The 119070-nt window shown below is 33.6% G+C and overlaps 10 protein-coding genes across 10 annotated transcripts; 4 read left to right on the top strand and 6 right to left on the bottom strand.

The window, feature by feature from the left end:
* Positions 1-14105: 14105 nt before the first annotated feature.
* LOC125053203 (indian hedgehog B protein) lies at positions 14106-47333 on the bottom strand. Its single transcript, XM_047654450.1, has 4 exons — positions 46987-47333; positions 23786-24047; positions 17222-17364; positions 14106-16402 (listed from the first exon to the last, which is right to left on the bottom strand). Exons 1-4 carry the CDS (start codon positions 47260-47262, stop codon positions 15935-15937), a joined length of 1149 nt encoding a protein of 382 aa, XP_047510406.1. The 5' UTR covers positions 47263-47333; the 3' UTR covers positions 14106-15934.
* A 7184-nt stretch (positions 47334-54517) lies between these two features.
* On the bottom strand, positions 54518-55517 carry LOC125053150. Its single transcript, XM_047654380.1, has one exon. The coding sequence runs from the start codon at positions 55396-55398 to the stop codon at positions 54559-54561; it is 840 nt and encodes a 279-aa protein (XP_047510336.1). The 5' UTR covers positions 55399-55517; the 3' UTR covers positions 54518-54558.
* A 65-nt stretch (positions 55518-55582) lies between these two features.
* LOC125053149 (26S proteasome non-ATPase regulatory subunit 5) lies at positions 55583-60552 on the bottom strand. Its single transcript, XM_047654379.1, has 7 exons — positions 60208-60552; positions 59959-60103; positions 59312-59533; positions 58744-58996; positions 58189-58377; positions 57053-57370; positions 55583-55957 (listed from the first exon to the last, which is right to left on the bottom strand). The coding sequence occupies exons 1-7, from the start codon at positions 60384-60386 to the stop codon at positions 55761-55763; spliced, it is 1503 nt and encodes a 500-aa protein (XP_047510335.1). The 5' UTR covers positions 60387-60552; the 3' UTR covers positions 55583-55760.
* Positions 60553-67769: 7217 nt separating this feature from the next.
* LOC125053060 (dnaJ homolog subfamily C member 9) lies at positions 67770-69281 on the top strand. The gene is made up of 5 exons (XM_047654253.1): positions 67770-67943; positions 68084-68356; positions 68450-68577; positions 68662-68803; positions 68909-69281. Exons 1-5 carry the CDS (start codon positions 67853-67855, stop codon positions 69073-69075), a joined length of 801 nt encoding a protein of 266 aa, XP_047510209.1. The 5' UTR covers positions 67770-67852; the 3' UTR covers positions 69076-69281.
* LOC125053059 (zinc finger protein 830) lies at positions 69277-72499 on the bottom strand. Its single transcript, XM_047654252.1, has 4 exons — positions 71763-72499; positions 71447-71547; positions 69552-69721; positions 69277-69461 (listed from the first exon to the last, which is right to left on the bottom strand). Exons 1-4 carry the CDS (start codon positions 72223-72225, stop codon positions 69314-69316), a joined length of 882 nt encoding a protein of 293 aa, XP_047510208.1. The 5' UTR covers positions 72226-72499; the 3' UTR covers positions 69277-69313.
* LOC125053058 (ATP-dependent (S)-NAD(P)H-hydrate dehydratase) lies at positions 69921-71157 on the top strand. Its single transcript, XM_047654251.1, has 2 exons — positions 69921-70242; positions 70345-71157. The coding sequence occupies exons 1-2, from the start codon at positions 70012-70014 to the stop codon at positions 71089-71091; spliced, it is 978 nt and encodes a 325-aa protein (XP_047510207.1). The 5' UTR covers positions 69921-70011; the 3' UTR covers positions 71092-71157.
* A 4549-nt stretch (positions 72500-77048) lies between the features above and the next one.
* LOC125053400 (mitotic checkpoint serine/threonine-protein kinase BUB1 beta) lies at positions 77049-94892 on the top strand. The gene is made up of 15 exons (XM_047654748.1): positions 77049-77200; positions 77322-77454; positions 77790-77994; positions 78074-78270; positions 78574-78823; positions 81112-81283; positions 81796-81935; positions 83017-83518; positions 83734-83924; positions 85345-85619; positions 86790-88635; positions 93362-93609; positions 93937-94033; positions 94171-94340; positions 94505-94892. Exons 2-15 carry the CDS (start codon positions 77327-77329, stop codon positions 94668-94670), a joined length of 4587 nt encoding a protein of 1528 aa, XP_047510704.1. The 5' UTR covers positions 77049-77200; positions 77322-77326; the 3' UTR covers positions 94671-94892.
* A 117-nt stretch (positions 94893-95009) lies between these two features.
* LOC125053402 (tRNA (guanine-N(7)-)-methyltransferase non-catalytic subunit wuho) lies at positions 95010-96485 on the bottom strand. The gene has a single exon (XM_047654751.1). It carries the CDS (start codon positions 96251-96253, stop codon positions 95138-95140), a length of 1116 nt encoding a protein of 371 aa, XP_047510707.1. The 5' UTR covers positions 96254-96485; the 3' UTR covers positions 95010-95137.
* An 85-nt stretch (positions 96486-96570) lies between these two features.
* LOC125053403 (signal recognition particle 19 kDa protein) lies at positions 96571-98214 on the top strand. The gene is made up of 4 exons (XM_047654752.1): positions 96571-96748; positions 96836-97013; positions 97293-97432; positions 98095-98214. The coding sequence occupies exons 1-4, from the start codon at positions 96693-96695 to the stop codon at positions 98165-98167; spliced, it is 447 nt and encodes a 148-aa protein (XP_047510708.1). The 5' UTR covers positions 96571-96692; the 3' UTR covers positions 98168-98214.
* A 25-nt stretch (positions 98215-98239) lies between these two features.
* On the bottom strand, positions 98240-101152 carry LOC125053401. The gene is made up of 4 exons (XM_047654750.1): positions 101040-101152; positions 100335-100418; positions 99517-99576; positions 98240-99444 (listed from the first exon to the last, which is right to left on the bottom strand). The coding sequence occupies exons 1-4, from the start codon at positions 101089-101091 to the stop codon at positions 98240-98242; spliced, it is 1401 nt and encodes a 466-aa protein (XP_047510706.1). The 5' UTR covers positions 101092-101152.
* Positions 101153-119070: the final 17918 nt, after the last annotated feature.

Here is a 119070-nt window from a genome sequence, read left to right as displayed (position 1 = left end):
CCACGCCACTGCTACTTCACGACAACGCTAGACCACACACTGCACAACAGACGGCTACTAAATTAGAAGAGCTTCAATTGGAATTTCTAAGAAATCCTCCGTACTCCCCGGACCTTGCTCCAACAGATTACCATTTTTTTCGAAATTTGGACAACTCCTTGCAAGGGAAAAAAATTAACTCTGATGGGGCAGTTCAAATCGCCTTCACAGATTTTATGGATTCCCTTCCGATTGGTTTTTTTAGTAAAGGGATGAATGAACTACCTTTGAGATGGCAAAAGTGCATAGAAAACAATGGTTCATACTTTGATTAATTAAATATATTATATTTAAAAATATTCGACTTTTTGTTCCTCCCATACAAAACGCCAATTTCATATGTAAGGACCTAATATATATTAGTACATTTGTTCATCATTTGATGTGCTAGGATCGTTTCTGTTGTTTGTAGGTGGTCCTCCTAATTTGGGATTGTTGTGTTACCTTTTGTACTGCACGCTTATTTTGACCTATTTATACAAAAGGAAAAACTTTATATTAGAATATAAATATCTAGGATATTTATGTGAAGCGAACTTGTCCATTTCTAGGAAACATTTTTTAGTTCATTATAAATCTTCTTCTTTTAGTGCCTCTCCATTACTGGAGGTTGGCCGTCAGTATCTTGAAGCGTGTCTTGTCCTGTGCCAGATGCAGCAACTCTTCTGCAGTTGCAATACCTGTCCATTCTCTAACGTTGCGGAGCCATGATTTCTTCCTTCTACCAACACGCCGTTTACCCTGGATTTTACCCATTATAATTAATTGAAGGAGGTGGTAGCGGTCATGGCGCAACACGTGGCCCAGGTACGCAACTTTCCGTTGTTTAATGTTCTGCAAAAGTTTTTTCGACATTCCAACTCGTTTCAGAACCTTCTCGTTAGAGACCTTCTGGATCCAGCTTATTCGAAGCATGCGACGATAGCACCACATCTCAAATGCTTCTAAGCGCCGGCGGGTATCTTCTTTAATTGTCCAAGCTTCACAGCCGTACAGAACAATTGGCCATATGTAACAAAGGAGAAGTCGGACTCGGAGTTTAATGGTCATGTGACGGCAGCACAAAACTTTCTTCATTTTGTTGAAAGATCCTCGGGCAATTTCGATTCGAGACCTAATTTCCTGATCAGGATTCCACTCGTTTGTAACCCAAGTTCCCAAATACTTGTATTGCCGCACCCGTTCCAACGTTCTACCAGCTACGGATAAATTAGGAACTAAAGTATCGTTTCGGGAAATGACCATCACCTTCGTCTTTACTGCATTAATAGTCAGACCGTCTCTTTCGCTAGTTTCATGAACTTTATTAACAAGCATTTGTAAATCATCCATTGACGAGGCTATTAAAACAGTGTCGTCTGCATAGCGAATGTTGTTGATTATCTTTCCGTTAACTTTCACACCAACCTCTAACCCCTCAATGGCCTCTGATATAGTTGCTTCGGAATATACATTGAATAGCAACGGAGATAATATACAACCTTGACGAACACCACGGTAAATACCAATCTCATCCGTTTCCTCGTGATGCACTTTCACGGTTGCTTTTTGGTCTTTGTACAGGTTTCTGATTACTCTTAGATCCTTTTCATCGAGACCGGTGTCAATTAAACGATTTATGAGAACGTCATGCTTTACCTTGTCAAAAGCTTTTTCATAGTCTATAAAGCATAGGAAGACGTCATTCTGCATATCTTGACACTTCTGTACAAGGACATTCAGAGCAAAAAGAGCCTCGCGTGTGCCTACACCAGAGCGAAAGCCAAACTGGTTATCTCCCAATTGTTCGTCACACTTACTTATTATCCTGTTATGTATGACGGTCAAAAATAACTTTAGCACGTGGCTCATAAGACTAATTGTACGATATTCCTCGCATTTTCTAGCGTTTTTCTTTTTCGGGAGGGTAATAAACGTAGATCTTAGCCACTCGGTTGGGAGGTCACCTGTGTCATAAATGTGATTGAATAATCGTTTGAGCAAGTTTATGTTCTCCCCTTCCAAGAGTTTAACGACCTCTACTGGGATGCCATCTGGACCTGGGGTTCTGCCCAATTTAGCCAATTTTAACGCATATAAAATTTCTGCTTTTATTATGGGTGGGCCAGTATCATTACCAGTTAAGGACATTGCGAGGTGTCTTGTTGGGTCTTCAAACATTTTTGATATGTATTCCAACCATCTATCCTTCTTGGCCTCAATACTAAAAAGTAGCTGCCCGTTTGTATCGGCTAAGCTAGTTAAATTGCTGCACTTAAGTCCTAACATTTCTTTAATATTTTTGTGCAAATTGAAGCTATCGTGTTTGTTGTGCAGGTCTTCCATGATTTCACACTTATTTTTGAAATGCGTCTCACGAGCCTTCTTAATTTCTTTTCTGATAATATTATCGAGCTCCTTATAGCGCAGAGGATCAATATTCTTGCACAATCTCCGATCTTCCATTAGCTGTATAATGAAATCACTCATCCATTCCTGCTTCTTCGTTGTTGTCGATGGTCGAAGGAACTTAGTACAGGTATTATGTATAGCTTGCTTGAGGCAGGTCCATATTTCAGGACTTGTTATTGAAGGAGATAATTTACTCAATTGATCATTCAGATCGTTCGAGACTTCGAGTTTGGTGTTCGGATCCGTAAGCTTTTTTAGATTTAATTTCACTTGCTGGCTCTTTGATTTAACTTTTTTGGGTTTACAATAGATGCGAATAACCACTGGATTGTGGTCAGACCCAATATCTGCCCCCGGATAGGTTTTCGCGCTCTTGACACAATTTCTAAACCTTTTGTTTACCAATACATAATCAATTTGATTTCGCACAATATGTTGAGATGTATGCATTGGAGAAGTCCAAGTATACAGACGGCGTGGTGGCAACTGAAAAAATGTATTGGCAATTATCATGTCTTTTTCTTGACAGAATTGTATCAAGGTGTCGCCCCTACCATTTCGGTTCCCTAAGCCATAGGCACCAGTTACCTCAGGAACTAACTTTGAGCCAACTTTGGCATTCATATCTCCCATAACGATGTTTATATCATGTTTATTTGTGTGGTTAATAAGCGTTTCTATGTCTGCATATAGATCTTCTATCTCGCTCTCTGGTTTTTGCTCGGTTGGTGCATAAATTTGAATAACATTAATGTTGAAAGGCCAGGCGCTCATCTTTATCATCATAGCTCGATTAGATAATGGTATAAAATCTGTCACCGTCCTCGAAACTTCCTTTGTTACAAGAATTCCAACGCCATATGGTTCCGTAAGTTCTTCGTTTCCTGAATAATAAAGAACCATGTCGTCAGAAGTTGTATATTTGTTCTTACCAGGCCATTTTGTGTCACTGATTCCCATCAGGTCGATTCGTAATCGGTTTACTTCTTTTATTAAATTTGTTAGTTTACCGTCTTGTTTCAGACTTCTTACATTCCATGTTCCTATGCTTAGAGTTTTTCTATTACACCTGGAGATTCTTCGCACCCCTGTCCCATCAAAGGGACGCCAGGAACTCGGGGCCGTGGTTTTATTAGACTTTTTCATGATTACTGACTACTAGGGAAAAATATTGAGCAGTGGTTTCCCGTTGCCTTCTGCCCCAGACTTTTAAGGGATTATTTCCTCCCAAGGTCGCTGTAGCCTCTACTAATCCGTTGTCGGATCAGGTGTGTGGTTATACCGCCACTGTTCGGTCGCCAGAGCCTCGTCCGTTATCTAGCAGGGAGCACCACGATACAAGGTATCGCCGCAGTGTCGCGCGTGCAGGTGAGGTTGACAATTGGGCCGGGCAAGATGTTAGTTCCGTTCTCCCCTTACTCCCCTTACTCATTATAAATAACTATCTACTATTATAAAAAATAGGAGTTGATTGTAGAGGGGCGAAAATAAAGGGTTGTATGTACTTTTGCAAGCTGTATCATAAAAAAAAATTGTCTAAGAAATAAAAAAAATAATTAGGGGGTTGAAAAATTTATGTTGTCCGATTCGCAGACCTAACCGATATGCACACAAAAATTCACGAAAATCGATGGAGCCATTTCGGAGGAGTTTAATTACAAGCACTGTGACACGAGAATTTTATATATTAGATAAAAATACTAATTCTACATATACATATATATAATAAAGAGAGAGTAAACAAGACGGAGAAATGTGAAATATATTTCATAACATAGACATCATGTGTCATCTAAGCTTAATTTGCTTTAGGGATTATCCTCTTTATCCAAGTAGATACAAAATATCTATTTTTTTACAATTCAGTCTGAAATATTTTTGCGGCATTTTCTATTTTTTTATAACAAGTCTATATACATTTTATAAAGCTTTTAGTTTTTAGTTTAAGGTGGTGTCATAGGATTAGGAAAAGTATTTCTTGTGGTAGTCGGATTTACAAGTCTAGGAGTTTTAAGTCAGAGAAAGAAGTGTCGAACGAAAACGGCTCTTACTAACGCTGCTTCTTCGATTAGAGTTGTAGAGCTTCATAATGTCTACAAAAATTCTAACACTAAAAAAAAGGGTGCGTGTACTTATGTAAGCGCGTAAGAAGTTATACTTCTTTGGCTTTCTTTATTTTTTTAAAATATTAAATAATTAATAATAAATATTTAACGTTCATAATTTAATAATATTTAATATTTAGTATATTATTCAATTAGTAATTAATATTAATAATAATAATTATAATTTTATTATATTATTCGATAAATTTAATAACTAGGTATGTTTCATAACCTTTTAACTAAGTAACAATAGGTCTTTGTGAAAAAGCATTGCTAAATTTCTTTGAAAAAATAATTAAAACTCCTTTATTTGTTTAAAAGGTACTACAAAGGTCATTCAAAATTCTTGGCATAGCTGCTAACTTCACGCATATTCTATTTCTTTTTACTTGTAGATTGTCTTATTCCCATCTCGCTCGCGCACGCTCGGCGCCCGGCTGGTTTAAAAACTTCATACATGCTTCATTACTGACAATTTTGTGTCACGGTGCGCGCGCATCGTAAAATTTCACTCTCATCAATTTTTCATAACGCGCCTAAAGAAGTATAACTTCAATAAGTCCTCCGCCGCGGACTATATTTCTGTCTGTTCGCGATATACTCAAAATTACGACTGCACGTATTTATTTGCAATTTTCAACAATATTTAGAATGATTCATTGTATATTGGTATTTGGTTTTTGAAAGTTTACGAGTCAGAGATGCCCGTGCGAAGCGGGGGCGAGTCGCTAGTATGTAATATCTTGTAGATATATCGTGTAGGTTACTTAGTAACTTACAGATGTCTTGTGTAGTTGTATGATAATAAATGTACCAGAGATTATAGCGGAACGTATTACTATTATATTGCGCCGAATGTTTATAACTTTATTGTGTCTGTGTTTATAAATAATTATGAAAGCGAACCCAGGAACACGAATGCTTGAATTGGCCAGGCCTGTAAGTGTTTAAGGTGTGAGTTAAAAATAGAAATCTCACATCTACTTACTTAAAATGTCAAAATCACTTGAAGATTTGTGAAGCGTAACAAACGTCAAGTTGACATTTGCCATTACATTTTAAAATTTTACTCACACCTGCTTTTAATATTAGGTTTACTGTGATGCGTTTATTTTAACGTTATTTTCCATTCAAAGGTTTGCCAGCCGACAAAATTGCGTCCAATGTTTGCTCACTCGACCGACCTGGGGCTGGAGTCAAAATCACTTTGCGATAAGCGTGACCCACTAACACTAAACGAATTCGTATGGTCACGTGACGAACCGTGAGCTAATATCCTCCATTCTCATAAAAAATCCTATGGCGGTAGTGGACCACGCCTGTCGTAAAGTGATTTTGTATGTGACAATACAGCTCCACTGATGCTTTAGAGTATTTCTTATTATATAAAATATTGTCTTATTTTATTATTATAGTTGAGTATAAAATTCATATTCTGTCGTTAATGTTGTATATTTATTTATTAATAGATAAAACATTATAATATTTGCGCTTAGTCTGTACCTACCCTGAATCTTACACTTAGAGAAAGATCCGAACTTGTTAAGTATTAATTCGATATCTAAATGCTATACTTATGTTATAGCAACTTTTAGAATAATTATTTATCCTATAAAATATTTCTTGGATAATTGTGTATATGTGTATTTTGTTCGCACAGCTTTGTTTAAATAAAATTTTATTACTAATTTACCGCTACACATTTCATATCACCATTCTTCTTCTGTAGGGCAATCAACAAAAAGTTGGTTGTCATGTAGCCGAACGAAGACCGCGCCTATAAGGCAAATTTACAAAAGCATAAACTCTTTATGTACCTAAAATGATTGATCGTATTTCTACTAATATTGTTTATGGCTAAACATACCCAATAAGACCCTATTTTATGTGTTTTTGTAAGTCTATTGAATACACTTCAAGCTCAAACGCGATATCACTTATTATAACTTTGAATACAATATTAAATACTAATGGTAACTCTTACAGACGTGTTGCCAGTTCAGTTTCTTTTTATGGTACAGGAGGTAAATGGGCAGGAGGCTCGCTTGATGTTAAGTCATACCACCGCACATGGACACACATTGCGAGAAGGCTTGTTTTCGCGCTACCGGCCTTTTATACGTACGCTCTTTTAGCTTGAAGGATCATACATCAGGATTTCAGTATATGTATTGTAATAATGTGCAGTATTATTTCATATTTATTTATTTATAGCTACGCCAAAAAGGCCACACATAACAAAAAAGAATAATGGAAAAGGTATAACCAATGTGTGGCCTCGGTAATAGGTGCGGACGGCGTGCACAATCATAATCCTTATATAAATGTAATAATGCTTACAATTAATAAGTTAACAAAGATAAATATTACTAAACGAAGGGCAAAACAAATGATCTTAAATTATATAAAAAATTAAATAAATCATTGGCGCTACAACCTTTTGAGGTCCGCGCCTCACATTTCTGTATCTGTTTCATGATCATTTGTTAATCTAATATACAAGTAGGTGATCAGCCTCCTGTGCCTGACGCACGCCGTCGACTTTTAGAAAGACAAGCCGGTTTCCTCACGATGTTTTCCTTCACCGTTCGAGCGAATGTTAAATGCGCACATAGATAGAAAGTCACTTGGTGCACAGCCGGTGATAGAACCTATGACCTCAGGGATGAGAGTCGCACGCTGAAGCCACTAGGCCAACATTGCTCATCTTAAATTATATAGAATAGCGAAAAACCTAAGAACCACGGATAGGTTTAGGATTAGGCATGATAACATAATGCCCTTCCTGTAATCGGATGGGCGATTATAAAAATAACAAATGTATGCAAATTAGAATATGACCAACTTTAGATTGCCTTTGTCGGTCGGCCGCAAGAATGAGGTCTAGCGTCAGCCTACGTAATAACGTAATTACATATTTAGTATATCTTAGTAGGTACTAACATTTTTATCATTATTCAGTAATAGTCATCACGTTAGGTTTTAAAATCTTTAAATCATTCAAAGTTCCTAAAAAAATTTAACAACTCAATATTTCTCGTTCAATCACGTTTTGCGTCATTGATCGGTTTGAGAGAGTTTTCTGACCGTTTAATAGCTTTACCTGACTCTAATTTAGTACGAGTTTACAAACATTTCTAGCAAAAATTCCAAATATTTTCTTTGAATAGTAGAGAATATAGATCTTTCTGTTTGATAATTCAGATGCTATCCGATTGGATTTTTGTGTAATGAAATCTACATATAAACGTTAAAACAAATATTTAGATATACTTCGAATCAATTTAAAAAAAAATGGATACAATGGTCTAGGGTGGATCTAAAATTCGTGTCGTTGGCACAATCATATTTTAAGTGGAAGCTTTAGTATAAGTCATCCTTTTAAAAGATCCTAACGTAACCTTATGATAATTAGTTAAATATTGAAGTTTAGTCAAAAAAAAGTCAAAATAATTTATTCATATATGTAACACAATGTACACTTATGAACGTCAAAAAATATATATATATATTTGAAATGCTTCCAATATTACATTTACTGCCAGCTCTCAAATGAAGGGCGTAGAACGGAAGAGAAGAACTGACAATTAACTCTCCGTCACTATTTTTAATCGCCAAGTTTTTTGTTTTACACGTTTGTTAGGAGCTGCAACCATTACAGTTACAAGTCATGTTCCACGTGACATCTTAAGTAATAAATAATAATAAAATAAATTAAAAACAAAGATTTTTCCTCTATCAGCAGGAGGCATGGTGAAATAGAAGCCCGTATTCTCGGAACAACACGCAAATATATAGTCGAAATAACTAACATTACCGCACACACGAATTCAAATACGACCAGTCACCACGAGTATGAAGCATGGCCAGCCATCGGCCCCCTCGCCATATTTTAGGGAGAGACAACCCGACGCATGGACGCCTTAGCTTGGCCATTATTTACTCTTGGCTTCATTGGGACCTAGTCCCCCTATGAAATCTAAGTTGAATTCATTATTCAGTTAGATTTTCTTTAAGATGATTGTTTTAAATACGTAATGTTTTGACTTTATCCTTATAGAGTAAGTAGCGATATGTAGCGAGGTAATATATAGCGATATCCTTATTTTTAATACAACATGGAGGGTGTGAGTGGGAGTATTACGGAAGAATTTATCAAGATATTACGATGAAAAGATTTTATTTATACTAGATATATAACTTCCTTTTTAAGCTTCGAAAACCTAAGGTTTCCAATTCGATTGTTACAGTCTAAAATTTCAAATAAGAAAAATTCGATTTCTTTTTCATGGCTATATTTTTTAAGAAATTTTCGTTCCACGCTAATGTATTCATAGCTGATTCGTATTATAGTTTTTTTTAGTTTTTTTAAAGGAAAAGCGATATTTCATTCAATGAAAAATTAAGTAATTCGTATTCAAAGCTCAACTAATCGAATTATTATTCTATAGCTCTTCACAACTTCCGGCCAAATTTGCATGACTTAATTGACGTCGTAATCTACCTTTAACGAGGTTTATAAAATAGATTTCATAGATAATTATTAAGAATGGGTAAACAAAGGAAAAGCTGTATACATGTTTTACACGATTTTCAACTATACATTGACGCTGTCGATCGAATATTTTCGGTTGAATAAGGTTAATTGACTCAGTGATGCCAATTGCCAACTCTTACAGAATGTTCCCCTTATAACCAACTTCAAATACCTACCCCTTAATATCGATTAATAACCCCAAAAGCTTTTGTGGTACACAGGTCATCAGTTTGAAAGGTAATGTAAGATATGCATCAAAAATACATTAAAAGAATAAAATAGTATTAAATTTCAATCTGGGAGTATTTTAGCTTTTTGGTTTTTCAGTTATTGGTTTGGTTTTATATAAATTGTAAAACAGAATCAACGTTTTTTAAGAAAAACATTTCTTGTATAAAGTACCCCCTAAATAAATGAACCTCCTAAAAGCCCCCCAGTACATCTTGATTCCCCCTATATTTCGGTAAAAACCCCGAAGTGGGCATCACTAAATTGATTCCTTTACATGAAGAAACATTTAAAGAGTTTCTTAAGATTTCCAATACCAAACTTAATGTGTCCAGCCGATGCCTCACGAATCATCACGGATTTTTTTGCATTTAATTTTTATAATATTCTCCTCCTTTTCCAATGGTTTTCATCGTACTATCATTTTTTTTGGTTTCAAAAATTATCGACCCTGGTCTACTTATCAAATTGTTCATCCTAAATAGCCTTGGATAGTCGCACTAATTAGTGGCTAATAGACTTACACAATTATATCTAGTCCTTTCCGTTATACGGATTGCATATTCATCTAAGATTGCATTTCCTCACTATAAAAATATAGTGAAATACCATAAGAAAAAGAAAAAACCTAAAAACATAAAGAACCTAGTAGGTAAACGTCTCTTTAAATTGAAATCATTCTCACTAATTTAAAAATATATAAGCTGTGAAATGTAAATTTTATTGTGAATTCATGCGATAGATTGAAATGTTCGTTCAATTGTTGATCGCACTGAAATTGGATTCTGCTAAGTGCCTTTGTTTTATGATATATAAGATAGGACTAACTTAAAGTGAAATTATGCTAAATAACTATTAATGTATATCTAATACATATACTCATACTATAGCGATAAGTATATAAATAGTAATCTTTGCACAAAGTATTATGCACATTCAACCGAAAATATTTTTTGAAATAAATTAGAATTATTCAAGCTCAATGAAACTACGCACAACACGAGGCAATTGTCACCAATATTTGTGTATTTGATGTAATATGTACCAAAGCTCGCTGAGAAATTGAATCTAGTCCTTTGATCGTCCTATCCTATTCCAATAGTTACTTTAATTTATGTGAAGATAAACTTCGAAGTACAGCGGGGAAAACCTAATTTAATATGAATAGAAATTCAATATTTGATCTGTAAAAAGGAGCTCTAACTGAAATATCTTTGAAAAACAAGATGACAGCGATAGCGGGAAGATCTGCCCTTACCTACATAGGTCATTGCAATGGATTTCATGTGTTCGTTTTGCTGTGGTTAAAATATTTGAATTATAAACTTTAATTTAAACTAACCTTACTAACATAATGCCAGAATTGGCCCAGTGGTTTGCGTGCGACTGTCATCCTTGAGGTCGCAGGTTCGAACACCAGCTGTAAACCAATGGACATTCTATGTGCGCATTTAACACACGCTCGTCGGTGAGAGGTTTTTAAGGTTTTTTATTTAACCTTTCATACATTTCTTATTCAAATAAACTAACAAGCATTTCATTTTAAACAAAATTTCCCTTGACAACAACTATTTAAAATAAATATCTTCAGAGATAATATCATAGTATTAAAATGTCTTTCCAACATCGTAGCGGTCAAATACTACTTGCGGTTATATGGTGTACACGGACCACGCTGCAGCTCAAATTGAACAAATCAGTTCATTTAAAACTAGGATTTGGCCTAAGATTTCTGCTTTTGTTAGATTATTTTGTTTTAAATTTTAGGTAACTGGTGAGCAGCTGTCTGTGCCTGATGATGTCAATGTTTGACTCAAAGTAATGCCCAAGAAGGTATGCCAGTTTCTTCACGATGTTTTCCTTCACTTACAAGCGAGTTAAATGCGCATATAGACAGAAAGTCCATTGGTGCCATCTTTAACCAGATCAGAATAAAATTAATACAATTTAGTAATATCATTTTTATCAGATTATATATGAAGCTATTTATAATTTTTATTCATGTTATTATCAAAACATATCTTATGAGATATATAAAGCTAAATACGTAGCTTTAATAAGAATAAATTTTCTGCTCCATAAGGAATTGTTGGATATTTTTTTGTTATTCTAATAAGTATGACACAACACTTTTTATTTCTTATAAATTTTATCTTGATTTCTGATAAGTAAAACTATATTTTAATTATTATATCCTGGTTTTTATAATGCCGATCTATAACTAACTAGACAAACGGACAGTGAGGATAATGGTTATCTGCTAGAAGATTCAGGATAAAAAAAATGTACGAGCAGACAACAAGTATTATAAAAACCCATATATGAGTAAAAGGTAAAATTTTAAAAACATTTATACTTTTACCGACCATTACCAAGGTTAAGTACCTAACTGAATTGTTGTTGTGTGTAGTTAACTTAATTGTATTGTTTTTAAACCACAATTATTTATTAAGGTTGTTTAATTTTCCTACACAACGTTTAAAATATGTAATATAAATTACGTACCTTTTCACGTACTGAACTGCCAAAAACTTCTTAATTAGGTTTCAATAACTAAACAAATTAAACTTTCTCAAACTTTTTCGAAGTGTGGACAATTTATTTAATATCTCATAATAGTGATAAACAAGTGGCGGCGACAAAGCTTAATAATTATTCGTAATATTGTTAAGAATAATCTGTGATTATGATTTTATAAAAGCATTATTTTTTTAAAAATTCCAAGAGAAAATATCAATACAGAGAGACGTACATGCCGTCTCACTTCAGAAATAGCACTGAAAACTGATCCAACCACGCGGCAATATTCAGACAGAAACAGGACATTCTGTTGCTGCCCTCGCACAATCTATTGGCGGATTTAGCAAACTACAACATTTCCATTGAATCTCTAAAACGCATTCTAATAATCGCTAATTTAAAACCAGCAATGAAATACAAACAGTAAATTTTAATCACAAATAAAGAATTACATATAAAGGAAAGAATAACTATAAACCATAAAGGAACATAAATCAGATAAGATCGTCCATCTCACAAAGGCTAGTATTTAACTTTTTCTGCAACTTTTCAAAAGCTCTTTTTGCTTACATATAAAGATTATATCTTATATATCAAGGTTCTAGTCTTCTTATTTTAAATCTTCTTTCTACGTCGCAGTAGAAAAAGGCGATACGTGAATATTGTTTAATGGATCTTGTGACGTATTTCTTCATTCAACTACTGTATGTTTATGTGATATGAAGCATGGTTTTAAATATAATTAACACAACTGTATGAAGCCTATAACGATATTGCCTGGTCCTGTCCACATTATAAAAGATCCCGTGGCTAAGTTTTCGTAAAAAGACATGACCTTGCCTTGATTATCCCACTTAATTTATAATTGATTCATCCCTATAGTGGCTTGTAATAGTTTTAAAACTTCAATGGTGTTGGAGAAACACCAGAAAACCTGTATACAGCCCTGCGATTCTGTAACTCACTTCACGAACTCACACAGCGGTTTTCGCATCGGCGGTCTCTCTCAAATCAGTCGTGAAGCAGTCATTTTATGATTTGGTATTCTGATAAACAATAAAGTACAAGCTCCCACCTTTTCAGAATGCCAAATCATAAAATGACTGCTTCACGACTGATTTGAGAGCGACCGCCGACGCGAAAACCGCTGTGTGAGTTCGTGAAGTGAGTTACAGAATCGCAGGGCTGTACTGTGTAGTGTACTGTGTAATATATTTATTTAGGTCAAATTAATAAAAAAATATTTGTTCAAACATCAAATCATAATGTTTTACCATAATTTAACTACGATACATTATAATTTTAAAAAAATTCATTCATTCATTTGCAACATCAAATTGCTAAATAAATACTTTCTTACACTTAATTATGAAAAATAATCCGTCTATCCTGACTAAAGACTCATCTGTCTCTTTTCATCACATAGTAAACACAATTTGAAAGAAGGAGACGAAAAGTATCCGAGAATTTGCGCTTGTGATGTACTTCATAAAATTGTTACATGGCAAGGACAGTAATTTGGCAGTACTTCAGTACCTTAGCTTTAATGTACCTGATGGGTACGTCAGAAAGCGACATCGTTCGCCGTTACCTCATGTGCCCACAGCTAGGACTAACCTTCTGAAAAGGGCACATATGATTTGGTGTATTAATTTAGTTAACGAATTGCATAGGTTAACGGACCTTTTTCATTGTCCGTTGAGGGAACTGGCAGAAGTTTTATTATTTGTTAGTAGTTAGTTAGTTTCTTGTATTTTTTATTATGTAATTTTATTTTTTCTAATTAATTTTGAATGTTTGCTTTCTTAGAGTCGTCTGTAAATTTTATTTACTTATTGTTCACTCTTGTTGCAATTTAGGGTCGCCTGTTAGGGGTGTTTTTATAAATAAAAATGTTTTCGATACGTTTGATGTGCGCCATCTTTTGACAAATACTGAAATTATTTAGTACTTAGAAGGTTCACTATGAATGGATTTTCGGGTGAACTTAATATCAAATAGTTTCCATCAAGAGTAAGCTGTAAAGCTTAAAAACCTTTTATTATTATTTCCCATGTGAAAAATGGTTTCCGTAAAACATCATACATTGCCACTTATTTTATTTGGCCCGTAAGAGCGTTTTAGTTGGATTTTTATTTGATGTTGGTAGTTAATAAAATTATTTATTACACACACCAAAATGGCGACGGTAGTACCAATTTCAGCCGCCGGCCAAGAAAAATATGTTGCACTGTACTATAGCCCACGTTTTAAGAAGATTGAAGGTGTTTAATTAAACAAATACATAGAAAGCCAACATTTTATTTCATCAGTTCCACCGTACACAAGTACACAATGAACAATAACTAGACGTTTTGTAAATACACCATAAGTGTATTACATAATAATGTCAATAAATAAGCTATTACTTAGTAATATAGGAGTAATGTTAAATATACAAAGGTACATTTTAAATGGGACACGGGACAATTTTTATACTATTGTTTTGTCGTAATATATTTAAACCCATATTTATAAATATAAATATCGGTTTCATAACTTAGTCAATAATTTTTTATAGGAATAAACGGTAAACAGTGTAAATGCCCCGTTGTAACTGGAGCACTTATAGTCTCTTTTCATCACATCGAAAATACATTTTGACAGAAAGAGACAAAAATGTTTCCAACTAGACCGATTTAGTTTTTATGAATAACAGGGTTAATAGAAAATAAAGTGACATATCGGTTTTATAATTTCTATATAGATATTACAGTTTGTTACATTATGTATTAAATTCATAGAGTATAAATTAGTGATATATACAAATTTAGATATCATTAGTTTAATGTTAAAAATTTGCTATATGTTCAACATAGTACATTACGTTCTTATATGGCAAATTATGGCATACTTATTGTCACTTATGCGTTAGTTGGTTTATCTAAGGTTTCTGTATGGGACAACAGATGGCGCTTAATCAGTTTTAAAACCCTTTTATATAACAATTAACACGCCTTAAATCATTGAGTGTAACCCTTAAAGCTTTAATTTATATCGCCCTTTAAGTTTAAATCTACTTATACGAATTGTTTATAACAGCAATAAATATTGTAGGATGTAGTTGCAAGTCATATAATTATAGTTTTCACGTTTTATTGTTAATACCTAAACACGGCTAGGAACAAACATCAGTCCTTTAAAAAGGTTAATAGAAAAAGGTTTTAATGTCATATTGTGAAGAAATGTGCAACTAAAGAAGAAGTTTAATTTTAAATTCAAGTTTCGTGCAAATTGTCAATTATTAAAAATATAGTTACGTCACAGACAACATAAAAACGCACTTAAACTACATAATACTTAAAATACATTCGTATATATTTGCCCCGTTTAACTAATGCATCTAATTACATTACTATACATATAATTGTAGTCTGGATAGGAACACCTAATATCAAAGCATGATTTCTATGACTACTAAATCATACAAAAATAAATGGACATATTTCCCACCTTTTACACACTATCTAGTAGATTACATAGAAATCTTGCCAAACACAAATAAATAAAGCTTACGTAGAGAGAAGAATAAATAAAGCTAATAGAAGGCACGAAACATAAGCAAAACAATAAATTAGTAAGGATCCGATTACGTCAAATTTAAATAGATCTAGCTTATATTAAATAAATAAAATCTTAAGGCACTGCATAAGGTACCAAAACGAATTACGTACGTATAAGTACGTCAGATTAGAGCCATGGAATGTCTAGTTACATACGAAAATGAATACTGTTTTGCGTCAAGAAAGACCTATTATACATTGAAGATAAATAATCTAACTGCTATCTACAAGAACTAACATAAGCGCATACATACTTCTGCATTATGCAGAATAACAATACGGACACAATTTACAAATACTTAAACTAAATCCACGTTTTAATGAAATACAGTCGTTACAAATGCGTTCGTCAGAGCGATACGTTATGGTAAATGTATTTCACTATGCGTGATATAAACGTCAAAGATAAAAATCTTTTAGGAAACTGTCTAATAAATATTCTGATAGTTAATACAATCCAGATATTTACAGCAGTATATACAGTTATATACAGCGCGTCCTGCGCGCATTCGCTAGCGATATTTGTATGATGATGGTAGAACAAAATCGCCAATATTGTATAAAGCATTTGCATACCAGTGTACGCCTTTCGATAATTCATTGGACTTACTCCAACTCGACATCCATCGAAGAGGAGCCATGGCAGCATGAGCTAACGAGTGACTATTGACTATCGCATAACATGACGCTAAAGCATCATCAACTATAATCGTCCCAGCCTTCGTGAGTGGCGCATAAACACCTCTTCTAGTGACAATTCTCGTTTTAATAACTCTAGAAGGTCGCATAACAGGTCCTTGCCCTCTTGTTAATAGGACGTCGCCTATTTCAACATCAGCTGCGAAGACTTCTCTCCATCCGTCAGCTGAGGCTAATAGGAGTAAATGTGACCGGGTTGTGGTGATGGTGACACCATTTTCCGCGGTGACTTCGATAAAGCTTTTAGTCGCATTTGGATCTCGGTCGATGAAGGTAATAACCTGGAAAGATGTATTGTACCATTAGATACAAGTTTACGCTCTAATTATCTACTATTTAATTTGCACCAATTCTAGTAGAAAATTACCAGAGAATTTGTGTTTAAAAGTACTAGTTTTGTCAACAAAATCTAAAGAGCAATAAAACTATGAATGACACTTCTTTGAACGGGTATTAAAAACAGACATATTACTTTTTAATTCACATTGTTTGAGACTTAAGGCTGAATTAAATACATCCATTGTTAAAAATCATAATTTTTTAAAACATAACAGTAAAGATGTGTCAGCCGGTAAGCCTAATCTCTTAATCACTTTAGCTACAAGTTTTACAGGTACAGGTATTTCAGTAGTGTGATTATTAAACACTTGACTAAAATTTGATGAGAGTTACTCCTAGTTACTAGTTAGAAGTTTTTATGATAACCTACCATTATTAACTTTGTAAATTAATATAAATAATATTTTTTTTATAGAACAGAAGGCAAAGGGACTCTCATCTTATGTTAAGTCGCCGCCCATGGACAGTCTCAATGCCAAAAGGCTCGCGAGTTTACGGCTTTTATTATAATTTCTTTGGAACAATTAGGATCTAATTCTTAACTCAAAGTTACAGATACTAACTTCTATGGTCAAGAAAATGTATTGCGGTTTAATAGTAAAACTTGCAGCGGTGGATGAACCTACCTACCTTTATTTTGAAAATAGAATGCGTGTTAGCCATTGATAATTTTTACATATAGAGACTGTATAAAGAGCGTAACATAATTATAATCTATATTTGTATTATCTGTGGTATCATAATATTTAAATGTTCATTACCTCTGAATAAATCGCTTTGCCGCTATCATCAGCAGCCAATATTCGCTCTCCTAGTTGCAACGTGCTTATGTCTCTTGGACCAGCTTCCGTGTGGACCATTGCCCCAGATGGGAAGCACCCAGCGCCCGTTCCAACTGAAGATTCTGAAATAGGAAAAGAGTAATTTAATTTCTAATTATAAAAAAAAAATTCAACTTTGAATATGATTGAAATAAAAACTAGACATGTGTACGGTTTAAGTTACGCTTATTTCTTAAAAAAATGTTTTTATATGCTGAGAATTCATTTCTGAAATATATTTAAATTACTGTCTCACTCTCTTAATAAGTAACCTCTACAAATGTACAAAAAATAAAATTCAAGGGATGTTTATGCTGAATAGAGAGTTGAGTTTCATATAGACATATATTATTAGTATATTAATCTATGTACACCTGAGGTCGTAGGTTCAATACCCGATTGTGCACCAATATACTTTCTTTCTATGTGCGCATTTAACTCACTTGTATGGTGAAGGATAAAGTCGTGAGGAAATCAACACGCCGTAGACCCAAAAAAGTCGACGGCGTGTGTCATAGTCAGAACACATACTTGAATATTCGAAAAAAATAAACGATCACGAACAGTAGAGTAATCTGAGGCCCAGACCTTAAAAGGTTGTAGCGCCACTGGTTTGTTATTAAACCAAATAAATTTATAATTGAATTGATTGAATATGGCAACATTATTACTTTAGAAAAAATCTGTTCTCACGCAAGTAGAATTGAACGCAATAAAATCAAGACAAAGCATAAAATCGTGCAAACGTATATTGCGATTTAACTGTGTACATATTATCCCTTTAAGGATAACGAGATTTCTATACGCTCGTAATTAAAATCCGATAAGATGCAAAACAAAAGGGCCTTTTATTCACAGGCCGAGGGTTACATTCGTGGCTAAACTATTTGTATCTCATACAGGTAAGGCTTTTGTATAGTTACCAACGAACGGATAAACCTGTGATTCTCTGCCTCACGTGAAAGGTATTTCAAGGAAATATTATCCTAAGCAAATTTAAGAAAGATAAAAAATTACAATTCATTTGTTCTGTAAAAAACTAAAGTCATATTTAATTTTGTTTGTTATTCGGTAATGTATTTAAAATCCTCAGCCAGCTTAAACTGTACCTTCCTAATCCAGGTACAAAAAAGTGTAACGTGCAAATAAATGGCATCAGGAGATAAGTGAAATTGGATAGATTTAACGGAAGAAATACAAAATTTTTACTACGAGTATAGATACTTTCTATAGCAATTACACGGTATAGCGCACAGTGGCGGTGGATTATCGCAAAGGTAATAGCATCTTTGCGCGGGCTCGTTAAAATTTGATTTGTTGTGTAACCGAGCGATAAATTCGAGCGATCCTTGTCCACAAACGGACCCCACCATATCACATTACACAATAACCGCACAAATTAGATTTCGTTTAAAGTCAAACTTTCATTGTCAAATGCTGTTTGTTGTTCGGTGAACATATTGGGCGCGTGAATAAAAGGTGTCGGCGGCTTTGCCTTTTTTGCACATCCGTGCATCTTTTGTTAGAGATATATAAATCATTATGTATATAAAGCGAGCAGTGTATATCTAAAACTTCTTACAGTAAAATTGTAATTCATGAATCGTATACAACATTCATAACGACTTGATAGAAAACTCAAGAGAAGTTAGATCTACCTAAGAACCGTAGCTCAAATGTTCTAGGTCCAAGGGTGTCTCGACCCTTAACAAACATTCTTTATTTCAGTAGGTACCTACTTTGATTTATTCCCGACTTAATTCACTTTAATTCGAATATTACAGTGGCGTGACACAAGTTAGGTTGATGGTGCGATAAGCGAGGTTCACGGGGTGCGGGGCCGGCGGGGCGAGCGCTCCGAGTGGCCGCGGCGACCCCGCCCCCCGCAGACCACCGGGAGAGCTAGGCGGCGCCCGCGCACCGGCCGTGCCACACGTGACCACTCCTCGACATCTCAACATTTTCCACGCGCATACTATTAATCGTCGTGACCAGGAATCATTTTAATTAAACCCTACCTAAACCTAGTTTCTTTAATGCCATTTCAGAACTTGTAAATAAAATAGTACTATCGTAATATGAAGGGTAAGTTCTGGCAAAGGAGTTCATTATAAAACGTAAAATAGTATTTAAATACAGTAAAGTACATAGAGCAGTACTATTTTTAAACAAAACCACACCTCTAGAGGCACCGGGACTAATTATATACCTATTTCATAAAAATACCAACATGTAGCCTATTATGAATGCTATTTATTATACTTTCATATATTACAACAATGTGCGTTTGCCCCAAGCGATGCTGTCGGATCGAAGAAGCTGATTTATATCGTAATACCCAGCAATTAGTTGACTTAAACCCATGCAAATGTGTGAGTCATACAATGCATGCATTCCTTTAAATTATACGAAAGTATCTCAACTTCAATTTATAAATTAAACATAACATAATCTCCCGCAGCGAAACATCTAGTTAATAGAAACGCAATAGCAACTGGCAAGTCATGTTCGAGTGAAGAATTTTCAATGTATTTTCCTTTATCTCTTGGAACGAATTATTGTAGACGTTTAATATTTAATGTTACTCTGATATATATATATCACAGATTAGAGGGTAGTTATATTTTTGATGTCTCTACTGTGTTTGAGGGTGGCGTGAATTTTAAAGTAGCAAGTTCTAGGCATAAGAAATATGTACTGAAAATTGAAAACACCAGACTAAGAACGCTCTAACACTCAATATCTTTAATTCTAGTATAGTCCAGCATCAACAACTACCATTCCCCGCTTGATCTCGCAGCTTAATAGTTTTCTCGACTCTTCGCAGGAGAACGACCTATTATTGAAGCGTATGGGATAATATACTGTGACTTAAAACGACCTTAGAGAAGATCAATGCAAAAGGTTTTCTGGTCTGGTCTGAAAAATACTTTTTATATAATGTATGATAGTTAAAATGTGGCCTATATAAGCTGTATATAAATACAATTTTTATATACAGTAAAAATGTAAAAGTGAGTATTACATTCCACCGGACGAAATTATTTTATAACAGATATGGCTTGTTACGACAAAGGTAAGTGAAAATTACCGTTCTAATATGAGCTGTATTATATGACCGATTATCATAACTTACTGAGATATTGCTGGCAACGTTATGACATTGAATAATATAGTAAGCGATTCATTAAACGCCGATAGTGGTAAATTGAGTGAAGATTTTATATGAATTTAATGGAAATTGGTGTTCAGCGCACATTTATTGCCATAATCAGAATCATCTCGGTCAGTTTATAGGGCATTGAACTCACTTGTTATGGCTTCCTTGAGGTTCTAAGGGAATTTCAACATTGGCTTTATCGGTTACATGTATGAGTTTTTACTAAACCTAAATATCTCGGCTATAGAATGAAGCTACGTAGATCTACCGCAAGAATTGTTCAGTGAATTAAAATGTGAAAAATTGTTGGGTATTAATACTTTTTTATAGTCGATATTTTTTAATTCAAAATACTTGTCATCGAGATTTGGCAATATTAGCCATAGATGTGCTTTAATCTTTCTTAAGTGTTTAGTCATTGATAAAAATACAAAACGTATTTAAGAAAGCATTTTAACAGATAATCCTGATCCGTCAAAACGGTAATTGCTGTGTTTAATTTTTTATATCTAACCGCAATCAATTACTTCTATTTCTACGATTTTTAGATGCAAATTTAAAAATGTCCAAACTATTTAAATAATTTAAAGAACTAATGAGAAAATTATGAATCCCGATTACGTGCATGTTAAATACTCTATGACACGCTATATTCAGTGACCTACGGAGGTGGAAATTGAAGTCAAGTTCGTGCGTTGAGTTACTCGTAAGGAAAATATGAATGGAACGAAAAAAGTGAATGAAATATGAAGTGATAGTGTGGGAACAGGCGGCCACAGCCTTCCGGGATGTGGTGTCAAGTGTCGCGTGCACGGTCGGCCGAACATCGTGCAGTCGCAACAAACTTAGCTAAATTAATTAAAGCCTTTATGTTTTGTACGTATTTCTTACTCATTTTCATTTAATCAAAAACTACTTTTAAAGCCATTTTGTTTCCTTGTGTTTCCATTCGATTTTAGCTGTGTCCATAAACCACATAAAATAATTAAATTTTCAATATATCTGTACGAGCCAAGGCACACTCAGGCATTCTTAGTTTTATAAGCGGTTGCTTAAATCGTGGAGTTACGCCCTGAAAGTATAGCCAGACGTAGGCACTCTCTTCGACGGTTACATTGCATTCATTCGTTACATAGCAATTAACATTTCATTATTTCGCTTATTGTTGTACGCGAGTGGTTAATATAGGGTAAAACTAAAATTTTCTATTATTTAAAGCACCCCGATGACCCAGTAACCGTATATTACAAATCTCCACCCTGACCTACGTATGAATAGATAGTCGGTATATAGGCTTTTAATTATGCTGTTTAATTTACGAAACTTCCATTATATCGTGGCAAGATAATTCGTTGGGTATCTATGGTATTCATTCAATTCCTATTTTGGAAAATGATTAATGATCCGTTTATTTATTTCATTTTATTCCAAGAAAATAAACACAAAATTAAGCTACTCGTTACATTACGAGATATTTCACGATCAAATGTGAATTTATTGGACTTTTACCCATGAAACCACTTTATTTCTAACACAAAACTCAGATAAAGTAGAACGGATTTTATCTAAATTTATATGAAATACACTTTGAAATCAAAAACAATTAAAATTCTCGAAACTTGATTCATGATGCCGACAAGTCCCAAAAATGTTCGCCCATTAGTCAGACGTTACAGTGTTTTCGCATTAATTGATTCCCCTGCGATTAGTCTAGATCACTCGTCCTTCACGCCAGTCTGCCTCGTGACCTGCCTTAGTCACGCCCCATTTGCACCTCCTTTATAACCATAGTCATCAAATTGTATTCTTAGAACCCCATTTTTGTATTGTATTAAATGTTTCCATGCTTATTATAAAAATGCAGAGAAGCTTAAAAAGTTTTATTCAACTTAATCACGACATTTAACGGAACTTATATAGGTTTACGACTGTAGTCGTATAAGTTTTATTTGCTAATTTAAATCTAAAGAAATAGTTAAACTATAAAATAGACCTTCCGTTTCACAATATTCTATGGATTTATTCGATCAAAATACAGAGTACCACTGAACTTGGGGTAAGAGCTTGTAAGCGCGTTGATATCTTTTATACGACATGTGCAGCGTGCTCACACAAAATATTGACCGCGTCCTGTCACTAAATATACAACGTATTTAATAACAGAAAAAATATGCAACCAATGAAAATCAATTAATTGAACATGGAATAAAAACGGTGTATATTTTATTGGCGGTCGAATGATGGAGTGCTGTGCTCCACGATATCGCGTCACGCGGCCAAGACTGGTTCAGTGATCATGGACATTACACGCCTCCAGACGCATCATGACGCCTTTTTATTTTCGATTACTTTGTAAATACTCATAATGCCAGTTATAAATAATTCATTGGCTTTGATTTTTTATTCTTAAATAAACAGTTACAAACTTCCGCATATTTAAAATATATTAGTATGAATTAAACACTTGTTTAAAAAATGTTTTTACACAAGTGAGGTGAGTGAGTGAGTGAGTGAACCTAATGATAGACAAAAATGGTTATTGAACCTTGGCCTCGGCTATAAGCTAGAACGTACATCATATGTTCTTGTATTATAAATGTTACAAAAGTCTACAACCTGTCTTAGTAAAAATGAAACCATATCCATTAAAACTCACTCACGTGTATTTAAGAAAGTGAGTCTATTTTACGCACTATAAATCATACGGATATTTTAATAAACATTGCGTATTATAGCAATACCAGGAAACCATTTCTCTCACCGACTTAACACAAACAAAACATGCTTTACACATTGATCACAAAGCAATTGGTTTATTTTAATCCATATTTGCCTAAACCAAGTGTTAGAAAGTGGACAGGATGAAACGCACATTGCTTTTATCTAAAACACATACACATAAATTGTTGTTTCTCTCATCGTTATGTTTCACATACTTATAACTATAGTAGCCATTGAATCACCGGCATAATTATAGAAGTGGGGGATTGGCTGCGATGCGGCTGAGTGTGAGGAGGATGTAAATATGATTTTTTTAATGTGCGACAAGGAGGGTGCGTTAACAAGAGGCTTGTTCGTCCGTTTGATCGACACCGCCTGAGAGCGGGCGCGGGAAGCTTTCCGAGATGCATTCTTCTTGTGATGCTCAACTATATATTTGGCCCTTGAGACCCGACCATTATTGCCATATTTATGTACCGACATTTCAATAAATGATTGGCTAATTAAAGTATGTATATGATGATAGCAACAATGATTATACAACATATTGAAATACAATCTTAATTAGAGATTATCTCTAAACCTAGGTATTGGTTATTTAAAGGTAAATTTAATAAACCTACCTGTTTTAACAGAGCAGTGTATATAGGAGCGGCTCTCATAAAACACCCAGTCGAAGCCAGCTTCAACCGCCAGTCGGGCAAGCATGCCGTACTTGCTTCTGTCTCTATCGCTGGTGGTGAGGTCCACAGCTCGCCCTTCGTAGTGCAGCGAGTTGTCAACATGAGAGTTTTCTTCATCCCATCCCTCAATCACCCGCAACCGGACCCCAGGCCATTGGTTCATCACGCTGATGGCTAAAGTATTCAACTTCTCTTTGCAGCGCTGTAAATTATAAACACTGTATATTACTTATTGGTTTATTTCTATAGATAAGTGATATAAAAAGTGTTGAGATTTTTTTAATTTATATGTTTTAATACTCTTATATAAAGAACAGAATAATTTATTTTTGAATTCTTAGTAAAAATAAAAGGCGTCAGATCTTTTATACGTAGAATACCAATTTAAAATATTTTGGAATGTCCAAGAAATTTACAGTCGAACAGCGTCCTAAGCTGTTGGGAAATATTTACACAGTAATTCGTAATAAAAGCTTTCAAGTATGTTTTAACCTCAATGGAAGAAAAACAATTTGAAGCTATAAAGACACGCGAAGCCTTTTGTTTGCACTAAAGAAAATACCAATAGACGTGCTAACAAATTGAGAAACGTAACCGCCCGAGACGGAACGCGCAGGATGTCAAGCATTTTGTCGTGAAGAAATAAATCAAATTAAAACACGCCGCACAAAGGGATCGACACGATTTTGTTTGTGAAATATCTCAGGGAGACAAATAAAGGAAATGTCAAAATATTTGTAAAGAAACGCAGACAATACGCATGCACCGCACGCTAGCTTTGTACCGCGACATCAACTCACTCTATGCAGATTTCATAGTGAAAAAATTGTGAGATTGACGTAACGAATCGAAGCCATGGGTGCCTTGGCATCGGCTGCATTCAATATAACAGATATTTTCAAGCACCGTATATAATTACTTCTACGAACGCTCCAAACATTCACTTACTAAAGAGTTGTGAGGAATTTAAAAAGATTTCGAGTCTGAATGTTTGAGACACAAATCACTAATTTTATACGGATTTCGTAAGACACTTTGAGTGTCATCTACTCTGCATCGAATACCGACTCGTTATAATACAACTAGTTTATAGATACCCACCAATTAATGCTATAACTTGAGATATCCTCTTATTACATATGGTTCTAGAAAAACCGGTCTAGTGACATTAGAGTTTGGGTAAGGTCCTAAAGTCATTTCTAAAACCTGCAACCGCTGCTGACGATTTAAATTTTACATAAGGAAAAGTTATTGATACGTAAACCGGATGAATTCAGTACGGTTTTCAGTAATACAGTCATTATGATATGAATAAACGCGGCATCTACGAATCCCGGTGGGATGTTCAATGTTTACCGTGCAGACGTCTCGAGCAACCACACTAAAACAATCGAATGCTAAATGTATACTCAAACATTGCGTGCATTTTAACGTGGGAACATCACAGTGGCGCAATTAGCCTCTCACACTCAGCTTTTCAACAGCTTTTAAACTGATTAAGCCGTAAGGAATGTCCGTCACAACTTTCTTTGGTTTGAGTATATATATATACATACATATATGTATATTTAAAAAAAAATCTGTGGCGCTACAACAACAAATCTAATAGACAAGTAGGTGATCAGCCTCCAGTGCCTTACACACGCCGTCGACTTTTTGGATCTAAGACATGTCGGTTTCCTCACGATATTTTCGAGCAAATGTTAAATGCGCACATAAAAAGAAAGTCCATTGGTGCACGGGGATCGAACCTACGACCTCAGGTATGAGAGTCGCACGCTGAAGCCACTAGGCCAACTCTGCACTGAGTATATGTACGTTATTAAATTCAATGAGAAGTCGACGTGACATGCCGGGCGGGCTATTATAAATTCATTATGCATATTTTTAGTAAACAAGCTGTCGATCACAATGCTTGCTCCCAGCGGGATGTCTGCCTCCGACACCTCACCCTCCTCTGTGCCCTGGTATCGGTAACGTTAAAACCAGTTCGTACAAAAGTCGATTTGCGAATTAAGAACATATCAAAGCATCATAAAGGATTAATTTAATTAAAAATAACAGGCGTATCGAATACCTAGTAACACTAAGGCCACGTTTGGAGCGCAGGCTACCTGAACCGGTGGCGAAACACTCACGAACGCATAATGAAGGCCGCCCGATGGAATTGAGGCAAAAATCGAGCAAAAAGATAACAGATCATCATACTGAAATAGGTGCAGTAGCTTACAGATTACTTATATACCTGTTGTATATGCAGAAATTGGAAGGAAATCTCTGTTCACAATGAAAGCCATTAAATGGCCGCTTCTATCATGGCCATAACAATATATTAAGATAATTAAACGGCTCTTTACATTCCTTAACACGTCGTTTTTTGTACAAGGGTAGCAGTCGAAAAGAACCGACCAATAGTGACTGGTTTATTTTTTTTTTCGATTTGGAAACCACAACAAATAGTTCAGGGTTAGTTTTATAGCAACCGTTAATTTGTTTCGAATGCATTTTATCTTGCCTCACCTTTTTAAGATGAATTTCTATGAACAGCCGAGGCAGTACGTTAAACCTATTAACGGAATGTTAATAACTTCTAATGAAAATTCTAGTAATCTTTTCAGTTATTCAAAATCAGTTTCGATGCAATAGGTATCCATTAAAAAAAATATTTCATAATATCGCAGAAATCTCCTTATTTTTTATTTTATCTCCTTAAATATCCTTATTTTATATTTTAAGTAATGTTATTATTATTAATTACTTAAGATGTCACGTGGAACATGGTGTAATGGTTGCAGCCCCTTACAAACGTTGTGTAAAAAAACGTGGCGATTAAAAAGAGTGGCGGAGAGTTTATTGCCAGTTCTTCTCTACCGTTCTACGCCCTTGATTTGAGAACTGGCACTAAAAGTAAAGTTACAAGCATTTCATATTTCATATACATTTCTTTTTTTTTGACGATCATAAATGTACATTGTTAGTTACCTTTAGTTTAATTACCTACCTATATGATTAAATGATTTTTTATTTTGATTTATTCTATGAGATATCAAAATCGACAACAAATCAACTCGTTTCATAAATACAGTCCATTACTGATTCTCTATACATACTGAACAAATGTTTGTCAGTAAATACGTCCTAGTGTGACACTGGTTGTCGAACACGTCATAAATATGCAGTGAGGATCAGCTGTGTTATGTTTAATACCTTCGATGTTTGTCCTCGAAAAACATCGCCCTGTTTCAAAACGGTTGTCAGTACCCGGCATTAGATGCGTTACTAATTAATCGTAACCACCTTCCTAACTATTCTCCTTAGTTAGGGTTTGTAATGTAAAAATATGTTTATTATGGAACATAAAATACATGTATCACTTATTCCACGTCATTAAATTTGAATTTGTAGGCATCCCTACTCATCGGCAAAGAAGACAGAGGGTGTAGGCTGTAGAGGGTGTAGGCAAGGGTTGCTCATCATCACTAATCATCACAGATACAGCCTGCCTTTGGGCGAACGTATTATTTATGGCATGTCAAGTCCTATGTCTGTTTTTTTTAATATACTGGAAATAAATTTCCAATCTTACTCTGGAATAATTGAGCATTAGATCCGTTATAGAATTTTTAAAAACGGACTAATTTTTATTTTATTACAAACATGCAAAAATATAAATGTTTCCTTTTAATAATATTAGTACTTTACGTGCATTTACACATTCAATTAAGTTTTATGAAACCAAACGTTTGGTAAAATGTATTGCCAAGAGATCGCTTTGTAAACCTTTTTTGAAACACGACACTTCTATGTTTTTTTGATGTAATGATACAGTTTCATTCAATCCAAGCATCCATCTCTAATTGGGTTTGTTCAGCTTTGGTAAGCAAGGAATTTTATGCACATATTTTGTTGTAAAGTTTCAGCTGAACAAACTTAAAAGCTCTCTTTGAATATTAAGATACCTCGGGACTTTTTACGTCTTTATTGTACGCCGATACTGAAAATTACTTCATGCGTCAATCAGTAGGTTGACATATGTATATAAATTAGTTAATAATAAATTGTAACATTATTAACCTATTTTTTGGAATCCGTATTTTGTACAGCAACTTACGTGATTAATATTGTTAGGGTTCGATATAATAAAAACTTCACATTTCCAGAAATAAAAAACGATTCTTAACATACTTGCTCATTGTGAGTTATTGTAGAGATTTGAAATATCAATGGTGATGCGAAATAGCGTATTGTTCCCGTACTCGTCTTATTTGTCAAATACACTCGGATCCCCGGAGGCCGATCAGTTAAGTCCGCTTTTATCACAATCATGTACCTACTTCCATCATTTATACCCGCGGGAACCTGGCTATTATTTATACTATCATGATCATGCGGTAAGGGTCACTGACGGAGTCAATGAGAGTATGCCCACTGCTTGCAATCTGCAAGTCATCCAATGTATCTATGCTTCCGACATTCATTTATTATCTTTTTTCCTATAATACTTTCATACCCAATCGCATTTTAAACTAGTTATTAGAACATTTTGCAACAGCCTTTCACGCATTTTCACACCTGTGCATTAACTTTTTCCGTAATTATCCTCTCCGCTTAATCACACACGGAAGCCTACATTAACCAGCGTGTCGTGCTAATTTACTGCGTCAACCATCGAGTCGATAACTGCTGATCGATTTGCATCCGTAATTACGTCACTTTTAGCTGAGCAGGTGATGAAAACGACAAGTACCCGATTGCAGAATGCAAAGAACACTCTTTGCCGACCGGTCCGTAGCTGTTACTTTATGCCCCGCGTTAAATAGCTGCCGTGGTAATCAGGCTCTGTAAATATGTATGTAAAGAAATGAAACAGGTTAACTATCACGTCTTGTTTTTCAAAGAGCCAGTGACGTTATCGGCCCACTGATGATTCTCATTAAATCAAATAAAGAGAGAAATCATGACGCGCCCGTGCTATCGTAATAAAATGAATTATTGATTTATCAGTGTATCTGAACTTCATAATTCCACCCGTCGAATCGCGTTTCACACGGGCCGATGCACAGCTCGCACACTAATCTTTTTCTTCGGTACGGTCCGCCAGTGCCTTGACTCAATCAAATCCCTCTCGATGCTTAGAAAAATAAAGTGTATTTGTTACGATATTGATTCGTAATCGCCGCTTTTATTGTTTATCCCCGACCTAAAGAGAAGTGATCACATCGTGGGCGCAAAGTCAACAGTCGCACACGGATCACAATATGAGTCCTATTTTGCTGACGGTCCCGAAGTGCCACTCGATAATATTTTATAAGACAAATAACGCGATAAAGATGTTTTGACGTGAACCCGTGTTCATCGCTCACACTAAAATGCGTTCAGTGAACGCGTATAATAAAATGTGTTTTAACAATACCCTGTGTTGTGATTTTGTGAATAAAATAAAATAAGTCTAGTGTCAACTTAAGGGTAAACGAAGCGTTAAGATGACCGGGAGGTGGTTATAATATGATGACAGGCGGTGACTTCAACGTAAATCCATTAGCATTGTTTTAAAGGATTAGAGGGTTTACCAGACGCATTACGGAGGGACTTGACACGCATATTTTTATGACGTGCCCGTTTTTTTTTTATATAATCAGTGTGAAATGACTACTGGCTTGAGTGTTCGATAAGATTCCATTTTAAGGTGTTTAAGTTTATCGGTTATTTATACATCTGTCACAACCTTTGGCGTTGCTATAAATAACACGGACCCAAAGGAATTCACTTATTTCAGACCATAATAATAATAATTGATTTTCAAGAATATGGTACAAAAATATTATAGTGGTACAATCTAAAGTTCGCATATTCTGCCACATATAATGGCGTGCAAATTTTCCTTTGAAGGTTGAATTTTTTTATCACTATACCCTCACTATATTAATATCCATTACAATGTTTAAACAACAACAAAAGTAGTATATTAAGTAGATTTTTAAAAACTCTAGAAAGAAGATATTTGATTGTTGTAGTAAATTATTATAAACCTTGATTGCCATACAAAGTGTTTTTCCTATATAATTCCTGATAAATTTTTAGCATAACCAATTTCTCTCATGTACTTCGGTACATAATGTACAACTATAATATTGACAAGTAACATAGGTTATTGATATTGTATTCCTAATTTCGTCATTTAAACCGCAGTATCACAGTTTGTCAGCGGCCAGAATCTATCGAGTTACACAAAAAGTCTTGCACCGTTTTTGTCTCGAAATAAATACGATATTTGTCGATAAAGGTGATATTCACATAATGCAATTTATCCACAATCAATGAGTGAAACTTATCTTAAATTAAGGCTGCAGGTAACTTTTGGGATTGCAAATGCATTGGAATCAGGATATTGACTTACATTGATTCCGGTCGATTGATGCTTACGTCATCTGCTATTAGCCAACGAGTTGTCATTGGATATTTAAGTTTCATTTTCACTATGTGTACAGTGTTGGCCTAGTGGCTTCAGCGTGTGACTCTCATACCTGAAGTCGTAGGTTCGATTCCCAGCTGTGCACCAATGGACTTTCTTTCTATGTGCATTTAACATTTGGTCGAACGGTAAAGGAAAACATCGTGAGGAAACCGACATGTCTTTGATCCAAAAAGTCGACGGCGTGTGTCAGGTACTGGAGGCTGATCACCTACTTGCCTATTAGATTTAAAAATGATCATGAAACAGATTCAGAAATGTGAGGCCAACACCTAAAGAGGCAGCGCCACTGATTTTTTTTTCACAATGTGCAGAAAAATTATGAACAATTTAAAACAGCTGCTTGATTGAATTAAAATAGTCCATTACATTAACCTTTAACAGGAACGAACTGATTGACAGAATTGATGAAAATCGTGCCGATCAAAACTTGAGTAACCTAAAATATTGATTTTAAATAGCTGTAGTTAGCGCTGATCAGTTTTCGCAAACTCGGTGTGATCAAAAGCATTTTCGAAAATTAATTATCAATTTGTCGTGGGTGCCAGGCGACATAAATCGATCGGGTATATCAGCCTGAAGCACATTAGCCACGCTCAAACACGAGATAAGGATAACAAATGCTCAGTTTAAGGTTATCTTAACATCGCGGACATGAGACCGCTTTTTGCCACCGAACCCTCGGCCTCACCTTGTTTTGGGTAGGAGACGTCACTTCTCTAATAGCTTGATTTATGGAGACATTTAATTCATATTTTAAATACTAGTTCATATTGTAAGTACAAAAGCCGTTCGAGTATTACGTAAGCAGATTTACTGCAATTTATCCCCCCCCCCCCTCATCTTGTTAGCAAAAGTAAGTAAAGCTCTCAAAAATAAATAGTACATAAACGAATTATTTTTTTATAGCAATCCTCTAAAATGCATTTCGTTTTTAAACATAGACAATGTGTGTAAAAAAGTAAATAATTACTGTTGACGTAAAGGAGAGTGACCAAATATGGAATACCATTTTGATTTTTAGGTATAATTTCCCCAAGTGTTATAAATAAAAAACTTTTTGTGGTAATTATTAACAATCATATATTTGCACTTTAGTTTGTAATAAGTTTAGGTTTTATTGATTAGTTTAAGGTAAGAAAAAATTTAAGAAACTAAATAACGATTTAGGTACCTAAATATGGAATAGGTACCCCAAATATGGAATACTATAAACACTATCAAAAATTAACCTTAAAATACACGAGACTCTTTGGAAACTTGGTAAAATATAGAAAGGTACCTACACAATTTTTTTACAAAAATCACATATCCAGGTATCAAACTCTGGCACAGCGCAATCATTACATGCACAGAGTCCACACATAAGATACTTGATCCATGTTTCCCCATGAGTATCATTCGAAAACAGCACACCGCAGAAAATACACTCCGAATCTTCAGATTCTGGAGCTGTATATCCTATCAAGGCATCGGGTTCACTGTCAGTATCAAATAGCATCACCTCCTCATCATCTGAATTAGGCTTAGTCTTCTCTTTTGGTTTTTTTTCCTTTTGATATTATCTCATTCTGTTTTTAATTCTTGTTTTTTGCCAACACGACAGTTTTCTTTCCGAGTGTAGTAGCTGCGGCTTCTCCTGGAGAAAATTCGTTTTTCCGACATAATCAAAACAAAGTAGATCTTGACACATCAAAGTATTTTCCAGTTTTTAAATAACCCATTTTTTTCTCTCTTACTAATTTTATTACTTCCGCCATATGCTCTGAATCCATTCTTTTCGCTTTGTTTTCGAGTTGACGCTCGCCATTTTGGTAAAACATTAAAAAAATATATGATTAACAAAATCATCATGTCAGCTGATACTTCAGAGAACCAATTATGGAATAGTCCATAATTGGATACTGTGATCTGTCCATATTTGGATTTTCCAACGATTTCAAACTGACATTCAGATTTTTATATTTAAGAAAGTAATATCATCTGATACCGCTAAAACATACAAAAGAACGTCTAAACGGTCTCTAAAAGCTATAAAATCAATACTGTGTGCACTTTCTTAACGAAAAATACGTATTTTTAACATACCTTAGAAAGTTATGCGGTAGCGACAAAACAAAAAACTGTCATTATGACGAAAGCACTTGCTCAACTGACATGCTACAACTTGTACGCGTAAAAGAGAGTAAAAAGTGACAGAAAATCATTGTTTCTTGCGTATGTGAGTTTGCATTTGGGAGAAATAGGGGTATTCCATATTAGGGATACTATCCCATATTTGGTCACTTTCCTCTATTCACCAAATAAGAAAATCAAAGAACCCCTCTCGCCCCTTTAGGTGCTTACGTTATACTTGAACGGCTAGGTATAAATATTTGTACACTTATTAATAATAGTAGCTCATAGATTTTACTTAGATGAAGAAAGAATTGATCACTGTACCAATTGTCGCCTAACTATTATATGGTTTGCACATTTAATCGTAAGAAATTAATGTTTATACAGATTTGTAATAGGAAAATATACTATTATATACCGAAAAATTATAGGCTCATACGCCGATGCATTTTTGTGTGAGTATAGCAAGCAGATAATTTTATTACCAAGACTCAGGCGCATGCAAAATTGGAGTCTCACCTCGACTCGACGGCCGTAAATAAAATAAAATAAGCGTCGGTGGGAGGAACTCTGTGCTAATGATTAAGCTGGATGACCCAAGTCTACCCCAGCGGGGTATTAAGACCGACATTATCCTCTCGGTCATTTAAAAACAAATTCTATTGGTCAGCGTGATCTCAAACCACTCAGGGTTAAATTAATCATATCCGTACAAAAAAGGTATCCGCGTATCTAATTTGATCGTAAAATAACCCCCTCCACGCGCTTCGAAACTAAGTTCGAGTTATTGACCAATTATCAAAAACCATTCAATTTATCACACATAAAGCGTTATTCTTTATCATACTAACACTCAGATTACACAATTGTATATAAATGTTAAAAATTACTCAACACGAAAGTCCAATTTGAATATGAATAGGTAGGCGCCATGTGGGCAGGTACATAAAAAACCGGCCCAAAATAATAATAGTAGACAAATGTCCCCCTTAGCAGACACAATGACCGACCTCAGAGATCGATTCACTTTTAAGTCATGCTAATTTGAAAGTCTAGAGTTTTTTTCTTAAGCAATAAAGAAGCTCATACATGAATAACGTCCCATACATTATGAAAAAATAACGCAATTCTGTTTATTTGGCTCATTACACTGTCTTCAACTAGAAAAATTCTTGAATACGTTAATCAAATGTCTCATTTTTTACTAAATAAGTAGCGTAATTCTAGAAAATGCAATTTAAAATACAATTTATTTACGATACGTATAATAACATTTGTATTTTTTAATAGACAAAATAATGACAGATGGGCATAGAGAATATGACACAGTTTACAATTTAATATTATTTCTGTTTTATAATCTGTTTAGCATTTTTGAGAATTATCTATTGTGACTTGTGTAGTTTGTCATTATAAAACAAAAGAGTGCACTATTAAACTATAGTTTACCGCGACTCCAGAGTTTTTAGATTGTTATCGCCCTGATTCCACAGAGCTATCTTTTGTATTTTGTGACGATAATTCATTGACGTTTAGACTAAAGACGCAGTTAATAGGTGATGACAAAATGTTTAATAGTATATTATTTTTGGGTTAATAAATGACATTTTATCATTACAAAATCTGTTCGTATTAAGTTCATTGTCGTGTCACTTACTCAAGTGCGAAATATTTTATTACTCAAAATTATAGTTGCTTACATAGTATTTTATTACAGTACTAATTGGTCTCTATGTAAAGAACAGATATCTTGTTATTGACAAAACATATAGACATTGCATAAACTATCAATTATTGGACATGGATATCTAATCGAATCTAATTTTGAATAATTTTAAATACTAAAAATTACTTTAAAAGAGGAGTACTAGGTAAAAATGAATTTACCTAGTACTCCTCTTTTAGCTCAAATCATTAGCCTTACTCAGAGTCACCCACTATCTCTAACAGTAGATATATGTTTAATTATAACTATGTATGAACTGTGTAACTCGGATACAAATTTTAATGCTCAATTACAAAAAGACAAATCGTTCTCGACTTTCAATTGGATGAACAAACCATTGCTAAGAGCTTTAAGTAACTCTTAATAAACTGCGAATGTCTTTCTTCTATTTGACAAACAATATCAATAATATTTCCGTAGATTTAATTTGTAAATATTTCTAAGAGAAACAATACAGCCCCACTTAGATATCCAAGAGCATTCAGGTCAATGCATTGCATATTTTAATAGTTATGACCGGTGTCTCGGTTGTTGTATTAAAACAATGACCAATAATTTTGTATTACGTCTCATTGAGTACACGCCGGCCTATCTATTCGCCTCTGCCGCTGGATTTAATTATTAGAAATACCAAGAAAGCTAAAAGTCTTACGGCGACTAAAAATCATTTCCATAGACTCCGTACGTAGATCATTCGATATTTGAAATTTCATTTATATAAATGCACAGAACAACTGCGCGTATCAACACTTAGAACCTCTTTTATAATAACTTATACACATATTGTGTATGAAATATACCTACGTGATTATTTCTCTAACCAAGAGCGGAAGTTTTTTTCCGGATAGGATTAAGAACAATACGAATGTGCCTTATCAGGTAAGCCATAGTCAAAATACCGTCCAGCCTTCAGGTTACAATCATTATTATTAATCGCGAAACCATATCAAGCATTGTTCTTCGATGGACAATCGCCGCTAGACCAAATAACGACATTAAATGCTTTGCTTACATAAATATGGCGACATGAAAAAACTAGACAGTATTGCGTTTCAAACCAGTCCGTGCGACATTCACAAGGTAATTCGTATAATATTTCGATACGTAATAAATGAGGATTTTTGCGCTTTTTTTAATTATATTAAGCACTAGACGTTGCTCTTGTGAGATTCAAAAATATCCGTTTTAAAGTTCATACAGGCTTTATATATTATCAATTTTATTCGTCTTATAAAAATGTATCATTCAATCATTTTACGGCAAGACGGTGAGTGTAACTTCTGTATCCAAAACAAAAATTGTTTCTGAATCGAATCAAACCACCAACGTTAACCTCTAAGCCACGGGGGCAGTCAATGTTTTAATGATTTGATGTAGTTCGCTATGTATGCGTGTGTGTGCCATGCGAAACATTAACAATCCCGTATTTGTGTTGCGAATAACATTTACCATATTCTATGGTGTAAAATGTGATTGAAAAATTGTTATACGAAGAAAGATTTATGAAACGTTAACCTGTTTAAATCTTTTAACAGGGAATATTAGTAATAAATTATATTAAACGTAGGCGGAATGGAAAACAAGCACCGTGGGAACTATTCGTATAGTATCAGTACTGCAACCGCGGCCCTCTTGAATTCCATAAAACAGTCATAAAAACCATATACAAGTTACATATTATATGCTATTACACTGATTATTTTGAATCATGCATATACTAATACGTATCTCTAAACACAATCTAGCCTCGAACAATGTCAAGGGTATTAATCCATAGAGAAAATATAGAGGTATGTTACAGACTACTTACATAATACATGAACAATATTAGTATTATTAGTTCTTGGCGATTCGTATTCGTTGCATTACTTACGAGTACAAGTACGCATGAGCATTGCTTGTCTGTGCTACTTAAACTCACAATCTGATGTCGAACATATGTAAAATATTTGTAAACACCCATAAAGAGAATCGATTACATGGTTATTGAGTATTATATACTGTTTACATAACATTGAAAAGGTTTTCGAGAAAAGTGAGGAAAATGAACAATGAAGTGTATTTAGTGATATTTTATGACTGTTCAATGCGGTTTTGAATGTATGAATCATTGAAATGTTTGAGGATTTTTGCATTTTAATAAATAAAATTTTGTTATGAATTTTAAAGTAAATGTTGCAACCTTAATCATTTTCATTTAAAAAATAATATAATTATTATACAATAAAAACTAATTTTAATTTAATAAATATAAGAAAATATTGTATTTAATTTACGCATCACAGAAAATATATACGCAGTAAGCACCACTTTTTTATCAGTTAATTAAATGCGTAATAAACTGTTTAACAATTTTTTAAATTCAAAGTAAGCAATGTTCTTACCAATATAAGAATCGAGTTCAGAACACGCTAATGGTTATAATAATGTAAACAATTGGATCACGATCGGCGCCCACACCGCGCTCTTCGCAGATCATAAGATTAGAAGCTTTGTAGAAAATACGGCTACAGTAATATAAAAAAACTTTTGTTTCAATGTAAGGCATTGCACAACTCTTTAACTAGAACAAATGCTTCAAATACTTTTTTACAAATTGTAAGTACTTTTTAGTAACAACTGAAAGATTTCCGGATATGCGATCATTATATATAGTATAAGTATTCATTAATGCGTGAGTGGAGGATGGCTGTTCACTGTGTACCGAAATTAAATTTTATCAAAATAAAATAAAGCAAACAATTGGATTAAATCCGTGATAATAAAATGATTCATTTGATTCAATTGTTTTTTTAACCGTGTTCATTTCGCATATATTCGTGAATTTACTGTCATACATAAGAATGCACTTTACATCAAGACCGATCGGTAATTTTTTATAATGGCTATCGACTACATGCTTGACATGAGGAGATTAATTTAATATGTTGTTGTTTGTCAGTTTGTCACAATAATTTATGATCAACCATTGTTTTCAGGTGACGTCATTTGATACATTTGAGGTTCAACTTGTTAAAGGATAAAGAAAAATAAATCTATATTAATGTTCACACAAGCTGTGTATTAAATTAAGTAATGATTATTTTAGCGTTAATATTCTCATAGTTATATTTTTAGCAATTAATCCGAAACTATTAAAATGAAAATCTTAACGCGTTTCACACATAAATAATCATTGTTTTAAAAATGTAGACGACACTAAAAATCACAAAAAACCTTCATGGTATGCGCTTAATTATAAAAAATCAATTTCGGTCGGCGAATGTGTACGATCGAGGCCACATTCTTTGGAGGCTGTGAGATACCCGGTGACCGCTACACTCTTCTTGAGTTTCAAGCAACCGCAGGCACCCCCAGTCAACGACCTACACTCTCACCGATACGATTTCTCCCACATTTGCCCAGTAATAACAGTTAATTGTCCTTCATCTGAATAATTCGTAACGTGAAACGAGTATCATTATCTTAAACGTTGGCTTTTACACTAAAGTCTGCATTTTATTAAACAACTAAGATATTTTTAATTAATTGTCTTCGATAAATATAGGTTTTTTGTAGATAAAGGAGTTTTAGGGAAACGATTTATTTATAAGCGCCTTATTTAAAACTAAATCGGCGTGATGTGTTGTATAAAACTGTAAGAAAGAAAAACATTTATTCAGCCACATCACATAACATTCATTTCACATTCTTAGCTTTAAATTTACTTATTAAAAATCTTCCAAGAAATAATTTAGAAATAACATTAACGTATGTATGTGTATGATAATTACTATAATGGCGTCGAGGAAGAGAGAAAGGGGGAAGACATATTTGTTTCTTGCGGCACCTTGTATGATTTTGTTTAAGCGTTAAATATGCGTGTTTTAAAGAGCTGTCGATGTAACAAAGAGAGTCCGCCAGAACAGCGCTGGGTGGAGCTAATAAACTATTTGAGTACCACGTGTTGACACTGGTGTTTCACACCTGAACAATGCTGCTCGTTTGCATTAATGTAAATTAGGTTAGGCAGCCGCCGCGCCTACGTCAATTAGAAGCGCCCTAAAGTAGCGCGGTACCAACATCTAATGACATGCATATAGGTACACATGAACTTCCTGTTTTGTGTAGACATTTTGTCGATGAAGTCAATCAAGTATAGATCAAATTTATGGTAGAATACGTTACATATTCAAATTCGAATTTGTTCATATAGGTAACACAATGTACATGAACGTCAAAAAATATTGGAAAAGCTTCTAATTTTACATTTACTCCCAGTTCTCAAATCAAGGGCGTAGAATGGAAGAGAAGAACTGGCAATAAACTCTCCGTCACTCTTTTTAATCGCCAAGTTTTTTTTTATACGTTCAAGTATTTAAAATGTATTTTTAATAATAATATGAAGAATGGCAATAGCGATTATTGTTGGTTTTTTTTAAAGAATTTTCGAAATCGAGATAAATTTTTATAACATGCAGTTAAAACTGGCGTATTAGCTATTCCGAGATGAGAGAGGCCGTGAGTATCGTGTCAAAGAGTACGTATGTTCAACGTCTTTCAGCACGCGGTGAGCTCGCGTAAACACAGGCGTTCGGCGGCCGTGTCTACCATAACAATTTGCGTTTTTACTGGAATCCGCGTATGAGATCCAATACATTGTTTTCATAAATGATATGTGGATTTATTCTTTGAATTGAACAATAGAAAAAATTCAAACAAGAAAGTCGGTAATGATCCAGTTCTTTTCATAAAAGTTAACGGAAATGTCACCATATCCGAACGTCACAAATCACACCATCAAAATGCGAGATATACCGAAAAAAGATCTGATGTTGGGACTTGGGAATGATTTTTTTTATTGAGCGGAGTCGCACGCGCGGCTCGATTGTGGCTGTGTGGTCCTCGCTAGCCACTTTGTAAATAGCGCGGTTTACCTTTTTCAACTTTTGTGTTTTGTTACCTTTTGTGCTGTTGTAGGACCAATATTACCATAGCTATTTAGGATCGTCGGATAAATAAATACGTCATTTATCATGATAACTGATGCGCACAGACGTTTTAGAGTCACAACATTTAAATGGGGTGAAGATTTCATCTTTAGCTCGCACGATTTGTGGCAATTTATCGTTGCATTGTTTTATGATTAAAATATTGAAATCAATTAAGTATTAACATTAAATATTGTTTTGGTTCCGAGTGTTGTTTCGTAGTATTTAGCTAAAATATTGTAATTAAACTAGATGAAAATGGGACTGTAATAATGATAAAAGTCTAATATACCTATAAGTCTGTAATTTATACTTATTATATCATTATCAGCGCCGAAATACATTTAAAACAATCCTAGTGTTAAAAATTAAAAACTGTTGAACGTAATGAAGTGTTTCTGATTTATGATCTCGGAATCGCATTTTAACTCAGCTGCTTATATCTTCAAAAGATTTTTTTAGAGGCGGCATCGAGGCTGTGCCATCAAACTGTGGTACAATAAATTCACTCAAAACCGCAGCCTCTTTTCACAATATTTGTACCGGGGCGACAAAAAGGGCCGAAAGGGCGGCCCTTCGTTGAATGAAGGGAAGGTAAATAAATATAAATAAAGGTGAGGGTGGGAAGACGCGGGGGGTGGGACAAGGGTCCTGCGGCGCCTGATTTTGAGCAACACTATCAAAGTCCATATAAAATTTAGATTTTTACGGCAGATATGGAATTTTTATGAACATGAATTTTCAAGATTGTAAAAATCCAATTACAAGCTCATTGTTCTTCGTATTGCCGTCACACGTCATTAAACAGGGCCAATGAGACTCGTAAAAGTATGTCCGTGTTGATCGAGCCCGCGGCTATAATCGAGTACAGCATGAGCGCGACCAATTACAGGTCTGTACTGGAGAGGTGCACTTTTATTGGGTGTAAGATTTAAGTGCCGATCGACACGCCACAATACGCCTGATTTTATGACCACTTGGATATGTCGCAAAGAGTTTTCTGCTAGACATTTCTACAATATTTGCACCCATTTGATTTGTACATCGTCCAACGCCTTTGATACCCGAAAATCAAGTTGCGTAAAACAAATGTTATTAACCGCAAAGAAAATTTAAAAATAGAATAATGAGTGCAAGCGCATGTTAAAGTTTCAATTTGTGGTGTTATTGCATTTCAAAGACGTTGCGAAAGGAAGAGAGTAGTGAGAGCGATAAATTACTAATAGCCATTGATGTTAACATGAAATTGGGAGCAGTACAAAATAAATAAACTTTGATGCATCCATAAACTGGATATAACTCATACGGTGTTAAGTAGTTGTAATATTTATAAGTTCATCAAATTATCACTAGTGAATTTATGCGCCTAAAGGATTATGACAGAAATATGCACTTAGATTATGATAAATTGAACTGTCTTTAATTATATTTTGACACTATGGCAGTATGGTCAAAAGACTATAGCCTGCGCCATGGGCGAAAAAAATATATTTTGACATTTGCAAGCTGTCAAATTATAGCTGGTTGTGTGGTTCTTTGTATGTCATCCATCTTATGTAAAACTTTCTTTGCTAATAGTATAAAAGAAGAAAATGAGAAGAATATTTATGTAGGTACCCGATTGCATAGTAAATTGTTACTTGCGGTATTGCATAGGTGCATTTCGTTAAAAGATTTCATGTGTGGTTTCCTAACAATGCAAGGATTATCAGAGTATTAAAATGATTTAAAACTTATTGTTATAACATGTCTAACACGTTTTATATTACAACGAATAAGATTGATCATTAACATATAAAACTTCCATTTGACATATTAATATATACCATCATATATTAGTTAATCCATTCATAGTCTAATTTGAGCAAGATAAGTTTGTTGACATATGAAATACGCAAATAATGAGTAGGTAAAACTTATTCATATTCAAATTATTCGCTCACTGCAACTCATCATTACACAACGTTATTCTGCCCTATTTAGCAAATCTTAAAATCCCTTGATTTATAACCGATTCATAACAGTACACTGTTGCAAGTTTTACTTGATACAAGATTAGTCTAATTAAATTAATGTAATTAATAAAGGCCTGTAATCTAATAACATTATCTAATGAAGTAATGTGATTTTTTACAACTATTTACATACGACTTTATTGTGTTTGTTAGGGATGTGTGTAGTCTTTTGGCCCGTGCCTCTTAGCATTGACTGAGGTTTGACAGATAAGAGTGAGATAAGAGAACAGTTGTAACACATCAAATATTTGCAGTAACAAATAAAACAGCATAGAACACTTTTCTAAACAAAAGATTTAATTTAAGTCTCACAGCGTCAAACGCCGATTCGCATGTAAATACGAAACTTATCATTTTAGGTTTCGAAATAGAATATTTCATTAGGAAAAAACCTTTACGGATCATGTCTAGTTTTATATTAAACATCAATTACCGCCTTGAGTCATGTCATCACAAGGAAAATGTATTCGCAGATTCTTATGCAGATTATGGCACTTTAAAATATTGACACATTCGTGTACACATACATCATGACTGTTTACGTTGGCAAGAGAGATGCAAATCGTTAATTTATCGCCACCTTAAGAAGCAACTATATAAAACATACCGCAAACACAGCCGGTTCAAAGACCTATCATGAACAGTTTGGCTCCGTATTTGAACAAGTGTTCATGCATGCAAACCTGAGAGCTGCACTATTGATGGGATTAACCAAGGATGCAATGGTGGGACGAGTTAATATACTTAATATTTCATTATACTTTTAGTCTTGTCCCAATTATCAGGGGCAAAAATATTTTTGTATATAAACTTTTAAAGATTAATTATTGTTTTTAAGCAGAGAGAACCTAAAAAATACAATCTATGTGTAAATCAGGTAAAAATATTGTTGATTTTATTTTATTTTTGCTCTCAATGTTACAAGGAGGACAATCAAATACTTATGAAAATGTATACATGTGTGTAAATATCATCAGAACTTAAGAAGGCGCAGTGCTAACCAGATCCATGCAACTTCCTCACAATCGAGTAGCCCGCGCTATCGAAGCACACAACTCACGAGAGGACTCTTTGTATTGAAGATATCGTTTGGGTCCGCCAAGCGATATACACTGTAAATATATAGTTATGTAGGAATAAATATAATAATGATAATAGCAAATAATTAACACAGCAAGGTTTCTAAAACGACTCGGCGAAAGGTTGCTGAAAATCTCCACCGAATCATTTTTCATCAGGTTTATTGTTAACTTTCAAATAGCACTTATATATGGATAGGTAATTAGTAATTATTATCATACGCGTGAACAATGCGAAATAAATTACGGAATATGTCTTGTAGTTTTTCCTAATATCTCTGAGCCAGATCTATTGTTACCATATATACTCACTCGTATGTAAAGAAAGTGAGACTAAAAAGTCCCGTAAAGAAAGCTAAAAATTGGATTGCCCAGTTCGTTTTCAGGGCTGGGGGCAGTCCCATTTCAAGTATCTTTTTTTTCTTATAAATAGTAAGAGTTAGTAATTTTCTATGCCTGCAAATCTCATATTTAGTTTACAAAGAAGTATAATCAATACATGAATTCAAAAACGAATAAGACTATTTTCATAATTAGTCTTGAAATATCAAATAAATTATTTATACTTAGTAGACAAGAACATAGTTGTCTATAAAAATACCTATATAAAATAATATTAACAATTCGTTGCAATTCCATCGGTAATTTGGATATAGAAACCGGCCATTAGCGGTAAGCGACTTCCACATATCGAAGTATTTGTAAACAAGCAATATTCCGGCCGTTAGTGTTCTTTATTACATTTTACAACGTTGTAAACCCACCGTAGAATTTTAGGATTAATTTGATTATGGTTAATTATTCACAAGAGATCGTTCGGTTTTTTATCCTGAGCTAATAAGCACAAAAGTACCTCATTTGGGAGGCGGCTTCTTTGCTGGCAACAAATTAAACCACTTTACCGTATCAGACTGTAAAATGAAATCAATATAAACAATCGATAATTAAGCGGCTTTAAAACGATTTTATCGATTTTAATGTGTGTTTGATTTATCTTCTTACTAACTGAGTTCATCTGAGTAGGTTAACAAGAATGCGTAGCTTTCCAAAAATTAAGCTGTGCAGCGCTGTAAGTGTGAAACCGAAAAATTTTAAAGAAGACGCTAGGACGTTTACTTCATGTTTTTAATAAAAATATTTATTTTCCCGGTAATTAAAAAATATGTAATGAATTTACAAGTTGTATCGCATAGCTTGAGGCTTTGAATGGTACCGCCATTACATAAACAATTCTAAGCCATCATTAAAACTAAAACACGGCTTAATCTCGGGATTACAATAAACGTTTTAAGTAGATAACATAAGTTTGTGTAGCGTTTGAGATTGACATGCTATCTGCGCTCGCGCACCGCAGTAAAAGCTCATTGTAACTCGAGCCTCAAATTGAATAATGCTGACCTATCCCGCGGCCACCTCGCCCATAAATCACCGAGATATTTATGTCTTTCACCCCCCCTTTCCTCCCACCCCTCAAACTCCCATAGCTTTTCAAAGGAAATATTAAATAAAGTCTAACATAAAATCGTATGTAATGTAATTGAAATGGACAAAGCCGAGTGGTTACGTCAATGCTCTGCGGTTGTTTCACTGTCGAACAAATCAGCAGTCACCAGGGAAATACTGTAATTAGCCTTGCACGTTTACTAAGTCAACTATGCTTGTATGATTACATTACATCCATCTATAAATAGACATATTCACTTACTTTCTTGGTACCAAAGGACATTATAGCTTAAAACATCGATAAAATCGAAAGCTACGGTTATCTCGAGGCTGGCATGTAATGCACCGCATCCGTATTCTCTTATTCATGAGAAATAAATAATACTATTAGAAGGAGATACCGATTCCTGATAAAAAGTGGGCCCGAGTTAAATGGGAGGCACAGCGGAGGCAGAAAGAAAGTAATGGAGGCGCATCAAACCGGTTCGAAGATTTTTACGAATGCAAGGCTGCTTGGCCCGACGCGGCTATGTGCTGCCCGCGGCGAGCACATAACATAACCGGCGGATTCGCGTCGGCCTTTCTTCATCCAAACGCACACATGCATCCCACTGTCTCTACCCAATACCGATTATTATTATGGCCACATAACTGGATTCCACGGGTAAGTACATTAGGCCATTAAAATATTTGCCGAGCAAACTTACAATGCTCTTGAGTCATTATTTGCAAACGAAGTAAACAAAGCCATCCTTGAAAATAGCGACAGCGATTTGAAGATTTGGGTTAATTGTACGGAAATGAGTATCGGCTACGCTATATGATCTTTGGAGCCGAGTAAACACATAACACTAATCAAACATTGATTGATTATGGATTCGATATAGATTTTCGTAAACAAATCATGTTTGGAAAACCTCTCATACACGAAAACATTGGTGACATTAATTGAGCGATATATTATATCTATTATTATACTATTATTTTTTAATTTATAAGGAATAATCCATTGCAATATATTTAAGTATTTATTTTCATTATAATGATTATGAAATTATATATTTCTGATGTGTTATAAGTTATCACTATTGTAATCTAAAGACTTAGTACATTACTTCAGAACTACGCTTACTGAAAATTACAAATTAAATTTTACACTGAAAACTTTTGATGCATGCTATTCTATCAATATCACGATATTCCTATATGTTTGTTAGATTTATTTATTTTTATTAAAATTATTTTACTTTAAAATTGAATTAACTTTTTACGGCATAGGCGCTAAACACAGCACAGGATAACCACAACGTCAAAGAGCTTTTGACTTATTTATCCAGATAAATAGGACTTTAAGATACCAATGGAAAATAGTTCCTACTTTTTGTTTTGTAAGGAACATAAATGAACGCCGAAGTACCAGCTATTTAAATTAAACGTGAAGTACCCACATAATGACCAGCGCTTGAGAATAATGCGACAAGCCTTTTGGAATAGATTACGGCGAAATTATTATTTTATTATATTTTTTTAAAGAGAAATTACTTTTTAAGTAAACGGGTCGGATTGATTTTCACTATTTAATCAATAACAGTAAGAGTAAAAAAATATTCCTTTTTATCAGTAATAAAATCTTTTTTTTTAATATATAAAGAACTGATTCTTATTATCCTACATTGATTTCGTATTTATATAGAAAGTGTAAATTTACAAAAAGAGAAATTTAGCTTCGCTATTAATGATCTGGATAGTAGGTACCTTTTTGTAAAGATTGTTGTACCAATAAACTATATAAATATTATTAATTATGACTATGATTAGCTATTATTTTTATTAATAATTTTATTTTTAGTTTAGTATAGTATAATTCTAATACAAGTAATTTTATGTTTTTTTTATTCATTATTTATGCACTTCTTTTACTCTCAGTAGGTATTTCATGCTTTGACTGGAAGAAATCGCTTGTTAGCGATTAGACCGCTTGTTGCCTAACAAATAATGTAACCTGTTTTTTTGTATATGTATATATATAGTATAAATAAATTAATATTATTTAGTTACGTTTTAACCAAGTAGTTATATAATTCTCGGACGTCAATGACATTATGTTTGTTTGTCAATAACATGGAGTTTACCATACCATTAGTGCGAGGTTAATCCTAAATCCGTTTTGCGTTACAGTTTCAATATGAAAACGAATATCTTCTGAAAATTTTCTTTGGCAGCAAAAACGTTTACTAATTGATTACATGCGTTAAACAATCTTAAATGAAAACTATTTTAGATGATTCGAACGCAAATAAGAATAACGTTTTTCGAAGAACATGTAACAATTTAAATTAAAAATACATTACTAGATTAAATATGACAAGTAATTTACGTCTTCAAATTTATATTTCCTTCTTATTTTGCGATATTGCAAATTCCTAAATTTTTAAAATATTTTATACTCTATTGAACTATAATTGGTTGTGTTGTTAAATTGTATAGTTTAATAAAGTTTCCAGTTATCATCACTAACCCGACGGGAATCGAAGCCACACCCTACCTAATCATTTAAGGAAAGTCCAAGTAATGGTTTAATAATGTTATTATAATTATTTGGGACTATAGTCCTTATATGTTAAATAGTAATGTTATATTGTACGTATTATTACTAGTTTTATTTCAATGCACGGTACCAATCTATTTTGGCAAATTTTTGTACAAATTTAGTCGCTTAACAATGCTTCAATTTGTTTGATAAAATGTCAACTGCCTTTCAAACATAAAAAGAATTTCCTGATTTTAATATGCATTAAATTTTTTATCGACGCAACGAGCCAAAAAACTACTTACAATGTGAATACAACAATAAGGTTCCCGTAAGTATATTTACGCGTTTACAAAATGAATGACAACGCATGACTTTCAATACCTTCAACACCGAGTTTACGACGGCCATATATTCACCAAAACTGGCGTCAATAATGAAAAGAATTCATCATTCATCAATTAGTCACAGAAACAATAAGTATTTGTTGTCAAAGCCTGCGTAATTGCACTGCTACAATCGCTACGAAGCTACCGTAACGCCCGCAATTTGTGCCTTTTGTTCATACAACGTTAATATTTACACCATCAATTGTCCCTACCCGCGCAATAAGAAGTTTTCAAAATAGTCGATCCCTTCTGAAGCCCATTATCTTGTTTTACAACTCGACAGTACTCTGCGCTCAACTATTAATTGATAATAAATACTTGATTGAAAGATGATTTTTACCAAGTTTTTATCTTAGCCTTTCAGTAAGTCAGACCTTCTGGTAAACTATAAAATCTCACCTGGGTCATCAAGCGATCAGCGCCGGTGCCTTCCTCATCCCGAAACTCGATATCGGGATTATAATTAGGCACTAAGTCTTTGAACTTTTCATCGTCTCTCGTGATACGACCCTCAGGGGGGCCGCTGGCTGTTTTGGAGTTTTCACTAATGTTCGGATCATGTTGATTAAATACTAGAGGGGTGATGCGGCGCGGTCCGTGGCGGCGTGTAAAGCCGCGGCCCGGGCCGCAAGCCGCCGCTGCACCCAACCACACTAGCACCAGAGACAGCCTCATCTCGTAGACATCACTTCACGCGCGTTCGACGCACGACCAACGCGCGCCGCGATTTGAGCGACACTGAGGATCGGGTGCCGAATGTCCGGCCGCACCAACGCTGCTTGCATCCCTTGCAGGGGCTGTCCACCACCACTCGTTACGTCATTCGCCTCGATTTAAACAAAACTGTCACTTTGTGCAATTTTCTTTCGGACTATTTAAGGTTCATTCATTGAAGACAGAATTTATAATTTAAATTAATAGCCTTGATTATTTATTTTAGATTACTACTACAGAATAAAATAATGGAATAGTTATATTAGCCACAATGAAATAAAAGGTAATACATAAAACACGTTTTATTTATTATCACGTTACTACGGGAAAACATATATTTCCTCAATAATTTGTGGTTAAAAAGATAGAATATCGCAAGTAGGTAGGTAAAGGTCGGTATGAATACATTAAACATATAACATTTTGCGTTTTTTACATATAATACATATCTTAATAAAGTAGGATCAACAAGTCAATGCCTGGTTAAGGTAACAGATATTCTTTCTACAGCTTACCTGAATACGGAAATCCATTGTTAAATGTAGTTATAATTTCTTCATTCAATATTTTCAAAAATCGTGGTTACACACACACGCGTGGTTCACAAGTTTATTTATGGATTACGGGTTTTTACAATATTTACTTGGACTTTCTAACCAAATTATTGATGTACGCGGTTTTGCAAATATTTGTTACATTTTCCCTAATCCGGATAGAGAATAGAAGTGACCTAAATAAAAATTTAGCTACACACAATATTCATAAAGTTAGATATAACATGTTGTGTTAGATAAAAAATGTTTTAATCGCAAACTTCCAGTTGCCTGGAAGATAAGTTTTGTCTGTGATAAAGCTTGGAACTCCTTACCTCTTGTTATCAGACGAGCTCAGTTAAATACCTTTATTTTAGAATCTTCTTTCTGAGCATTTCTCTTCTGCCTCGAAATTAGCTACTTATATATATACTCATTAACCCTAAGATTAGCTTTTCATTTTTAGATTGTAATCTGGTTTAGTTTTAGTTAGTATATCTAATGTTACAAGTAATTTTGTTTTTTTGTTACTTTTATATGCACTATTTCCATACAATGGTTGCCTGGAAGAAGTTGCTTTTTAGCGATAAGGCCACCATTTGTCTATTAAGTTCATATGTGCCGTTTAAGCTTACGGCGTGAAAATACATTAATTTATATGTTATAATATCTTTCATACCTTTCCTTACCTTACGTTACCTTAATCTAAATGATTTTATTTTTCCTGGATAAATCATCTATTAAACACGAAAATATTTTTTAATTTTTAGTAGTTCTTAAGATTAGCGCGTTCAATTAAATTGTTATTTTTTAATTACGTGTATGTTTTATTCGTAACACAGGGCCAAAATACCCATCTTTTAATTTCTCCGACAAAGGATTTCCTTACAAAAAGAAATGTTTTAGAAGGAAATTTATATCCACATTTGCATGACAGTGGGCCGTTTAGGACAATTTGTAGGCAATGCGTAGACAATAAATGCAAGGACCAAAGCATAATCAGCTCATATGTCATTCTTATTCTGTTTTTTTCCGGCATATGTTTACATTATTTCCGACTCAGTGACTTCAGCTTGTGTGTATATAGTCCGGGAAAACTAGATGTAATTTTGTCAAAGTTTAGTACTTATTACAAATGTGTATGTACTCTTAATTAATTGCTTTAGATTCGCAATGCAGATAACAAAAATAGTTTATAACTCCCAGATTTAGGCATAGCGCGACCAATATGCCATTTGGCTTTCAATCTTAAACAGTATTCAAAAAATCTTAGAAATCGAACCTAGGTCAAGAAAAAGTGAAGCATGGCTTAGTGATTTTCCTATCTTATTTTAACCAGAGTCATTCTAACTACTTTATCGTCTGTTTATGTCACTGTTGTACTGTTATTAGAGACAGACGAATAATATAGTTAAAATTTACATAATAAATAAAACTAATGTTATAATTATGAAACAGATGTTCTAATTAATCCAATAAAATATAAAAATTTTGAAACAGTTTAAATTAATATTTTAGTGGAACTAGGGTTACTATGTTAAAGCATGACCATTTTATTATAATACAATAAGCTAAAAAGTATGAGATTTACGAGAATTCAAAGTAATAATGAAGTAATCTTGATCATGGTTTATCATAGTCTTAGTCATCTATAGATCTCACATACAAATTCTTTGATATAGTGGCGTAATTATTATTTCTATTTAAATATAGTTAAGTATAATTTATTCAAATACCGTACTGTTTAATATTTTCAAACATCCTGGTTACACACACGTGGTTCACAAATTAATTTATGAATTACGGGTTTTTACTATATTACTTGGGACTTTCCAACCAAACTATTGATGTATGCGGTTTTGCACATATTAGTTACATTTTCCCTTACTGAATCGGCATTAGATATGACCTCAATAAAAATTTTGCTACGCACAATGTTCATAAAACAAGATATTCTAATAAAATATAAAAGTTTGGAACGGTTCAAATTAATATTTTAGTGGAACTTGGGTTATTATGTAGCAGGACCGTTTGATTACAACGATTTGACGACTCATTGGTCTAGTGGTTAGTACCCCTGACTGCGAATCCATGGGTCCCGGGTTCGATCCCGGCTGAGACGAACATCGATCTGATGAGCATTTGGTGTTGTGCTTAGGTCTTGGGTGTTTAAATATGTATTTATATGTCTATCTATCTATAATATGTATGTATATCCGTTGCCTAGTACCCATAACACAAGCTTCACCAGCTTATCATGGGACTCGGTCAATTGGTGTGAATTGTCTTTAAAAAAAAAACAATACAATAAACTAAATTATATTTTTAAAATTTTCTGTAATAAATATATGTATTTCTGAAGCAACAAATTCTCTCCGACATCAAGGAATTATTTCCAAAAGAAATAATTTTTCGACCTCAGTAATACTTTCTCTTCTCAATTATATTATCATCATTCATCTCAGGCATATACTAAAGCCAATTTGAACAATTTACAAAACCCCTAATCCCAAACAAACCACATGTTAACGTGACTCAGGTCCATGAAAAGATTTAACACTTCCTTAGAGATAAATACTCGGAAGTTCTTTGCGCTTAGAAATAGCTCAATTGGCCCGAAACAAAAAGCGTGAGAATGTGCACGTTTTAGTACAATACTTTGCCCAGTGATAAGATAAAGATTAGTTAAATAACCAAAATATTACTGATAAAATGTAAAGAGCCGTAATTCTCAACAAAATATGTTAATTGTTCGTTTTAGGTGGTTGCGACGTGATAATTTCATGTTTCCTTGGTATCGGCATAAAATATTTTTAGATAAACAGAAATTTTGAATTATTACCCTTTTTTAATTAAAATTCAGCCGTTAAGCTATGTTTATGCGTAAATACAGAGACGTAAAATATAAAGAATGTGTGATTATTTAATCAATTACCGTATAAAATTCGTAATATTAGCGCGTTTAACCAATTCAAAAGGGCATTAAAGATACATATCAGAATGAGCCTAGTAAACTGAAATTGGGACGGCTGATGGGGACGTGTATCTCGTTCGTATATACAAATTAAGTTTCTCATGTAAATGAAATACATTTTTTTTAATGAGAAATAAAGTTCTTAAAACATTAAAAACATTCCTATTCGTAGTAAAATATTTTTTTCAAAATTTTAAGTATTTATATACATTTAATTTTTAGTCTACCCATGTAAATTGACGAAACTTTAAAATTTTGTACTGAATCATACTGAAACCATTCCTGAGTGATTTTTATCATATAAGGGAAAATAAATAGTTTACTTAAATCATGGCGCCTTAACTAATTATTATGCAATAGATCGCGAGATAAGATTCTTGTAAACAAAAACCCTCCTTTGTCATTCAAATTGCATTTACTCATTCATAATTCTACACTTTTACTACTTCCGTTATTATCTCTATATTTCGTCTATGGTGTTTTTAAATTATATAATCTATAAAAATAAAACAAATGGGACATTTTTAGTGTTTAATATATAATTTTAAATGTAGAAGTTCTGTATATAACTGATGTAGGTAATAGCGCTTTAGGTTTGTATAATTGTATTCAATATATTGTTTCCATTAGGCAGATTATTAGTACATGTGATAAGTAATACTATAATTTAATTGTCTCGTTAATAAAACGTCTTTAATTGTAGCATTTTACGGTTTTTATTCTTATTTCAAATAATAACTCTAATACTTAGCCTATGATCACCACGCTTGCTGCAAAAATAACCATTCAATTAATGCATTTTAATACTTTGAGAAAATAATAAAAAAAATCCTTTTTTACATAAAATATCTAATTACTATACTATCAATAGGATCCGGCATCAGCTAGTATAAAACAAAACTGAAGCCAGTAAAGCCCTAAGTAAACTGTACCAAGTAGTGAATGAGTGTCGCGGCGGCACCTCCGTCGCGTCAAAACAAAAAATATTTTTGACTGAGCACCGGCAAGGTGTCAGTAAAGGCTAATGGAAGAGAGTGCTCGGCCAATACGTCCGGCCTCTAGTATTTTAAACTGTTTGCCTTTCCATAAAGCTCTTAAGTCTCAGCGTCGAGGCAATCGCTGTATTTTGAAAAAAATAACAAACGAAAAGCTTATATTTATAGCATTTTGTAATCGTACTTATATAAATTTCTGTGGTATCACGGTAATTAAAACTAACTTTCTACGTTATTCCAAGATTGCGACATGAGCGCTACAAGTTTGGAACATCGAATGGATTTCGTCGCGCTGTTTCGAACTGTCAATACCAGTCTATTTTTCTATAACTAATTATTGAGGCAATTACTGAAATTGGTCTTGAATTCACGATTACCTTGCAGAACAATAATAATTGGTCCAATGGATTTAGTGGCGATTTTAAAAAGCATTACTGACTGTGAAACCTATAAAAATAATTATTTTTATTTCTGTTCAGTATAATAAAATAAAAAAGATTTATTATTTCTTGCAAAAGAACCAATTAAACTTATTTCTATTATTTTTTTACTATTTTTATTTTTTTTACTTAAGTATATCTACTTCCTAATCACTTTGCAAGAAACCTTCCGCAGATGAAGGCCTTCTCCAAGTATCTCCACGTATCTTAGGAATTTCATTCGCCCATCTCGTGAGCGGTCATCCTCTGTTTCGTTTCCCAATAGGGCCTCCCCACCGGGTCATCCTTATAGTTCATCGATCGTCAGTCTTGCTACATGCCCTGCCCATCTCCATTTAAGCTTTTGGGCATAGTTTAGGGCATTTAGGGCAAAACGCTTCTTATCTTTGTGTGTCTCATTTTATTAATTTTTCTCATGTTGAAAATGCTCCGTCTAGGCCCCTCTGACGAGTTCAGATTCATCTTTTTGGTTTCTTTGTATATTTCCAAGTATATGTTATATATACAGTGTATTACAAGGCATGTCCCTTGATACTTAGAATTTCGTTAAGTAATAATATCAAGTAATATCAGAAATACTTATGTACAATATAAAAGCCCTAGGTTGTTAGTTTTATTATTCACAATTAATTTCGACCAGATTTACATACTCTACAGATATAAACGTATATACAGTAGAACCTCGATAACGTAAACCTCGGTAACATAAAAACCTCTGTTACTTCAAAAAATACTATGTTCCCTTCCCATCAGAGCCCAAAACCTCTATAACTTAAAATACGCAACCTCTATAACGTAAATAAATAATCTCTGTATAGGCCCTCAGTAACTAAAAGAAATGTTTCCACAACCTCTATAACATAAAATTGTTTGTGAATGAGTCATTTTATAAGAGTGTCAAAACAAATGGTTTCGGTATTTATTGCTTGCACGTGTTTACTAATGTATTGTTAACGTAAACAATACATAACCTATTGTTTGCTTTATCTAAATTCTTCAAAGCTTTGCGGCAGTTAGCTTTGTGACAACGACTTACTTGCATCATAAGTTAATATGTTAATGTATTCTCCTCTCTATTTGTCATTGAAAATCAAATCGATTTAGAAACAGTGAATTTTTTTAAACAAAAGAAAATCACAGATTTTTTTAAGTAGACTAAACCTTTAGTTGTTGTTTTATTTTTATGTAATGTAAGTAATGTGAATAAATATGATTACATATTTAATTTTCCATCCTTCTGATGCATTCAAGTAAAAATGGGAGGAAGGGTACATAGAAACATGTACATACCTCTATATTAGCCTTTACCTGACATAGAACCTTGATAACTTAAAACCTCTATAACATAAAATATTTTGTGTTTCCCTTGGACTTTATCTTATCGAGGTTCTACTGTATCTTTCGCCTGAACGGTGGACATAATTTTAAAGTTATTTATCTTTTTAAAGCCATTAAAAACCCATCCGTCTGAAATTAAAACTGAGGCTACCTCGTCACCACTTTAAATAAATTAAGATAAACACATTAGGATCAATAACTACGCATTTTGCCTTATTTATAAAACCATAAAAATTTACCTGAGCGAAGAAACTTTACATTTTATAATCAATTTCGCATACAATAAAAAGAAGACAACTTCCACAAACTCAAGTTGGTCGCGCTCGGTTAACATTCCTTGCATATTTTTAACGACCGCAGCCAATGTGAAGTCACTGGTGTTTTTATAATTAGGTGTTTCGGATATTCACTGATATCTTGTATGAACTGGCGTATACCCTTTAGCTTTTAGACAATTATTATAAACCAATTTTATCATTATGTTTGGCTGCGGTACTTTTCAAGAAGGAAAATATGCATACGTATCTAAATTCTTACTAGTAACCGCAAGTAGAATAATTATTTATTCTTATTAGCCTGTACAATGCAACTAAATCCGGTATAGGACTCAAACCAGTTCTCTTTGCCTTCTAATTGACAAATTGGAATCTTATTAAAATAAAATTCAAGCTCCTCTGAGCGTGGCTAGCCGCGCGAACAAAATTGTAGGTAGATATAATATTAATGTTAACGAGATCTTCCCATCGGGCGCCGACGAATACCGAGTGAGCATGATGCGCTCGCGCCGCATTATTAAGGAGCCGGCCGCATTCGAAGCGCGTGCCTCGATGTGTGTGGTCCACTACGGAGGTCTCGCTCCGCTGATTTATTGAATTCACAATTTCACACCGTTTTTATCAGCGAATTATACATTTAATTAGCGAAATAAAAGCTTTATCACATTAAAATAATTATATTCAAACAAATGACAGTATAAATTAATCCGATGTAATTGCAGATTTGTTTTTGTTTTCGGAATCACTAACAGACGACACGTCGCTTCCAGATACAGCATGAAGTTCTGGATATCGCGGCATCAGCTCAAAGGTGTCCAAATCGTAATTAAATTCATCAGTGTTTGTTTTCCATTTATTAGCGATCATTTGCAATGGCTCAAGGCATTGTAGACTCTGCTTCACCCTTAGCAATTCAATATTACATTGGTTTTCGACTTCCAGCAGCTTTAATTTGTAAGCCTTTGCAATCATATGCTTCCTAATGGCGTTCTTCTTTTCAATCTGTGCCATATTAAGAGTATTCTGATACCTTTGCAATTGTTTTTCGTACTGTATAAGGTTTTCGTCACATGTTAATTTATTTTCTACACAAGTGCTATATAAGTCTGGAGGACATGTTATCTCCAATGATCTAATGGGATCAGTTGTAACTTTCGGTTCATCCAAATTGGGCTGTTGTTTGGATTCCATTTCCAGGCGAGCCTTTTCTTGATTAAGTTCCAACTTCAGAGATTCTATGATGTTACGACATTGTTTGATTCTCTCCTTAAGATTTTCGTGTTCACTAACTATTTCTGAACCCTCGTGTACTGGTTCTCCGCCATTCATTTCGTTTGATTGTTTATCATCGCCAGTATTACCGATAGCAAGTTTAGATATAAGTAAATTCTCATTTTTCTCTTCAGTCATTGGTATTTCATTGTCTCCGGATGCTGGGTTTACTAAACTCATTTTGAGCAATATTTTTACAAAATTTAATACAGAATTTAAGTGAAATGTTAAATGTTCAATATATGAGACATAACAAAAATGACAGATCATGTCATTTTAAATTAGGAATTCATAAAGATACTCTTTTGAGTAAAATCTATTTAAATATAAATATTCTACCAGTATTTCACTACAAAGAGAAAGTTAAAAATGTGAATGGATGATTTAGCTTAATAAAATAATTTTACTTCATAAAGTATTTATTTATCTTTTTTAATTTTTTTTCTTCGTTTTATAGTACCCAATCGTTATACAAAATTACAGGTAGATTAGCTTTGTCAGCACTAATACTATAAATAATTAGTATTTTAACTTTCAATGTTATATAATGGTTAAAAAGAAAAAATCAAATCACACAATAATCTATGAATGTGAGAATTTCAACATATAACATAGAATAAAAATATATGGGTTTACTCTCCTTCTTCTACGGCCACTTGCAATTGTCTTTCCGAATAGAATGGTCCTTGTTCTACATAAGTTTGCAGTCTCATAATAATGTTAGCATCAAATGCCGTGGACATCGATAATCGCTTTATTACATCATATTTTACTTCCATTAACTGCTTTATCAAATCCACGTTGCGATCAAGGAGAAATTCTATAAAACCTACAATAATTTGTTTATTATTAATTTACTAGTTTTAGCCTTGGACTTAAAATACCTACGTAATCCAAAATGATTTTCTTCGTCGACCAGTCACAGACTGTATAACATATATATGTCACCGGAATATAGCAAAATCCGCAAGTTTATAAATTTCCTAGAAATATTATAAACTTTCGTAAATTGATAAACGTACACACCTCACGCGTAAAATAATATATAAGCGATAACCAAACGGCATGTGCGCTCTGATTGGTTGAATAAGTCACTAACCTAACCTAACCGTTTAGAATCTTACTAATGGATATCCGTTAGTTTATAATATTAAAGACGAGATTGATAAATTTGTGAAAACGTGGGCGTATAATAATACAATATATCTCTCGTTTAGAATCCTACGAAACTTTATAAATTTCCTAGGAAAACTTGCGGATTTTCTTCGGTTTTTGCGGATCTTCCGGTGTCATATATACCATGGTGTCACAACCAGGTCTGGGTCTTAGATATATGTATGTTTCGTGATCATTTGTTTTTTCTAATAAGCAAGTAGGTGATCAGCCTTCTGTGCCTGACACACGCCGTTGAATTTTTTGGTCTAAGGCTTCCCAGTCTCCTCACGAAGTTTTTCCTCACCGTACCTCACTAAGCCAACAGTGCTCTATAGATACACTATGTAATATGGCCGTTTAAAAATTATAGAACTTTATCATCATGAACAAAATATTTTTTTTTTATAAAACCTTAATTATCTTAAGAATTGCATCACCATATGACAATAAAAAACAAAAGTCAGAATTGCTAACATTCTAAATTTGTAGATCATCATATTATGCTTTGTCACAATAAATTGTTAGTAACGGAAATAGAAAGAAAAATCCATTTATTTCAAGAGCTCATGAAGGAGTGGCGAGGCGTTCTTGAAGGGCATCTTCAAGAACTACTCCCAATTTTGTTTTATAAAAACTTTATTCAACTCTAATCAAGTCTTTCGTCTCTTCGTCTAAGTCGTGCGTTCGAATCTCGTCTTGGTACCAACAGATTTTATTTGGACTTGGTCAATTGTCACCAACTGACTTCCATCGAGGTGATAAACATTACCTGCACAGTTAGCTACCAACTCTTCGCCCCAATGATGTTGGCACACTGCATCCAACAATGTAAACGCAGCAAATTGAATATCTGGGAACGGATTCTTGCAAAGCCCAAACAGCACTTCCACAGATGACGGCTGTTTGCTTAAACTTCTAAACCATTCGCGTGTCATTAATGTCACTCTGGGGTCTGCGGGACATTTTTTCAGGTCCCGCTCGATATCTATTAAATTGGCGAAACAATATAGCGCCCGAGTTTTAATATCTGTCCCGCTATTTCTTATTAACTCGCCGATTTTCTCAACGGCTAGAGTATATTTACTACCTGTAACGTAAAATTTGTTATATTATGGCAATTAAAACAATTATACAACTGTCTACATTATCTTCCGGGTTTTTGAAGTTGAAGTATAACTTTTTACGATGCGCGCGCACGCCGTCACAAAAAACCGACACCCTGAAATTAGCACAGTCAACATTTTAAAATAAAAAATGTCCATGTTATGTAGAAATATTTTTTTTGTGATAATTAAATAAACTTTATATAACTAGAAAATGCGTTATAATAAGACTTTCAATGTATTAAATACCTTTTTTCTATTGTTAGTGTTGTTTTTTTTACAAACGTAGAATTAGGCGAAAGATAAAATTTTTGAAAATATAAAATACAAGAAAGCGTTATTTTGCAATTGTTTAAAAAGCATGTGTGTGTACTTATGTACACGCGTTAGAAGTTATACTTCTTTTGGCGCATTAGGGAAAAATGATGAGAGTAAATTATTAGGATGCGCGCGCACACCGTCTCAAAAAACCGACACCCGCACAGTATAACTTCAAAAAATGTTTTAAACATGCACCATGTACCACAGGGACGTCCTGGACTGGGGAGTAACATTAGATCAATTTTGTCACAACTATATTTCTTTCATGAATAAATGCGCTTTCATCTGGTAAAACTGTATTTTAAGTCAGTAAAAGGGTGGTTATCCTTAGAAATCAAACCATTGCCTATAAAAGTGCAACAAATATATCACTAACATCACAATACTACCACCAAATACTGCATTATTCTTCAACAATCAAAATATTACTAAAAACATTGGTTTTATAAGTAATTATTTGCTATAGTTAATAGTATCTTACCAAATGCAACCATAGACAGTTTTCCTTCAATAGTACTACCAATTACTCCAATGGTGTCCAACACAACGGGAAATATTGTCTGTTCCACTTCATCAAATGAATTGAGCAAAAACTCTATCAATATTGGATATTCATGTATAACTTCCTTTGAATAATGATACGTAACTGTTCCAAAGAATTTTATGTAACCTGTTAAAACATTTTAGATTTAAAAATATTCTTACATTCTAAATATTTATTTATTTACTTTAAAAGTTTGTGGGTGATAAAATAAGAAGGAAATTGTTGCATAGATAGCTTGTTTACTATGATATGGTTATATCAAACAATTTAGTGCAAGTAAAGTTTATAGCCCTTTTATATTAATTGTGTTTTTGTTACTAATCTGTTCATTGCTGCACATTCTAGATTTTTTTTATTATTTTTATATTTATTTTTTATATTTTATTTGTTATTTAATTTGTATATATGTGATTGTGTAATGTGGTGTAAACACACACACACACTAATGTCCATAATTGAATACTGTAAAATACATTATAAAATTAGACTTACCTGTTATTAAAAGTGCTTTTAGAGGATTATTCTCAAGGTCTTGCAGTTTTTGCACCATCTTTTTAAATAACCCATTCTTTATCAAATAGGAAATACCATAAGGTACAACTGTCAGTTGTGATAGTAATTCTAGGATATTCAATTGATAAAGGATATCTTCTGTTTCAAGTTCGGAAACCATAAAATCTATGTATCCATGGTCTTTACAGACTTCAAATAACTCATTTGACTTTTTGGAAATATTGACAATGATCTGAAAGAAATGAGATTACAATTTAAAACATTTGGAAAGTTGCTCTTGAGGTATTTCTGAACCAAAATTCACAATTTAAAAAAAATCCAATGGCTAAAAGGCAGACCACACTCCCTTGGCAGATGGCATAACATTTTATCTTATTCTGTCTCATTGAGTGTGCAGCTGAATAGTGCCGTTTTATAAGTTTTTTTTTTTTAATTACATAGTTTTTTACTATGAAACTCTTGCCAGAGGAAATACTTACCAGTTCCACATGGGTCTTCCTTCACTTATGTATCTTGATTGGTAAAGAATAAACAAACACAAGCTTACCTCAAAAGCATTACATTTACAGCTGCTGTTATATTCCAATATAATCTTCATTTCTTCTAGTACCTTTGAATAAGTGTCCTGTGGTAAATTAGATGTAATCAATACTGCCTTATTAGCAATACCAACATCTTGGTCCCCAGCCATCTGAGAAATTGCCACAAACACATCTATATGTTGCGGAAATGAGAATGTACCTGGACTTGAAGTAAATACTTTGTAGATCTGAAATTAATTTTTAATTTATTACTGTAATTGTCAAACTTTTATTTGGAATTTACACAATTATCTTAAATCCATGTATCAGATCTAATTGATATAAATTGCAAACCATATTGCACAGTGGAATTCACTTATGACTTTTGCTGTATCAATCATAGAGCTATAGTGCCATTAAATCTAAGTCCCTTAAATTTAAAGTGTTTTTCATGAATTATTTGAAACATGTTCCTATAAATACCATACAGATATTGCAACTGGATGCCACCATAGAACAAAGAGCCAACAAAAAATAATAAGATGATGCATATAGCTTACATCAAAAAGTATAAACATAAGTTTGAATAACAAGCAAACAAAAGAAACAGTTAACAGTAACAAGGGGGGTTGTTAAGAAAAAATATTACAATAATACTGATGATACTACTTACAACATCTATTGCAAGCTGACGAACACAAGGATTTTCATGTCTTAATAAATACATAATGTATGTTATATAGTTCCTTACAACTTCCTCTGGTTCAAACATATTAAAACATGTTTTTAGTAGCTCACAACTTAAATCAACATGACTTCTGTAAAAAAAGGTGGATTGGTAAAAGTAATTGCCGAATTGGTGGACAAAAGGGAAGTTTCTAATAAGAATGTATGTAATCTTATATTATTTCTAATGACTTACCTGTCAGAATCATTAAGGCATTTAAAAATTTCATTAATGCCTACATTTTTAATTACAGGCATAGCATCAGTGGGTGACGTGAAATTTAAAAGATTCTTCAAATCGTTTAGGGCCTGTAATCTTAGTTCTTTACTTCGAAGATTTTCGATAAATATTTTGTATTGTGTCTGTGTATCCATGTTAGATAGAGAAAATAATTAAAATTAAATCGGTAGTTTATGGCAGTTGATTTCTAGGACACAGTTATTAAGTATAACTTTATTTTTTAAAATTCTATATCTTAAACCTCTAAACAAAACATTACAGTCACTTTTTGATTTTTGAATTTGGTGGACTATCACCTTTCAATAATCAATGTCAAAGTTCTCGCCACAGACTCGATTGCATATCTAGAATATAATTAATAATATTATATTATACTTGAAATAAGACAAAACCTAAAGAATATGAGGTTTTAATAAGCTAAATTAACAGTAAAATATTTTGGTTACATTTTGATACATTGACAAAAGTTAGTGTCTAAACAGATTGACAATGTCATCAGTTTATAATAGTATCATGTAAGAAGTTTACAACAAAGAAGTTTACATCATTTTCCCGCACTATTTTAAAATATAATCTTTTAATAATTCTGGTATTTTACGGCCAGATCGACGAAGTGTTGGCTCCGGCGGTGATGATGATGGTAACTCAGTGCTAGATATACGAAGTGTTGACTCCGGCGTTGGTGATGATGGTAGATCAGTCTCTAGTTCTCTGCTATTATCAAGTACCACAGGTCCCGTCTCATTAGATGAAGGAATTTCCAAGTTTTGGTCTTCTGTTTCCGTATGTGGTTCTGTGACGTTATGATAGTCATTATTTATTCGCAGATCTACCCCTTCTGAACCCAATGGTGCTAAATGACGATTTGACACCGTTGTTTCTCGGCCATCTGGGAACCGAATGTATGAATAATCAGTATTGCTGTGTATCAATTCAACCTCTTCTACTAATGGCTGATATTTATTTGTACGATTAAATTTCTTCATCAAGACTTGTCCAGAATTTGTAAGCCACGATGGAACAGAAGTGCCGTTAGTAGATCGTCTTGGGTGTCTAAACATTCTTTCATGTGGAGTGCAATTTATGGCTGTACAAAGTAAAGATCGAATTGAATGTAAGGCTTGTGGTAATACTTGCTCCCAATTTTCTACCGAAAGATTCTTCGTCTTCAGCGCCAAAAGAATCGTTCTCCATAAGAGTAGAATTCAATTTTTCTATTTGACCATTACCTTGAGGGTTATAAGCTGTAGTTCTACTAGTGGCAATACCTCGAACATGTAAAAATTCCTGTACTTCGGCAGAGAGAAATGCTGTTCCGCGATCTGAATGAACGTAAGAAGGCATGCCGAATATCATAAACAAGTTGTTGAGGTGTTTAATCACTGTTTTCGAGCTCATATCCGAGCATGGGAAAGCAAACGGGAAACGTGAAAATTCGTCAATCACGGTAAGTATGAATTTGTTATTATTGTTTGTTGGAACTGGTCCTTTAAAATCTAAGCTAAGGCGTTCAAAAGCAGCCGTCGCTTTAACAAGTTTCCTCTGGTCATCAAAAGTATTTCGGAAGAATCTAGGTTTTACTTCAGAGCAGGTTTGACAATATTTTGTCATTGTTCTGACTTCTTCAATGGAATAGGGAAGGTTTTTAGAGCGAACCCAGTGAAACATTCTCGTTATGCCTGGATGACAAAGAGCCTCATGCAGCGAGAAAAGTTTTGCAGTACGTGTTTCTACAGTGGCACAAACTCGGGATAGTGCATCAGCAGCATAGTTCTCTTTCCCCGGTCTGTATATAATATCAAATTTGAAAACAGCTAGTTCCAGTCGCCATCTTTGAATCTTTTCATTCTTTATCTTACTTGTATGTTTCATATTAAACATAAAAGAAACCGAGCGTTTGTCAGTTACCAACTTAAAGTGTCTACCGATAAGGAAATGTCTCCATTTCTTCAATGATTCAACAATGGCGTAAGCTTCTTTTTTAATTGCGGAATGGTTTTGTTCGCTTGAATTCAAAGTTCTTGAGAAAAACGCCACTGGTCTAGAATTTTGCGTAATGCTGCAATGGAATGATCGGAAGCGTCAGTTTCGACTGTAAAAGGTATATTTACATCAATTGCATGTCTAGAAGACTTTGCGATATCATTTTTCAGGCCTTCGAAACATTTAATTTGCTCGCTTGTGAGCGGAAAAGTAGTCGTATTAGCAAATGAGTGGATCCGTTCAGAAAAGTTTGGAATCCATTTAGAATAATGTGCGAACATGCCGAGTGTCCTTCTTAAGGTCGGTAAATCGCTTGGTGCAGGTAAATTAATCAGTGGCTTGAGTCGCTCACTGTCAGGTTTAATTATGTGGTTTTGAATATTATAGCCTATAATATTAATTGACTCTTGAGAAAATTTGCATTTTAGCATACTTAGTGTTAAACCGTATTTCTTTGCGGCATTCATAAAACTTTCTAAGTAATGATCGTGTTCTTGAAGAGTACGGCCACAAATAGTTATATCATCAAGATACGCATATGTGTTTTGAAGCTTTTCTTTCCTTATAATCCAATCGATTGTTCGTTGGAAACTCGAAACACCATTTGTTACTCCAAAAGGGATACGCCTGAACTGGTACAAATTTCCGAGCGCTTCAAAAGCGGTAAATTTTCTTTCTTCGGGTAGTATAGGTACTTGATGGTACGCGCTTTTCAAGTCTATTAGGCTGAAAAATATATTCTCTGCCACTTTCGAAACTAAGTCCTCAATGTTTGGTAAAGGGTACGCGTCGAGTTCTGTGTAACGATTAATCGTCTGAGAGTAATCAATCACAAGACGTTTTCTATGAGTTTCGGTTTTTGTTATTAGTACTTGGGCCCTCCACGGTGATTTACTTTCTTCAATCACGCCTTCTTCTGTAAGGTTTCTGATTTCCTCTTTAATAAATTCACTATCCTCTTTGCTGTGCCTTCGAGACTTAATAGCAATAGGTTTGCAGTTGGGAGATACATTTGCAAAAAGCGGTACAGCTGGTACTGATGCTTCGGCTACGTTACATACTTGAAGTGGATGTTTTGGCCCACCGAAAGAGAACTCTAGCGATGAATGTTCTTTGAGGACGTCATGGCGGATAATTATATCAGCACAAAGATTTTTCACGATAAGAAGATTCACGTTATCATAGTTATGATTTCCAATTTTCAGGCTTTGCAAAGTTTGACCTTCTACTTGTGAAGTATGATTAAGAGAGGCCATAGAAATAATCTGATTGCAGGATTTTCTTTTTAACCCGCATAGTCTTGCAAAACTGTCATTTATAAAACTGATGGAGCTGCCGGTGTCGAGAAGTGCTTCTGCTCTTATATCTCGAATATACGCGGGTACAGTTACTTTGTGTAATTAATAAGGTGAGGCTGCTGTGATACAAGAAAGATTTTCAGTACCTACTACCATACAAATAATAGTATCATGTAAGAAGTTTACAACAAAGAAGTTTACATCAATACTATATCTTTAAATACATGTCACACTGCTGCAAATTTTTCTAGTGGTTCTTCAGTTCATCATTCTGCAAAGAATACTCAATACGTTTCTGCGAAAGCATTTGGTATTCGATATATAAATAATATAGACCACAAGCCCATGAACAAAAAATACCTGTGAAATGACCCAACGTGAATTACGCTTAGAAGGCTGTTACTATATCTGAAAATAGCTCTGAGCACTATGCCGTCATTTCTGAGCGGTACATGTGAGTACGTGAGTGAATGGACTTTCTCAGGTACAATGGGGGAATTTCGACTAATTATTAATGTACGGCTTTGTTATAAGTGTATAGATGATTAAAAATAAATGTCGAAAAACCTAGTGCCGTACAAAAGTGATGGTACCGGAAGTCGGTGCAAATTTTTAATTCGACGACAGTTGCAGAAGCAATAAAGGTCATTTATTACTGTACGGCATTTGTGTGATTCCTTTTGGACACATATACAGATACTTTACCCGTAAACGCCGTACATATTCCCAGCGGAGCGGTCGAAAGCCAAGGGTCGCAACATATGTCTGATTAGCATATAGGTGATGATAATATGAAACAACATAAAATTAAATGATCTTGAGAGTACTTCACAAATAGATAACATTTTCCAGCATGCCGTACATTTTTTGTGGAACACATAGGTGTATGGGGTAAATTACTTTCCTCAGAAAAGAGTCATTTTCCGGTGACTTTTATCTGTACGGCAATAACACAGGTTATTAATACTTTAGACAATTTTCAATAAAAGATAAATGCCGTACACTTTCGATAGTACGCTACCACCGCCTACCAATACAGGGCGTCCCAAAGTTATGGGAAATGAAGGGATATCGTAGATAGGGTATTTTACTAAAAGAAGACTTTATGTTATTTTTAAAAGTTATTAATTCTGCATTCAAAGATTTTTTAAAAATTACTTGCTTCGTCTGGGAATCGAACCGACTTAAATGTAAAAAAAAACACCCCTACTTTTATGATGCCAATCGAAAGAATGGCCAAAAACTAATAACTCTTCTTAAGTAACATAGTATTTTAAAAGAAAGGAACAGCGTGAATATATCTTTTAATCAAATTAAAAACATTATCTTTCGTATTCGGCCAAAAAAAATCCCCTACGAGTCTGTTACTTTAGAAAAGTTATTAGGTTTTGGCCATTCTTTCGATTGGCATCATAAAAGTAGGGGTGTTTTTTTTTTAAATTTAAGCCGGTTCGATTTCCAGACGAGGCAAGTAGTTTTTAAAAAATCTTTGAATGCAGAATTACTAACTTTTAAAAATAACATAAAGTCTTCTTTTAGTAAAATACCCTATCTGCGATATTTAAGGTACTTTCCCTTCATGTCTCATAACTTTGGGACGCCCTGTATTATATTTCTATTTTTGTTAAAAATATTTTTCCTTTACCTCTCTCTGCTGGTACGATAAGGCTGTAAATATACTTTACAGCCTTATGGTAGTATACTCAGATATGTACAGTTATTAATGACCTTAAGGGACACCTCAAACGTCGTCGAAGTTTTTATCAGCTGTAAAGAATAATCTGGAGTAAAATGTACGGCATCTGGTTTTTTTTGTTTATTTATATTTGTTACATATAACATAACAATAATCTTTGAAAATATTACTCCCCATATTACTCTAGGAGCATTTGAAAAGTCATCTAAATTTCGGAAATTTCATATATTTTTTATCATAATATTTTTATTTGTTACCATTTAAAATGAACGGCTATAAGGTACAACGGTAATATTTAGTAACATTATGTAAAAAAACAAGTTGCCGTACATTATTCTCTCATCTTACAGCAGCAAGAACTTGGTAAATCCTGAAATTTTGATAAATATTTAATTACACAAATATAAACTATAATATTTGGACGGCATAATTATAAAACATTATTGTCCGTGTTAAATAATATTTTGAACATGTTGCCGTACATTTTACAATGACCTTAGGGTATATGGGTGTAGGGGTAGGGTTCCGACCCTTGGCTTTCGACCGTTCCCCTGGAAATATGTACGGCGTTTACGGGTAAAGTATCTGTATATGTGTCCAAAAGGAATCACACAAATGCCGTACAGTAATAAATGACCTATATTGCTTCTGCAACTGTCGTCGAATTAAAAATTTGCACCGACTTCCGGTACCATCACTTTTGTACGGCACTAGGTTTTTCGACATTTATTTTTAATCATCTATACACTTATAACAAAGCCGTACATTAATAATTAGTCGAAATTCCCCCATTGTACCTGAGAAAGTCCATTCACTCACGTACTCACATGTACCGCTCAGAAATGACGGCATAGTGCTCAGAGCTATTTTCAGATATAGTAACAGCCTTCTAAGCGTAATTCATGTTGGGTCATTTCACAGGTATTTTTTGTTCATGGGCTTGTGGTCTAATATCTTCGAGTTATTTCTTTGATAGAAACAGTAATGAGACGATTGTCTAATGCGATTTTTTCAGTAATATGGTAGCACAGATCAGAAAAAGTTTTTTTATATACATTTTGGGCACTTTGCCTTTAGAGTCTTCTCAGCCAATAAAAAAAATATTAATTAGGTACGTCTTGGAATAGATAATATAATTGACCGACATCTTTTTTTGAGTAGAGCTCAGAAATTTTTCATAGGAAAAAATTCCTACCTACACACTTATCGCATTTAATTTATTTCTTCATATTTCGAATAATGTACCCTGTAATGCATTCTTTCGATTTCGAGGCTTCTTTCGAGAACTCAATCAGTTCACAATTACCAATATAGTCATGAATTTCTGGTAAATCAACAATTTGGTCCTCGGAAATTTTCAGTCATTGTTATATAATCTCTCTCTTCTTTTCCTCTATTTTTCTAATGGAAAAATATTAATAGTTTATAATGGTTTACAATAATCTGTTGACATGTTTTTCAATTCATCGTGAATCAACAGTCTCCTTTTAACGTCTAGCACTAGATAATATCTCTGAGTGGTCTTGGCTCATTTTAAAAGTACATATATATTGAAGGGGCCCTTACATTTGATATTTATGTACTTATAAAAAATATTCTTAGTGCCTTAGCAAAAGTAAAAACATCCTAAAAACCAGTTTTTCTTCCCGCCTTTGTAAGCCATGTTACCATTCTAACCTTAAAACTTTAACCATGAATATCTCCATAACCATGGGGTTCCGCAGGGTGGGGATCACACAGGGGGTAGTCCTACCTCCCCCCAAAAAACCTCAAAAATCGAGGTGTCATCGAAATTATGAAAGTTAGTTAAAATGAGGTGATATTTTTAGAAGATTGTAAGGTACTGGTGTATTATTTTATTTTGATAAATTGCATAACTTACAATAAAATTTAGTAAACAATTTATTCTAGTAAGAATTAGATAATACAGAAAGTTGCAAACAATGAAATACATGTACAAAAGCTGTACTAATTATGAAATACAAACGAGTAGGTGTCGATACTTTCAAAATTTTCAGAACCCTACACTAATTATTGAAACGTGAAGTGATTGATGTTTGACATCAATTATTTGTCAAATTTATTATGTTATGGCGTGTTATTTGCCCATTTATATGGAAAGTAAAAATAAATGTATCACATGAACCGTAAGTTTACGCAACTTAAAACTTTGCAAAACGCTCCTACTATCCACAAAAAAAATATGGGCATTCAAATCGATGGTCATATTGGAAAGTTCATCCATATTACTTTGACATTATTCACTATATTATGTCTATCATTTTCAGGTGCACCATTTAATTATTCAATTAAATAAAACTTTGTTTCGAAAGAATACTTGAAATTTTTTGTGTCATAAAGTACCATATAAATTATAAACTAGATTTGTTACTTTTCGTTTTCACTATCGGCCACTGGCAACACTGCAAGTCCACAGTACGTCGTAGTCTATTGGCCTAAAGGTCTAGATACCAGGCCATAAACTCCAAAAAAAAAAAAATACGTCGTAGTCTATACCGGCGTTTTTCATAATATAATTTTAAAATTTAAAGCTCATATGTATTTTAGATAGATTTTCTAATTTTTAAACAACGGATTGGATATATTTATTGTAATAATTATAATGGGTCTATTACAATTGTGTGAAAAATATTATAATTCATCCAATTTATATGAGGTTCTGCAAATATCAGAAAAAGCTTCTGAAAATGAAGGTAAGTAGTTGTTAACAAAAAGCATTGTTATAAGCTAAGACATTGCTGTAAGCTAGATATTTTGTTTATTTTATAACTTTAAACCATCTCAATCTCTGAACGAAAATCCCATAATATTAAATTAATCGAACTATTTACAGTTAAGAAAGCCTATCACAAATTATCCCTTAAAGTTCACCCTGATAGAGTGAAAGATGATGAAAAAATAGAAGCAACAGAAAAATTTAAAGTTTTGGGGGCAGTCCATGCAATCCTTAGTGATAAAGAGAAACGAGAATTATATGACACTACTAACAGTGTAGATGATGATAATGACAATGTCGTAGAGGATAGAGATTGGTCAGTGTACTGGAGAGGGCTATTCAAAAAAATAACTGAAGAAGATATAGTTGCCTATGAAAAAGAATATATTGGTTTGTATTACTTTTTTAGTTTTTTAATAGAAGGATATATATCTTACAAAAGTTGTTTTATATATGGACCAACATTTATTTTGAATATTTTAGGTTCTGAAGAAGAAAAAAAAGATTTAAAAAATGCATATCTAGCTGGTAAGGGGGATTTGGATTATATTGTGGATCACGTCCAATTTGCAAGATCTGAGCAAGAACCCCGACTACGAGGTATTTTAACTGTAAGTACAATAACAGTAAGAAATTATGTAATTTAAAATTACAACATTTTATCATAATTAATATTTAATGATATTTTCATGTAGGATATGATTGATCAAGGAGAAATACCATCATATAAAATATTTACACATGAGCCAGCCAAAAAGCGTAAGCGTAGACATGCTAAAGAAAATTGTGAGGCACAGGAGGCTGAAGAATATAAGAAGGAGTTGTTACTGAATTCAGGTATTGTATAAAAGAAAATATAATTTAAAATATTTAATCATACTCAGTTTGGATAAATAACAAGGTTACTTTAATGTGCTTAATTAACATTTCATAACTTTTTAGGTGAAAATAGTTTGGAGTTAATGATTAAACAAAGACAAGAGTCACGGGTTAAGCGAATGGATTCATTTCTTGATAATTTGGCTGCAAAATATAGTGAAAATAAACCTAAGACAGCAAAACGAAAAGTAGCATCTAAAGAAACAGCAGCAAAAAAACGAAGGAAATGAGAATATAATTAACTTTTTATTTATATTCCTATGTGTTTTGCCATTTTTTCTTTTACCTGTTAACCAACTTAAAAAATTTCTTAAGGGAATTTAATTCCTTTTATGTTATGTATAATTTTTTTAAGGATTGGTCACACTGTCTTTGCCTATGAGGACCATTTTTTACTTTTTAAAGTTATAATACTAATAAAAAAATATAACTTTCATATAGAACTTCAATTTATTTACAAAATGTTTGTTAACTATAAGATCTTTTTGCCCGCCAATCTAAAAATTCATTTAAGTCAACATCAGCATCTGAATCACTTTCACCATTGTCACTTGTTGCATCAACTTCTGTTATCTTCTTTTTAGTTTCTTCTTTTTTCAATTCAAGATCCAACACTCTATAAAAACAAATAAGTCATCAAACTTTACCATCAAAATTTACATCTACCAGGATATTGTATATATATAAAGATATGTGAGATACCCACCTAGACCAATTTCTAATTTGCTCATCAATTTCATCTATTTGTCTTTCAGCGGTAGCTTCTTCCTGTTCACCAGCAATTATCTCAGCAGATGTTGTAGCTTCTTCTTTAATTTCTTTTTGAAACTTATCCCACTCTTCTTCTACTGGATCTTTATACTCAATGTTTCGAGCCTGTTAAAATAGACAAAACCAGTTTATACCTACCAAAAGAAATTAAAAATATACAAATTTACTTTATTATTGTTTATAGTAAAAGTGAATGGCAATTTAATATTTATTTCATTATAAAAAATCTACTATAATAAAACTGGCAATGTTTGCAGTAATGTCAATGTCAAATTGCAATGATAGTATAGAATTAAACAATTTATTAATGTGTTTGTTATTTGTATGTACAAATATTATTTCTTGAGTTTAGATTATTTGTAATAATTTTTATTTTTTTAAACATATTACTGTAAATGTATATTTTAAATGTTAAAAGATTGCTGTACAGTAATATCAGACAATTTTACATTCAAAAAGTAACAGTCTCAACTATGAATCAAACTCAGTTACTGAGTCTAGTACTGTCTTGTATACCTACTCTGGATAATAACAAGCACAAAGGTCAAGCAGGCAGGATAGGTATTGTTGGGGGCTCATTAGAATATACTGGTGCACCTTATTTTGCAGGAATAAGTGCCCTAAAAGTAAGTACTGTCTGCTTAATAATTCTATTTCATTAAATGCCTCATAATGCTTATTATAGGTGGTAGTTGGAACATCAAAAATTTTAAAGTGTATGGTTTCAGGTTGGTGCCGACTTGGTTCACATCTTTTGTGCATCACAAGCAGGAACAGTCATTAAATCATATAGCCCTGAGCTAATAGTTCACCCTTTGTTAGATCAGCCAAACGCTATAGACAAGATCACTCCTTGGCTTGAACGATTACATGCAATTGTTATTGGACCCGGTTTAGGTAGAGAAAGTGGGATATTGTCAACAATAAGTGCACTTATAGGTATCATAAGAGAAATGAGGATTCCATTAGTGATTGATGCTGATGGTTTATATCTTATAACACAAGATCTCAATTTAATTAAAAATTTCACATCACCTGTTATTTTAACACCAAATAAGATTGAATTTGAAAGAATGTCGGATAAAATAAATTTTGCCAATGGTATAAATGAACTAGGCGATTATGTAACTGTTTTAAAGAAAGGAAAAACAGATGAAGTTTTAAGTCCTGCTGCTTCAGTTCAATGGCAATATAATGATGGTGGTTCAGGTAGAAGGTGTGGAGGCCAAGGTGATATCTTATCAGGTTCTATTGCTACATTTCTCCACTGGATTTTAAGCAATAAAAATGTAACAGTTGAAGGAACAGACAAGAATTTACTGGCATCATCTCTTGCATGCTTTGCAGGATCTGCCCTTGTAAGGAGATGTAATGAAAAAGCTTTTAAAATAAAAGGACGAAGTATGTTAGCAAGTGATATGATTCAATTTTTACATGATGCTTTTACTGAATTATATGAAAAAAAGCCTTTGTAAATATATACCTATGAAATAAGTGTAATAGCTATAAAAAGGGGTTATAAAATAAAAATATTATGAGTATATTGTTGTCTTAATTAGTAAATTTACCAAATACAACTACATACATGTAACCTAGTACTTAATTCTATATACTAAAAACTAAAAAATCATGACTTATTTTAGAAGCACATCTATAGAATTTGCCATGACTAAGCACTATGAGTTGAAAAGTTTGATCAGTTGACATTGAGTTTAAGAGCATAAAATTACATTAAGTATGTATAGTAGTCCTGGACTATATTTAACATGTATTCACATATGAAGAATAAAGATTGGTGAAATGGCTAGTACATGGTGGTCTTATTATTACCTTAGCATCCAATTTAGGATCATCAAAAAACCCCTCTGGTATTGGTTGATCAGATTTTGCTTCTTCTTCTTCAATTTTCTTATCTTTTAAACTACCATCAGCTGTAAAATTATTTTCCACGGGGTATTAGACAGTTACAAATAACATGTACACAAATTGATATGTAGTCTACTTCTACACTTAACCTTTAACATGAATTTTAAGGATTGATTGAAAGAGATGATTACAATAAGATAGACCAAGCCCTAATACTAATTACACATACGTAGAGTTGCATTGTTTGAATCACCTTTTACACACATTAATCTATACATACCAATATTTTGCTCAGGTGCCAAGCTTAATGGCTTCCTATTAATTTGTTCATCATGATGAGAGTAAATAACAGGAGCATCATTTTTTGGCTTCAGCGATGCAGAAACACATTCACCAGAGTTTTTTAAAATTCCTTTTATTTTCTTTTCTTGTGGTGCATCTGACGGAGTCGTAGACAATCTTTTCTTAACTTTGCCATCAGTAAAATTTTTGGTCAGTTCTTTGAGTTTTTGGGCCTGATCAATATTTTCCCTGTGTTGTTTACTATTTAGATGCACTTGCCATACATGTTCTGATCTAACTATTGATGAACAAAGTATACACATTAACTGCCCAGCACTATTGTATTTAGCCAATGGATTATTAATTTTTACAGGCTTTTTATCTTTATTTTTCCGCTCAATCATCAACTTTCGCATTTCATCTTGAGCTTTTTTCTTATCCAATTGTGATTTAAAAGACATTTCATAGGACTTATTAGTACCTTTATATAAAATTGTAATAAAAATAATGACTTAAATTACCATATTTTTAATTTTGAAGTTTTATTTGTATTAACTACTTAAGGAAATACAATATGTATCAATATATTGCGCTTAGTAACGCAGATAATAATAAATATTTATTAATTGCAATATGAACCTATAAAGTACTCTTAGTCGTTTTATGGCATAACCTAAGTTGCTTTCCGATAAAAATTAAAAAACCTTAGACAGTAGACTTCAGAAATCAGAATTACGAATAAATATAAAATAAATAATAATAAAGAAGCCGCGTAAAACTGTTTGACTTATGGGTGAAGAAGATAACTATATCACACTCCTGTCATTTTTGGCTTGATAGTCCAGTCAAATTATGGCTAAAAACGGGTTAAATAAACATGAGCGAACACAGTTTGGGGATTTTGAGGATCGATAGGGGGGTGTATTCTGAGCATAAATTCCAATTTGAGGGGTTGTACTGAGGTCAGCTCAAGGTCATTTCGATACAAACGCGTTTAATTCGATATCTCGAGAATGGTTAGTGTTGGCGAAAAATTGTAGAAACCTTTTCTTTTCCTAACTAAATTTACTAACTTTTTTATTTGAAACTTTTTTTATAACATTAATATTTTTCAAGTTATTACTCCCGCAAGGCAGAAATTTTACTTTTTTTTCAATTTTTCGTCGTTTTCTCCCCAACCATTTAATTTTATTAAATTTTACCGATCATCGAAGTGTAGATCTTTTAATTATGAACAATTTTGTTCTTAAACTTTTTTCCGTAATGCCAATATCTTCGGAGTTATAGATTACTTTACCGAGCGAAATCCGCGCCACGGTCGCAATATAAAAAGGTCAATCGATTAAGCTATTTAAAAATTAGGTATTTAATATGGGTAAATCCTTGGGTTAATTCTTGGGTTAATTTGGGTAAGAAGTAAATTAAAAATTAAAACTGTTTCACACATTTATTGATAGAAAAATAGGTTATAAAATTCGGAATATTAAGTACCCGAGGTCGATGGAAGTGATTCGTAAATATTCGTGGTCCTGACGGTATCGGGGCATACGTCATCCTCGTCCATTGCGTCAAGATCATCATCGTCGATAACGTTCGCGACATTCGAACAATAGTTTTTTTGGCAATTGGTGCAAATCACTGAGCAAAAGAGGCCGGCCTTTCTGCATTCGCACGCTTTGCCGCATTTGGTTTTGCATTTGCACGCAATCGATCTCAGTAAATTATTAATCTTAATAATGATAATTAATCAGTAATTATTAGCCGATAGCGATGTCATTGAAACCAGCTCCGGATATTTGAGGACGACGTATGCCCCGATACCGTCAGGACCACGAATATTCACGAATCACTTCCATCGACCTCGGGTGCTTAATATTCCGAATTTTATAACCTATTTTTCTATCAATAAATGTGTGAAACAGTTTTAATTGTTAATTTACTTCTTACCCAAATTTACCTAAATTAAGTACCTAGTGGCGCGGATTTCGCTCGGTAAAGTAATCTATAACTCCGAAGGTATTGGCATTACGGAAAAAAGTTTAAGAACAAAATTGTTCATAATTAAAAGATCTATACTTCGATGATCGGTAAAATTTAATAAAATTGAATGGTTGGGGAAAAAATGACGAAAAATTTAAAAAAAAGTAAAATTCCTGCCTTGCGGGAGTAATAACTTGAAAAATATTAATGTTATAAAAAAAAGTTTCAAATAAAAAAGTTAGTAAATTTAGTTAGGAAAAGAAAAGGTTTCTACAATTTTTCGCCTAACACTAACCATTCTCGAGATATCGAATTAAACGCGTTTGTATGGAAATGACCTTGAGCTGACCTCAGTACAACCCCTCAAATTGGAATTTATGCTCAGAATACACCCCCCTATCGATCCTCAAAATCCCCAAACTGTGTTCGCTCATGTTTATTTATTTCGTAATTTGACTGGAGTATGAGTCGTAAAGTCATTTAACAAATGCTGGTGCTTTTAAGCGTTATAGGTACCATCAAATTAAGTGTGTCGTTCTTATTCACTCACGAAACTTAATTAGTGCTTGCATTAAACATTATTATATTAGAAAAAATATGCCTGAATCTCATATTACATTATTCATTATTTTTGTAAACTGTGTGTAAAATGTGACCTCTATTGGATCTTCACAAAACAAAAAATATTAAGAAGAAATGTTTTGGCGTTGGTAATTTTTAATGTTTAATTGCAATATTTAATTTGAAATAGTCGTAACTCACATATATTATTTATTGTTTCATGATTTATGTTTAATCTATAGCAACAAATATTCGAAACAAATTATTTCAGTTAACTTAAACTAGTATACTGTAATACGATTAATGATGCAACAAGCAACTGTTAAATCTTATAAACATATTAACTGCGCAAAACACTGCAATATCAAATAAATCTCTTGTTTTAAGATTACAGACCAAGCCAACCCAAGGATTTTCTAATAAAACATTACTTTAAGATTTATTTTTGAAGTTATACTTCTTTAGGCGCGTTATGAAAAATTGATGAGAGTGAAATTTTACGACGCGCGCGCTACGTGACACAAAATTAACAGAATGAAGTTGCCCACTAAATCGCTCATTAAGGGGAACCTTAAGTTGGCGGGGGGAAATTTATGAGAACTATGCGCATTGATACTGCGCATGCGCAATAACATTTAATTAAGATTTATAAAAAAAAGTTAATTATTATTAAATTACAGGATAATGAAAGCCGAACAATTGTTTATTTTGAACGAACAGTTATTGAATAGTTCTAAACTATTAGAAGAAAAAAAAAATCAAAATATCTATAGTTCGTGCCAAATTGAGGGTCAATTTTTTTATAATTAAAAAAAAAACGAACATAAAATTTTTTTGATAGAACAATGAAGGACAGTTAACGAACAGTTGATAGAGCCAAAAAAAAGTGCAAAAAATTAATTTCCCCCCGCCAACTTAAGGGTACCAACAAAACAGAAATGGAACCTCTGTGAAGGTGATATCAGACGGTTCATTTTTTGTTCATTTTCACCTTTCATTCGGTACATTTCACTCGAAATGAAATGTCTGAACAAAAAATGAAACACGAGTGCCGAATGAATTCATTAGTGAACCGATCCAACAGTGTTGGATATTGGCATCCGGTATATTTCATTCCCACTCCGAATGAACGAGAAATGAACGGTCTGAACACTGAGAGAACGTTCATTCGGATTCAGCCATTTTGTTTCGAGTTCTGTAGCCGACGGACATCACGTTGTCGACGAAGTTATAACTTTTTTTTAACTTTTCTTCAAATTTACTCTCATCCATTCGAAGATGATTACAATATGAATCAGGATCTTCAACGGCTAGTTTTCTCAACAATGTATTGGAAGCTCCTAATAAATTTCTTCTTTCAATCCATGGTCGCACCCACCACCGTCGACGTTTTCTTTGCTTCTTTTTTGTCAACTCTTTGATTAAATGATCACTAATTAAACTAATTCCAAGACGTACGACTTCATTCGATGACATATTTAAAAGAAAGAACAATGAATGTTCATTTCTGTATCATTTCGTCTAAGCCATGTGAACATAGAATGAAAAAAAATGAAGCATTCACTCGAGTGAACAATCATTCGAGTGAACCGTCTGATATCACCTTTAGTGGTGCATGATGGCACGCACGCCGCCTCTGTTCACTGTGTATTTATATATTTTGTAATATTTATCCACATGCTTTGAGTTTCTACATTTAAAACACGTGTTTTCATTTTGTTTTCATTATACAAGTGCGATTTTTATATGTGCGTCTGAATTATAATCAGAAGTTATTTAAATTGAATATTTAAATTAATACTAATTAATATTAAAAAATAATAATAAATATAATATTAATAAATATTTATTTATTTAATTTTTCAAATGTAATGTTTGATTATTTAATTGTAATTAATTATTTGCATGCAATCAAAAACTATTTTTAATAATGCCAAAGAAGTATTACTTCTTACGCGCGTACATAAATACACGCACCCTTTTTTTTACTTTTTAAGTCTTAACTAAGGAAAACATAATAAGGTTACAAAATGTAATAAGTAAGGTGTAGGTACACTAGGCCATATAATTATTTGTAAATTAATAAATAATTTATCACTTTTTGCTTCATGCCGCATTCATAACAAGAACCGGATGAAACTCCGCTAAAATAGCAACTAGAAGGGAAGAAATGTTTGTCCTTAATTTGCTAGGCCAGAATCATAATGTGTAAAAATAAGATAAAACAACATTTGTCGTGATTTATGTTTGTCCTTTATCGATAAAAATAAGATATTGAACGGTAATAATTATTTTTTTAACACAATATTTATTTATAACGTATTGATGGTTAATTTGTAGTATAGCTGTCTGAGTCACTCTTATGTAAATAAGACGTTGACCATTTTATATGCGTGAGATAATATTCTAAGACTTTTTTTTACAAAATAAAATTAAAACATTTAAAGCTATAGGCAATATTTTAAATAAAACCTATAACATAGTATAGGATAGCGGAAGAGTTATCCCATCTAGTTCCTTTCGAAAATTAATTAAAGAGTTTTTTTTTAAATTTTAGTTTTATGGCCTGGTAACGAGACTTTTAAGCCAATTATTGAAGAGAAAAAATAATAATAATACCAATATAATTAATGTTTTCATCAACCCAGTAGGCAGTTATATATTATGCAACATAGATAATATTTGATAACACCCAACGGCTTTTATTTTGAATTTAACCATAGGCAATATTCTAGCTTATCTTAGCTTGTCAGTTTTGATAGTCGGATTCGTGCATTAGCTTTTACAGGCTTTATTTTTCAGGGAAATTAAGTATAATCCTCGGTGTATAGTATTTGCATAACCTTCTTTTATTGTATTTAATTATGTTAAAAAAGTAAAGCATTCTTAAATAAGGCAAGGATTATTATTAATTTATAATTTGTTTTGCACCAGTGATGTGATCATTACAGTAGTTCAGACTGTCCGGATTTGTGTTTATCCCAAATCATCGTGTTTATTGGGTTCTGTTTTACAGTGAGGATGGACATCGATGTAAGTAAAGAGAATATCCAACCTTTGAGAGGTGGAAGGAACGCCTTGCAATTAGGAGCTGCATTACAAGCTCAATCAGATGTTGACGCTCAGAAGCAGCTGCAGCAACAAAAAGAGTAAGTAAAATTAGGCATTTTTCATTCCAATAAAAGCCTAAATATTTGTGTTATTAACATACCCTAATTTAAATAAAATAACTGATTTCTTAAAGTTTTCAGAGCATTGTTTCTTAACAGTAAATTATTAGGAATTGTCAAATAGTTCATGTAATGTCTGATTACTGATACAACTTAAATACAGTGTTAACTCTCTATAACGTTATAATGAGTTACATTTATTTGGTTTAACCCAATACCCTTACATTAATTCCCTCCCTTTAACAAATAAAAATGCTCAGTCTCTTGAAATTCGTTATAAAGACTTGACACTGTAATAATAACAATTTTTGTAGTGAACATGAAGCAGCAATTAGGCAATATCAAGGCCCAGATCCTTTAGACCCTTGGTTCAACTATATCCAATGGGTTGAACAATCTTATCCAAAACACGGCCATGAAGGTCACATGGATAAGTTGATTAAGGATTGCTTACAGTTATTTGAAAGAGAAGAAGCATATTTTCAAGACAGAAGACTAGTTAAGTTGTGGATAAAATATGTAAGCAATAACCATGTTATTTTTTAAGTTCTGAAAATAATATATTTTCATATATTATAACTTCCTTCACATTTTGTAGATTGACTCATTGTCAAATCCAATGGAAATATATCAGAGACTATACAACATGGGCCTTGGTGTTGAATGTTCTGAGTTTTATAGAGCATGGGCTTGCTATTGTGAAGAGTCTGGGGATTTCAAAAAAGCAAATCAAGTGTATATGCTTGGACTGCAAGCCAAAGCCCAGCCTTTAGACGAACTCGAGCAGGCTCATATGTAAGTACACTTGTTTCAAGAAATATCAAGGAGTATAGAAGTAACTTATACTATTTGTAATATTTAAAAGGTAACAAAATAATTTTAAGTTGCTATTATCCAACGAAAATGTACTTACTACAAAGATAAAAATTGTATGGCATTATAGAGTCTCTTGGGCTAATAAAATAATTTTACAGCACTCTGGATAACCAATTTGTAACAATTGTAATACTGACCTTTCCAAAATGTTTTAAACTTTCACATTTAATGTCTCATGTATCAAGACTTTACTTACTTTTGATACCTTGTAATTTTTTTTAGGAATTTCCAGTTATTTTATGCCCAAAGAATGTTGCATGATGATTCACCAACTAAAAGGAAGGCAGCATCTGCACTTGCAGAGACAAGGATGGCTCTCACATCTTTAAAGTCTTTTAAAAGGCGTAATATAGCAGCAGCACCAATACAACGAGTGGGTGACAATATTAAGAGCATAGTACCCGGAACTTTAAGACAACAAGGTCATGACGGAAGGCATCCAACTCAAAATGTCATGGTTAATGTTTATGAGGTTTGTATTCTTGTCTATTATAAAAAAGTAACTGCTATTAAAAAAAATCACTGCTATAGGTTTTGAACTAATAAAGATTACACAATCAGATAAATGTTTTACTGTGTGTAATGAATTTTGCTTTCAGCAAATCTAAATTATCATTTTTATACGTAATGAATAATGCATTTTCTAATATTTAATTAAATTAGATATTTGGATTTGTGATCAAAATTTAATATGCAAAATCATGTTTTTCAAAGTTTGCTATCTTATTGTCTCGATAATTACGTAGATACATAGATTTATTGAAACCTCTATTTATTACATAATATTTCATGTATAAAAGTTAATTAATGCTTAGTATACTGATTAAAATAAAGTAGGGCATGTAATTTATATTATTGTATAAAATGCTCCTAAACAAATTACAGCGTCAGTTAAAGTATATCAAATGTATTATTAACTTGTACTTTCTCAGTTTATTACGTAATCGCGAAGAAATATGACTTTAATTGTGGTGGTTATTGGTTTGTAGACTCAGTTTCCGCACTTGACTCTCACTAGGTCCGTTGTGCGTAAAGTCCTGGCTAACTAAGCCGGCCTAACTCCTTCCAAAAGCACAGAAGCCACCTGGGCACTTCGCAACGACCTCACTGTTCCGAGGATTTCTGCACATTGTTTAGCCACAGCCTCGCAATCCAGGACTTCGTGGGTGACTGATTCCTCTGCGCTGAAACAGCCTCAGCCTCTACAAAAAGATGTTTATTGAGGAGACAATGGCCCGTAATTGTCCCATTGTTTTGGGTTTAGTTCTGTTTAGGTTTAGAAGTAGCGCTGTCATTTGCGGGATAATTAATAAACATTTTGGACTGTCTGCAGTCCAAACTTCGCGACCATCGTTGATGTTGGAGTTCTCCAGATCTTTGGCGAATCCAGGTTCGCACTTGCGAGAAGGGCTAGTTTAGGAGCGGATACGGGCCAGCATGCCTGCTGATGCCTCGTTCCGGAGCCTCTCTTTGCAAGTTCGTCGGCAGCATCATTGCTGAGACGTCCACTGTGTCCCTTTATCCACTGTAGGGTAACTCTGTTGTTTTGCCTCAGGTGCATTGTGATAATGCTAGGCGATAAACCCCATTTAACGCCTAGCATCCTTTTGCATTGTTAAAAGGCGATCGTTGCTTTGTTTAGTTTATGTTCTAGGTATTTGTTCCAAAGCAGTTTGCTGTATTAAATCACACCTAGAGTTTTAGTTCAATGTTGAAGTGTTTTTTTAGTCTGTACGGCCCAAGAACTCTTCGGTTGGTAAATAAGATTAGTTCTGTTTTTGATGGGTGATCTGTCCACCCATCTTAAACAGAACTAATCAGCTTGTGCTCATTGCACCATCTCTCTCCAATTACTTTGAAAGCCCCCGATATCACATAAAATGCTTACAAAGTTCCCCGAGACTAGCAAAGCTATATCATCCACATACACTACTGTGTAGAGGTTGTTTAGCATTAAGTTCTGTAATGAGCTCTTTAACTACTAGATTCCAAAATAGCGGTGAAAGAACATTGTGGGCATAGCTCGTTGTTTTAACATATTGTTGAGTAAGAGTCAATGGTACTCCACATGTTTCAAGTGCTTTGTCTGTCTGCAAGTATTTTGTCAAAAGCATCTTCAATGTCAATAAATGCACCAAGGGTTGACTGCTTTAATTTCAGAGAGTTGCCAATGCGTGATACAACGTTCTGGTGTGGTGATTCTGTTGATTTGCCCGAGCTGTAGCCATGTTGATTTGGATGTAGGATTTTAGATAAGGATACCCGACTTCGTATCTCCAGGTCTCCCAGCCTCGACTTTAGTAGTCATTTGTATAGTTTTTTTCTTGGTTCTGGTTCAGACATACTTCCATAAGATACTTTTTTACATATTATATTTTTGGAAATTACCTATTTGATGCAACATAAAGAATTATCTATTTAAGAGTTATCATCAGATAATTCGTTAGACAATTAGTAATGTCTGTACGTATAAAATTAAAAACCCTATAGTATTTCAGACTGACACTTCGTATGTAATATGTAGAGTAAACAGATATTGTAATGAAATATGTATGTTTATAGTAAATTTTTAGTAACTCCAGTTTTTTTCAAACCTTTTTATATTGAAAATTAATCATCATAAAATTAATCTTATGTTCTCATGGTACGTGTGGAACACTTGGGTGGGTAAATGCTGCAGTGTTCCTTACAGTACGACATAAGTTTACCTGTGTGGGATTCGCTGAAATAGATTAACTCTGTAACTAATAAAAACATTAGGACGCGCCATCGACATCACGTGACGCGGTGCCTGTAAGTGAAGACCCAGGACTCGCCTCTCTGCTTCAAGTAAATAACGTGGAAAATGAAAAAGAAGTTGGAATGTGGACGAACCCTAAGACTAAAATGGTACACTCCAATATTGTGCCCCATCAGCCTCTGCCGTTTACACGTAAGTTTAGTGTGATAAGTATTTATGATAAATTATTTGTATTAAACAGTTCGTTCGTCCTGTCAGCGATAGAAAAAATTGATGGACCTGTTAAATCAACTAATTGAGACAGATGGGTCTTTGACTTCACACTTGGTTTTCTTAAGGTTAATAATTCCTATGGAGAAAAAAATATTTTGAGGTTTAAGTTATTATTATGGAAACACACACAAGTGTGTACAATCAATATCTTACTGTGAGGTACAAGAATAGATTATTACAAATGTTAGTTCATCCTTTGATGACACAAAGTGCTACACAGCCACCAATTACATTTTCTAAATTCTATCTAATGGCAACTTTAAATCTGTTTTGTCATAATAATAAATAGTTATACCGTCTTGTTTATTCAATTTTAATAATTGCCAAACCACACCCCAATAGAATATCTGGAAACGAAGTCAATATACCCAATACAGTAACATAACTCAGGGGATTGTGTTCAAAGTTGTACAGTTCAGATTTTTTTGCAGCATATGAAGACTCAAATGACGAATTGCGGTTGCCGGCAAATTATTTGCCTTACTGCGTGGACGACTTAGTATTCAATGTGCCTCTATGCGTACCTGATCCTTCCGACCCGACTAAAATACCCTGTTATAACAAAGTTGAGGTAAGAATAACATCTGTTCTCATACATACTCAAAATATCTTTTTTTTTTGGACCACAAAATTAGGACAAACACATGATATTAATTGAAATACATACAAAAATATAAAAAGCGGTGCCGTCCCTAAAACATTTGGACACGACCAGAATCTTTATTCAACAAATGTACTTGGTTAAAGTTTTGAGGTTGGGTACGTCAACAGATAAAGATTTTAAATTGATTCTAAATTTACAATTACTATCAGTTTGCAAATCATGGGCGTAGAGAGGGGAAGAAGAACTGGCAAGAAACTCTCCGCCACTCTTTTTAATGGCCAAGTTTTGGGTCATACAAATTGTTGAAACTGGAGCTACATCCCAAGAATATTTTAAATAATCGTCAAATTTATAAAAAGCTTTATTGATTAATTTACGTTTAACGAGTTTTTGAGAATGATAATTCTCTAATTTCGCTTGAGTTTGTTGTAAAAACTAAAACAATTTCCATATAAGGAGTGGTTTATCTTCTGGAGCCTGGTTGGTCGTACGCTTTAATTAGTTCTGTTTCGAGTATTAAGGCCGATTTACATTATCTTAATGTTTAGGAGAGTGCTTTAGGATAGTACTTTAGTTGAAACATGTAAACGCTACTTGCTTTAGTAAACGCTACGCTAAAGAACTTGCCTTTCAAGTTGTACTAAAGCACTCTCCTAAACACTAAGATAATGTAAATCGGCCCTTATACTGGTAAAACTCACCATTTGCCTTAAAATCGTTTAAATTTTGTTTCTACATACAACAAGGCTTCAAAAATGTATTGACCAGATAGTGTCATAATATTTAATACCTTAAACATATTTCGTAATAATTATTTCCATAATTATAGTAATAATACATTTTTAGGTCATGAAAGTGATACATAAGATGGATGGGTTACAAAAGATGACTAAATATAATAAAAATAATATTATGTCAACACTTATAATTATTATATGTATGTCAAAAACCTATAACTTAAGATTTCCCTTATTACCATACGAATGTATAATCCTAAATTAGACCAATCTATTTTCTTGTTATTTATTTGCAAAGTTATACATTACAGGTGTATGTAGGTGATAAGGAATATAGTTTAGAAGAAATTAGATCGAGAAAATACGATTTAGAGAAAAAAATCCGACCTGTTCAAGAAGTTGAAGAAAGACAAAACGCACATACAAACGAGACGTTTATGCAATGTAGTGCCTTGGAGACATTAGCGAATTGCGCTTTGGATAGTGAACATGACCATATGTCCCAGCTAATGCCCCTACAGATACCTTCTCTTCAGAATGTTAAAGTCAACTCCATACATTCACCCGGAGAGCCTAAAGTACTAGTCAACCTCGATTCAAAGGAACTAAGTAATCATGAAAGTAAAAAGGATGAAAAATACGATAAAGATAATCAAATGGATGAGGCGGGGTACAATGGTACAAATTACCCCAAAAACAATTTGATGGAAGAGTTCAATAGGAGTCTAATGGGAAATTTATTGGGAGATTCGGTGACAGTGAACACGAAAGAAGCGAGATGGGAATTGAGGAACATCTTCAATGATAATAATGGTATGTTTGAATTTTTATCGCTACTTTAGTACTTGTCTGTACTATATCGAGAAATTTATGTAATGGATAAACTCAGAAACATTCGTATTTTATACAACTTTGTATTTCTTTAAAAGTGACAAAAAAATTAAACTTGAGAACAGATCTTAAAACTAGAATTGACATTTTAAGAAATTGTCTGTTACGTTGACTTTAAAGTTATATTTGTTTTAAAGTTGTAGAACAATCGATGGTCCAACCAGTGGAAGAACAATTTGAAGTTCCAAAATTCGATATACACGAAGACAGATCCATAACTATGGCATTGAATACTAAAAAGAATTACGATGTAAATGATTCTCCAGATTTGCCAAATGACAAGGAAAATGATAAAAAATTTGCACCTCCTACACCCAGTGTGCCTCAGGTAAAATTAATTAACATAATTAAAAATGAGAATTTTAACGGTTTAGAAAAACTCCTAAGTATATAATTCCGACCATATGTAATAATGTGGATAAGTTGCCTAGAATTCTCTTTAATTTTAATTATTACATTAGGTTCAGGCAGATGAAGTATGTTTATATCTGTAGAAAAGACAGTATAATACCCAATTAAAGATAAAAAAAATGTTTGTCTATTTTTTTGTGCAAATCAGCAAATTTAAGCTGTTTAATATATCAAACATCTCAATAGCTTTTTGGTTAAACAAAGTTATTTGTTCCGATGATCCATCTCCAGTGGAACTAATTTATGGGTTTTATAACTAAAATAAACTTACTCGAGGCTTTCGAAAGACAAACATTAAAAAAAAATCTTATAAAAGTTTAAATTTATCTAAAACTAAAATGTTTTTCCCATTCCCCCACCAAACGGTATTTATAATTCCTTTACGTATGATTCAAAATTAATACCATTTATGGGTACGTATTACTCCAGTAAGTTCAGAGGGCCAAAACCATATTATAATTGTTGCCGGTGGTAAAAAGTAAAATAGTCCACTGATGAAAAAAAAAGTCCGAAAAAGAAAAATAAACTCAATTACATAAATCTTATTAGTATTTCATATGTCCTTATTCTTGTTATTATGTTATGTTTTTATCACAAAAACAATAATAAGCCTACAACAATGTTATGAGTAGTTAGCCCATGACCGTATCAATGTAGATGTCATTTTAATAATTATTCAACATATAATTAGAATACTTCAGTAAACTAAATTTAATTTGCTAAAAAAAAATTTGTTCTCTAAAAGGAGTTTTCAAGTATGCTCTGCGCGGGCCGGACAAAATCTGTCCGTGGGCCTGATGTGGCCCTCGGGCCGTAGTTTGGAAACCCCTGGTCTAGATGAAGAGCGATGGCTCCTGTGTGTCAAAATGCAAAACTTTGTTACGGTAGTCATACTTAGCTCTAAGTGGCTACTTTCCTTATTTTTGGAACGAAGTTCCTTATCGCGCGTTGTGAAAGGGGGCTAGACGGAAAAAATTCTTACGAAAAGTTGTCACGACACTTTTTTGCTATTTGCTATTGTAATACACCGGTTCTCGTCCGATCACCGAAGTTAAGCAACGTCGGGCGAGGTCAGTACTTGGATGGGTGACCGCCTGGGAACACCTCGTGATGTTGGCTTTTTTTTTTCGTCGTAAGATTGGTGTCGAGAAAATCTATCATACTGTTATGATACCAATTAACATATAAATTAATCGAAAGGAATTTCGTTCCATCCGGGTGTCCCTTGACACCTCTAAAGTTTTTATTCTGACAATATACAGACCAACAGTTGTGTATTGATGTATGTGTGTGAATGTTATGTTAATAGTGTTATTTCAATAACTGGGGCTTTATAGGCTAACAAAACCGCATACTATGAAGAACCGTCTTGCACCCAAGTGTTCAATTTCAATGTGAAAATGGCGAGTACGCCCAACATGTCTCAGTTCAAAAAACCTACCAGTTGCATAGATGCAAGCAAATTTTCCATGACGAAGTTTAATATTGACGAAAGTGCTATGGACCAAGATCACGTGAAAAGGGAAGAGTTGAAACCGGATCAGCATTTGACAGTTGATAACCAAGGGGTTGGTTTATCAGTTATTATGGAAGCTACGCGGGAATATAACAGGTAAGAGAAGACGAGAAATAAGTGTCCTATTATTATTAGTCAAAGTTAAGTCAAGTCAAAAATCAATAGGTAACACAATGTACACTTATGAACGTCAAAAAAGAAATATACATTCAAACTCAAATCTTTATTGCATTCCTTATGTACATAATTTATTACAATAATGAATAAGGACCTTGGCTAGGCACAGCAATGGTGTGAGAGGGCATGCTTTATTATAGTTCATTATATTCTTATACATTCTTATTCTTATAAAATACATTATTTATTTGGTATATTTACTTTTACGTTGCGAAAATGTACTAAACATTATTAATAAACTTAACTTTTATAAAGAAATTAAAATCTATCAGTGAGATACTCTGTAAAAATTACAGATTTAAATGCTTCTAATTTTACATTTACTGCCAGTTCTCAAATCAAGGGCGTAGAACGGATGAGAAGAACTGGCAATAAACTCTCCGCCACTCTTTAATCGCCAAGTTTTTTATTTGACATAACGTTTGTAATGAGCTGCAACAAAATACACAGAACAACTTGGTGATGTATTTTATCAGGTGTTTATTGTGCTATACAATCTTATTAGTGAATTTGATACGGCAAAGTACTGTAGGCATACAAATTTTAGAACAGTAGTGGGTTGAGTTTGCTGACTCGTGTTGTGCATTCAAATCAAAGGTGTGCACTGTGCAGCAATTGATTTTTTTATTTGATGATGATGTGACCTAAAAATCGTCGCGTCGCATAAAAAGCTTGATTAAAAGCTTCCTTTAAAAGAAAAAATAAACCAATGGCGCCTACAACCTCTTTAGGTCTTGGCCTCAGATTTCTGAATCTGTTTCATGATCATTTTTAAATCTAATAGGCAAGTAGCCTCCAGTGCTTGACACAAGCCGTCGACTTTTTAAGTCTAAGACATGTCGTTTTCCTTCACCGTTCGAGCAAATGTTAAATGCGCACATAAAAAGAAAGTCCGGAGTCGAACCTACGACCTCAGGTATGATAGTCGCACGCTCAAGCCACTAGGCCGACACTGCTCTACCTTCCTTTAAACAAATTAAATTTAGTTCATTTGAAGTCAAGACAAACATGTGTAATGTAAATGACGTTTTAAATTTCAGCTTTGAATGATTCTGTTAGATAGTTTATGTTCTTTATCGTAATTTTCAGCAAATCTGGATCAAGCTCATCTGGGCAATCTACAAGAGGAAACTTTACCGGTTACACAACCAACTATGACTCAATGTACAATAATGACCCTATGCAGCATAACAGCAAACGCGCATCTTTAGCTTCACAAGCCAGATTGCCCAACGGACAATTCAGAAGTGCTCCCCAAAAACCCCAGGAAAAGCAAACTACAGTGCCTTACCATACACAAGAACAACAGTATCAAAAACAAGTACAAACTCAGTACAATGGATATAATTCACAAACATCTATGCAATACCCACAAAACTACAGCTATCAACACCAACAAGCTTATAATAGCCAAGTTATCAATCAGCCACAGATACAAGGCTATGGAAGTCCCGTATATCACAGTCCTCAGCATCCTGGTATGCAAAGTCCTCACGATGTCAATGCCGCACAGTCTGTTCCTCCCGGATTCCAAAGCCCCACATATTCCAACCAGGGCTATAGAAGCCCGGGTCACGCTATGATGAGTCCCCAAAACCCTTATCCTGGCCGCCAGGACTTTTATCCAAATCAACCCGAAAGGCAGAGTTATCCAACTCAACAAGCCATATATCAAAGCCCAACTCAGCAACCTCAGTATCAAAACCCTCAGTATTATCAAAGACCTAGTCAACTTCCTCAGAGCCAAGCGTATAGCCAAAACTACATGCACTCTCAATATAGTACGGCTAATATGTACTCTAATACCAATCAAACGAATAGTCCCAATTATAGTACTGTCCAAAGTCCATATCGACAGCCTCCTAAACATGCGGAAAATCAAAGTTTCGGCATGCAAAACCAATCTTTTCAAATATACCAAAGCCCCCAGCAATCACAACATAACTATAGAAATACCTCCGGCCATAACCATTCTCAGGTTCCCTATGATGTGCAAATGAGACATGATAATAGTTCGGCAAATGCTGACGAAAGTGGCAAAAATAAAAGTCAACCTCCAAATAAGTGTCCGACAACATCGAGAAACGTCAAGCAAGAACAACCAAACGCTAAGATCGAACAAAAGTCCCCTGAAGCCGGGTTCTCTAATCAGTTTCTCAACTTCATTACAAATAGAAATGAACCCAAAGATAATGCTAATACTCCTAAATTTACTAATAGTCCAAGTATTTCGCAAAAGATGCATAAAAACCTCTATGTGTCGAGTCCAGAACAAGCTCAAATACCACCTTCTTCTGGTCTATCCGACTCCGACAGTAAAGACGGGATGACTGCGCAATCGGCTACTCCTATACAATCTGCGAAAATTTCACATATGGTTGACAAAAGTAAAGATGTCTCCAAACGTCAGCTGGACTTCGAACATCGTGTAGACATTCATTCTGAAGACAGCAGAGATTCTGTTAACAAAGATGGCCGATACGTCGGGTCACGGCATTCTGATTATGGAATGGATGTTGATAGCGAAAATAGTATGGACTGCACTGCTTATAAATCTAATCATTCCATATCTATGGTATCTACATCCGACATACCTCGACCGGCTGACATTGAATTTCCTAAAATAATTGATCCATTTAATAAGAAAATCTTGTCAACATTGCTCGAATATGTGAAATTCCCAAACAAAACCCATGCCGAAGGTTATAATGAAGTAAGGTCTATACCTAAACTTCAGTTAGCGACTTTAGTAACTGTCGGTGGAAGCAAGTTTTCCATAGAAAAACAGTTGGGAAAAGGGAATTACGGCGCAGTATTCCTATGCCTAGATATCAACAGTAACAAATCGGTTGCCGTGAAATATCAGAAACCAAGCCGGCCCTGGGAATTCTATATTTGCCAAGAAATAAAGGCTAGAATAAAAAATCCATTCATGGTAAGTAAAAATTATATTAACAACTAGCTGATCCGGCAAACGTCGTTATGCCATGTTTATCATTTATAATAAAAATAGGGGTTGATCGTAGAGGGGTGAAAATTAGGGGTTGTATGTATTTTTTTAATGCTGTATCATAAAAAAATAGAAATTAAAAATTTTGTATAAAAAATAAAAATTTAGGGGTGGACTACCCCTAACATTTAGGGGGATGAAAAATAGATGTTGGCCGATTCTCATAGATACCGGATAAGCACAAAAAATTTCATCTAAATCGGTCAAGCCGTTTCGGAGGAGTATGGCAACGAAAACTGTGACACGAGAATTTTATATATTAGATTTCTAGTATTATAAACTATTATAAACCTATTTTCCGGCTGTCAAAACACGCACACGTAATAGTAGTCGCTCCAGACGAAAACTCAACAAAAATACAGAAAAACTAGGAAAAACGTAGTGTACTATCACAAAATAGGTTAAAAGTAATAGTGGCATTTCTTTTAAATATAAAACATTGTGTGAAGTGACGCATTAAACATTAAGATCTTGTGTTAAACTCGTGAAACTTTGAAGGTTATTTGAACCGACATAATACTTTGACAATCATTATTAGTTAAAGTGATACTATTGATAGAGTGATATACACCAAATTGTTCCCATAATTAAAAAGTACAAGCTACCAACGACTAAGTTCCGATTCGTGATCGTAAAGAATGGATCATAATCTTATAGCACTTTTTGATGACATGAAGATAGAAATGCAAAAACAATCGAATTTAATTATGCAAAAAATGGAGGAGAAACTAAACCCTTTAGTAAAAGCAATAACAGACTTGAAATCCGAAAACAAGAACCTACGCGAGAAAATTGATAATTTAGAGCGCGAAAACCGTAAAAATAATATTATAGCCTTTGGATTTAAAGAGGAAGAGATTTCAAAACAAAATCTAATAGAAATAGTCACTGAAATGATTCGATCAAAAATAAATATAGATATCGACCATAACGACATCAATAATATATACCGCCTAGGAAAAAAGGGGGTAGATAATGAAAAACCAAGACCTGTTATCATCTCTCTTTCACATGCTTGGAAAAAAGAACAAATCATGAGAAATAAGAAAAAGCTGCCCGGAATCTATTTAAATGAAGACTATCCTAAAAATGTACTAACTAAAAGAAGGGAACTCCAACAACAGTTGATAGAAGAAAGACAGAAGGGAAAGTATGCAGTATTGAAATATGACAAACTCATCATACGGGATAGCATACAAACAAAAGAGAAACGCAAACGCGAGCATTCTATGTCAATTTCACCACCAAAATACGCCCAAAAGAGCAATTGGCAACCCACAGCAACAACAAAAGCAAGCAGGTCAAACGCCTTTGACATGATGCGAGGAAGAAGTAACTCTCTCACCACCCCTACCCCCACATCAAAACAAACATAGGAACTCGACAGCCGGATAAACAAAGAACATAAAAATATAAGTAAAACATTTAGAAAAACATTCCCCAATCCGGCTGGTCCCCGTGGGGAATCAGACCAAAACCCTCTAGCAACAAACAAAAAACAAACAAGAGTGTTGAAAATTGGAACTTACAACGTGAGAACTTTAGCATCAACAGAAAAATTGATAGAACTTGTGCACTCATTGAAAAATATTCAAATAGATGTATTAGGATTAGCAGAAGTCAGAAAAATGGGATCTAATATAGAAGAACATCATGAACACATCCTCTGTTACATGGGAAACACACCTGGATTATATGGAGTTGGGTTTCTTATCAGTCGAAAACACAAAGCCAACATTATCGAGTTCACTGGTATATCTGAACGGGTAGCCCTGCTGCGCATGAAATTTGGAGAACACTGCATATCACTCATCCAAGTCTACGCACCAACCGAAGAAGCAGATGAAATTGAAATCAACAAATTCTATGAAGAACTTGAAAAAGCCCATGAAACACCTGACAAAAATGTATTGATTTTAGGAGATTTCAATGCTAAGATTGGTCAACCCAAACATAAAGAAAATCTTATACTAGGCAATTATGGTTATGGCAAGCGTAACCAGAGAGGTGAAAGACTAATCCAATATGCCTTTGAACACAAGCTCTGTATAATGAACACTTACTTTAAGAAAAAACTTAGTCGTAGATGGACCTGGATTTCGCCTAATGGACAAACAAAAAATGAAATAGATTTTATAATGAGTAATCACCCCAAGTGCATAATAAACATGGAAATTATAAATAAAATAGATTTTCCATCTGACCATCGATTAGTCAGAGCCTCTGTAATACTGACAACACCAACTTTATCAAGAAAGAAATTTGTAATGTTACCAAAATCTCCTGAAACCGACAATGAAAAATCAGAGTATTTGAAGAACCTAAGTGATAATATTAATACCCGCCTTAAAGAGAGATATAATAATAATGATGTTCAAACTTACTATGACGCCCTAGAATTAATAATTAAACAAAGCCTAAAAATAGATAAAGACCACAAAACAAATAAAATAATTAGCAAATCTACTCAAAAACTAATAAATGAACGCTCAATTTTAATCAAACAAAAAATTAAAAACAAGGAAGATAAGATCAAACTTAAGAATTTATTCAAAGCAACAAATAAAGCCATAAGAAAAGATTATAAAAACCACAGAAAACATATTTTAGAAAAAAACCTAAAGCAATATCGAAGTACGAAGAGGGGGCTTAAGGAGCTAAACACACACAAAAATTGGATAACAAAACTAGAAAATGGACACAGAGAAATGAAAACTAGAAAAGGAATCATGGAGTGTGCTACTGAATTCTATAGAAACCTCTACGAACATCAGGATGACAGAGCAGTTGGCCCAACCACCAAGAATTCGGAGGAAATACTACAAGCCATTGATGAACAAGACGTACATAAATATATTTGCAAACTAAAACCTGACAAAAGTCCAGGACCTGACTATATAACTAATGAGGCCATAAAAATCGGAGCACCAATACTAACTAGTATCATAACAAAATTATTTAACATGGTGCTGGAACAAGGCTATGTCCCTACACAGTGGTGCCACTCAGACATTGTGTTACTATACAAAAAAGGAAACCCGTTGGATATTGGTAACTATAGACCAATTAGTTTGATACCTACCATCTATAAGCTATTCTCATCAGTCCTACTTAGTCGAATAACAACAACAATTGATAACAACCAACCAATGGAGCAGGCAGGATTTCGTTCAGGTTTCTCAACTGTGGACCACATCCATGCTTTAGAACAACTTATAGAGAAATATAAGGAATTCAATAGACCACTCTATATAGCTTTTGTGGACTATTCCAAAGCGTTCGACAGCATAACACACACATCTATATGGCAGACATTGGAAAAAAATAAAGTGGAAGATAGATATATACAAATCATTAAAGACCTATATTCTAAAAGCACAAGTAGAATAAAACTAGAAACGAAAGGTGCAGAGTTTCCCATTAGACGGGGCGTAAGACAGGGTGATCCTCTGTCCCCAAAACTATTTATAGCAGTCCTAGAAAATGTCTTTCAAAATATTGATTGGGGAAGCAGGGGCATACCGTTAATAAATCAGCACCTAACACATCTCAGATTCGCAGATGACATAGCTGTTTTTAGTGAAACTGCATCAGCGCTGGAAAAAATGCTGCAAATCCTGGATGTGGAAAGTAAAAAAGTAGGTCTGAATATGAACCCCAACAAAACTAAAATCATGTCAAATAGCCTGTACAAACCTATAAAAGTAAATGACAAAATAATAGAGTATGTAGAGTCATATATCTATCTAGGGAAGCAGGTATCGTTTGACACCACCAACAATGACAAGGAAATTTGCAGGAGAATAAACATTACCTGGAACAGGTACTGGTCACATAAGGAGATTCTGAAAGGAAATTATAGTTCAGAATACAAAAAGATTGTAATGGACACTTGCCTACTACCATGCTTAACATATGCATGCCAAACATGGGTATTTGATAGCAAAACCAAAAGTAAAGTAAGGTCATGTCAGAGAGCAATGGAGCGCAGTATGCTAAAATTAAAAAGGATGCACAAAATCAGACACGAAACAATAAGAGAAAGAACTAGAATTACAGATGCCTTAAAGCATGCACTGAAGCTAAAATGGAAATGGGCAGGACATATATCTCGCTTGAAAGATGATAGATGGACACTTACAGCTACCAAATGGCTAGGTCCAAGGGGAAAAAGGAGAGTTGGCAGACCTCAGAAACGCTGGGTCGATGACATTGTCCATGTTGCCGGAAAAGAATGGATGATCAGGGGTCAGGACAGAGAGGACTGGAAGCGGCTAGAGGAGGCCTATACCCAAGATAGGGATCCATACCTAGGAAAATAAAATATGGTACTAATAATACTAACATTTATTTCAATATTAAATTACTAAATAATATTACATATACTGTATTACTAACCACATTAACACAAAATCTTTTAGTTTAGTTGTATTAGCATGTAATGTAAATGGTATGGAATGAAATAAAGGCTTTATTATTATTATTATTATTATATTATTATTATAAACTTCTGCCAGAAGTTTATTATTTCAAGTCAGATTTTGATGCTGATTTTTCCATATCAAATGATTAGTGAATGGATAAACATCACATTATGTATTTCATATTTATAAAACAAATTATATCTTATTAAAATTCTGTGTTTTTCCAGCTTCCAGGTTACATGGATATTAGCACAGCATTTCTTGGTGATAATGCAAGTTTGTTTGTATCTGAATATTCTAAATATGGATCCTTACTAGATGTGGCTAATAAAGTTCGCGTAGCTACCTCAAAATGTATTAATGAGCTTATAGTTATATTATTTACGGCTGAAATGTTATCTATAGTACATTATCTTCACAAGGCGCAGATTATACATGCTGATATTAAGCCAGACAACTTTCTGTTAATGAAAATGTAAGTATTTGTTCAAATTAAAGTTTGAAGTTGAAGATGACAAAAAATTAAGTTGAGCATGACGTACAGACCCGAGCGGTAACGCAAGTTCGGCTCTGTACATCGAGAGCAAACAACGTTACATTTATACAAACCACAGTAGTTTTCTAATGTAACATATCATGATTTTATATTATTCTGTAAAAGAAATAAATAAAAATATGTTATATGATATAAAACTCATAAGTTTGGAATTCATGAATTTAAAAATGTATGTCCAATTCAATAAATATCTCTAATCTATATATTGAATTGAAATTTTACATAACATCTATATTTTATTTGCAGACCCACTCAAGAATGGCGAACTCCATCACTGCAGTTGATAGATTTTGGATGTGCAATAGATATGTCTCTTTTCCCAGAGGAGACAACATTTAGAGAGGTCAGTTAATTTTAAGATATTTGCTCTGAAGTCTAAAAGATATGACATGTATATTGTATAAGCGCCACATACTGTTTGCCAAAATGTTATGCTGTCTCTTTCTTTTATTTGCTAGATAATCTAAGACATATTTACAGGTTATCGCAACAGAAGGCTTCACTTGTACTGAAATGAGAGAAGGAAAACCATGGACATATCAAACTGATTTGTACTGTCTAGCTGGCACTATACATGTTATACTAATGGGTAGCTACATGAAGGTGGCTAATCGTCTTGGGCAGTGGAATATTGATAAAAAATTACCAAGGTTAGTGCATAAACATAAAAATAAAGTCAACATTTGAAGAACAACTATCCATATAGTTATTAATATCAATGGGATATATTTGAATGATTGTAGTACTTTATAATTTAGATCATCCAACATTAATATTTTGTAAATTAGATTTAATATGTTTAAATAATTTTCAGGTACATGAAAGTAAGTTTATGGGATAAGATATTTACAACGCTACTCAATGTGCCTGATTGTAATAACCTACCAGATCTAATGGATCTTAAAGAGAACATCTTGAATGAAATAGACAATGTGAGCTATCATCTTCGCACCTTTGCTAATGTGCTTAAGTCAAGGTAAAACAAAGTAGGATATAAAATTGTATTTATTGCATTTAGGAGTAACAATTGTAAATCTATATAAAAACATTATGTTCAATTAATTCCATGTGGAAATTGCAAGATCTATATATTATATAAACTGTTTCTATCAAAAGCAATAAGGTGAGAATCTAAAGTAAAAATTTGTTTGTTGTTTAGTTAAATGTGATATCTTATTTTGTCTTTGTTAATGTATATGGATAAAATATTGGCTTAGCTCTTGATAGCTGATTGTTGAAACATTACTTAGGTTTCACTTATTTTTGTAAACTTGTGCACATCATATTCTTAATTTGATTGACAAATAATAAACAACGCATGTTAAATAATTGTTTTATTTATCCTAAACACAGTTATTTTCCTTAATTTAACTTATTAACATTTGCATAACAACATTCATAAGCTGAAAAAACATAGTACAGTACATTTAAGCAACAGGTCAAATTGTCATGGTTTTTTAATTAATCTATTCTTTTTTCGCTCTTGATACTCTTGGACATTGTCAAACTTCCGCTTAAACAAAATCTTAATGTTTTGTTCCAAATCAATTTTCACATCAATTTTAGTATTACTAAACATTTCTATTGTTTGTGATTCATTAATAGCAATATTATTATCAGAATTTGTAATATCATATTTAGTTAATATATTATTGCTGCCGTTAAACACATACAGTGCTGTATTAAAAAGATCTATACAATTAAAGAAACCTTTTAATTGTAATGTTCCAGTAAGTTTATATTGGCATTGGAATTGGTCACCAGTCTGTATAGTATATATAAGCAAATTATTACATGAATAAATTGAAATTGCTACTAAACTAGTATTTTCATTAAGTTTTGAGGTTGTAAAATGGACTATGGGAAGGCTTTCTACTTCAATACCATCTTCGTCCATAATTTTTTTGAATTCTTCCTGAAGTCTTGGATCACTTAAATCATTTTTTGTGTTAATTGTACAAGTGCAATGTCCAACAACATAATCCCAACACTTTATAGTTCCATCACCAGATGCACTTAATAGATATCTATTATTGTGGGGAAGAAATTCAATGTGATTTACATATTCCTTGTGTCCTAGACAGTATGTTTGTATATTATATGTATTAGGATAGCATGAAACCCTTATTTTTTCATCTCTATCAGCTGATATTAGATAATTTCCGTCTTGACTTTGTAAAACATTCAAGAGAAAACTTAAATGTCCCAAGAGCTTAACACCACTGTCATTTTTTAATATATCATAAAATAACACATCTCCAGTTTTGTCTGCTACAAATATGTGAGAGTTTTCGGCTCCAAATCGGATTTTACTTGCGCTTCTTGGCAATATAAATAAATTAACACGATCAAAGGAAGGAAGTCTATAGATCGTTAGATTCTTATCTGAAGTTAATGTAGCAAAATATTCATTATTATTGGAAATAGCTAAATCACATACTGAATTATTGGCGTCAGGGGAATCTTCAATTGAGATTATTTTATGATTCTGATTAATTAAACAATCAATAAAACTACCTTTTGCAGCAACGATGATATTATCTGCAACTAATAAACAATCCATTTTAAAAAAGTAATTACAAACATCCAAAGTGCAAAATGCAATTTCTGAATCATAGATTTCAAAAATCAAAATACTGAAAGCCTCGCAAGTCGCAAGTTTGACGTTGAAAATATATGAATATTTTGATTAATAATAATCAGTTCACAGTTCACACGTTATTTTAGGTTAGTAATTCTCATTTTGATTTTTAAAACAATTGTCATATTGCATAGTGCATACAACTGAATTCAGAGGCAGTTAGCAGAGTATAAAGTAGGTACATGCTACATAGTATAGTCTATAGATTATTTTTAATAATATGTAAATTGTCATAAATCATGTAAACGTAAAGTCTGCGCTGACGTATGTCCATGTTGTACAGTCCTATATTTTTATTTTCTTTTAAATAATAAAATATATATTATTCTATCGATTATCAAATTAACACCGACAATTTAAAATGGCATCTATGGTTACGTCTTGGAGCCCCAATAAAAAGCATACTGACGTGGAAAGGTGAGTAAAGAAACATAATATTTAGATTTTAACATATTTCCCTGTTTTGGAATGTTATCTTGTAATACACTTATTAATTCTTTCTAGATGGATATGTATATATCCTGCCTACATCAACTGTAAAAAAACTCTAGCTGAAGGACGCCGTTTACCGAAGTCAATTTGTGTTGAAAATCCTACTTACCAAGAGATGAGAGATGTCCTTTTACCTTCAGGACTACACATTGGTGTTGAAAACAAGTTATACCCACGCGAACGTAGCAAAGTAAGAGGTTTTTTCCTTTCCTGTCTGTTACAATTGAAGGTAGTTAGGTTGTGATTACCAGTTTGAAGAATATTGCTTTTATTGTGTTTACCAGATATTTAATAATTATGCATATGTATGAACGAATTCTCTTTTCTTAAAGTCGTCACATAGAAAATCAAAATGCATTAAAAAATTTACTGATTTACTCATCAGCCTCTATTAAGGATCATAAACAAATTTACATAGAAAGAGTACTGTAGTTTAAAAAACTTTATGTCACTTGTATATCATTTGCAGGAAATATTATACAGAGGAAGACTGAGAGTAGAAATTAAAAATGATGATGGTACACCTATCAAACCAGAGTTTTCTACTAGGGAAGATGTAATGAAATATCTAGTGGACACAATTCCTAAACTTAAAACTAGACAAAACAGGTATATTTTTATGCACACATTATCATACATTTATCCATATATTTCGACATCTTAGTACTTAGATTAATTTTTAAGACTTATTGGGCACTTAAGACAATTGGTATACAAAAAAATATTTATAAAAATAAATTAAATTAAAAATAATAATTTAATTTTTATACAAAAGTAGAAAGGTATAAATTAATTGAATTAGATAATTGAGTCGAAAATTTGGTAGTTGAGTGACAATTTTTTAGATATAATATATTGTACATTTGTAAAGTGTTTCAATTAGGCAATATCTGAACTGTAGTGAATAATTTTATAAAATTAAAAATTCCACCTTTCCATCTCGACGCCTTCTAAAACACAGCACTTTTTAAGGCACCGTTTCCACCGTGCACACCTCTTCTTAGAATCTACTGCCCGTAGCGGTATACTGATACCACTTAGGGACCTTCTGGAAAAGAGCGTACCATTCCATGAAACCAACCAACCACTTGCCCCTGGCGTTGCAGGTTATCCATGGGCGGCGTTTAGCACTTTATGCTGCTTGTTTGCCTCCTGTCCCATAATGCATACTCCGATCAAACTTGCTACTAATTTAGCATTGAACATCTGGAAGTTAAGGTTATGAAATTGAAACCCTTTTATAATTATAATTCTCAAAATTTATTTTACAGACCAGCTGAACAGCAACCCCAGCCTGCAGTGCAAGCAATAAATAAAAGCAAAGGAAAGAAAGGCCGTCGATGATTTAACTATTGTTTTATTACATTTTAAATATATTTTAATATAATACAGTTCAAACAATTATTACTTCTAATCCTATGTACGAATTTCTATTGCTTTTTCTGACATTTTGTTTTCACCATTAACATCTCTGGCAACACTATAGCCATCAAATATCATGATACCTTTGTTATGAGGGCTGTCCTTCTTATTGACTATTGTTTCATTTGCTTTACTGCTTCTTTTATTGATTGAGGAATTTTGGCTATTGCGGTTAAAGATTTGCTTAGCGCTGGAGATAAAGCGTTCGATTGCTGCATAATCTTTTTCGCCTTTTTGTTGTATAGCTTCTGGTTTTTGGGGCTCAATTCTTTGTAGTCTTGTAGTAAGTTTTGATACAGGTATTGGGCTTTCTGTTTGGATTGTTCTATTTGCGAGCTTATTTTTTTCTTCGTATCTAGGTATGTTTCCATTAATATTGACGGGCGCGTCAATCTGCTCATCGATTGTGTTTCTTTTTCCATCTGCATCTCTTGAGAAAGTTCCGTCTCCACCTCGGAATCCACTTCGGGGTTCAAGGCTGCTTGAACTGTATCGTGTATCATTGTTGGTATTTTCTTCGCTATTTTCTGTATCGGATGAAATGTTTCTGTCTCCGGTATCGTGTTCATGATCTCCATTATTCCTGGCGAAAGATCTTTCATCGTTTCGGATATCCGAGGCGCTGCGCCCCTCATGGACTCCACTATCGTTTCTCCCAACGCCAGAGGTATTTCTTGGAGGTATTGCGGGTACGTTCTGATTCCGTCTGATATTGCCGATGTTATGATGGGCAAAACGATGGGTCTTCGCGGTGGTAATCGTAGGCGGTGGTGACTCAGTCTCGACCTCAGTGGAGATAAAAGTGGCGGCAGCAGCTGCCTCTTGATACGGATCGGGCAGGTTGACATCAGTTGTTGATCTAAGGGCACAATTGCACACGACGTCATCCGTTTTAAGTCTGTTTCTATTAGTTCTCTTATATTTGTTTCTTGGGACAGTACCTTCGCGTGAGTCTGGTTCAAGAATATTGTCAAGAATGATGCTAAGACTTTTAAATATTGGGATGTAATCTTCATTGATATCTTCATCTTGTAATTGTCGTTTCGCTTGTTGGGTAGGATTTTCTATATTCAAGCGTCCTATACGAGGTCGCTTGAAAGCTTTAGGTCTCGGAGGCGATTTAATTTGAAACGGTTTTGCATAGGGTTTTCTATAATTTAATGGTGAAAATAAGGTTCTTGATAGGGATTTTCCTATATCTGAAATTTGAAATTTTTATGACTTAACAGACATCCTTTAAATTTTATATTATTCTAAACATATGTACGCACCTCTAATACTTTGCCTATGAGCTTCGAACGCCTGTAATCTATCGCTTCTCAAAAATGAACCTGAAAACAAAATAAAAATCTTAATTATTATTATAGCAAGTAGGTATGCAGCCAAGTTTTTTTTACTGGTTTAATGCAGAAAGAAAACGTTGTCGGGTTTCTAAGTCAGGACTTCTGTGCTTAACCCATTACAAAAATATTATTATTCTATTTCCGTCATTCGTTTTATAGTAAATGCAGAAAAAAATATCATAATTTAGCTTACTTATAGTTCAAATTGTGATCAAAACAATTTATTCTATCAAGATAACATCTTACAAACACAACCGTGATCATGGATTAAATGTGTACATATATACCTATATACTCATAGCCACGTGTAATATATTTTCAGAATACCTATTAAATGCGCCAAAACTTACATACATACAGGGACATTTTTCGGTAGATTTTTTTTTCATAGTGGGGTCCGAATTATGTTGTCCAAAAAGTTGTTTCCAAAAAGTTGTTGTGTCCAAAAAGTTATGCTTTGATAAAATTGTATATCGTAAAACTTAATATTATCGCAAGGACTCGTCAGTACCAATCTAGTGGATATTATGAAAAAGATACAGGTGTAGATTTTTTTCGAATTTTAATAAAAATGAGTAAAAAAGTCAACTTTCAAAATAAAAACGCAAAATAAATTATAACTCTGCAGGGGTTGAGCTGAAGGTCCTCCCGTAGACCAATTTTTTGCAGCTGATGACCCCATCTAACCCCTTGCGTTTGATTCACGACTTTTTGGCCACCTGTATAATATTAATTTTGGGAGTTACCTGATGAACTTGATTTTTTTGGTGATTTATATTTCTCTTCTGCTGCTATGGCGTCGTTGAGTGAAAATGTTTTCGATATTGAACCTAAAAAATAAGTGGAAAAAAATTAATACTATGTAGTTGCATAAAGAAATCAGAAAATGTATTAACATACACAACCAACAGTTATTTAACATTTCGTTGGAAAGAAAAGAAAACAATCAAGAATCAAAATTCAATATATTTAAAAAATACGTCAATTGTTGTCGCTTAAAATTCTTAACAGATGAGAATGAATTAGTACATACTCAACGATAACCCTATTCTATAACTTAAATATTTAAGCATTGCCTGTTTGATTTTGGTCTAATTATGTTAGTTAAGGATTTCTTCTCGTTAGCATTTCGCGTATGTAAATTTTGAATTTTAACAGTTTTACCATCCCTATCATTTCGACGTCCGTCGTTCCACAACTGAGCGTTTTCTAAGGCAGTTTTTGCCGCGCACCACCACTATGTGGAACCAGCTGCCCACAGAAGTATTTCCGAACCAATTCGACTTAGGGTCCTTTAAGAAAAGAGCGCACCAATTCTTGAAAGGCCGGCAACGCACTTGCGAGCCTTCTGGCATTGTGAGTGTCCATGGGCGGCGGTATCACTTAACATCAGGTGAGCCTCCTGCCCGTTTGCCTCCTATTACATAAAAAAAAAATTTAAAACAACTTACTTGGAAATGTAAAACTAAAAATAATACACACAAGAAACACACGGCTTTCCATTTTCAATCATTTTTACAAAACACACCTGACCTACGTGACATTCAGAGCAACATTAATAATGTTTTCATATTTAATTGAGTTGCATTGACAAAACCGCTTACACAGCAATTTTTTGCACGTATTAAGTATTGTTTAAGGTATGCATGTAATATTAACACGAATTACACATGAATACGATTTGCAATACTATACAATATATAAATAAAGCGTATTTCAATTGTTAAAGCTAGGAATTATTTCCTGGATATACGCGTCTAATTAAGCACTGGCGTTCATAGCAGCACAATCTAAAATCTAAATAAACTTTTGTTTTGGTCGTATCACGAAACTAACAAGAGCAACTAAGACCCAATCTAAGGCTGATCACCTAGTATAGAAATAATGATCAAGAAAACGAAATATATAAACAAAGTATACGGTTATAGTGTATAGGTACGTACGGCTTAGGTGTTTTTTGTCTTTTGAAATATAAATATAGATAAATATATTTTTGGCGACCCGAGTTGAAATATATTGTCGTTACAAAGGTAATATTTTGAAAATTAAAAAGTATATTACAATATTATCTGAGTCTATGTCTCTAAGTCTTTACTGTGAATTATTTGTCCTCTGTCTCATTTATTTATATAGTACTAGTGGACCCAACAGACGTTGTCCTGCATGATATTTCAAGCAATTAGTAAAGCAAAGTATGAAAGTACCGACTGCAGCGCCATCTGGCGGGCTGATTTGTGAATCTAAACCATTCCCAGATCCCCTTGAACAAACACAAAAAATTTCATCAAAATCGGTCCAGTCGTTTGAGAGAAGTTCAGTGACATACACACTCACAGAAGAATTATATATATAAAGATTACTACTAATATATTTCAAATAGTGAAAGATGGACGAATTGTATTTACAAAGCATAAGAATAGGGAAAAGTCGATATGAATGAATCTATGAGCGAGAAATAAAAATTTTGGCCGTGTACCAACTGGCAGTCGAACTTAAAACACTCGTTATAAAATGCCGCTTTATCTACGGAGTTTTCTACAACTTAATCGCAAAATTTCCCAATAATGAATATTGCTTCATAACCAAATAATGACAGTAATACTGAGCACCTAATTAGCAAGATTTAAATCTATACTTAAAAGATTTATGTCTATTCTCGTAAAAGTTCTAAAATGACTTATCGTACTGATATTGCTGAACGAAAAAACGTATTTTAAGGGCCATCTTTTACGTCAAATGTTTCGATAAATAAAATGGGGGCAGTAAAACAAAGAAGAAGCAGGTTGCGTCGTTAAAATATTACGATCGTCCAATATCGAAGGATGAAATCTTTAATCGGAGATATGAGTTTTACTTCTTGGCGGCGAGTTGCGGTGACTTCGACAAATGTGGAAGATAAGCTTCGTAAGATGAATTACAGGTTATTCGGCATTTCATCAAAATATGTAATGGAAACGTTTTACTACTGGTACTTATATGTTGGTCGAGCAATCAATGGATGCGTATTCAGTAAACCACAAACTTAAAATCGTTATCTTGCACATACAAAATAAAGAATTCTATAATTATGATGATTAAACAAGTTCAAACATGAAATTAAAATTTAAATACATAGATATTTCTACGAAAGTTATGAAATTGTTGCGAATACAATTTAAAAGTATATGTTGTAATATTATTTCTGAGCGTTTACAAAGCATGTAGGTATGTAACTTTTATACCGACGGCATTTATTTATATCTGTATATTCAATATATTTTGTAGCATTCGATACAAGTTTTTACGAAGATTGTTTACCCTAAACACGTTAGAGAGTATATTTTCCAGCAGATAAAGTGCCTGTTTTATTAGCACCCAAATCCGAGAGGCCGGCCGCGGCTCGGTCGAATTCTAGTGGATGGTTGCTTCCTCAATTTACGGCCGCCTATGAACGGGAGTTAGTACGACTGTCGTCACGCCTCGTATACTGCCGATTTATTTACATTGCTATATTTTCTAAGCAACGCTTGTTGCTTGTTTTGAAGTTAACATAGAGAATTTGCGATGTCTGCACATTAATTAGTTTAAATCTACGTCGTATAAATAAAACATCATGATACAACTGAACTAGCCATTAAGGGTAAGAATATGAGTTGAGACCTAGCGCGAACTATCAATTTGTTATGGTAAGTTTCTACATATTTTTTACATATGGCAAGCATTACCGCTGAATTATAAAACCCTAGAGTCTATCCCTAGAAGGAATAAAATTAATATAATAATACACGCGAGTGTGGATCATACACGATTCTTGTCTAATCCTATCATTTTAGTCAATAATATTTTAGTCATAGTGTTGTCCAAGAAATTCCGTAGTATTGTATTTACTTAAATGTTGGTAACGAGCTTTAATTATATCTGGGGCCACATCTTTAATGAAAGAAAGCATGTTGCACACAGTCTATTTAATTATAAACACAGTAATAGCAATTTGTAACGAAGATCTTTCTCAGTTCCAAGATCGTCTTTGCAATTAATGTACCTCTACCTCCACTAGGTAATTCGAGCAGCGAGATAAAACGCTCCTTCAATTCTGTAGCTGAAGTTTATTTTGTTTTTATTGCCGTGTTTCGCAAAATTTTATGTAAGAACCTTGTAGACAGTACACGTTTTAACTATGCCCGTACCTTAACTGGACAATTCATTGTGTTACCACGATAAAAGGATTTCGCTAACGAATATTTCGTGGCAATGGTAATACTTCTTCGGGATCGTTTGGGAAACTGATGATGCTATTTGGTTTGATCATAAAAAGTAATGATGTCTGGCGATATGAAAATACTACATACAAATAATCTTTGGCAGTGGAAATGTTACTAATTTACTGGAATGAACTATGAGAAGTTAATTCCCCTAACATTGGTATTATCAGGAGACTCGGCTTGATTAGCTGAGTTGTAATTTGCAAAATACTACGTTTTCGTTGATGCTATTACCCAATGCTTATTTCAAATGATTTTTAACTAAAATAAACCAAAAAGTTATTATTAGCGCAGTTCAATTTAAAAGTTTAATTATTTTATCATAAATAACAAATTGATTACGATCGTTCTAAATTTTATTACTTTAATACAATGTCTACAACCCTTTAAGGCTGATTTAGTATTATTGAATAAGGGGTGTCTATGTATGAACTTCGCGAATACACTCTTGTTATAATGAGCTTTGCTATCGAACGAAACGGCAAAATGTCGTTTTAATCCAAAACATCGTGTAGTAAAATTGGAGAGAAGTGCGAACCTCCTTGGCTCAGCTCACATCGACAAATGTAGTTGGCAATTTTATTTGTACGCAAATCCAATCGGTCGTAACACCGGGGTTGATGGAGCCAGCGTAACGAACTGATCGTACCAACTTATGAGTTTCATTTCCTTCGTCCGTATACATTTTCAACACTTTTCACCCCTCTAACATTACTGTACTGCTTTTTTAGCTTAACCAGTGATTTATATTCTTTTCCTACATATTTGCGGTCGGAAACTCAATTTTCTGCAGGCATTCACAGTTTATTTTTAGAAGTGTTTTGTAAGAGAGCGTAAATTGAATTAAGCGCTATAAAATTTATGCATAAGTAAGACTTTTATTTTTCTTTTCTGCATTTTGGACAAATGTTGAAGGCTAGTCTTAATAGGAGGATCATTGAATATTTCCGTAATAACACAGCAATCCGCAACTATTGATAATAATTTTAAAAAGGCTGAACAACATTCCAACCTGAAACAAATTTCATTTCGGCAAGAATCCATCTCAAGGTAAACTATGTGTAAGGGCCAATTACCAACTAAGCGGGGTTAATGTTGGAAATAAAGAATATTAACGGTTCTTAATACTTAGATTTAAAAACTTGCACTGTGGATCAATATTAATCTTATGAAACATAACACAGTCGTAAATCACAAACGAGCTTCGAAATTATAATTGTACCTACGTAACTCGAAGGGCTTGATTAAGCCTCACAACGGACAACAGACCCTATTAAGCCATATTCTCCAGAGTACCTACAATGGAATTGGTACATAGACGCTTAATATTTCACGTGCGAGGCGCGAGCCGGAATGCGAACGGAACAATTCGCCAATAATCCTATCCCAAGGCAATAACTGAGGTGGCGGCCAACGGAAATAGGTGATACTACCCATGAATGATTTCTTCGCGTCATACCAACTTGTATTGGAGCTTTTTGTAGAGTAATAACATTCTGTTATCCGAATTGAATGGAAAGACTTTATCATGTTAGAGTCTGAATATTGTTTTCTTCATTTGTTTCAATTGAGAAAAATAATTTGAGGAAGGAAAATTTCGTGAAATATACATATATATATATTCTGAGTTCTATATCGGGAAAACGATGTGTTTTTGTTTGAGAGACGGAGAAGGCTTGCCTAAAACATATTTTTCATTTCAGGACATACCGACATAAATATTAATCCTAGACAGTATTTTTTAGATAAAACAATTGTTTGATAACCGGGACGGATGCTGAGACTAAGTAATTCACGACAGAATTGGTTTAATAGTTAAGTACTGTGTTAGACAAGGGTAGGATCAGAACATTAGTATCACGTACTTAAGTACGTCTTAACCAGTCTCCTATTCTGCGGTTCAGACAATAGCTATTAAGTAATGCGATATAAGAGATTTCTTGAAAATTTAACTAAATATTTACTGATATTTCCGATGATATAATTATCATCCGTAATTGTAATCCGTAAGCATTAACCAAGCAAAACCAACATATTATTATGTCCAAAATTACATAGTGGGAGATAAGGCGCTTATGTTCTTATACAGTCATAATCTAGTATCGATATTATTTTTTCCAACCATTTGATGTTATATAATAAATGTTCGTAATTTATAGGAATAAAAAATTATCTAAAAAATCTAACCTCTCTTCAATTTAATTAAGACTCAAATCAGTTCATGATCATAGAACTGCTTCCTTATACATTATATCATTAAAACAAATAAATTAGACAGAGTCGCGGCACTGGAACGAGGAGGAAGCGGACAATATATTTCTCCCCACACATAAGAGGCCACTAAACTTTATTGTTGTGTTTACGACGCTCTTTAACTATCTTTGTGCACATTCGACACGGGCACACTTCAATTTGACAAGCTATTTCCAGGAAATGTCAATACAAAATACAAAGCGCCTATACATTAATATACTGCAAATTAATACATTTTCTCTATTATATCATATATAAGGATGAGATTATATCCTGCTGTAGACTTAAGTCAAGATTTTACGCTGATGTAATGTTGGGCGTCCCACCAAGAATCCGCTTGTGTATTATCTGTTGCTACAAATCACAACGGATGTCCCACGAAGGGAAAATGAAAATTGAGATACCGGGAAGGCATTGTTCCGTGAAAATATATCTTCTTGATATTCTGAGGACGCGGGTTATTCGGCGAGCGCAGATATTACGATAATATTGTACATTGTGCTCTGTATCGTATAAATTAACACTTATTAAAGCGAGTAGAGTTAATTCAACAGTTGTACGAACAAGTACTGAAAGTACGGAAAATCAGTGACACAAAAGGCTGTTATTTTATTGTGGTTATTTCTCGACACGGCGCTTTGTCGTTTCGGGATTTTGTCATTTATTTGGGAGTACAGTTGAAATCTCTGTCTTGATTTTTATAAAACTGTGGCTATTATCGAAATAAAGATTGGAGGCAGACATAATTCTTCCTTATCATTTAGTTTAAAACATAATGTTATTATAACTACTTCCTTGTTTACATCGTCAAACAATTTTTGAATATAGAACAATTATCTTCTCTAAAATATCATAGTGGATACTTAATGAAAAAGGGGCAGAAAAAGGGGAGTGTGATGATTAATACAGTAAGTGAGATGATAAGAGGCTAAGCAAAGGACAAAGGGATGCCAGGATGCGGCTTTGGTCGAGCAAAAACCCTTAGGATTACAACGTTTTGCTAAATATTTACGTACCACTTGCTCTGCCCGTTAATGCAAGATAAGAGCCGAACTAAATCCTTAGAAAGAAACATTTCGCCATTTATCATTTGGTAAGAGCGAGCGTTAGTGTTGTTAACTTGGATTTGTTAAAAAAATCTTTTGTACAACGGGCTATTTGACTATAAATACCATTTCATATTATTCTTTGTCACTACGGAAGCTTTACTTATTAAATTATTTAATTCTCTTAAAATTCATTAATTTAAAAAACCCGCCAAAACGCTTCTCTAGACAAGATGGCGTCGCATCAGTCCCTACGACGTACCATGCCCGTAAACACGTAAAGAAACGTGAAGGTTTTTAAATTAAACTCCAAGATAGTAACGATTGGACAGGCGAAGACGTTATTTACTGACGTCATCGTCGATTCCCCTCATCTGTGACCGTGTCTCGTGACTGATGTATGAAAAATTTATATTTTTAACCATCGATATTTTGAAAAATTAATGTTGTACTTGCGAGTTATTGCACTACATAGCTTAAAGCCATGTTTTTTACAATTGCAGTTAAATTAAAAATTATAAACGTATCCGTAATTACGTACTGGAACTTTCGCTAATCAACTGACGCCTTTATAGAAACTCAATCAGTGTTATTGTACCGTTTTAACTACTGTTTTATCTCTTTCTAGCAAATTCTATTTACGCTACGATGAAAGATATCATTGATTTTGTAAGAACAGTGTAATTGGAATGATTTAGTAGTTATCGGCGTCTATAGGTTAAATAAAATAAAATGATTGAGTCACGAATCGCATTCAAATATAATATCACAAGGAAAACAAAAATATACAAAACACACCTTATTAGTGTGTGTGTAAATTGTAAGGTGACATTATAATTATACTGCATGAAAACCTTAAAAAATCTAATTGGATCGCACTCAGGCATTCTGTTTGTATGCAAAGCGTGGCGTAGGGTTGGCATGGAAAATGATCCGCATTTGACTCGTAGTTAAGCAGTCGCATTCATTTCGAATTCGTGTTATTTGATTAGTACGTGATAATTCAGAAATATTAGTAAAGATTATCACAGAATTAGGATGTTATTATATATAAGCCTTGAAACATAGACTAAACTTATATAATAAATATAACACGTTTTAAAATATTTTTTATCTTTTCCTTCATCTCAGAAATATAGCAGAATATTTTTAAAATAACAGAAAATATACTTTGAGTTTGTTATTAGGTTTATTTAAAATGTTGTCTGAAAAACATACTTATAATGTATGGAATAAATAAATAAGGATTAGAAAGTAGGTACCGCAAGCGTTTTGCAAAAATAATATTTTATTTTGTGTATGAAATGAAATGGTACACTCACAGTACTTCTCATACAAAATTCTATGAATCACCAAGTCCACCTCATTTATCTATTCTTGTATATTACCGTAATTTCTTTCCACTTTTCTCTAACAGAAAGCGACTTTTATTGGATAAGTAGGTAAGTAGTACGTAGCTACTACTGTAGTAGTACAATAAAGTAACCATAGTACGGGCGGCTGCACTTATTCGAGCATTCTCATTCAGATAACACTGACTGAAACATTATCTCATTACGTTAGTAAATTAAAATTATCCATCCTAGTTGCCACTTCCCGTCATCACGATTATTTTCGGAAGCCTAATAATAAATTTTGAATACATGATTATCTCGTTCTCACTTCTCTTGTATAAAAAATATTTCTTTCATTTTCTTCTCCTATTTTTTAATTTTACAAACAAATGACAATCATGTTTATTACCATTTGTTTTTAAAATTGCTCTGATATAGTCTGCATAAAATAATTGCTATGTTTTGTATGACGATGAAATAAACATTACTCACAAAATTTACAGTTATAATTTAACACATCCTATCAAATTAGTATGGTCTTAAAGCAAGCTGATCATTAGGCTGATGAATCGCCGAGCGGTGGAGCGGTCTACTAGAACGAAATCCGGGCTATACCCGAGCCAGGCTCCGGCTAATTTACAGAGCGGTGTGAAATGGAGCGAGTCATTCACAAAGCGCTACTAATGCTCTGTCCGCTGCACTGCCCTGCAATTATATTTGCATACGACCACCTTTTATGCAAGCAAATTGTATTGGCCAAAGGATATTATCGCGTTTGCCAAATTTTCGTTTCACAGGTTTTTCCAATTGCTATGAACATTTGAGATACACTGCGTATAAAGTTTTAATTAAGTTTTGCAATATGAAAATCCATTAGTACAAGAATCCGTTGCGCATTTTATATGAGATGATGACTCATATTAAAAGAGGATAATATCAAGAGCTTGCACTTCATTTTATTTCATAAACGGCGGGAAGAATCTTAGTGGAATTGAAGTAGGAATTTATTATTAAACTAAAAGTGCTTTAATACTTAAGAATCCTCAAGGATTGTGCATGTATAATGTGTGAAAATTGCCATTCTGCAAATATGTCGGCTTTTAGTTATAATAAAAAGCGAGACAATGATCCAAATAGTTAGGGCATATGTCACATATTAATGACATTTAACTATCATTTGGTAATCAGCTATAAACAACTGATTTTTTTATCTGTGAATATTCATATTTAAAGTTGGCGACTTAATACTGCCGAAGAAATGGTTAATTTTGTGTTTAGTTAAAATACTATAGTATAGAAAAAAATTATTTTAATTATTAAAACCGTTCTTTGTATTGTAAAGTTGTTAGATCAGTGTTGGTGGCTTCAGCATGCGGCTCTCTGAGTTCGTAGGTTCGAACCCAGCCTGGGCACCAATGCATTATCTATGTGCGCATTTAACACCCGCTTATACGGTGAAGGAAACATCTTGAAGAAACCGGCATGCCTAAGACCTAAAAAATTAACGGCGTGTATCGCAAACAAACTTGCCCATTAGAAAAAGCAAATGAATCTGATACTAATATTCTCAAATATAAATTTGAGGCCCAGTTTTAAAGCCAATGGTTTTTTGTATTGTAAATAACGATCAGTGACTTTATTTATTTACTTAAACCTGCAGTATTGCGACAGATGTTTATATAATATTTTCATAAGTTTAAAGCTTCATCATGATACGCTATCTGATGTATAACGAGTTAGTCATATGTAAAGAGAGTGGGAGTCGAAAAATTAACTTTGTTCTACAGTTAGCCCTAATCTGATAATTATTCCAGACATTCATTTCGACTTCGTGTTATAATTAAAACAAGGACTCCTTTGTACACGATTTCAAGCCCCTTACACAAGCATCAGTTATTCAATGTTTTGTCTTTTTCAGTCTTTTGTCACTTTGAAAGAAAATAAACGTGACAAAACATTATTAAGGTTCTACGTTTTACATTAGAAAGGATTGTTACAGCTCTATGCTTCCTTGAATCTGTTAATAAATAATAAGACTATCCAAATTAATAGCACTTAAATATAACGACAATTAAAGACTCTAAATAACATCTGTATTTTCTGATCGTCTAAACTTATATGACGTAACTTAAAAAGAAAAATAGGTAAAATCATGTAAACAAGTAGCGGTCGGCATGTAAAAATCTACATCTGGTTCTAGGACAAACGTGATTTGATTGTGAAATAGCTTTGTAGACATGATATTTGCTCAAAACCACGTAATAATTTTCAGTAAATTTTATTCTGAAATATCTTTTGGCTGATTTTTGTTTGCATTCAAGTAGTTTATTACATGAGTTATATGAATTAATATTGCTCTGCTTCAAAATAAAGGGCCAAATGAGAATTTTATAGTACGTGGAGTAATATCGAAATATCGGTGACCTATTTCTAAAATCGAATGGGATTACCGTGACGCGATCAAAGAACGGAGTTAGGTGACTGACGGAGCTTTGTTTTCACATATAAACTGTGAAAGTGGGTGCAACTCGGTTGCGATATTGGGGGAGTGTAAGTTATTCCTAAAATCGGGTTATACTTTGGAGTAAGCATACAATCTATTACTTCCAAAGTCTGTCCTATGCGTATCCTTAATAATTGTGCAGTACAAGTGATTCCTAAAATCAGGTCATACTTTGGAGTAAGAATACAATCTATTACTTGCAAAGTCTGTCCTATGCGTATCCTTAATAATTGGGCAGTACAAGTGATTCCTAAAATCAGGTCATACTTTGGAGTAAACATACAATCTATTACTTGCAAAGTCTGTCCTATGCGTATCCTTAATAATTGGGCAGTACAAGTGATTCCTAAAATCAGGTCATACTTTGGAGTAAGAATACAATCTATTACTTCCAAAGTCTGTCCTATGCGTATCCTTAATAATTGTGCAGTACAAGTGATTCCTAAAATCAGGTCATACTTTGGAGTAAGAATACAATCTATTACTTGCAAAGTCTGTCCTATGCGTATCCTTAATAATTGGGCAGTACAAGTGATTCCTAAAATCGGGTCATACTTTGGAGTAAACATACAATCTATTACTTCCAAAGTCTGTCCTATGCGTATCCTTAATAATTGTGCAGTACAAGTGATTCCTAAAATCGGGTCATACTTTGGAGTAAACATACAATCTATTACTTGCAAAGTCTGTCTTATGCGTATCCTTAATAATTGTGCAGTACAAGTGATTCCTAAAATCGGGTCATACTTTGGAGTAAACATACAATCTATTACTTGCAAAGTCTGTCCTATGCGTATCCTTAATAATTGTGCAGTACAAGTGATTCCTAAAATCGGGTCATACTTTGGAGTAAACATACAATCTATTACTTGCAAAGTCTGTCCTATGCGTATCCTTAATAATTGTGCAGTACAAGTGATTCCTAAAATCGGGTCATACTTTGGTGTAAACATACAATCTATTACTTCCAAAGTCTGTCCTATGCGTATCCTTAATAATTGTGCAGTACAAGTGATTCCTAAAATCGGGTCATACTTTGGAGTAAACATACAATCTATTACTTGCAAAGTCTGTCCTATGCGTATCCTTAATAATTGTGCAGTACAAGTGATTCCTAAAATCGGGTCATACTTTGGAGTAAACATACAATCTATTACTTGCAAAGTCTGTCCTATGCGTATCCTTAATAATTGTGCAGTACAAGTGATTCCTAAAATCAGGTCATACTTTGGAGTAAGAATACAATCTATTACTTGCAAAGTCTGTCCTATGCGTATCCTTAATAATTGTGCAGTACAAGTGATTCCTAAAATCGGGTCATACTTTGGAGTAAACATACAATCTATTACTTGCATAGTCTGTCCTATGCGTATCCTTAATAATTGTGCAGTACAAGTGATTCCTAAAATCAGGTCATACTTTGGAGTAAGAATACAATCTATTACTTGCAAAGTCTGTCCTATGCGTATCCTTAATAATTGGGCAGTACAAGTGATTCCTAAAATCGGGTCATACTTTGGAGTAAACATACAATCTATTACTTCCAAAGTCTGTCCTATGCGTATCCTTAATAATTGTGCAGTACAAGTGATTCCTAAAATCGGGTCATACTTTGGAGTAAACATACAATCTATTACTTGAAAAGTCTGTCCTATGCGTATCCTTAATAATTGTGCAGTACAAGTGATTCCTAAAATCGGGTCATACTTTGGTGTAAACATACAATCTATTACTTCCAAAGTCTGTCCTATGCGTATCCTTAATAATTGTGCAGTACAAGTGATTCCTAAAATCGGGTCATACTTTGGAGTAAACATACAATCTATTACTTCCAAAGTCTGTCCTATGCGTATCCTTAATAATTGTGCAGTACAAGTGATTCCTAAAATCGGGTCATACTTTGGAGTAAACATACAATCTATTACTTGCAAAGTCTGTCCTATGCGTATCCTTAATAATTGTGCAGTACAAGTGATTCCTAAAATCGGGTCATACTTTGGAGTAAACATACAATCTATTACTTGCAAAGTCTGTCCTATGCGTATCCTTAATAATTGTGCAGTACAAGTGATTCCTAAAATCGGGTCATACTTTGGAGTAAACATACAATCTATTACTTGCAAAGTCTGTCCTATGCGTATCCTTAATAATTGTGCAGTACAAGTGATTCCTAAAATCGGGTCATACTTTGGAGTAAACATACAATCTATTACTTGCAAAGTCTGTCCTATGCGTATCCTTAATAATTGTGCAGTACAAGTGATTCCTAAAATCGGGTCATACTTTGGAGTAAACATACAATCTATTACTTGCATAGTCTGTCCTATGCGTATCCTTAATAATTGTGCAGTACAAGTGATTCCTAAAATCAGGTCATACTTTGGAGTAAGAATACAATCTATTACTTGCAAAGTCTGTCCTATGCGTATCCTTAATAATTGTGCAGTACAAGTGATTCCTAAAATCGGGTCATACTTTGGAGTAAACATACAATCTATTACTTGCAAAGTCTGTCCTATGCGTATCCTTAATAATTGTGCAGTACAAGTGATTCCTAAAATCGGGTCATACTTTGGAGTAAACATACAATCTATTACTTGCATAGTCTGTCCTATGCGTATCCTTAATAATTGTGCAGTACAAGTGATTCCTAAAATCAGGTCATACTTTGGAGTAAGAATACAATCTATTACTTGCAAAGTCTGTCCTATGCGTATCCTTAATAATTGTGCAGTACAAGTGATTCCTAAAATCGGGTCATACTTTGGAGTAAACATACAATCTATTACTTGCAAAGTCTGTCCTATGCGTATCCTTAATAATTGTGCAGTACAAGTGATTCCTAAAATCGGGTCATACTTTGGAGTAAACGTACAATCTATTACTTGCAAAGTCTGTCCTATGCGTATCCTTAATAATTGTGCAGTACAAGTGATTCCTAAAATCGGGTCATACTTTGGAGTAAACATACAATCTATTACTTGCAAAGTCTGTCCTATGCGTATCCTTAATAATTGTGCAGTACAAGTGATTCCTAAAATCGGGTCATACTTTGGAGTAAACATACAATCTATTACTTGCAAAGTCTGTCCTATGCGTATCCTTAATAATTGTGCAGTACAAGTGATTCCTAAAATCGGGTCGTATTTCATTAGGATAAGCATAAAATTTGTAATGATAAATATATCGTAGTCATAATATAGCGTAATCAGTGTTGTCATGCAACTACGCACTAGTCTTAAAATTATAATCACAGATTTTACCACAATATTTCTACTTTTAATCAGTCTACGTCTTCAGTATTTTTTTTTTTAATGATTGGACAATTCACACCAATTGACCTAGTCCCATGCTAAGCTGGTGAAGCTTGTGTTATGGGTATTAGGCAACGGATATACATACATATTATAGATAGATAGACATATAAATACATATTTAAACACCCAATACCTAAGCACAACACCAAATGCTCATCACATCGATGTTTGTCTCAGCCGGGGATCGAGCCCGGGACCCATGGATTCGCAGTCAGGGGTACTAACCACTAGACCAATGAGCCGTCTAGTATGCTTCTCTTTTAAGAAGGAAGGAGTTATGTAATCTAAGTTCAGTTACATATATATTTAAGTTAATATTAAAAGCGCAACCAAATTTTTGCAATTTTTGCATACTTGAAACTAAAATGAGCCGTTCAGTTTTTCCCAACTCATAAATGGTAATATAACATTCTTGTTCCCGATAATGTCGACTACACTTATATTAAAGTGTCACTTTAATATAAAAACGCTTAAACAAGGCAAGTTAGTTTTTTTTAGCGTTGCAACCCCACTACCCCTTATTTTATGTCAGTTAATAAGCGCATATTTTAAACAATTAAAGCCAGTTGACACCCGGCTTCAAAGGATAGTGTTATAAATTTTATATTGCACTTTATTTCGACGAGGGACCTATTCTGCATCTTTTATTATATTTATTTTCCTAAAAATTAGGCGTACGTCTAGTGAGTAAGATAGGTATAGCGAATTAAGGTAGTCAATATTCCTAAATATAATTAATAATTAAAACTTACAGCAAATTGCGCTGAAATTTGCAGATAGTTGACGATTTGCCGGCTGACAGTACATTTGCTTTTTTTATGTTCTCATAAATAATATTTTATTTTAAATATTTCTTCATCTACTTATCTATGAATTAATTAATAACATTTTTACTTTTATTTATTTATATCATCACGCCTTTTCCCCGAGCAGGCAGGGTAGGCAGGTACCACGGATCGCCACTCGCTACGGTCCTCTCTCGCTTTATCCACTTGCATGACATTCACCATGCATGCTCTATGGTAACTTTTAACTTTGTCCTTGCTCTAATAGCTCCTGGAATAGTCCAGGTACTGACGAGGCCTATCCAACGCGATTTCACCATCCACGGTAGCTTTGTTCATCCTACTTATTAACCGCATCTCATTCATCCGTTCTACATGGCACTCCTTTTCCTACCCTTTTCATTACGTCCTTTTTTAAACCACACAGCTCACGTATCTCACTATTACTTCTCCAATATATTACCTCACGCAATGTACACCATATTGCGTGATAGGAGAAGTTACCACTAGCGGTATTGACTTTCTGAGTCTGATGTTATTTATCCAACTATCTCTAATCTATAATGAAACATCTAATAACATTTATTTCTTACACCTTATAAACGTAATGACCCTTGGGTCTGATTTGCTCCAGTTCAAACAATTTGTATGACTCAAAATTTGGCGGTTTAAAAAGAGGCGGAGAGTGTCTTGCCAGTTATCCTTGCCCGCTCTACACCCTTGACTTGTGAACTGGTAAATGTAAATTTAGAATCAATTTAACATCTTTTCTGTCATCGTTCATAAATGTACTTGGTTGCCTACATTAATAAAGTTAATTTGAGTTTGAGTTTACTACACAGCTATATGATTTGACACCGTTTAGTATATATATTATAGTGAACGATTTTCATCCAGTCAAAAATGACTGTTATTTACGATTTACATTAGTCGTAAGTCATTATTGATAGCATATCCGTCGCGTGGTCTGAGATGATACTAATAAATATGCTAATGTTCGCGTCCCTCATGGATTTTCTCAGATTTTCATCTTCCCTTCACCGGCACCGTTGACGCAGGCGAAAATAAAATTTGCAGATATCTTGAAATATGGTTCTACCTGCGCCCAATACACACACTATTAAATATATGGCAATTGGCAAGCCATTTTAATATTTATAGTGACGAAAATGATATGGTAAAGGGACCACTTTTATTATACAGTTTGATACATAAAGATGGCAATTTATATTTAGAAAGTTAAACATTCTATAGCGCGAGTCATATACTTTATGTCAATTAAATTATATGAGGACCAAACTCAGATATCGAATTTAACCAAATTACTTTTTCAATAAAATTCCATATTTGTTATTAAGCGTAAAAATAATCTGTGGCGTTGTTCTTTCTTCGCATGTGACTATTGCGCCATTTGGGAACATATGAATATTATTGCTTGTTATTATAAAATTTATTAAAATCACACACACAATAAAAAATTCTAGTGTCTTTTTTTAGCGTTCAGAGTAATTCATATAGTAATAGACGTAGGTACGTTTTATATAATCAAATAAAAAATAACACTCGCTCATCATAGTCAACTTAGTAACTCACTTTCTTAAATATTTACAACTTTATATCCATACTTACCGTATTGTGCGTTTAATTCGTTGTTGTCATTTTCGTTATAACTAAAAATAAAGTGAGAGTAATTGGAGTAAAAGCAATTTTCGCGAAAGTACAATAATAGAAGTGCAGCATCATAAAACGGTTACTGCAAAAGGATCTTAAAGGATTTTCGATTGGGAAAGTGTACGGAAGAGGTTCGGTTTAGTCAATGTTGGATCCTTTTACGGGTTAAGAAAATAGGATTTTGGTTATACTCGTTGAATTAAAGTAGCTATTCCCTCCACGTGGGGCATGTGCAAGACATGTTTTACTTTGATGACAGGATAATGAGAGTTTAAGGGCGATCTTACACGTGCCCCGAACGTTAAGGTAATTGACGTCTATTTCATATGATATAATCATTTTTAGCATAAACGATCATTTAAGCCAGTGTAGCGTGTAGATAATGACGTTCTAAAAAGGCAAGCTTTCTAACATTGAAATATAAAAAGGGAAGAAGACAATATACCTCTAATCTCTATATATATAAATTTCTCGTGTCACAATGTTCGTTCCCATACACCTCCGAAACTGCTCCACCGATTCTTATGAAATTTTTATGCATTTTCAGTAACTCTGAGAATTGGCTACTATCTAGGTATATTTCAAACCCCAAAGTAATAAGGGGTTGTCCACCCCAACAATTTTTTTTTGTTTTAATTTTTTTATGATACAGCATACATACAACCCCTAATTTTCACACCTCTACGATCAACCCCTATTTTTTATTGTTGTAGATAGTTATTTTTATTGAACTAAACAAATGTTTCCTAGAAATAATTGTTGGTCGAAATTGTCAAAATACGTATTGAATTAGCGAAATTTGATTATTGTTCTCTAAATACTATCTTATTCTTCTGCTCAAGAACTTTACAAATATTACGAGTTAAGGATATTGGCCCATAACTAATTGGCCAGTAACCGGGGTTTTTCTGAGGTTTCAATATTGGTATTACCTAAGCTGTTCTCTAATTATAGGAAAATACTTGTTTGTACAAAGCTTTGTTCGCAAAATAAAGACAAATAAAGAACATCGTATTACTTTCTATACTTACATATTGAAGTGTAGATAATAATTTTTGTATGCCTAGATAATATTTTTGAAAATTAATATTCTTTGTGAATGGCGCGAGCTCTTCTAACATGAAAAAGGCATATTTAACGTTTAGCGGAATTTAATATGTCATAAAACGTTATTTATATGCCATTTACCGTCGACGGCAGCCGGAGATTTCGGGCCCTCGAGACTAGATATGAATGTCGTGATTTCGCCTTAACATATTAATCTTATTTTTTATATATCACTAGATTACCTTCGCGTTTTTCCTGAAAAACAATACATTATTTTCAGTATTCCTTAATCAAATTTACATCACATTAGACTGGCAACGTAAGATTTAAAATTATTCTGGGTTTAAAGTTGTTTAATAAAGCGTAGTTTAACTTTATTTACCGCATATTATAGCAAATTCATCGATCTTGTATAGATTACATCATTAAGGCTTTCATTAGGAACGTACTATAAACTTTAAATAGGCAAGTGTTTTCCAACGTTTATTTATTTGCAAGATCACACAAGGGACAGGGAAAACTTTATCAAGTTAAAACTTTAGAATAAAGTTTGTTTTTAAACGACTTTCAATGGAGAATACGGAGTATTAATTAAAAGTATTACGTCTTAATAATCAACTCCTATAGACAACTTTTAAAAAACGTTACAAATAATAAGGAATAGGATTCAATTACATTTCTCTAAAAGCCATGTCTATTGTACAATATTTTTTATCGTAACTACGTACACGAGAATATAAAACTGAAAATGAATTCTTTTTACAGCGTCGCTTTAGTTGAGAGTTTTGCGATATAAAAATAAATATTTATTCGAAAAGGGTTATTCAGTTTGCGATTTTATAGGCTATATTCCCGAAGAATTGCTTCACCTAACAATATCAATATATTTTTGTATACTCTTTTGGAATATCGTAGCAAAACTGCTAATAAGAAATTTTTGGATTGACTAATATTTTGTCGTAATGCATGTCGTTCTAAAAATAGATTTTTTTTGGAACATCTATAATCCCCTGTAACGGTTTATGCAATTTCCAGAAAGACAAAGATAAGATCGACGCAAGCGTTTCTTTGTTCTAGAAAATGTTATCGACGCTTTATGACTTAAACAATATAATTAAGCAACATTTAATCCTATTATTTACAAGCAGGTGTGGTACTATTCAGAAATCCATTGATTCCTATACAATGCGGCGTAACTTTTTAAAATCAAGGGCTTTTCATATTGCTTATTGTAAAAAGCACTATGATTATTGTAGTATATTTCTCGATATTTTGTTATTTTTCA

Source organism: Pieris napi, chromosome 10, assembly GCF_905475465.1.
Source record: "Pieris napi chromosome 10, ilPieNapi1.2, whole genome shotgun sequence".
Classification (NCBI taxonomy): Eukaryota; Metazoa; Arthropoda; class Insecta; order Lepidoptera; family Pieridae; genus Pieris; species Pieris napi.
This window is presented reverse-complemented; position numbering and strand designations above follow the sequence as displayed.

Excerpts from the sequence above, each read along its gene's own strand:
- LOC125053203 (XM_047654450.1), bottom strand. The coding sequence starts at position 47,262 with ATGAGGCTGTCTCTGGTGCTAGTGTGGTTGGGTGCAGCGGCGGCTTGC. Across the intron at positions 24,048-46,986 it reads CTGATCGCTTGATGACCCAG|CGCTGCAAAGAGAAGTTGAA; the intron begins GTGAGATTTTAT and ends TATAATTTACAG. Across the intron at positions 16,403-17,221 it reads GCAAAGCGATTTATTCAGAG|GTTATTACCTTCATCGACCG; the intron begins GTAATGAACATT and ends ACATCTTTCCAG.
- LOC125053150 (XM_047654380.1), bottom strand. The coding sequence starts at position 55,398 with ATGATCTGTCATTTTTGTTATGTCTCATATATTGAACATTTAACATTT.
- LOC125053149 (XM_047654379.1), bottom strand. The coding sequence starts at position 60,386 with ATGGATACACAGACACAATACAAAATATTTATCGAAAATCTTCGAAGT. Across the intron at positions 59,534-59,958 it reads GTCAGCTTGCAATAGATGTT|ATCTACAAAGTATTTACTTC; the intron begins GTAAGTAGTATC and ends AATTAATTTCAG. Across the intron at positions 55,958-57,052 it reads GTTGGTAGCTAACTGTGCAG|GTTTTATAGAATTTCTCCTT; the intron begins GTAATGTTTATC and ends AAATTATTGTAG.
- LOC125053060 (XM_047654253.1), top strand. The coding sequence starts at position 67,853 with ATGGGTCTATTACAATTGTGTGAAAAATATTATAATTCATCCAATTTA. Across the intron at positions 68,357-68,449 it reads CTATGAAAAAGAATATATTG|GTTCTGAAGAAGAAAAAAAA; the intron begins GTTTGTATTACT and ends TGAATATTTTAG. Across the intron at positions 68,578-68,661 it reads GACTACGAGGTATTTTAACT|GATATGATTGATCAAGGAGA; the intron begins GTAAGTACAATA and ends ATTTTCATGTAG.
- LOC125053058 (XM_047654251.1), top strand. The coding sequence starts at position 70,012 with ATGTATATTTTAAATGTTAAAAGATTGCTGTACAGTAATATCAGACAA. Across the intron at positions 70,243-70,344 it reads CAGGAATAAGTGCCCTAAAA|GTTGGTGCCGACTTGGTTCA; the intron begins GTAAGTACTGTC and ends GTATGGTTTCAG.
- LOC125053059 (XM_047654252.1), bottom strand. The coding sequence starts at position 72,225 with ATGTCTTTTAAATCACAATTGGATAAGAAAAAAGCTCAAGATGAAATG. Across the intron at positions 71,548-71,762 it reads GGCACCTGAGCAAAATATTG|CTGATGGTAGTTTAAAAGAT; the intron begins GTATGTATAGAT and ends ATAATTTTACAG. Across the intron at positions 69,722-71,446 it reads ATCCTAAATTGGATGCTAAG|GCTCGAAACATTGAGTATAA; the intron begins GTAATAATAAGA and ends CTATTTTAACAG.
- LOC125053400 (XM_047654748.1), top strand. The coding sequence starts at position 77,327 with ATGGACATCGATGTAAGTAAAGAGAATATCCAACCTTTGAGAGGTGGA. Across the intron at positions 77,455-77,789 it reads CAGCTGCAGCAACAAAAAGA|TGAACATGAAGCAGCAATTA; the intron begins GTAAGTAAAATT and ends CAATTTTTGTAG. Across the intron at positions 88,636-93,361 it reads GAATAAAAAATCCATTCATG|CTTCCAGGTTACATGGATAT; the intron begins GTAAGTAAAAAT and ends GTGTTTTTCCAG.
- LOC125053402 (XM_047654751.1), bottom strand. The coding sequence starts at position 96,253 with ATGGATTGTTTATTAGTTGCAGATAATATCATCGTTGCTGCAAAAGGT.
- LOC125053403 (XM_047654752.1), top strand. The coding sequence starts at position 96,693 with ATGGCATCTATGGTTACGTCTTGGAGCCCCAATAAAAAGCATACTGAC. Across the intron at positions 96,749-96,835 it reads AAGCATACTGACGTGGAAAG|ATGGATATGTATATATCCTG; the intron begins GTGAGTAAAGAA and ends AATTCTTTCTAG. Across the intron at positions 97,433-98,094 it reads CTTAAAACTAGACAAAACAG|ACCAGCTGAACAGCAACCCC; the intron begins GTATATTTTTAT and ends TTTATTTTACAG.
- LOC125053401 (XM_047654750.1), bottom strand. The coding sequence starts at position 101,091 with ATGGAAAGCCGTGTGTTTCTTGTGTGTATTATTTTTAGTTTTACATTT. Across the intron at positions 100,419-101,039 it reads TTTTAGTTTTACATTTCCAA|GTTCAATATCGAAAACATTT; the intron begins GTAAGTTGTTTT and ends CTTATTTTTTAG. Across the intron at positions 99,577-100,334 it reads AAAAAAATCAAGTTCATCAG|GTTCATTTTTGAGAAGCGAT; the intron begins GTAACTCCCAAA and ends TTTTGTTTTCAG.